Below are 144,179 nucleotides of genomic sequence, written 5' to 3'. Positions count from 1 at the left end.
GGTGCCACTACCAGAGCGGTGGAGTTCAGGTGAAGATCACAATCGATCACTCGATTTAAAAATAATAAATTAAATTTATTCATTTTTAGATTCCCACGAATTTGTGAGCCTATTTGCAAAGGCCCAGAGCAGTGCCGAACAGGTCCTGGCGGTTAAGGAGCTATTTTACAAGGACAAGGATCTGCATCTGGAGAAGATTCCCCTGGTGGAGCTCTTTCTGGCCGATCTTCTGTTTGCTAGTCCATTGAAGCACGCCGTGCGGAATCAATTGACAAGGTTTCTATTGAGATTTGACCAAACTGTTGCCTTATACAGCGATAATAATCCCTAATCCCTTCCAGACTCTTCTCGGACAAAGCCTTGGCCAAAAAGGTCCAAAACGTGGAACATGGCCACACAAAGGACTCCCTACTGAAGGCCCTTCTGCAGGCTCTCAAGGACCTGATTGGCACGGACCTAGAGCTGAGGAGCCACGACTCTATCAATGACATCTTCGTTTCCGCCAACGCCTGTCTCCAGAACTTTCCATATGGGCACGAAATTCTTGGCGAATCCTTGGAATTATTAATCCCACTTCTTCCCCTGGGCTTGGAGCGTTATTGGAAAGATATTAGGTAAGTTTGGAAACCCGGAATTGGCACTTTCCCCAAAACTCTTGCATTTAACATAATTTTACAGTGATACCTCGGTAGAACTGTCACCCACGCGTCGCAATGAGCTGTACCTCTACCTCCAGAATGTCCTGCGCTTCCTGGTTAGCCTGCTTTCCGAGTGGAGCTCGGATCTTGGCCAGGAATCCTGTCAAGCTTTGCTGAGAAGAGCGGATGCCATTGCCCAGAAGGTGGCCCGCCACGTGGACACACCCTGGGACGTCCGTTCCATAGCTGGACTGTTGATCGGCCACCTGGCGCGTCTCTCTGGCGGTTTTTCCGGCTACCTGCAACATTGTGCCCGTGCCGAGGCAGAGCCCCGGGATCTGCCCATCCAGACGGCTGCTCTGCTGGTGCTTCAGCCTTTAGATTACCCGGAACACGCTCCCGTTGTCCTGTCCATACTCCAGGCCGTCCTGGCAGTCGGTCAGCGGGAGGGGAACGTGAGCAACCTGCTCGTCTATCTCTCCAAGCACTTGTTCATCTACTCCAAGTCCTTGGGGGATGTTGAGGCCGGGTTCTACCAAAGCATCCTGCCGGAGTTGCAGGGATTCGCGCTACAGCACCTAGCCAGTCCCACGGACTCGGTGCGGCACATGTCCAGTGGCCTGTTCCGCCAGACTCTGCAGCACGCCCAGGCCGCTGGGCAGGTGGAGCTCTTCCAGGTCGTCTACAAGCAGTTCGAGGAGCGCAGTGCTTCCCTGGGAGCCAGCTGCCTCGCGCTGGAACATCTCGTGGGTGTGGTGGGCGTGGCAGAGGCCCTAAATCAGTGCCCGTCGCTGGTGAAAGAAATCTTTCCCAGATTCCTGGGCCTTGAGGATAGCGTGGACTCACTTTTCAGAGGTAATGTGTGGTACTTAATTTCAGAGACGGATTTTGATCCAATTCCCTCGTTAATCCCTTCTAGCCATGATGGTGGCAGCTCACAAAGCCCAAACCTTCGAGGACTGGCATCGTCTGTGGTTCACGCAGCTCTTGGAGGCTCTCCAGGTACCCGAAAAACGGCGCTCGGCCGTGGAGCACCTGATGACCCAGGCCGTGCAGCTGGAGCCAACGGCTCTGGTGAACCTGCTCCTGAAGGACGGTCATCTGCCCCTAAGTAGCAAGCTGGCAGCCATCCTGAGTGTGCGGCAACTCAGCAAGCGGCGCCAGGAGTTCCTTTCTAGTCTGAAGCCCGAGCTGGAGCAGGCTCTGCTGGGATTGGACGACCACACGCGACTGCTGGCCCTGCGCTTCGTGGTGGAGACGCCGCGACCGAGTGACCCCTTAAGCCGGGAAGAGGCGGAGGCCATCAAGCTGTACCTGAAGCACAATGCCAACAATCCCAGCGCCCACCTCCGGCAGCTAGGCTACGGCCTCCTGCAGAAGGCTCTGCAAAGGATTCGCTTGGGTCTGGCTGAGCACCAGAAGCGCCCCAGTCCTGCTGGGAAGCTGCTCCGGGACCTACTCTTAGGCCTGATGCAGTTGCTCGCCCGGAACCTCTTCCCTTCGGCGAACTACGGGAGACGATGGCTGTCGCTGCACTTGCTCCGCGACTGCGTGGATCTCTGCCGCCAGTTGGAGCTGAGGGAGTGGGAGGAAGAGCTGCCATCAGTTGCCTTAAGGAACCTGGAGCTCTGCCTGGGCGACAGCTACGAACAAAACAAAGTCCTGGTCGCTCGGCTCCTGGAGAAACTGCAAGCCAAGTCTGATCTGAATCCAGTGGAGATAATGGAACTCCTGCTATCTCTGAGGCCTCCAGACTCGGTGACAGGAGCCTTCCAGCTCCAAGTCTACTGCCGCGTTCAGGAAGTATCAGAGGAACTGCCTGCAGCTCAACTTCCGGAGGATATCAGCCAAGAAACCAGGATCTATGCAGCTCTCCAGTGGTGCTTGGAGCATTTAAGAGAAGGACTTAGTCTCGCACAAAAGGACCTGGCCCAGGCGGCCAAGCTAAACCCACTCTATGGGCTGCTCTTCGCCAGTCGGCACCTCCTCCAGCAGATGGACCTGAAGCAACTGGCCAAGGAACCGGCTTGGAGGCAGTACGTTCATGATCTGGTGGCGATCTGCCTCGAAGTGAGCCGAGTGGTCCTGCCAGTGGTGAGCAGCGCCTCGCCGGAGGGGCACCTACCGGAGACGCGCGACCAGGAGACGGACCAGCCACTCACCAATGTGCTTAGCCGGCGACTGGCTAGTGAGGCACTGCAGCAGGTGAAGACCACGCCGCAAATGGTGCTGCTGTGTGCCTGGCGGAGCATTAAGGAGGTGTCCCTGATCCTGGGCGAACTGGTGGAGCGGGCGCCGCTGGAGGAGGAGGAGAGGCAGAAGAAGCAGCAGAGTAATCCGGAAATCAGCTTTCTTTTGAGCAGTCAGCAGCTGGAGGAGATTGGAGAGCTATTCCTTCTTCTGCTGGCCGAAACCAAGCATAGGGGCGCTTTCGAGCAGGCCTACGTGGGCTTCCAGCTGCTGTGCCGACGGTTCTGGCACAGTGACGCCGTGCGTCTGAACCAGCTACCCAACCAGTGGGTCAGCGAGGCCATGTCGATGGTCAGTGGCGCCGGGGACAACGACCAGAAGGAACAAAAGACTCGCCTTTGCTCCACCCGGCGCAGTGCCGGAATGCCCTTCATGCTGCAAGCCCTGATCTGTACGGAATTGAAGCTTGGGACGCACGCCACACTCCACCGATGCATGCAGCGCCTCCTGGAAGTGTGTGAGGAGAGGAGCGCCACTCCCGCCGGCGTCACTGCCCGCAGCCACGCCCTCAACATCCTGCGCGCCCTCTTCCGGTGCAGCGAGCTGGCCGAGTTGGTCACCGAGTTCGTGGCCCGCGGCATTCGCTGCGCCCTGGAGAGCCTCCTGGCCGAGGAGTGGGCGGAGCGGAACTGTGCCACCCTCCTCCTTGCCGCCCTGGTGGTGCGGGTCTTCGGGGTGGAGCGCGCCCGCCTCGAGTCTGGAGAGCTTCATGTCCGCAACCGGATGACGGGCAGGATATTCTTCACCAGGTATCCGGAGCTCTTCGACTACTTCCACGCCGGATTGCAGCGCGAGGCGGATCAGATGGCAGGCAGGAAAGGCGGGCAGAGTGGAGGCAACGAGAAGCGCCGTCAGACCGTCCAGCTGGAGGCCATGCTGCTCATGCTGAGTCGTCTCTATCCTTCGTCCTTGGAGGGAGCCGAGTCCTCGTTGAATGTGAGTTTTCTCTTCAGTTTTTATATCTTTGCAGGATATTGTAGTTTCTTTGAAATTGTGCTACGCCGACCCTTCCAAGTATATATATTTTCAATCAGGATGCTCTCCTGTAGTCAGTCTGTCCATCAGACCAACTCTCTGTTTCAGCGCCAACGAGTCCCTCCGTTGGAAATACTCCAAACTTGGCACAAACCCTACTTTCCTTTCGAGAAGTTCACGATCGAGAAGGCCTTAACTTTCTTGATTTTTTATCCGATCTATCAGGTTTTGTGGTTTATATCCGATGCATTATACATGTATCTTCCAAAAGAATCCTCAATTTATTTACAAGGGTTTTACTTTTTTTGTTTAAAACCATTATATAACCCATTTTTTCAACAGGGTTTAACTAATGATACAATTAATATTGGAGGCTCACCGATAAAATGCATTCCATGTCAGATTCAAAGTCGAACAGTATTGACTAATACTGTTGTTATAGTTATAGTGTTGTAATAGTTTTAGTTTAGATCTCTTTCCATCCATAGATCTCTTTTTATCCGACCCTTTCATAGATCTCTTTCTATCCGCCTTCTACATTTTTACATTCTTCATTCCTTCCAGCTCAGCAAGTTTGTTCCTTTCCTGCTAAAAATCTGCCGTTCTCATGACCTGATGACCCGCGAGAGAGCCGCCCTGGTGGTGGCCAACTTCGTTAGCCAGGATCAGGCTCTGGCCGAGATCAGGCGCATTGTGGTGGGGTTGAAAGCGCTGCAGCTAAAGTTGAAGGTGAGTTTCTGATCCTCCCATCCTTAACCATGTAACTCACGACTGCCTACCGTTTCTCCCAAACAGCTTCAGAAACCCTTACATTTCAATGGAAACCACTGGCATGGCCAGCTGCTCCTGCTCCTTCAGATGCAGCGGTTGGTGCGGTGGACGAGTCCTTCCCTGGCCAGGATGCAACTGCACACACTAGCCTCCTTGGCAGCTCCCTTCCTTCAGCTCAACGCCTGTGTTTTTGGCGCGCTGCTGGATGTGATGGCCGTTGTCCTCGAGGAGGCCACCCAACTAGATGGGTGTCTCCTTAAAGCCCTTTCTGTCGTCTTGGAGTTGGATCAAGGAGACATATCAAGGCGGTGTGGCGAGCAGGGAATCTCCACTAGGTGCTATCAAGTGGTCTGCCTGCACTTGCGACGCTTAGGTGGCAACACAGAGGCTTTGGTACAACACTTGGAGGAACTGGGAGAGGATTACTCCCGCTCGGGCGCCTTGGCTGTGGAACTTTGGCTCTATGTACTCCTGCAGCGCTCCCAGGACGCTGACCAGGAAGTAGATCACTTCAACTTTGCCAGCGACACGAGGAAGTACTTCAACGCCCTTAGCCCTGGCCAGCGCCAGGAGGTCACGCTTCGGTTGTACGAGTCCCAGAGAGTACGCTCATGCGTCCTGAAAATGGTGGAGTCACCCAGGTGTTGGGGTCTCGAGCTGGATGCTCGTCTTACTGCCCTGCAGCCCCTGCTTCGGGATCCGGGGCTGGATCTGGAAAAGCTGCTCCAGCGCTGCAAGGACACTAGCTTCAGCTGGCAGCATCCGGGACTGGTGTTGTCCCTGAAACGGCTGATCGAAGAAAAGAGGAGGCTGGAGTGGTCCAGCTGGCTGCCCATCCTGGAGTACGCCTTGCGCCTGGTGGACCCCGTCCAGCCGAACTACCTTCGCTTTCAGGCCGCCGAGCTGTGTCACCTGCTGGGCCAAAGCGGAGTTAAGAGTGTGATCGGCAGCTCCAATGCGGACATCGTTGGCAGCTTTATCCGACTCGTGCTCCTCCTTCTGTTGGACGAGGCCGAGTGGGTGCGCCATCGAGCTGCCCTATTGGTGGTGGAACAGTCTGGGGATGACAAGGTTATCCTGCCCAGCGTCCTCATTCCCAGATTCCTCAAGTCCATGCTGCGGAATGTGCGGGAAACTGCTCCCGACTCCGAGTTTGTGACGCGCCTGTTTCAATTGATTTCAGAGCCTTTTGTGGCCTCCAAGGATAACGAGGAGCAGGCTCCGGATTTGGACGCGGAGGTGGAAGTGTTTGACAAGCAAGAAATCAATCTGTATTGCGAGTCCTTGCTGGTCCTCTGCCAGGTGGCCGTTGCTTTTAGAGAGAACTTCGCCGCATGCCAAACAGTCATGAATACCATCGATTCCTTGGGCTTGCCCGCCGACTTGGTGGATTAGTCGCCAGATTACCTCATCTTTAAGGAGATACTTAGCCGTTGTAGATACAATTTTGTTGTAACCTTAATAAATATTTAATATTTAAGAATAAAGAATAAATAAAAAGACAATAAAATTAATTTTTATAAAGCCGCAAGAGCCAATGTGACTAGATACCTCTGCGTTCGGAAGTTAAAAAATCAATGAAATGTTTATGAAAAATCAAATTGTTAAAAACTCAAAATTGTTAAAAGCTCAGTTTAGTTCAATTAGGAAGAAAATCCCTGTGGAAGGCAGCCCAAAAGGTGATGAAACCTATGCCTTAGCGTGTGCAAAGAGACACTATATATAGACGAAGACATACAAATTTTTTGATGGGTTCGATAGGAATGAGAATTATATCAATGAAAGGTATTGTTTTAATTAGATAATCTTCATTCAAACATTTGGCAAAAATCATTTAGTTTGGGAGGTATTCGAGTGAAAGTAGAGTACTTTGATTCGCTAAATTGGGGCTAGAGCATTGGAGGCTTCAGACATTTTTTTTCTTGAATAGGCGTAGATTAACAATCCCGACCCAAAGGTTTCGTTTAACAAGATACCCTATCAATCCACAGTAGTCCAGACGACCCCTGGCAATAATTATTAACTCAAGAACGAGACAATTATATATGTATATATTCATCTCTTCCACCCCATATTAACTAACCTGACGCAATCCACCACAGATCTAATCGTGAAGACCATTCCTGGTGGCATGGTCTACGTCGCCGAGACCCTCATCGACGACATTCTTCTGCCTTCCTACTCTACGCAGGACCGACTTTAATACTTGGATTAAGCCGAGGATGTCTCTTTCGCTTCCACGAAGGCCGTCTCTTTCGCTTCCAGGGACGTTCGCCTCTGTGGTCTGGAGCACATCCGCGTGCTGAAGTCGGTGATCAGTCGTCTCAACTGCAAGCCGATCATGGAGCGGCACTTGGGGGAGGACAGGGCGGTGAACCTGCCACTGGGGTCCCACGTTATTCGTTGCCACACCACCTTCATAACATAATACCCTCAAAGAAACCGATCGCTTGTTATAATAAGCCAAAACTCTAGAAGATAAGTTCGCCCCGCCCGGAAGCTCCTCCACTTAAACCTCAACTACTCAACAGTCTGGCCAACACCAGACCTAACCAAGTGCTACACCCCACTAGATGTTAGACACACAATAAACGGCACACTCGAAATCAATGACGAATGCATTTGGCTCTCACCTTTCGCACAGTTTTATTGCCGATCTATCTTTATATCTATATCTATATATGTATGTAAATTTCGCTTATTATTTTCTGGGTTTTGGGTGTTAATTGGTGATTGGGACTCCTTTTTTAAGACGATTTTAATTTAGATTAATGGGAAATCGGAGTTACATAGTTTAAAAAACATCAAGAATCTTTTTTTCGAAATATTTTGATAAATACTTAGACATCTTTACAATGATGTCCCAACACTTAAGTCGATCCGTGGAATTCTTTCTGAGATAGAGTTTAAGGGGTTACACAGTTGCGCGACCCAAAGGAACGCGTTTTTAGAATTTTCCTACAAGGACTATTTCTCTTGTGTTGTGTTACAATAATTATTTACCAAATTAAAAGTTAGCTAAAAACTTATTTTATGAAGACTATAATAAGGATGATCGGTTAGAAATATTTTATAATTTCCATTCTGTACACTTTGTAAGAGACATCCTCGAAAAATCCTCGAAAGATGCTTTGCAGTAATCTCGTTTTTGTTGGTTTGGAACTGAAAAACAAAATATTAATTTGCTAAAAATAAATTCCATCCAAGAAGATTGTGTAAACTTTTCTGACCGATTGAGTTATTAATTTTTAAGAAATCGAGGCCACCGAAGCATGGCTCTCTTGGTGGCACTCTGAAATCTTCTTACAACTTTAACTTACTTTAAAGTTTAATAGCTTTTTCTCAAAAACATTTTCAGAAAATGAAATTAACTATTGATACCTGTACTACTATAATATGCAGTTTCATGTCATATTCCATATCTTTCTATATTTATTATAGAAATAATAATAGTAACAAGAAAGGAAAGCTAACTTCGGGCGGAACCGAAGTTTATATACCCTTGCAGGTAAAACCGGATATATATCGCAAACATCGGATATAGTTGGCCGATCCTTATGGGAATAGGAATATATAATCCAATTTATTACAATACAAAATCTAAAAAAAAAGTCCCAAACTTCTATCTTCCAAAATACGAAAGTTGATATTTCTACCAAATACCATTTCCGATCGTTCAGTTATATGGCAGCTATAGGATATAGTCGGCCGATCCTAATGGAATTTGGTAGGTTGGATCAACTGACCAAAAATAGAATCTGTATTAAATTCCAGCTTTCTATCTTCAAAAACACGAAAGTTGGGTGATTTCCGATCGTTCAGTTATATGGCAGCTATAGGATATAGTCGGCCGATCCTTATGAAATTTGGCATGACGTAATGTTTTGCCAAAAATAGCTTTCATGTCAAATTTGAACTCTCTAACTCTAAAAACACCAAAGTTATACCATTTCCGATCAATCAGTTGTATGGCAGCTGTAGGATATAGTCGGCCGATCCGGGCCGTTCCAACTTATATACTGCGTGCAAAGAAAAGAAAGGTGTGTGCAAAGTTTCAAAACGATAGCTTTAAAACTGGGAGACTAGTTCGCGTAGAAACAGACAGACGGACAGACAGACGGACAGACGGACATGCTCATATCAACTCAGGAGGTGATCCTGATAAAGAATATATATACTTTATAGGGTCGGAGATGTCTCCTTCACTGCGTTGCACACTTTTGGACAAAATTATAATACCCTCTGCAAGGGTATAAAAAACGCTACAAACAGAAAACAAAAATTAATGGTCGCTAACGGAACGCTACAAATATTTTTATTGATTGTATTAAATATAATTCGATAAGATGCGATAAATCAGTTACATGGCAGAATATAGTCTGACGATCCCGGCCGTTTCGAATTCTATATGTATATACTAAGTGCATGGAAAAGAAGGATGTGTTATTAAGAATAATAGCAGTTAATATTATTTTTAATGATTTATTTCAATATGATTTAAATTTTTAATTTCGATTAGAGAGGCTATGTGTTTTGCGCAATGGTTTCGGTTATCCAACCCATATATTCAGCCACATCAGTATAGACCGCATACGGATTTTCGCCACATTTCTGAACTCCGTAACTCACGATTCCAGCCTGCACCCAGCGCTGTTTGCCATTGTATAAAGTGGGATAGTTCAGTGGTCCCCCGGAGTCACCACTGCAGCTATCTTTCCCCAAGCCACTGGCGCAGAGTTTTGTGCTCATTGGATTAAAGATGTTGCACTCGGTTAAGTTCAGCCGATTGATGAAAGCTTTTTTAGGGACGTCTGAGAGCTTTTCTTCTTCTGTTATGCCCCAGCCGACAACCTCCATCGGTATGTTGGTTTGACTCTCAAACTGAAGATCTTTTGTTATCGGCAGACATATGGGTCGTATCCAATCGGTAAACTGGACTGGGTATTTAAGGCGGATTAATGCAATATCTTTCACAGCTCTAAAACGTTCATATCCCTCGTGGACAAAACTCTTGTCGACTGGAACGTCCAGGGGTTTATCCAGACACACTGGCTCATCGTCAAAGCTTAAGCAGTCCTCGTCCTTACTAAGATCATGTTCTCCCAGACGGACGGATACCCTGGAAAAAAGGGTATTTTATAAGTAGGTGTGTTTTGTCTTGGGTTGAGCTCCTTTACTTACAGGGTATCTTCGATACAGTGCGCAGCCGTCAAGACAAATTCTGTCAAACAAAAAAATAAAATAAAGTGACATAGGATCAATGTTTTATAGAACTTACTCGAAGTGATCAGAGTGCCGCCACATTTAAACCGTGCCCTAATAGGCTGTGTCGTATTAAACTCGAGTATGGCCGCCCACGGCCGAGATCCCAGGCTAACATTGTTACCTCCTGAAACCTTAGGGTCTGAGAAAATACCGCATATTTCATCATTTTCTTTCAGCAAGTCTACTCCTTGAGCAAGATTTTCTCTAGGAGATGACTTGAGTTAGACTCTGTACTTTAAAGTCACGCGTTGCTTTAGTTACCTTTTCACATATTAAAACTGCTTTATTAAACCTTTGCTCCTCGTGGGTTAGGGGAATCCCTTTTTTCCGCTTTTGCACAATAGGCCTAAGAGCCGGGCAATCTTTAGGACGCCGGCATTTGCCTATTTTCTTGTCATGCGTCTCGCAGACTTTAGAATCCACAGGATCTATCCATTGCAGGCTCAGAGTTAGGCAAATCGCCAGAATTAAAAATTTCAAACTCAACATTCTTCCCGTAAGCTAGATTTGCGACTGAACGATCACTGAAGTCATTATATGCGACGAAGGCGTACCACTGATAATACATTATTAATCATAGAATTTCGTTTAACGAAATAAAATTAAAATAAATGTTTATAGTATGAGCATTGGGCATTGGTATGGGCATTTCCCCGGGTCGCGAACGTACTAAGTTCGTACGCAATTAGTGCCAAAAAATTAAAGTGCTAAAAAATTTTTTGATACTTTTTTTGGCTTTTGGTGAGTTTTTTTCTTATACTTGTTTTTAGATTTTTCATTTTCATAATATTGGCAAAAACGTAAAAACGTCGCGAACGTACGCGAAATGGACGTCGGTTTTGGCTTGCTCTAGCAAAATCAAAAAATCTGTAATATGTTTTGCCAAAAATAGCTCTCATGTCAAATTTGAACTCTCTAACTCTAAAAACACCAAAGTTATACCATTTCCGATCAATCAGTTATATGGCAGCTATAGGATATAGTCGGCCGATCCGGGCCGTTCCGACTTATATACTGCGTGCAAAGAAAAGAAGGGTGTGTGCAAAGTTTCAAGACGATAGCTTTAAAACTGGGAGACTAGTTCGCGTAGAAACAGACAGACGGACAGACAGACGGACAGACGGACATGCTCATATCAACTCAGGAGGTGATCCTCATCAAGAATATATATACTTTATAGGGTCGGAGATGTCTCCTTCACTGCGTTGCACACTTTTGACCAAAATTATAATACCCTCTGCAAGGGTATAAAAATAATAATATATATATTTATTATCTTTTGCCATTATTTTCTATAAAGCATCTGGATGGCGCGGTCAAAATATTATGTAGTAGTGGCAAAGAAAAGTTTTATTTAAATTAAATTTACTCTAATTTTCGTAATGTTCCTGAGGATGTTCTCCAAAAGTCTTTTCGTCTTTTAGATTATTCTTCCTTATCATTGGGTCCTGGCAATGTAGTAGGTGCCAAAAGCTGTCCTGCCGAGAGACGAAATGTTATTTAAAAGTTAATACAGGAAGGGGGAACTTAAGCGCAAGTGCAAAATATTATTCGTTGATCTCCTTCAGTAATTAAAAATAAAATACAAATATGAGCCAGCATATAAAAATACGAGCTCAACTTAAGACATGTCAAAAAGGACAGTGAACCATCTAGTGGAGCATGCGAAATGACAGTCAATTATGTCTTCTATCCCTTTAAAACCAACTTTAAAATTGATTCAAGTCTGGTGACAGATGGAAGACGACTTGACGACGAAAAAAATTTCATAGTCAAGCGCTTCACGTTCGGCAACGGGCATTCGAAATAGCCCATGAAAATATGGAAGAACATCCTGTGGTAGTATAAGTCCAAAATTGATTTTTTTGAGGCTGGGTGTCCTGGCAGTTTGTTACAAGACATACATAGTATAATTTTCCCCAAAACATATATTCAACCATTTTTTGGTCCAAATTGATTTGACCGAGTTTTTTATACTATTAGGTTCGACCATTTATTGGCTCAAAATCATCACTGATCGCTACCATTACTCAAAAATTTTAAGCGAAGTAATACTTTGGTGTTTTTAGAGGACATGACACTTTTTTGTCCGTTTGAAAAGGATGAAGAACTGAAGCCCACCAGTTTTTTGGGCAAAGAAAGGGTTTACCGACAACCGAAACAAGGTTATGGAATCGCCGCCACAGTCACCTAATCTCACCCCAATTGCGATATTTTGGTGTGAAGTGAAGAGACAAGTCCTAGAAACTTTGGACCAATTTTTAAAGGTCTGTAACGATTGCTACGGTAGTAATCATTTATGGGGAAGGGCTGGTGTTACGACTGGGAGCCAGCGCACGCTATGACATCCGGCTTCGGCTCGTCGGCAAGGGGGGTGTTATTTGCCAGTTCCCAGCAGTGGCCTCCACATTTAAGGATCTTTATTTTAAATTGCGTGCTCGCGACAAGACATGCTCCGGTAATGAGCCCCGAAATCCACCTATGGCTATGGAGCTTCTACCCTTCCTCGACTATCCCGCAGTCACCCAGGTGTTTTAGGGGCGACTCCTATTTGCCCACCCTACCTTAGGTCACTCAGCCCCGCTTCATGCGAGTGACCCCTTTTTCTTCCGGGTTCTCCTACATCCTTAAACTGCCGCTGCGGCTAAAATACTGAATTTAGAACATTATAAATTATTTATTGTACTAGACTAATAATGAACATCTTATAAAATAACCTCGAGCGCATAATTCAAATGACGGACAATATAAATTCGGAACTTACACCTATTTATCAGACTAATTTAGAAAATTAAATTAAAATTAAAAAGACATTTAGGGCGAAGTAACATTAAAGAATTAAAACAACAAATAAAAAGTATAAAAAAAAACAAAAGGAAACTAATTTTTGATATTCTGGTTGGACTAAATAGATATATATGTGCCATAAAATAAAATAATGCATAACATAGGTTTACTCACGATTGCCTCTTTAGCATCCCTCGTCGAAAGCGCTTTCGTCGGTGATGAAAGGGAAAGTTGGGGACATTACACAAAAATAATATTTTCTTCATAAACCTAAGTATCTTACATAAGATTTAATAAGGCATGGATCCATGGATTTTAGATGGATACGTAGGGTTTAAAAATTATCTATTAAAATCTTAGCATCAACCAGAAATTTTCCCTTTCTTTTTTTTTTTTTTCTCTGAATTCAAAAGTATTATAAATTGGTTTTTTTTCTTTCCTTGCTTTACATTAATTTAGCCTTTGCTATTTTAACATTTTTTTTCTCTGTGTTGTCGGGGACCAAAACATTCAGGGCACATTTCACTTATTTTTTTTTTTTTTCCTGGTGGGGCTGAGAATATACCTCACGCTATTTGACTGGGGAAAAACTTGGTGGTCAAACAATTATGATTTCTGACGCACCAGTATTAATATAATTTTCCACCAACCATCACTGAGCACCACACAAAAAAAAATTATGCCTTTTATGTTTTTTTTTTCCTTTTATCTGGCCTTGCCGCCGGTGCAACCGCCGGTTTACTCCCGCTCGGAGCCCCTCGTCGCGATGAACTAATGACCACTCTTCCCTCTTGTCCGATCGCTCGTTTGTCTCACAAACGAACTCGCGGGCGGTACCCGATCGAAAGTGCTGGTCGCTGCTCTATGCCCGGAGATGCTGATCTGCTGGTCCCACCGATGGCGCACCTTCCTGCCTAATGCGGCGCATAGGTGTCGCTTTCCGCTATGGCAAGTGCTACAGGTCCTGAGTCTTATTTACTGGCGAGAGATGCAAAAATTTGGTAGACTATTTGATAAAACGCTGTGAATTTGCTATATGGTAGCTAACAAAGGCGGTTCAAATAAATACTAAACAAATTTTTCAAAACTACTTTAAAATTATCATTTGTTTAACAAATTTTGGAAAATTTCTTTAGGCTAAAATATGTTTTGCAAACTTTCACTACTTTTATTTTGACCAATTAATTTTTTATCAAATTCAACATTTTTATTTTTTTCTTAAAAGTTTCTTGTGTGATCCCAAACGTTAAGGTATTATAAATATCTATGATTAGTTAGGTTTCGAATAAAATGTTAAATAATTTTCCGATAATTTTGCTCGATGCATCGATTTTTTTTTACATCACTAACGAATAGTCGGTCTCAGTAGATGGACGCCTGTGGTCAGTCCGAAACATACTGCGCTCTAATGCAGTGGTCGGCAGGGCCTTATTCCAGGGGCATAGTGTTTTTTGAGCATTTATTGGGGAAAATAAAAAACAAATGGCTTTAAACGTATCCGCATTAAACGTAACAATATGGCGAAAAAACACATAAAAAAACGTATTTTATTAACTAAGCCCACATAACTCTTTATAAGTTTCTTTTTAATATTCGGTAAGACCCTCGACGTGCTTCGATAACGGCCTGAAGACGCCTTGGTATGGATTTCACCTGATTTCGCAGCTCTCCATGCGTATTTCCTGCCGAGCTTCTTGAAGCTTCTCTTTAAGGACTGGAGCACTCATAATGTAATATTTTCGGACGGAGTTTGCAGCGCAATGTCTGACTTCCGGGTGCTATCAGAATATGCAAGTTTTTCAGCTTTACCTCTTGACTTCCGGCAAGATCGCCGCCATGAGGCCCATGGAAGTGTCATCCGATGCAAAAAATACCGACCATGGCCAGAGGAAACTTACTTCCCCTTCTCCGAAAAACTGACAAACGTGGCTTACTCGCATGGTAACATAATGGAATCGTACCTCATTTTCATAAAAACTTGAAACTTGAGTTCCTGAGATTGTTTAATTTGTTGTGCTTATCGAGGAGGGCTCTAAATTATCCATATTGCTCGCTCGTTTCGGTTTCGCGTCTTTAATAGCCCTTGCGATGCAAGTTCTAGTAGCTTCTGTAATTCGGCTAACTACATCGCCATCTCTCCCTACGCCATACATCCCTACGGTCAGACCATACTCAGCAGCAGAGTATGTCCTTCTCACTCGGCCGATGTGCGTTTATAGGACTGTGAGCGACAACGTGTCTCTTGTCGCTGTATAAACTTGTACAGTAGTCAATAACATACCGTAATCACATTTTGCGATTTTTTTGCCGAAAAACACTGGGTTTAAGGATCAAGGACCAATTCTCGTTGTTCGATAGTTGTGCGTTTTCCCATGATTAATACACGTGCTTTCTTGACGAAATCGAATCAAAAGAATCGAAAGAAAATTTTAGTTGCGAATCCATTGAGCAAAGAGTAACCAAACAAGAAAGGTAGGTTGGATCAACTGACCAAAAATAGAATCTGTACTAAGTTTCAGCTTTCTATCTTCAAAAACACGAAAGCTATAGGATATAGTCGGCCGATCCTTATGAAATTTGGCCCGTCGTGTAAAATTTCAACTCTCTAACTCGAAAAACACCAAAGTTAAAAGAATTGGATTTAGTTGTGGTGCTTGTCAGGTTATCATTACTATTGTTGTCGTTGCCCATCGCACTTTAGGCCGGATGACCACTTTTTCTGGCCAAAATTAATAACTTCTAAATGAACAAAATATTTGGGTTCTGTTTTCTGATTTGGGTTCTTAATAAGCTAAGGAACATATTTTGAGAAAATAGGCGTGGCACCGCCACCTCTGGGCGGAACTAGATTTTATGTCTTCCAAAGTATATAAAAGTAGATAACAAAAAAAAAAACTTAAAAACAAAAAATAATATTAAGGCCTGGTTTTTTTATTTTGGTTTTTCATAAGCTTAGGTACTAAAAAAATGGCGGTTGGCTACGTTAACCGATGATTTTATAGGGTCTGATGTATCCAATGATCTGTGGAATACGGCTTTTAAACTGTTGCTTTGACGGCTTTTTTTCGCATGCTTTTTCTCGGCTTCAAATACAGAACCAGCTATAGAAACTGTGTATCTAGCCAATATTGCGTTCTCTTTCGCACATTTGGTGGCAGCAGATCTCCAAACATCGAACAACTCCATGTTGGGAAGCCTGAGGTTGTGACCTTAAAAAGTGAATTACGCAGAAAGTGCGCAAAAGGGCCCTTTAATATTACATTCATACGAACAAGAATTGAATTACCTCCAACACAGTATATATATTAAGGTCAAACTAGCTCAAAGACCGTTTATATCTCTAACTAAACATTAGTTTTTGTTATTGATTAACACACGATTAACACGATACTCCGAACTGTTTTTGAAAGCCGATAACTTAACGGAGCGTGGCTCTGTCAAAATTTCTGTTACGTAATATTGAAGTTTGATATTATACTAATATAATGACATCATAAAATCTTAATTATAAGAACTTTCGAGAAATGGCTTTTTGGCCAGAAAAAGTGGTAATCCGGCCTATAGTGCATCGGTATCACCATAGACTTGATTTTTATAATAGTTAGAGCATGCCTGAGGGTCTTTAAAATGCAGTTTCTTAGATCTTGGATCAAGTATTGTAGCCATACACTAAATTGAGACTTAAAACACAATATTTGAAATAAAATATTTAAAGGTATAAATTAATAATGACAAGCTAGGGATGTAAGAAAATATCGATGCATCGATAAGCATCGATATGACAAAATATATCGGAAAACATCGCCCAAAAAAATCGATGCTCGATGCATCGATGTTTTTTTACATCACTAACGAATAGTCAGTCTCAGTAGATGGACGCCTGTGGTCAGTTCAAAACACACTGCGCTCTAATGCAGTGGTCGGCAGGGCCTTATTCCAGGGGCATAGTTTTTTTAAGCATTTATTGGGGAAAATAAAAAACAAATGGCTTTAAACGTATCCGTATTAAACGTAACAATATGGCGAAAAAAACATAAAAAAAATATATTAATATTTTATTAACTAAGCCCACATAACTATAAATTTTTTTTTAATATTCGGTAAGACCCTCGACGTGCTTCGATAACGGCCTGAAGACGCCTTGGCATGGATTCCACCTGATTTCGCAGCTCTCCATGCGTATTTCCTGCCGAGCTGCTTGAAGCTTCTCTTTAAGGACTGGAGCACTCATAATGTAATATTTTCAGACGGAGTTTGCAGGGCAATGTCTAACTTCCGGGTGCTATCAGAATATGCAAGTGTTTCAGCTTTACCTCTTGACATCCGACAAGATCGCCGCCATGAGGCCCATGGAAGTGCCATCCGATGCCAAAAATCCGTAGATCGGCCTAATGGGTCGCATTCGCACGCCCTAACCTGAATGACGAAGACGTATCACATACCGACCCATGGCCAGAAGAAACTTACTTCCCCTTCTCCGAAAAACCGACAAACGTGGCTTACTCGCACGGTAACTAAATGGAATCTTATCGCTCATTTTCATAAAAATTTTGAATTTTTAAGATTGTTTAATGTTATATTTAATTTGGTTTATTGGTCGACATCTGGTTGACCACTTCGAGGCTTATTTTTTACGTTTCCATTATTTTTCCAATTTTTTATTGTTTGAAAGGATAGTCTCTTTTTGCTTTCCGGTTCTGTTATGGTTGTTACTCCTAAATACGATCTGGCTTTTCTGTTGAAACAGTGGAGTCTGTCTTCCGGGTGCTTTCAGAATATACAAGTGGTTCAGATTTACTCCGTTGGTGACATCCGACAAGTAGAGCTGGCAAAACATCGATAGGGTCACTATCGATGTTTTCGAGGTTTTTTTGGGAACCATCGATACTATCGCGATAATACCGAATTAAAAAAATTTAGTAATATAGAGATTATTCTTTATTGTTCTTTATGATTATACTTTTATTATTCTTTAAACCCAAAACAGCAGGGGTATTCCTTATAAATTCTATTAAAATTTTAATAAATTTAGAATTTTAGTTTTTTGTGTGTTATTTATTTTTCCATTTAACTCACTTCATTTGTCAAAGTTAATAATTTTAAAAGTAAAATAAAAAATAAAATGAATATCCCAAAGCATAAAATCGTTGCTTCGTTAGTAGCGGTCCAGCCGCTAGACTTGGGATCTATCTTAGAATTACACATTAGATTCGGTAATCCACCAATTTTTGTTTATGAACAGGAGCTGGTAACTGAATGGAATTGTAAAGCTCGTTAAAATTTTGAATTTTTAATATTTTTTAATGTGTTAGATTTAATTTGGATTATTGGTCGACCACTCCGAGACTTATTTTGTAAGTTTCAATTATTTTTCCAATTTTGTGTTGTTTGAAAGGATAAGCTCTTTGACTTCCGGTTCCCTAAAGGTTGGTTGGTTAATGGGTCGCACTCGCATACCGACCCATGGCCAGAGGAAACTAACTTCCCCTTCTCCGGAAAACTGACAAACGTGGCTTAGTCGCATGGTAACTTAATAGAGGGGTACCGCTCATTTTCATAAAAATTTGAAAATTGAGTTTCTGATATTGTTGAATTTGTTGTGCTTTTCGAGGAGGGCTCTAAATTATCCAATTATTATATTGCTCGCTCGTTTCGGTTTCGCGTCTTTAATAGCCCTTGCGATGCAAGTTCTAGTAGCTTCTGTAATTCGGCTAACTACATCGCCATCTCTCCCTACGCCATACATCCCTACGGTCAGACCATACTCAGCAGCAGAGTATGTCCTTCTCACTCGGCCGATGTGCGTTTATAGGACTGTGAGCGACAACGTGTCTCTTGTCGCTGTATAAACTTGTACAGTAGTCAATAACATACCGTAATCACATTTTGCGATTTTTTTGCCGAAAAACACTGGGTTTAAGGATCAAGGACCAATTCTCGTTGTTCGATAGTTGTGCGTTTTCCCATGATTAATACACGTGCTTTCTTGACGAAATCGAATCAAAAGAATCGAAAGAAAATTTTAGTTGCGAATCCATTGAGCAAAGAGTAACCAAACAAGAAAGGTAGGTTGGATCAACTGACCAAAAATAGAATCTGTACTAAGTTTCAGCTTTCTATCTTCAAAAACACGAAAGCTATAGGATATAGTCGGCCGATCCTTATGAAATTTGGCCCGTCGTGTAAAATTTCAACTCTCTAACTCGAAAAACACCAAAGTTAAAAGAATTGGATTTAGTTGTGGTGCTTGTCAGGTTATCATTACTATTGTTGTCGTTGCCCATCGCACTATAGGCCGGATGACCACTTTTTCTGGCCAAAATTAATAACTTCTAAATGAAACAAAATATTTGGGTTCTGTTTTCTGATTTGGGTTCTTAATAAGCTAAGGAACATATTTTGAGAAAATAGGCGTGGCACCGCCACCTCTGGGCGGAACTAGATTTTATGTCTTCCAAAGTATATAAAAGTAGATAACAAAAAAAATAACTTAAAAACAAACAATAATATTAAGGTCTGGTTTTTTTATTTTGGTTTTTCATAAGCTTAGGTACTAAAAAAAACGCGTATCACCGACTCTTTCTGGCAGGAACTATGGACATGTTTTCTACAGTTGCTACGCCCGAACCGTTTAAAGTAATTATTATTAAAAAGGCCTGAAAGGTAAAATATAATCTAAACTGTTTCACATGCGCACCTAATCATCATCTTCTTCGGTTTCAAGTTCCATATCCCTGAACTCAAGTGGATCGTCTTCAATATTTTCAAACTGATTATCAGCGCTCCTTAAGGGACTGTCGAGCAATTCTAATAATTCTTTTGGAAGAAGCAATCTGTTTTGTTGTTTGATACGGTTGGCTACGTTAACCGATGATTTTATAGGGTCTGATGTATCCAATGATCTGTGGAATACGGCTTTTAAACTGTTGCTTTGACGGCTTTTTTTCGCATGCTTTTTCTCGGCTTCAAATACAGAACCAGCTATAGAAACTGTGTATCTAGCCAATATTGCGTTCTCTTTCGCACATTTGGTGGCGGCAGATCTCCAAACATCGAACAACTCCATGTTGGGAAGCCTGAGGTTGTGACCTTAAAAAGTGAATTACGCAGAAAGTGCGCAAAAGGGCCCTTTAATATTACATTCATACGAACAAGAATTGAATTACCTCCAACACAGTATATATATTAAGGTCAAACTAGCTCAAAGACCGTTTATATCTCTAACTAAACATTAGTTTTTGTTATTGATTAACACACACAAAAGCTCTGTTAAAAACACTCAATTACAGGGACATTCCCAAACAAACCAACATTTGAGAATCGAAAACATATAGTACAAATCACTCCCTTTCGATGCCATAACAACTTTTTTATAAATTACTAAGTTTAGTGCCTTTTTTATTAGCTTTAAATGGACTCTTTTTTCCGATAACAAGCACACGTGATCACGACACTCCGAACAGCTGTTTTTGAAATCCGATAACTATTGAAGTCTAATATTATACTAATATGACATAAAATCTTAATTATAAGAACTTTCGAAAAATGGGTTTTTGGCCAGAAAAAGTGGTCATCCGGCCTATAGTGCATCGGTTTCACCACAGACTTGATTTTTATAATAGTTAGAGCATGCCTGAGGGTCTTTAAAATGCAGTTTCTTAGATCTTGGATCAAGTATTGTAGCCATACACTAAATTGAGACTTAAAACACAATATTTGAAATAAAATATTTAAAGGTATAAATTAATAATGACAAGCTAGGGATGTAAGAAAATATCGATGCATCGATAAGCATCGATATGACAAAATATATCGGAAAACATCGCCCAAAAAAATCGATGCTCGACTATAACTATAAATTTTTTTTTAATATTCGGTAAGACCCTCGACGTGCTTCGATAACGGCCTGAAGACGCCTTGGCATGGATTCCACCTGATTTCGCAGCTCTCCATGCGTATTTCCTGCCGAGCTGCTTGAAGCTTCTCTTTAAGGACTGGAGCACTCATAATGTAATATTTTCAGACGGAGTTTGCAGGGCAATGTCTGACTTCCGGGTGCTATCAGAATATGCAAGTGTTTCAGCTTTACCTCTTGACATCCGACAAGATCGCCGCCATTAGGCCCATCGAAGTGTCATCCGATGCAAAAAATACCGACCATGGCCAGAAGAGACTTACTTCCCGTTCTCCGGAAAACTGACAAACGTGGCTTACTCGCACGGTAACTGAATGAAATCGTATCGCTCATTTTCATAAAAATTTTGAATTTTTAAGATTGTTTAATGTTATATTTAATTTGGTTAATTGGTCGACATCAGGTCGACCACTTCGAGGCTTATTTTTTACGTTTCCATTATTTTTCCAATTTTTTATTGTTTGAAAGGATAATCTCTTTTTGCGTTCCGGTTCTGTTATGGTTGTAACTCCCAAATACGATCTGGCTTTTCTGTTGAAACAGTGGAGTTTGCGCCGCAATGTCTGACTTCCGGGTGCTATCAGAATATGCAAGTGTTTCAGCTTTACCTCTTGACATCCGACAAGATCGCCGCCATGAGGCCCATGGAAGTGCCATCCGATGCCAAAAATCCGTAGATCGGCCTAATGGGTCGCATTCGCACGCCCTAACCTGAATGACGAAGACGTATCACATACCGACCCATGGCCAGAAGAAACTTACTTCCCCTTCTCCGAAAAACCGACAAACGTGGCTTACTCGCACGGTAACTAAATGGAATTTTATCGCTCATTTTCATAAAAATTTTGAATTTTTAAGATTGTTTAATGTTATATTTAATTTGGTTTATTGGTCGACATCTGGTTGACCACTTCGAGGCTTATTTTTTACGTTTCCATTATTTTTCCAATTTTTTATTGTTTGAAAGGATAGTCTCTTTTTGCTTTCCGGTTCTGTTATGGTTGTTACTCCTAAATACGATCTGGCTTTTCTGTTGAAACAGTGGAGTCTGTCTTCCGGGTGCTTTCAGAATATACAAGTGGTTCAGATTTACTCCGTTGGTGACATCCGACAAGTAGAGCTGGCAAAACATCGATAGGGTCACTATCGATGTTTTCGAGGTTTTTTTGGGAACCATCGATACTATCGCGATAATACCGAATTAAAAAAATTTAGTAATATAGAGATTATTCTTTATTGTTCTTTATGATTATACTTTTATTATTCTTTAAACCCAAAACAGCAGGGGTATTCCTTATAAATTCTATTAAAATTTTAATAAATTTAGAATTTTAGTTTTTTGTGTGTTATTTATTTTTCCATTTAACTCACTTCATTTGTCAAAGTTAATAATTTTAAAAGTAAAATAAAAAATAAAATGAATATCCCAAAGCATAAAATCGTTGCTTCGTTAGTAGCGGTCCAGCCGCTAGACTTGGGATCTATCTTAGAATTACACATTAGATTCGGTAATCCACCAATTTTTGTTTATGAACAGGAGCTGGTAACTGAATGGAATTGTAAAGCTCGTTAAAATTTTGAATTTTTAATATTTTTTTAATGTGTTAGATGGCCGTCAGCCAACGGGTACAACAGGGGGACCTACGCGCAAGCAATTGCGTGCCGTAACTGTGTACACCGCTGGTAGTGCGACTATACTCTCCACGTGAGGGCGGCTGGTAACAGGTCCCGGTAAGGTCATGTCTCTGCCGAGGATGCTGGCTAATGGTAGTCGGGCGGGGAGAAGAACACTCCCTTCCTTAAATTACCCCAATCCAAGGTGGAACAGCATATGCCGAAGGATGCGTGTCCGAGGGGGGGCTCGGACGCTAATATGCGAACTCTGGGGGACAGGCCGACCTCCCAGTTTTAACCAGGCTTATCGTGACAAGCGGGCTATGTCATGATGGACGAACCCCTTCCCGCCTACTCGTGGGACCAAATATGAACACTTTACCTAATAACAAAAACCAAAGCGGAGAGCGGAACTCCCTAAAAAAGACCGGAAATGGGGCCAACGGCCCGTCAAACTCCAAGGCCCTCAAAAGCCAAGGAGTTGCTGAGATGGAGAAGTCCCCCACAGAGGGACAACATCTGGAGGCGGGACGCGCCGGTGCGGTGGAGGTTGCCAAGGCAACTTCTTCCAAAGCGGGGCTAGCTATGGGACCACCGAACGGTGTGGAGAGGAAGACCCCAGGGTCAACCTCTAAACCAACCGGCGGTGCCCCAAAGGCGAACCCTGGTCCGGAAGCGTCTCACTCGACGCAGCGTAAAGGATCCTACAAGGACAGAAGAAGAGCAGCCTTCATTCTGATGAGGGCGGACCCATCGGCCGAAGCCAACCCGGACCAGGCCGAGATTATTAAGTGGGCAAGGGAGATCCTACCCGACTTCAATCCGGAAAAGGCGGGAGAAAGGCTGGATCCGAAGAGACGCACTGGGTCAGACCCTGCCAAGGAGGCCGCGCAAAGCGCGAAGAGGCAGAGGTCCACAGAGGGAGAAGCCCCCCAGGCCAAGAAGAGGAAGGCCCAGCCGCAGCCGCCCAACCGCTCGTTCGCTGAGGTGACGAAGGGAAGAACCCTAATTGGAGTCCTGGACAAGGGCTCCAAGGATGGGCTCATCCCCAAGGAACTCTGGCGACGAGTGGTAAACGAGTTGCATGGGCGCTTCGTGGAGGAGATGCTGCGAAGTGGAGGACCCCCACCTGAATGCGAAGACGCAGGATGGTACCAGGGTAGCGTCAAGGTGATTGCTTGCCAAGACGCGCGATCGGTGGAAACCTACAAGCGGATGATTGCATCGCTTGGAGAGGTCTACCCTGGAGCTAAGCTGGTGGCGGTTGACTGGGACGAGATCCCCAGCAAACCGAGGGCGCGAGTGTGGCTCACAGAAAAGCCAGCCGACCCTAAGACCATCCTGACCATGCTTAGGATGTGCAACCCGACGCTCCCCACGGCGGACTGGAGAGTCGCCAAGGTCGAGGAGGCGGTGGGATTGCGGAGGCAGGTCGTCCTCACACTAAACGAGGAGACCGTAAAAGCCCTGGAGAGGACGGAGCACCGGCTTAAATACGGATTCGAGCATGTCTCGGTCCGTATATATAAATCTGATGCGAAGGCCAAGCCAGGAGGTATTGGTCTGGAGGCAGACACGCAAGAGCCAGACTTGGAGGAGCCGACCGAAGAGGGGCACCCGGAGGAAATGTCGGATGAGGAGGAGGACATTCTAGAAGGGTACACCTCGGAGGAGAGCGACTTGGCAAGGGCGCTTGGTGGTGTCGGAATGGAGGACTCTCTGCTGGGCTCCGAGACGGAGGCAGAGATAACTGTGGTGGAGGTTTGTAAGGATGTCCCTGACGATCTTACAAATAAACCTCCACCACAGTAAAGCAGCGTCAGCTGCCCTCCTTCTCCACCTCGCCGAGAGTGGAGCAGATGTGGCCCTCATCCAGGAACCCTGGATCCTAGGAGACAGGATTCTTGGGCTGGGGGCGTCGGAGTTCAGGCTCTGCAAAGCCAACACTACAGGTAAAAGGCGAGCCTGCATCCTCGCAAAAAAGAACCTTAACCTCTTTTTGCTACCCAATTTCAGCAATGAAGACCACGTAGCCGCAGCCGTAGAGAGCCCAAATGGCCCTCTAAGGATATGTTCGGCGTATATGGGCCACGACCAGGAGGCCCTTCCCCCGCACCCGCTGATCAAACAGCTGGTGGAAGACAGCAGGAAGCACAGGATCGACCTGATCATAGGTTGTGATGCTAACGCCCATCATCATCAGTGGGGCAGCACTGACACAAACGAGAGGGGTGAGTCAATCTTCGATTTTATCCTAGGCTCTAATCTTTTGGTGGGTAACAGGGGTACAGAACCCACTTTCATAGTCAAGAACAGAAGAGAAGTACTTGACGTCACTCTTTACTCTGAATCCCTAGCAGACAGGATTGTTAGATGGGGAGTCCTAGAGAAACACTCATTCTCAGACCACCGATACATAGAATTAGTGGTCAATTTCGAGAACTTTAATCGACTAACGGTACGCAACCCGAGAAAAGCGAACTGGGAGTTATATAGAAAGAAGCTAGATAGTTCCTTGGGAAATCCTCCAACAGGGAATGTGGATAGTAGGGCAGCCCTGGATTCCATGGTGGATTCGCTCACGGCAGCGTGCGCCAGGGCATTCAATAAAGCTTGTCCCAAAATCAGATCGGGCAAAAGCAAGTCAAAGAAACCACCTTGGTGGTCGCAAACACTTGCGCCTTTTAAAACCAAGGCCCGCAAGGCCTTCAATTTTGCCAGAAAAACAAACTCGGAGGCAGCCTGGGAGTCGTACAAAGCGGACCTTAGGCGATATAATAAAGAGCTTCGCAAGGCAAAAAGAAATGCCTGGGCCGAGTTCTGCACGAACATTCAGGAAACATCAGAGGCCTCTCGACTCAGGAAGGTCCTTGCAACTACTGCACCAAATGTAGGATACATTAAAACCACAGAGGGTAACTGGACATCGTCCAGCAAAGAAACCCTTGAGGCTCTCATAGAGACACATTTCCCGGGATGCTCTCGAGAAGACGCAACCCTGGAAATACAGACACAGGGGAATAACCCACCCACCAACAATCCACTTGAATACCTATTGAATGATAGATATCTCAGCTGGGCAATAAATAGCTTCAAGCCCTTCAAATCCCCGGGTCCAGATGGCATTGTACCGGCTCAACTAATTAAAGCCGGTCCCAACCTGAAATCATGGGTCAAGACAGCTTTCTCAGCAATCTTCAGGATGGGCATTGTACCCCAAAGGTGGTTGCGGACGAAAGTCGTATTTATACCCAAGGCGGGAAAACCATCTCACTGCACCCCCAAGGACTTCAGACCAATAAGCCTGTCGTCCTTCCTTCTGAAGACAATGGAGAGACTAATCAGCCTCCATATCAATCTTACTATAAACCCAGATGATATCTCGGGATCACAACATGCGTATAGGAAGGGCCGATCCACGGAAACGGCACTCCACGAAATCACTACTTTTGTCGAGAAGGCACTTAGTGACAAGGAATACGCACTCATTGCTTTTCTAGACATAGAAGGTGCGTTCAACAACATCCTACCAAGCTCGATAACCAATGCGCTGACAGGACTAGGAATAGATAACCAATCCGTACGCCTTATTAAGCAGATCCTGGTAAACAGGACTGTTGAGGCGTCACTAGGAGGAGAATCTATTCATAGATACGTCAGAAGAGGCACCCCGCAAGGAGGCGTACTCTCACCCCTGCTCTGGAACGTGGCGGTTAATAGCCTACTGCGATCCCTTGCAGGGGGTGGTTGCAAAGTTATCGCTTACGCGGATGATGTCGCAATTGCCTTCTCAGGAAAATTTCCCCAGACTCTATGTGACCGCATGACGGATAAACTTAGGATCCTCTCAACATGGGCAGCTAGAAATGGACTAGGTGTGAACCCATCCAAAACAGAGCTCGTCCTCTTCACCAGGAAGTACAAAATACCAAACTTAAGGCTTCCAAAACTATTAGGAGAAACACTATCTCTTAGCGATAGCGCCAAGTACCTAGGGATTACGCTAGACAGGAAACTGGACTGGAAACTAAACACTATGGATAGAGCCAACAAAGCTGCAATCGCGCTCTATACTTGCAGAAAAGCCATTGGTCTTAAATGGGGAATGTCACCAAAAATAGTAAGATGGCTTTATACAGCGGTCATAAGACCCATCCTCTTCTACGGGGTGGTGGTATGGTGGCCCGCTCTCACCAACTCCACAATCAGGGAGAAGCTTAGGAAAACGCAAAGGATGGCGGAGGTCTGTATCACGGGCAGCCTACGTACCACTCCTACGGACGCACTAGACTTCATACTCGACCTTTTACCAGTAGAAATAATGGGAGTCAAGATGGCCACGCTATCGGCAATCAGGCTACGAGAGACGGGCGCATGGAAAAGGACTGACTACGGACATACCAAGTTAGATCTACACCACTGCACGCCAACGGGGTCTACGGACTACTGCGTACCTGTCGATAATCCCACCTTAAAATACAAGGTCTACATTCCAACAAGGGAGGAATGGGACACACAAATCCCGGGACCAGCCGGTTCCCTCCATATTTACACAGACGGCTCAAAATTAAATGGCCAGGTGGGAGGCGGTTTCCATTGCGAACAGCTGTGTTTAAATGAGTCCTTCAGACTCCCAGACCACTGTAGTGTTTTCCAGGCAGAAATAATAGCTATCGGAGAAGCACTCAAATCCCCAGCACTTATTGGTAATCAGGACACAATCTGTATCTTCTCAGACAGTCAAGCGGCACTCAAAGCCCTTGACGGTCTTTCATCCAACTCCAGGACAGTGAATGACTGTCGCAGATCTCTTAACGAGATGGCAGAGCAGCATGACATACACCTCATATGGGTGCCCGGGCATAGGGACCACGAGGGTAACTGCGCCGCCGACGAACTAGCAAGAGCAGGTACTACCAATCCTCTCCTACCGGAGAAGGAACCAGTAGGTATCCCCTTAGCTACGTGTAGGCTAAAATGCAGGGATCACTTTGACCGCGCAGCACTGCGGAAATGGAGAAACCTCCAAAACTGCAGGAACTCCCGCATGATATGGCCAATCCGATCTAAGAAGAGGTCAATGATGCTCATCGCCCTGAATAGGCAGGACTGTAGTCTGGCGATCAAGGCCATTACGGGACATTGGTTAATAGGAGCACACGCGGCTAGACTAGCGGTGCCTCATTATGACTACTGCAGAAGCTGTGGAGACGAAGAAGAGGAAGAGACAGTCGCACACCTCCTGTGTCAATGCCCTGCGCTGGGGCGCATTCGACTCAAATTCCTGGGCGCAGCAATACTTACAGACCCTACAGACCTCGCGGAGGTCGCTCCACACAGACTCGTAGCCTTCATCCGTAAAGCCGGATGGGACCGCGAGCCGCTTCAAGAAGGATAGAGCACCCTTGGGCACATAAGTAGTGGGAAGGGAGAGGTCCTTTTGTAGGATCCTTGCCTGTGCGGTATCACAAGGAGCCCTAGCGGCTCAAGTGGATGGGGATCAGAAACCGGCCCTCATCGCCGCCTCAACCTAACCTAACCTAATGTGTTAGATTTAATTTGGATTATTGGTCGACCACTCCGAGACTTATTTTGTAAGTTTCAATTATTTTTCCAATTTTGTGTTGTTTGAAAGGATAAGCTCTTTGACTTCCGGTTCCCTAAAGGTTGGTTGGTTAATGGGTCGCACTCGCATACCGACCCATGGCCAGAGGAAACTAACTTCCCCTTCTCCGGAAAACTGACAAACGTGGCTTAGTCGCATGGTAACTTAATAGAGGGGTACCGCTCATTTTCATAAAAATTTGAAAATTGAGTTTCTGATATTGTTGAATTTGTTGTGCTTTTCGAGGAGGGCTCTAAATTATCCAATTATTATATTGCTCGCTCGTTTCGGTTTCGCGTCTTTAATAGCCCTTGCGATGCAAGTTCTAGTAGCTTCTGTAATTCGGCTAACTACATCGCCATCTCTCCCTACGCCATACATCCCTACGGTCAGACCATACTCAGCAGCAGAGTATGTCCTTCTCACTCGGCCGATGTGCGTTTATAGGACTGTGAGCGACAACGTGTCTCTTGTCGCTGTATAAACTTGTACAGTAGTCAATAACATACCGTAATCACATTTTGCGATTTTTTTGCCGAAAAACACTGGGTTTAAGGATCAAGGACCAATTCTCGTTGTTCGATAGTTGTGCGTTTTCCCATGATTAATACACGTGCTTTCTTGACGAAATCGAATCAAAAGAATCGAAAGAAAATTTTAGTTGCGAATCCATTGAGCAAAGAGTAACCAAACAAGAAAGGTAGGTTGGATCAACTGACCAAAAATAGAATCTGTACTAAGTTTCAGCTTTCTATCTTCAAAAACACGAAAGCTATAGGATATAGTCGGCCGATCCTTATGAAATTTGGCCCGTCGTGTAAAATTTCAACTCTCTAACTCGAAAAACACCAAAGTTAAAAGAATTGGATTTAGTTGTGGTGCTTGTCAGGTTATCATTACTATTGTTGTCGTTGCCCATCGCACTATAGGCCGGATGACCACTTTTTCTGGCCAAAATTAATAACTTCTAAATGAAACAAAATATTTGGGTTCTGTTTTCTGATTTGGGTTCTTAATAAGCTAAGGAACATATTTTGAGAAAATAGGCGTGGCACCGCCACCTCTGGGCGGAACTAGATTTTATGTCTTCCAAAGTATATAAAAGTAGATAACAAAAAAAATAACTTAAAAACAAACAATAATATTAAGGTCTGGTTTTTTTATTTTGGTTTTTCATAAGCTTAGGTACTAAAAAAAACGCGTATCACCGACTCTTTCTGGCAGGAACTATGGACATGTTTTCTACAGTTGCTACGCCCGAACCGTTTAAAGTAATTATTATTAAAAAGGCCTGAAAGGTAAAATATAATCTAAACTGTTTCACATGCGCACCTAATCATCATCTTCTTCGGTTTCAAGTTCCATATCCCTGAACTCAAGTGGATCGTCTTCAATATTTTCAAACTGATTATCAGCGCTCCTTAAGGGACTGTCGAGCAATTCTAATAATTCTTTTGGAAGAAGCAATCTGTTTTGTTGTTTGATACGGTTGGCTACGTTAACCGATGATTTTATAGGGTCTGATGTATCCAATGATCTGTGGAATACGGCTTTTAAACTGTTGCTTTGACGGCTTTTTTTCGCATGCTTTTTCTCGGCTTCAAATACAGAACCAGCTATAGAAACTGTGTATCTAGCCAATATTGCGTTCTCTTTCGCACATTTGGTGGCGGCAGATCTCCAAACATCGAACAACTCCATGTTGGGAAGCCTGAGGTTGTGACCTTAAAAAGTGAATTACGCAGAAAGTGCGCAAAAGGGCCCTTTAATATTACATTCATACGAACAAGAATTGAATTACCTCCAACACAGTATATATATTAAGGTCAAACTAGCTCAAAGACCGTTTATATCTCTAACTAAACATTAGTTTTTGTTATTGATTAACACACACAAAAGCTCTGTTAAAAACACTCAATTACAGGGACATTCCCAAACAAACCAACATTTGAGAATCGAAAACATATAGTACAAATCACTCCCTTTCGATGCCATAACAACTTTTTTATAAATTACTAAGTTTAGTGCCTTTTTTATTAGCTTTAAATGGACTCTTTTTTCCGATAACAAGCACACGTGATCACGACACTCCGAACAGCTGTTTTTGAAATCCGATAACTATTGAAGTCTAATATTATACTAATATGACATAAAATCTTAATTATAAGAACTTTCGAAAAATGGGTTTTTGGCCAGAAAAAGTGGTCATCCGGCCTATAGTGCATCGGTTTCACCACAGACTTGATTTTTATAATAGTTAGAGCATGCCTGAGGGTCTTTAAAATGCAGTTTCTTAGATCTTGGATCAAGTATTGTAGCCATACACTAAATTGAGACTTAAAACACAATATTTGAAATAAAATATTTAAAGGTATAAATTAATAATGACAAGCTAGGGATGTAAGAAAATATCGATGCATCGATAAGCATCGATATGACAAAATATATCGGAAAACATCGCCCAAAAAAATCGATGCTCGATGCATCGATGTTTTTTTACATCACTAACGAATAGTCAGTCTCAGTAGATGGACGCCTGTGGTCAGTTCAAAACACACTGCGCTCTAATGCAGTGGTCGGCAGGGCCTTATTCCAGGGGCATAGTTTTTTTAAGCATTTATTGGGGAAAATAAAAAACAAATGGCTTTAAACGTATCCGTATTAAACGTAACAATATGGCGAAAAAAACATAAAAAAAATATATATTAATATTTTATTAACTAAGCCCACATAACTATAAATTTTTTTTTAATATTCGGTAAGACCCTCGACGTGCTTCGATAACGGCCTGAAGACGCCTTGGCATGGATTCCACCTGATTTCGCAGCTCTTCATGCGTATTTCCTGCCGAGCTGCTTGAAGCTTCTCTTTAAGGACTGGAGCACTCATAATGTAATATTTTCAGACGGAGTTTGCAGGGCAATGTCTGACTTCCGGGTGCTATCAGAATATGCAAGTGTTTCAGCTTTACCTCTTGACATCCGACAAGATCGCCGCCATTAGGCCCATCGAAGTGTCATCCGATGCAAAAAATACCGACCATGGCCAGAAGAGACTTACTTCCCGTTCTCCGGAAAACTGACAAACGTGGCTTACTCGCACGGTAACTGAATGAAATCGTATCGCTCATTTTCATAAAAATTTTGAATTTTTAAGATTGTTTAATGTTATATTTAATTTGGTTAATTGGTCGACATCAGGTCGACCACTTCGAGGCTTATTTTTTACGTTTCCATTATTTTTCCAATTTTTTATTGTTTGAAAGGATAATCTCTTTTTGCGTTCCGGTTCTGTTATGGTTGTAACTCCCAAATACGATCTGGCTTTTCTGTTGAAACAGTGGAGTTTGCGCCGCAATGTCTGACTTCCGGGTGCTATCAGAATATGCAAGTGTTTCAGCTTTACCTCTTGACATCCGACAAGATCGCCGCCATGAGGCCCATGGAAGTGCCATCCGATGCCAAAAATCCGTAGATCGGCCTAATGGGTCGCATTCGCACGCCCTAACCTGAATGACGAAGACGTATCACATACCGACCCATGGCCAGAAGAAACTTACTTCCCCTTCTCCGGAAAACTGACAAACGTGGCTTACTCGCACGGTAACTGAATGAAATCGTATCGCACATTTTCATAAAAATTTTGAATTTTTAAGATTGTTTAATGTTATATTTAATTTGGTTTATTGGTCGACATCTGGTTGACCACTTCGAGGCTTATTTTTTACGTTTCCATTATTTTTCCAATTTTTTATTGTTTGAAAGGATAGTCTCTTTTTGCTTTCCGGTTCTGTTATGGTTGTTACTCCTAAATACGATCTGGCTTTTCTGTTGAAACAGTGGAGTCTGTCTTCCGGGTGCTTTCAGAATATACAAGTGGTTCAGATTTACTCCGTTGGTGACATCCGACAAGTAGAGCTGGCAAAACATCGATAGGGTCACTATCGATGTTTTCGAGGTTTTTTTGGGAACCATCGATACTATCGCGATAATACCGAATTAAAAAAATTTAGTAATATAGAGATTATTCTTTATTGTTCTTTATGATTATACTTTTATTATTCTTTAAACCCAAAACAGCAGGGGTATTCCTTATAAATTCTATTAAAATTTTAATAAATTTAGAATTTTAGTTTTTTGTGTGTTATTTATTTTTCCATTTAACTCACTTCATTTGTCAAAGTTAATAATTTTAAAAGTAAAATAAAAAATAAAATGAATATCCCAAAGCATAAAATCGTTGCTTCGTTAGTAGCGGTCCAGCCGCTAGACTTGGGATCTATCTTAGAATTACACATTAGATTCGGTAATCCACCAATTTTTGTTTATGAACAGGAGCTGGTAACTGAATGGAATTGTAAAGCTCGTTAAAATTTTGAATTTTTAATATTTTTTAATGTGTTAGATTTAATTTGGATTATTGGTCGACCACTCCGAGACTTATTTTGTAAGTTTCAATTATTTTTCCAATTTTGTGTTGTTTGAAAGGATAAGCTCTTTGACTTCCGGTTCCCTAAAGGTTGGTTGGTTAATGGGTCGCACTCGCATACCGACCCATGGCCAGAGGAAACTAACTTCCCCTTCTCCGGAAAACTGACAAACGTGGCTTAGTCGCATGGTAACTTAATAGAGGGGTACCGCTCATTTTCATAAAAATTTGAAAATTGAGTTTCTGATATTGTTGAATTTGTTGTGCTTTTCGAGGAGGGCTCTAAATTATCCAATTATTATATTGCTCGCTCGTTTCGGTTTCGCGTCTTTAATAGCCCTTGCGATGCAAGTTCTAGTAGCTTCTGTAATTCGGCTAACTACATCGCCATCTCTCCCTACGCCATACATCCCTACGGTCAGACCATACTCAGCAGCAGAGTATGTCCTTCTCACTCGGCCGATGTGCGTTTATAGGACTGTGAGCGACAACGTGTCTCTTGTCGCTGTATAAACTTGTACAGTAGTCAATAACATACCGTAATCACATTTTGCGATTTTTTTGCCGAAAAACACTGGGTTTAAGGATCAAGGACCAATTCTCGTTGTTCGATAGTTGTGCGTTTTCCCATGATTAATACACGTGCTTTCTTGACGAAATCGAATCAAAAGAATCGAAAGAAAATTTTAGTTGCGAATCCATTGAGCAAAGAGTAACCAAACAAGAAAGGTAGGTTGGATCAACTGACCAAAAATAGAATCTGTACTAAGTTTCAGCTTTCTATCTTCAAAAACACGAAAGCTATAGGATATAGTCGGCCGATCCTTATGAAATTTGGCCCGTCGTGTAAAATTTCAACTCTCTAACTCGAAAAACACCAAAGTTAAAAGAATTGGATTTAGTTGTGGTGCTTGTCAGGTTATCATTACTATTGTTGTCGTTGCCCATCGCACTATAGGCCGGATGACCACTTTTTCTGGCCAAAATTAATAACTTCTAAATGAAACAAAATATTTGGGTTCTGTTTTCTGATTTGGGTTCTTAATAAGCTAAGGAACATATTTTGAGAAAATAGGCGTGGCACCGCCACCTCTGGGCGGAACTAGATTTTATGTCTTCCAAAGTATATAAAAGTAGATAACAAAAAAAATAACTTAAAAACAAACAATAATATTAAGGTCTGGTTTTTTTATTTTGGTTTTTCATAAGCTTAGGTACTAAAAAAAACGCGTATCACCGACTCTTTCTGGCAGGAACTATGGACATGTTTTCTACAGTTGCTACGCCCGAACCGTTTAAAGTAATTATTATTAAAAAGGCCTGAAAGGTAAAATATAATCTAAACTGTTTCACATGCGCACCTAATCATCATCTTCTTCGGTTTCAAGTTCCATATCCCTGAACTCAAGTGGATCGTCTTCAATATTTTCAAACTGATTATCAGCGCTCCTTAAGGGACTGTCGAGCAATTCTAATAATTCTTTTGGAAGAAGCAATCTGTTTTGTTGTTTGATACGGTTGGCTACGTTAACCGATGATTTTATAGGGTCTGATGTATCCAATGATCTGTGGAATACGGCTTTTAAACTGTTGCTTTGACGGCTTTTTTTCGCATGCTTTTTCTCGGCTTCAAATACAGAACCAGCTATAGAAACTGTGTATCTAGCCAATATTGCGTTCTCTTTCGCACATTTGGTGGCGGCAGATCTCCAAACATCGAACAACTCCATGTTGGGAAGCCTGAGGTTGTGACCTTAAAAAGTGAATTACGCAGAAAGTGCGCAAAAGGGCCCTTTAATATTACATTCATACGAACAAGAATTGAATTACCTCCAACACAGTATATATATTAAGGTCAAACTAGCTCAAAGACCGTTTATATCTCTAACTAAACATTAGTTTTTGTTATTGATTAACACACACAAAAGCTCTGTTAAAAACACTCAATTACAGGGACATTCCCAAACAAACCAACATTTGAGAATCGAAAACATATAGTACAAATCACTCCCTTTCGATGCCATAACAACTTTTTTATAAATTACTAAGTTTAGTGCCTTTTTTATTAGCTTTAAATGGACTCTTTTTTCCGATAACAAGCACACGTGATCACGACACTCCGAACAGCTGTTTTTGAAATCCGATAACTATTGAAGTCTAATATTATACTAATATGACATAAAATCTTAATTATAAGAACTTTCGAAAAATGGGTTTTTGGCCAGAAAAAGTGGTCATCCGGCCTATAGTGCATCGGTTTCACCACAGACTTGATTTTTATAATAGTTAGAGCATGCCTGAGGGTCTTTAAAATGCAGTTTCTTAGATCTTGGATCAAGTATTGTAGCCATACACTAAATTGAGACTTAAAACACAATATTTGAAATAAAATATTTAAAGGTATAAATTAATAATGACAAGCTAGGGATGTAAGAAAATATCGATGCATCGATAAGCATCGATATGACAAAATATATCGGAAAACATCGCCCAAAAAAATCGATGCTCGATGCATCGATGTTTTTTTACATCACTAACGAATAGTCAGTCTCAGTAGATGGACGCCTGTGGTCAGTCCGAAACACACTGAGCTCTAATGCAGTGGTCGGCAGGGCCTTATTCCAGGGGCATAGTTTTTTTAAGCATTTATTGGGGAAAATAAAAAACAAATGGCTTTAAACGTATCCGTATTAAACGTAACAATATGGCGAAAAAAACATAAAAAAAATATATTAATATTTTATTAACTAAGCCCACATAACTATAAATTTTTTTTTAATATTCGGTAAGACCCTCGACGTGCTTCGATAACGGCCTGAAGACGCCTTGGCATGGATTCCACCTGATTTCGCAGCTCTCCATGCGTATTTCCTGCCGAGCTGCTTGAAGCTTCTCTTTAAGGACTGGAGCACTCATCATGTAATATTTTCAGACGGAGTTTGCAGGGCAATGTCTGACTTCCGGGTGCTATCAGAATATGCAAGTGTTTCAGCTTTACCTCTTGACATCCGACAAGATCGCCGCCATGAGGCCCATCGAAGTGTCATCCGATGCAAAAAATACCGACCATGGCCAGAAGAGACTTACTTCCCCTTCTCCGGAAAACTGACAAACGTGGCTTACTCGCACGGTAACTGAATGACATCGTATCGCTCATTTTCATAAAAATTTTGAATTTTTAAGATTGTTTAATTTTATATTTGATTTGGTTAATTGGTCGACATCAGGTCGACGTCTTCGAGGCTTATTTTTTACGTTTCCATTATTTTTCCAATTTTTTATTGTTTGAAAGGATATTCTCTTTTTGCGTTCCGGTTCTGTTATGGTTGTAACTCCCAAATACGATCTGGCTTTTCTGTTGAAACAGTGGAGTTTGCGCCGCAATGTCTGACTTCCGGGTGCTATCAGAATATGCAAGTGTTTCAGCTTTACCTCTTGACATCCGACAAGATCGCCGCCATGAGGCCCATGGAAGTGCCATCCGATGCCAAAAATCCGTAGATCGGCCTAATGGGTCGCATTCGCACGCCCTAACCTGAATGACGAAGACGTATCACATACCGACCCATGGCCAGAAGAAACTTACTTCCCCTTCTCCGGAAAACTGACAAACGTGGCTTACTCGCACGGTAACTGAATGAAATCGTATCGCACATTTTCATAAAAATTTTGAATTTTTAAGATTGTTTAATGTTATATTTAATTTGGTTAATTGGTCGACATCAGGTCGACCACTTCGAGGCTTATTTTTTACGTTTCCATTATTTTTCCAATTTTTTATTGATTGAAAGGATAATCTCTTTTTGCGTTCCGGTTCTGTTATGGTTGTAACTCCCAAATACGATCTGGCTTTTCTGTTGAAACAGTGGAGTTTGCGCCGCAATGTCTGACTTCCGGGTGCTTTCAGAATATACAAGTAGTTCAGATTTACTCCGTTGGTGACATCCGACAAAACCGACATCCGCCATGACGCCCAGGAAGCTTTAAAATTTGGTACAAGTTTTCGCCCAAGGCGAACTTTAAAATTTAACACAAGTCTTCCGTATGGGGAGAAATCTTGATGCCATTTAGAAATTATTATTTTATTACAAAATTTTTTTATAAAACAAATTTTATTAAAATAAATTATTAATTATTATAATTTATAATTACAAATTATTTTACAAATTATAAACTTACAATTTATATTTTACAAAGTTACTAATTATTTATTTATTTTATTTTTTTTTTTAAAACACGTCAAAGCGTGCCTCAACACTTTCTCCGGCGAGTTCCCCGGATCCACGTTAGATATACTATCTGTAAATAAAATAAAAATAAATTAGATATTGAAATTAGATTTTAATTTGTAATTAAAATACATACCGATCAAAACTCCATAAAAATTTGGGAACGCCTTCAATTTCTTCTTCCCACTAACACCGTCAATGTTGTATTGGACGATCAGGTCCTCAACGATAACGTATTTCAATGATTTTCTTAATGGTCCGCGCTTTAATAAATTGGTCACTGCGGTGGTCTGCAAAAATTAATAGGTATTAAACAATTTTTTATATTTAATTTATAAATATTATACTTACACATTCTTCCTTCATGCCACGGCCTAAGCGAAATCTAAGGCTGCCAATGCCTCATCTGTGGGAATTCCATATTGACAGCATTGCTGGTGGCCTTTTCCTTAAGAGAAACCTCCAGCAATGCTGTCAACTTTGCCAGTTGGTTGGTACATGCGGCGATTTCCCTCGCCTGCTCACCAATTTTCCTCGTCTGCTCATCAATTTTCCTCTCCAGGCGATCAATTTTTTACTCCCCCAAATCGGCCACCGTGACTACCTCGACTTCGTCCATTTGCGTCTCCGCAGTTAGGTCATCGTCTGAGAAAAGAAATTAATAAAAAATTAGATTTTATTTAGTTTACTTACCATCGACATTAAACGCCATCTTTAAAATTTTCTTACTAGGCTCCATATTTGATCTAGAAAATAAAAAGAAAATAAATAACATAATATGTACAAGCGGCTAATGTCATTTAATAAATATATGTACATATTTACATATCTTGAACGGCCGCTCGGTATTTAATAAATAAGTTCATTATATGCACTACTCACCAGAATTAGTTATTTGGTCACTTAAATGTGTTTTAAAAAATTTCACTTCAAACGCAACAAACAAACGCGTGTAATTTATATGCAACTTGAACATTAAATGCAAAGAGAAAGGGAGAGGCAAGACGAAAACAAAAATTGACAACAGAAAATTCTGGCGCGTGCCAGGGTATAGTCGACCAAAGCAATGCCTTGTAATTAGAATCGCACAAGGCAAATAATCAAACATGAACATTTTGGCTTTGCCTAAAGCCAATTATTAATACATTTCAATATACCATATGATTAGGTAAGAAAAATTAATTAAATATAATCTTAAATATATATAAATATTTCAACATATTTTAAAAAGGGTATTCTGACGACGCTTCCATTCATTTGGCTTTCGACACCGATTTCTCTCCCTTCCCTCCATCTACATCTCTCTAATTGTCTCTCTGTCGCGTGCCGCTGCTCCGAAAATATGACGCAGAAGCTTCGAGAATCATCGTCGAAACCAGAAAGAAGGTAGAAGTTTCGTTTCCCCTTTCGTTTTGAACTTCAGTAAACGAAGCCCATGCAATTTGTTTTTGTTTTTCGAACATGTCGCCAGGAAAAGTCGGGGAAGGAATTTTGGTACTGAAGGGCTAATAACCCTGGGTAGCTCGGTGCCGCCGGAGCCGCTGGCATCGGCTATCAAATGTGTTGTGTGCGTCGCGAGGAGTGGTTTTTGACGGACACACACATAAAGCAAAGGGTATTCTTATAATCCCTAAATTCAAAACATTGGATTTAATTTTTTATATCATAAAATATAAGTTAAGTTTATACAATATATAAAAATATATTTAAATAATTATTTAGGAAACTTGCCTTTTTAGTTAGAGATTCAACAGTTTAGGGAATCCCCTAATTGTGCAGGAAAACAAGTAATTCATAAAATATAAAAAATATTAAATATATCGATATTTCCCAGTGATTTTTTGATAAAACAAAATATCGATACATTTTTTTTAATTATTTGACAACCCTAGAGTGTGCTCTGTACGCTACGAACAGCTGTTGAATGTGGTTTTTTTTTTTTGTTAGCTTGGAAGATGCTGGGACATCATTTGGGTAAAGACCTCTGCGGTGTTCGGTACATGCTTAGGAATTGCGGACAAGTAAAATAATAAAAATGGATGCAAAAAAAACAATAAACTGATCCATTAAAAAACAATAAATTTGATTTACAAAAATTGATAAAATAAGGAAATAATTTTTAGAATTATGCAATTAAAGAAGGAAGGCCGAATAATTTATTTTTAAAGATTAATAAAATAAATTGTTTTAAATTCAAAGACGACAAACTAAGATACTGCTCGACAATTAAAAGAAAAATAAATAAAATTAATTTAAATTAATGGAGGAAATAAGAGCCCGAAGTTTGTAGAACCCACTAATTCTTTCAACATAAAAATAAAAAATATAATAAAAAAAAACCGATAAGCCCTCAATTGTGGATTTAGTGCGTCTATTACCACCGCAAGAACAAAACGCCTATTGGGAAAGAGTAAAAAATAAAGATAATTAAGAGTGAGAGCTGTCTAGATCGAAGACAAAGGCAGCAATAAAGGGCAAAAATCCCTCTAGATTTCCCAACTAGGGGGATTCAACCGTGGATTTAGTGCGTCTATAACCACCGCAAGACAAAAACAACCGTTTTGAGGCAAGGGTAACATAAAAAAAAATGTTACGAGATAAAAAGCCGAGACCCCATTATACGGTTTGTGGTGGAGGCTAGTAGAGGCCAACTATTCGTGAAATTCGAATTTATAGATTAAAATATAAAAGCCAATAAATACAATATAGGCCAACCAATACAATTGTTTTAAATAGAACTGTTCATTTTTAAAAGAAATGAAAATTTAAAATTCTGTTTGTGGTGGAGATTAGTAGAGACCAACTGTTCGTCACTTTAAATAAATGATGTATCAACATTTGATAAACAAACTTGGTGAAGTAAAGGAAGAAAAATAAACCCGAAGAAGGTAGAACCCACTAATTATCATAACAAAGGGGTTTCAACAGTGGATATAGTGCGTCTATAACCACCGCAAGCCCAAAACCACCACACCAAACCACAAAACCAAAAAAGTAAGAGAGCTACATCGAAAACGAAGGTCTACTTAAGGGATCTTCCAACATAAAAAAAATATATATAATAAAACAAAAATAAGCCCTCAGTGGTGGATTTAGTGCGTCTATAACCACCGCAAGTCCCAACCATCTTTTGGAGGAAAAGTAAAAAAAAAAATAAAGGTTATTAAGAGTGGGAGCTGCCTAGATCGAAGACGAAGGCAGAAATAATAAGGGACTGTAGGCAATTTTTAAGAAACGTCCTTAAGGCCTATGGATAAAGCCATAAAAACTGATTAAAACATAAGTTTGTGGTGGAGGCTAGTAGAGACCAACTATTCGTCATTTTAAATAAATTATTAAAATTTTATAAAAAACTTGAAGAAGTAAAGGTTCCTCCTCAAAGAGATCGAAGAAGGTGAAAGTTAATCCCACTTGTTTTGCCAACTAGGGGGATTCAACCGTGGACTTAGTGCGTCTATAACCACCGCAAGTCGAAAACCACCGTTTGGTTTTTGAGACACAAAGCCGAGACCCCATTATAGGGTTTGTGGTGGAGGCTAGTAGAGGCCAACTATTCGTGAAATTCGTATTTATTTATTAAAATATAAAAGCAGAAATGTCCTCAATTAAGGATTTAGTGCGTTTGTAACCACCAAAACAATTTTGGTAAAAAAATGGTAGTTTTTAAAAGGAATGAAAATTTAAAATCCTGTTTGTGGTGGAGGCTAGTAGAGACCAACTGTTCGTCACTTTAAATAAAATATGTATTTGATAAAATTATGTGTTTGATAAACAAACTTGGTGAAGTAAAGGAAGATAAAGAGCCCGATGAAGGTAGAACCCACTAATTATCATAATAAAGGGGTTTCAACAGTGGATTTAGTGCGTCTATAACCACCGCAAGACCAAACCACCTTTTCGGGGAAAATAAAAAAAAATTAATTAATTAAGAGTGGGAGCTGCCTAGATCGAAGACGAAGGCAGTAATAAGGGGCTGTAGGTAATTTTTAAGAAACGTCCTTGAGGCCTATGGATAAAGCCAAAAAAACTGATTCAAAACATAAGTTAGTGGTGGAGGCTAGTAGAGACCAACTATTCGTCATTTTAAATAAATTATTAAAATTTTATTACAAACTTGAAGAAGTAAAGGTTCCTCCTTAGAGAAATCGAAGAATGTGAAAGTTAATCCCTCTAGTTGTCCCAACTGTGGGGGATTCAACCGTTAGATTTAGACCAAACCACCTTTTCGGGGAAAATAAAAAAAAATTAATTAATTAAGAGTGGGAGCTGCCTAGATCAAAGACGAAGGCAGTAATCAGGGGCTTTAGGCAATGTTTAAGTAACGTCTTTAAGGCCTATGAATAAAGGCAAAAAAAAATTTTAACAACGAAAGTTTGTTGTGGAGGCTAGTAGAGACCAACTATCCGTCTTGTTAAAATTTTTTAAAATTTTATAAAAAACTTGGCGAAGTAAAGAACTTCCTTCTAAAGATCTAATCCCTCTATTTTTGCCAACATGGGGGATTCAACCGTGGATTTAGTGCGTCTATAACCACCGCAAGACGTAAACCACCATTTGGGGGCAAGTTAAAATGAAAAAAAAAAAAATAAAGCAAATAATTGATAATAAAGAATGAGAGCTAGATCGAAGACGAAGATATATTTGAGGGATTCTTCCAAATATTTCTTCCAACGTAAAAATATAATACAAAAAACAGATAAGCCCTCAATGGTGGATTTAGTGCGTCTATAACCACCGCAATTCGAAAACCACCGTTTGGTTTTCGAGAAAAAAAGCCGAAACCCCATAATAGGGTTTGTGGTGGAGGCTAGTAGAGGCCAACTATTCGTGAAATTCGTATTTATTTATTAAAATATAAAAGCAGAAATGTCATCAATTAAAGATTTAGTGCGTTTATAACCACCAAAACAATTTTGGTAAAAAAATTCAAATTTTTTAAAAGAAATGAAAATTTAAAATCCTGTTTGTGGTGGAGGGTAGTAGAGACCAACTGTTCGTCACTTTAAATAAATTCTTAACAATTAATAAAGAAACTTGGTTAAGTAAAGAAAGTAAATGGGGCCGAAGAAGGATTCGACAGTGGATTTTGTGCGTCTATAACCACTAGGGATGTCGAATTTTTTAAAATTATCGTATCGATAATATTTTCTGTTTTAAAAAAATATCAAAATGATATAAATATATATCGCTACAAAAAATCGATATATCGATGTTTTTGATATTTTTTTTAGTTTCCTAAAAAGTTTTTTAGAATATAAAATAATAGAAATAAAACACAGAAATTATTATTGCTGTTTAGTTTTTCTCATCTTTAGTTTTTTAAATCCATAAACATAACATTTGAAAATCATAAAGAAAAATATAACATAAAGAAAAATATAACATAAAGAAAAATAATATTCTATTTCATTATAGTCTTTGCCTGAGATTCGAGTTCTATTCATAAAAATAACATAAAATTTATCTTAAATTAAATTCAAAGTTCTTATATAATAAAAAAATAAGGAGATTGTATTCCATTATACAGTCTTGGTCTTGTATAAAGTTAGTGCCAATATTTGGCATTAATAGACTTTAAAAATACCCGTTGCGTTATGTGATTATCAGTCATTCGACTCCTTGAATCACAAACGACGCATTTTATAGCCGAAGCCAGTCTCTCCGAAGGCACTGAACTCCCAGGTGTAATTAGGTATTTCCGGGCGAGTTGATATAATCCTGGCATAGCCACCTTGTGTGCATTCCAAAATGTTAGGGGATTACTTTCCCATGATGTTTGGGGCAAACTGAGATATAATTTTAGCTCGCTGTGATCAGAGTTTTGCAAGGAAAGGCCCTTTAAAATTGACCTATTGTGGGCCTCCATAAAATCGACACACTGTTCCTCTGCATTGTCATCAGAAATCTGTAATAATTTAAAGGAAATTAATATATACTTTATTTTTGCTTCGGAATAATAAATAATTAATTAATGAATTAATTACGTTGAGTTATTATTATTATTAATGTAAATGTAAGTATTACTATTAAATTATATACATGATTACGAACTCTAAAATTTGACATACCGGGGTTTCCTTTGAAAAGGTAGAAATTTCGTTCAACAAATCATTTGTTGCCTCCTGTACCCCGATGGGTGATATGTACATTTTTTTAAATCTTGGATCAAGAAAAGATGATTTCACCAATATTTTATTTGATTCAAGTGGTTTTAACCGTTTTTCCATCAATTTGCGAAGCGACTCTTTTGTGATAATGCCCTCGTCCGAATCAACTTTTATAATTTGTATGTTTTTTAATAATAATGCAATTAACGGAATCACCATACTAACAGTAACATAGTTTTCACCGCTTATTTTCTCGGTTGCATCTTTAAATGGGCTCAAAAGCTTACAAAAATCGCGACAAATATCTAATTCTTTAGCAGTCAGCAGTTCTGGTATCGCCTTAGAGTATTCTGCTTTCCTTATAAGAATAATAGATACTTTGTTTACAAGCCCTAAAAAGGACATCAACATGTCCAAGCACGAGTTCCATCGCGTGTCAATGTTTTGGACCAAGGTCTTAATACAACCTTCTGGAACTCCCTCATCGGACTGAGCTCTTCGCAGTTGGTCCATTAATGCAGGGCTATGCTTAAAATGCATAACAATTTTTTTAACTTTGTCCAAAATATTAGAAAATGACGAAATCTCCTTTACGGTATCATCTACTAGCAAGTGGATGGTATGGGCCAAGCATGGAACGTGCTTGCCAATCCCAAGGAAACATTTTGATGCGGCTTTCATATTATTGGCATTGTCTGTGGTTAGTGTTGAACACTTAGACCGACTTATATTAAATTCATCGCAAGCGCTCTCCAACAATGAACATATATACTCGCTGGTATGAGACTAAATATAATGCGAGAATTTTTAATTTTGGTCTGCAGCAATAACAAATAAGTCACAAATAACTAAAACGGACAATACATAAGACAAACACGATTTACAATTACTATAACACACTTTCAAACACATATTTATTAAATAATATTTATATTTGAATATTAACTAACCTGATCCATTCTAACGGAGTTTAGGCAAATCGCCTCGAGACATCCCTCGTTTATAAAATGCGCCGTTATGGTAAGAAATGACCGAGTTGAGTTAGTAATGGTCACAGCATCGCAGGTGAATGCGAAGTGATCCACTTGGTCAAAAACGGTTTTGATTCGTGTCACCAATTGGGTGTATTTGTTTTCCAACAATGTTGTTACCTGGAAAACAATATATATATTTAAAACAATATATATATCAACACGTACTGACGTGTTGAAAAAAAAATTCTAAAAAATAATTCTTACCTTGGACCGGCCAGGAATTTTAAAATGCGGAACACACTTTTTAAGAAGGTATGTTAGGCCTTCCTTTTCGACGCATCTGACAGGCATGTTGTCCTTGCAAATCATAAAAACAAGGGCCTCTGAAATCTCATTAGCCCTATGTCCATCGCCTAAAATGAAGAAAAGGTTAATAAAAACGGATTACACATTTTTTCATACATGAAAATATCATTTAATTTTTTTTTTCATTTTTTTTACCTTTTAAAGTCTCCAAGCTTCGGAATGACTCCGATATTTTTGGGTATTCTCCAATTTTGTTTGTATACACCTGCATAAATATTTCAGAATTAAAATTTGATATGATGGTAAAATAATCAAAATGGAATTTAAATTTTTGTGTTTGCAGCGTATTGTACATTGCTCGCTCTTCTACAGTGTAAACAACTGTAAACGGCCGTGCTTACGGCAGATCTTCGTATTCACATATGTAAATGTATTTGTGTGGGCACCGCTAATATATATATTTATGTGTACAACATGACGCCGAAATTTGGCGCCATTTTACCGCGAAGGTGTAGATTTTATTTCGTGTGTGTGAAATTTTGCGACATTTTACTGCGAAATCTACATTTTTTTTCACACACACGAAATAAAATCTACACCTTCGCGGTAAAATGGCGCCAAATTTCGGCGTCATGTTGTACACATAAATATATATATTAGCGGTGCCCACACAAATACATTTACATATGTGCACAATTATACTGCGAATTTCTTTTCACACACACAAAAACACTGAAAAGAAAACGCTATTTTATATATAAATTTATTAATATGTACAAACCTTTTTTTGCTGACACTTTAAAAAAAATTCGTTATGTTTATTTTTAACATGTGACGTCAAATTTGTGGTGTTTCCACTTGTTTTTACCATTTTATTGCACAAATTACACTTTGCTGTTCCGTTTTTTATTTCACTATAATTCTTTTTTATTAGCTTTATGTCCATTTTTCTCACACCGCCGATCTTCACTTTTTTCAATTTGATCAAAGAGTGACCAACGCAGAAATATCAGATAATATCAAAAAAAACTATCGCACACTCGATATTTGGGGGAAAAAAATATTACGATATAAATATATTATTTTTCCCAAAAAATATCGATATATTGATATTTCGATATATTATCAACAACCCTAATAACCACCGCAAGACGATTTTTGGATAAAATCAACTATACCCAGTTACTAAAATATAAAAAAAAATTTAAATATGAAATGAGGACACAGCCAGAAATATTATAAATCTTTAAAACTAAAGCCAAGCAAGTCAGCCTCATCCCGATGTATACTTTACATTTGACATGTACCGATTTATTTACAGAACCTTATTTACAGTGCGACGATTTCCTCCTATCGAATGTCTAAATACATCGATAGCTTCAAATGCCAAAACCGATAAGATGAATACTGCCATCGCTAGTGGCTGCGTCTCCACCACTAACTCATAGTGTGCGTTGGTTTATTTATTTTTTTTCCTGTGATTTGTTTATTGAGTGTGTATCAACCGATTTTGCTGCCCTGTGAAAGATTACAATGTATAGTTGGCGCCTTGGCGGCTCCTCCACCGAATAATAAACAATTCGCTGGCGCGTCCAATAGGAAAACTCTGTCCCTTTTCTTCGTGCGCCGAGAGCGCTTGGGATTGTAATTGGAATTGTATGGACTGGACGCAGAGTCTGTCCGAGTGTGTGTGTGTGCGTGTTCAGGGGGCTGGGAGGTGTCAAGTGGGCCAGTATTTCCCCTCCAACCCGCCCTCTCACCGTTCAATTTCACGTTCGAGTGTCGCCCATCCGCCCGCCGGAGTAAATCCAGTGTAAAAATTGCAAAATCGTAAATGAAAATTCGGGAAAAGCGGAGTGTGAGAGCGAGAGGCGCAGCCAGGCAGCCAGGCAGGCAGGCAGACGGACAGAGAGAGCGAGCGAGAGGGAGCGAGTGGGTTTTCTTTTGTTGATGTTCCCGCTGTCACGTCTGTGTGTGTGTATAAGCGATTCGGGTTTTGTGACGAAATGAATGTAAAATGTTTATGTTTATGTTTATGCAGGCGCCGCAGCCGTCAGAGCCACACAAATCACATTCCCATTCCCACTGAAGCCACTGATCGACAATAACAACAAATCAGCCACAAAGTAGCGTGGAAAAACAAAAGTAATAAGTAATAGGCAGTGAGAGGACAGTGAGGACCAGAAACAAGAAATCAAAACAGAGACTCCGACTGCGACTGCGGAGAAGATCCGGATTCGTGTCCGGATCGTCGGCCAGCCGCCAGATGGCCTTCCGGCGGTGCAACGCGCCCGCCGCAGGCCCTGCCACCACCAGCGCACTCCCCATCTGCCGCGGTTGCAGTTGTCAAGGTTGCAGCAGCGGCAGCAGCAGCAGCAGCAGCGGAAGCAGCCCAGCAGTGAGTGCGAGCGAGTGCCACTGAGCGTGCAAGCGAGAGGTAAGTTCGTTGGCGGTGTAACGGTTCACAATCTGTGACATAGAAAGAGAGAGCGCGAGAAGGAGAGAGCGCGAGGGATTCCCCAAAATCAAGAAAATGAGAAGAATCTAGAAAGTTCCATCTTCCTGGAACTCTACGTTGGAATTTCAAGAAGAAACCTGATTGGAAGACTTTTGTGAAGAATTTCTCATTAAAGATATTTAAGAATTATACTAAAAAGTGTATTATTTGAATGGTTAATTTTGTGAGAGCTGACTGCTCTTGGATTCCGGTATCCTTTATCTTTAAAGGACACCATTCCTGCGTCCTGCATCCTGTATCCTGCAGTTGGCGCTGCCATTGTTTGTCACGTGCCTCCACTTGAACTAAATTAGAAAAAACGAAAAGGAAATGCCCAGATGTTGGGGGCCATACCCTAGGTATGGCTATATAGAGCATTTTAGGAAAAAACTAGAGAATAGGGTTATATTACTATTGATATTTACTATATTACTATTAGTAATATGTATGGTACAATTTATAGTAAAAATATGTCATAGTAATGAAAATAGAATAGTATAAAATGTGAATTAAAATATAAATGAAGATAAATATAAATATGCTTTGGGAAATCAATAAAAAATATCAATTTACTTATTCCACCGTTTACTTTTTTAAAATTATTTTTAATTATTATTAAACTCGGGAATGAACCCAAAATGGGTCAAGAAAACAAAAAAGGTCAAAATTAGGACAGAAACTTCATTTTATTTATTTTTTTTTAAACAATTTTTGATGCGATTACATTTTTTTTCTGCCATTCTGCACTCCATCTTTAATTCTTTATTTCGCTTCGATGACTTTTAATTAGTTTGGGTACTATATAGCAGCTTTTCCTCCAAGAACTGCAAAAAGTTTCCATTTATTGGCTTTTACATTTTTTACTTCAAGAATTACGTTTTTTTTGGCGATTTTTTCCAATTAAACAAAAAATATTAGATCCAAAAGTTGATGTTTAAAATATCTAATAGGAACAAGTAGGAATATATGGAAAGGGGTAGGAAAAGCGACACATTTCCCCTAAAGAATCCTACATAGGTACTTGGGAAAATGATTTAAATTTTCATCGAAACCTAATGATAATAATTAATAATAATGTAAAAACTAAAAATAAATGTTTACAACTAAAAGCTACAAGATATTATAAAGTAATTTTTAAAGAAATTTGTATCTATAATAAGTATGTATTATAAATTAATAATATTATTGTATTTATTTTAATAGCTTTTGTTAATTTTAGTGTTTCTGAGGCGTTTTTTTTAAAGAGTTTATCAAATATTATAACCAGTCAAATATTTGAACCAAAAACTATAGGGTTTCGGAAGATCCATTACTTCCATTACTTTTCTAAAGGAACTCAAAAATAGATTTTACTTTAAATTTCAATTTTTTACATACGTTATTTACATACATTACATATGTACATAAATTAAAATTAAAATTACTCACATTACATACGATCAGGATAGGAATAGGATGGGAATAGGAATAGGAATAGGAATAGGAATAGGATATTGGATATTGGATATTGGATATTGGATATTGGATATTGGATATAGGATATTGGATATAGGATATAGGATGTAGGAAGGAATAGGAATAGGAAAGAAGGACTAAAGGAGTCTCTCTTAAAAAAATATTCACCGATAGACCCGAATACCCTCTTCCAGGGTGTCAGAAAAAGAAGAGCAGCAGATAAAGGAAAATCGAAAAAATCGAAAGTGAAGTGCTCTGCCAGGGACTCCTTCTCTCTCTTATCTCGTTCGCACTCTCCCCCAGTTGTCTCTCTTTTGTTTCATTCTGCTCCCCACTAATCTCTGTTTCGTGTGCGTACGTGCCTCCGTCCGCGCAGCCCTTTTTCAAAAAAAAAACACAGAAACAAAATGGTCTCGAAGAAACGCTCCAACGCCGGGGAGCGGGTGCAGCGCTCCACGGCGACTGCGGCAGCGGCGGCGGCAGCAGCGGCCGCAGCAGCAGCAGCATCGTCGGGAAAGAAGCGGATTGGGAAGCTGGCGGGGAAAGCCACCGCCACTTCGTCTGCAACCTCATCCCCCGCCGCTTCCGCCCCACTTGCCTCCAACAGCCCTCCGGACGAGGCGGAGGACAAGAAGTCCTCCGGCAGGACAGAGGCGTCCAAGAAGCCCAACAAGGATCCTGCACCAGGATCGGGGTCGGGATCTGGACCAGGATCCGGATCGCACACTGCCACAGAAAGCAATAGCACCAGTGCCGGTAAGCCCGCCAGCAGCTCCTCCGCAGCAGCCTCCTCCAGCAGCCATCCGAAGCTCTCCGCCGAGGAGCGCCTCGAGGACGGCAAGGCGCGGGCCATCAACAAGATGCTCAAGAATCTGGACATCAAGATCCATGGCTTTGACAACCTGCTGACCCACGGCGAGGAGCGGCTCAACGAGGGCGTCCTCAAGTCGTCCATCTCGGAGAACGTGAAGACCAAGTCGCGGGCGGCCGCCGTCAAGGTGATCGCCAGCCTGAATCCCGTCAAGATGCCGGCTGTGAAGCGCGTGCGTCCCTCCCCGGAGCCCTCTAAAGAGAAGGCACCGGCGCCGGCGCCTCTGCCGGAAAAGGAGAAGGAAAGGCCTACTAAGGTGGAGCAGGATCAGGCGGCAGCAGGTGGGGCTCCCGAGGAAACAAAATCGAAAAAGGTCAGCCAGATGGCCAAGAAATCGACGCCCACTCCCGTTTCCCAAGCCACGCTCACGCCCTCGGCTCCTCCTGCCGCGAAGCTCCAAGTGAGCGGCAAGAATCCCGGCAAGAAACACCAGCCAGGGGCAGAGCCGGCCAAGAAGGATTCCTCGAAAGCAGTGCCCAAGGTGGGCAAGCCCAAGAAGCTGCCGGCTGGACATGATTCGGGCGGAAAAGCTCGACTGCCGGACTCGAATACGGAGCCCGTGCTAATGGAGCTGGAGGAGATTGTGATCACCCCCACACCGACGCCGACACCGACACCGACACCCACGGCCACTCCCACTCCAACACCCACGCCGACGCCGACGGCCACGCCCACGCCGCGAGCCACTCCCACGCCCACAGGTGGCGAGTCAGGGGCGCCGCCTGCCCAGCCCCAGCCACCACCGCCACCTGGCGGGGCCACCAAGCAGCGGCCCAAGGTGAAGTATACCAAGACCTCGGCAGGATCGAAGGGCCGGATGGCCGCCGGCGGGATGGCGGGACACCATCCGAAGTTCTCGCCCTCGGCCGCCTGCAAGGACATCTACGACTTCAAGTCCGGCTCCGAGGACGAGGAGCCCATCAAGATGGTGCTGCCGGCGCTGAAGGAGCTGCGCGAGTTCTCCGACGAGGACAACAAGCCCCTGAAGCAGCTGGAGCGCCAGGAGAAGGCCAAGTCCCAGGCCTCGGCGCAGGACAAGAAGGAGGAGCCCGAGAGCCCCAAGGTCAAGGAGGAGAAGAAGCCGGAGGACAAGGAGGAGAAGCCCAAGATCAGGGACAAGGACAAGGACAGGGAAAAGGACAAGGAGAAGGAAAAGGAGAAGGAGCTGGAAACTCCGAAAAGCGAAGCCAACAACGAACCAGCAGCCAAGGCCAGCACCTCCAATCCCTCCTCCGCGAGTGGAGCCACTCCTGCCAGCAAGAAGCAGGGAAAGCGCAAGATGGCCACGCCCACGCCCAGTCCCGTGACGCCGGGACGCAAGAAGAAGCAGGGGGCAGGGTCAGGAGGCGCCAAAGGCAAGGCGGCCGCAGCAGCCGCGGCAGCCGCCAAGGAGGAGGAGTCCTCGCAGGACACCAGCTCCTCGGAGGACGAGCGCAAGCTGAGCGCCTACAGCGGGCCCAAGCGCCACAGGATGGCCTCGCTGAACGCCCTGGCGAAGGTGCAGTGCCTCTACGAGAACGAGTCCCGGACCGCCCACGAGCTGGGCCTGTCCAAGGCCACCCAGCAGCCGCCCAGGATCCGCACTGTGGACGGCAGTGATGACGACAACCACAAGGACTCGCCGCACCACGACCGGGACAAGGGCTCTATTAGTCCGCCGCCCGTGTCCGGCTCCAAGGACGCCGCCGGCAAGGAAGCGCTCCCAGCGCCGCCACCCTCGCCGCCGCCGGCAGAGCCACGACGGGAGCTGCGCTACGTTCCCGGAGGCCGGGGAGTGGGCAAGCACTGGGAGTTCGACAGTGACAGCGAGGTGGAGGAGATGCAGCTGGTCCAGCCCCTGCCGCCGGCCAAGAAGAAGAAGTGGGCCAAGAAGGCGCCGGCCAAGGCCGAGCCCTCCACCAAGGGCAGGAAGAAGAAGGTCCTGCCGGCCGAGGAGAGCGACGACGAGGAGCCGCCGGAGAAAGAAAAGGCCAAGGACAAGGAGAAGGAGAAGGAGGACAAGAAGGACAAGCCCAAGCCGCCTAAGCAGCTGCCCAAGAAGCGCAAGAACGCCTTCACCGAGGAGCTGATCGGCGACTACAAGGGGATCCTGGCCAGGAAGCGCATGGCCAGCCTGAACGCCAGCGCCATTGTGGCGGCCACCTACGAGGTGGAGCGCCACCTGGACAAGAACCTGGCCAGCGACTGCTCCAGCTTCGAGAGCTACGACGAACTGGACACCATGCCGCCCGCCTCCTCCAGCAAGGCCTACAACTCGACGGCGTCCTCCGCGAAGGGCCAGGACGTCATCCAGATCAAGAAGGAACCAAAGGAGCCGAAGGAGTCGAAAGAATCTCAGCGGGAGCGCGAGAGAGAGCGCGAGCGGGAACGGGAGCGGGAGCGGGAGAGAGAACGCGAGCGAGACAACGACGCAAGGGACTCCAAGGACCTGGTCGCCGGGAAGATGTCCAGCCAGACGCACACCATCGTCGAGGAGAGCAACGACTCGAAGTACTCCAAGGAGACGAAGGAGACCAACACGGACACCACCATCACCACCACGGGGTACAGGGACTCGGCAGCCAGCACCAAGGACGCCAAGGACTGCAGTCGCCCCACGTCCTCGTCGGTGGTCATCGTCCAGGACACGGACGTCACCATCACGGGCGTCTACGTGAACGCCAGCAACGGCGCCGCCCAGGAGGCCTACTGCAAGATGCAGTACCGCGTCCAGTCGAGCGTCACCGAGGAGCGGGTCCTGCGCCCGGGCTCCGTGGAGCCGCCCAAGTCCTACACGCCCCTGAGCGCCCTCTCCAGCATGCTGCCGCCCGGCGCCAGTTCCGGGCTCAGTGAAGGTGAGTACGGACCATTCTGCCGCCCTGTCCCTCAACCCCCTCTCTCTTCCACAGCCCACAGCTCGCCGCCGCTGCCCATCCACGCACCGCCGACGGGACCACATGTCCTGCTGCCCGGGGAGCACCTCAGCGCCGGCATGTACCACGCCCCCGACCTGGGCCTGCACACGGAGCACGCCCTGCCGGAGCACCACGGCCCGCCCCCGCCCTCGTATGCCGCAGCCGCGGCTGCAGCCGCCGCTGCCGCCGCCTACCACGCCCACCAGCTGGCGCCCGGCGGCGGAGGGGTGCTTCACATGCACCACCAGCACCAGTACGCCGCCCACGCGGCCCACGCCCATCACTACCAGCAGGCGGCCGACTACCACGGTCCGCCCCCGCCACACCATTACGGCGGCCCGCCTCCGCCGCCCCCTCCGCAGGGCCACTACGGACCGCCGCCGCCGGGTGCTCCGGTCCCCGTCCCGGTGCCCGTACCCGTGCCGGTGGTCGCGGAGCGGTGTGACGTCGGCTCCCCGCCGCCCTCGTACCGCGCCAGCGCCTATCCGCCGCCCCCCAGTGTGGGGGTGCCCCCGCCCACCTTGGGCGGTGGGTCGAGCGCCTTCTGCGCCCCGAGTCCTCATCATCATCATCAACACCAGCACCATGGCCAGCAGCCAGGACCTCCGCACCATGATCCAAGTGGTAAGTTTCTTAAATTTTATTCCTTTTTTTATTTTTAATAAAAACATTAACTTATTTTGTAAAAAAAATCAAAGCCATCGATTTTAAAACAATTATGAATTTATTTTTATTTTTTGTTTAAAATTTTTAAAATTAATGCATCTGAATCCTGAGTATTTTTAACTTACTAAATGGGAATCCTATCGGTAATTGGTTTCCCATTTTTTGAAGGTCAAACCTGGATACTGGATGGAAGGAGTTCCTCCATTGAATAAGCCCTAGGTTCCTACTATTCCTAATGTTTAGTTAATAGAAGGTTCTAGATATGTAAGAGCAGAGCCTGCAAATAACAGTTAATCCTTTGACCCTTTGGGAGGGTCAAGTTACGGACCCTTTGAACAAATTGTCGGATCCTCGCCTTTTCTTTCTGTTCTTTACTAAAACGATATCCCTTACAGATAAACCAATATTTTCACTCAAGCTTAGGTTACTTGCCAACCGTTACTGAGATTTTAAAAATAAAAGTCCTCCTTTTAAAAAGACTTGATTTTTCTCTGTGATTTGACGTCTTCATAATCTTTGGGATTTTTGTAAAGAAGCTGCGGTCCCCTTCCTGAATGCGATGGCACAGGTTGTGCTAGCTGTACCAGCGACCCAGGCTTCCATCTAGATCATCCACTCTAGAATCTAGAGTCTAGAATCTGGAGTCTAAACGAAATTCTGCACTTAATATAAAATCCTTATCAGTAATTCAGTAATGAATATCATATTTTAAATACGATTTTTGTTTTATATCTTTAAAACAAACCCAATGTTTGGTCGTAGAGATTCTTCAATGACCTTAATCCTCAAAGATGAATTAATTTATTGAAACTTTATAAGAATGTCTATTCTGCATGCAGAGGAAACTGGATGATCAACATCGATAGACCAGTTTGTGGAGCATCCAGGTACTTAATCTTATGTACAGAGAGTGCGGCCCAAATAGACATTGCCAAGCTTAATTTCTCTAAAGAAACCCCCATTGGAGACGAGCGGTCTAGAGAGAGTCGGCTTGCGATTCAAACCTTCTCAAGCCTAATAAATAACCTTACACTGAAACACCGGCTCCTGCCTGACCCGACACCCAACTAACAGGAAAATTTGTAAAAACAAAAAGGTATTTAGTTGTTTTCGAACTTAAATCACTTAACTTGCTGGACGGAAACATTACCTCTCGGCTATCCTCAAGTTTGTTGTTTTTGAGTCAAAACACAAAAGACCTTTTTTTTTACCCAAAACATCGATGTTTTAAAATTCGAAATAAAATTTTTTTTAATTCTTAAAACGCATTCTTTAAGTTGTATTAAAAAAAAAGAAAATACTTACCTTTATAAATACCTTAATAAACTAAACTCAGAAAACTGATAGGTGAGATCATTTATTTATTCACAAAGGTTTTAAAAATTATAGGAAAAATTTTTATTTTTATTCATAAACATTAGTTTATCGAATATGCCCGGGTTAAGGTGCATCGTGCTGCTAAATATAGCCGCAAGATATAGCCTCCTAAATAAAAAAATTCCCTTTTTTATGTATCTTTCCTTTACTTTTTCTGACAAAAAATATCGATGCATCTATGTTTTCATAGATGTTTTATTTGTGCTTTTTTTGGCAGAAATCGAACTCATCTGAGTTTTAATTAGTTACTAGTTACTAATTACTACAAGTATCCATGTAATGAGTTGTCAAGAATCCCAATCCTACAGTAAAAATTGGGGTTTTCGAAAAAAAGGGCTCAAACTTAAGGTTCAAAAGCGTCCAAACTTTTAAACCAATCCAAGAACCATTTTATAACTATTCAAAATATTTAAAAGTTTCACCAAAATAAACAAAGTCACACAAATCGTACCAAGAAAAAGAGTCAAGTCTTGGAATCAAGTGGAAATCAGAGAGGAAACCAAGAAAGAACTCAGAACTCAAGCAATTCGATGAATTGTCAATTTTTAAGAGAAATCCCTGAGATTTGGCGTTGTAGTGGGCCGCAACGGGAGAAGTTAGATTCCGATGAGGAATTCTGGTTGCCGGAATCGTTATGAAATCATTTCAAAGGCCGTTACAGAGTGTTAACTGCCGGATTCCACTGGGTGCCATGTTCCTCCTGTACTATCAGCACGCTGAGGGTTCTATGCTGTGAGAAGATGGTTCTTTGATGCTTTTAGAGACCGTCTTCCTTCATCTGGTTCTTCTACAATTTTCCGAGAGAGATATAAAGAGACTAGCGGTTAGTAGGGTAATAGGGTTAGTAGGGTCTATTTCAATCCTGGGCTGAAACTTCTATGCATTTTGGCATTACATTCCAATAGACCAAATAGCCAAACAACTAATCCAAGTACTAAGATCTAGTGGTATGAGACCTACAGGGTCAGATACCTCTAAGGAAGTGCTTCCGGCGATGCATCTGCAGGTCCCATCACCTCAGAAACTAATTGCAAAATCGATCGGCAGTGCATATTGTACTTCCCAGATTCCCAAAACTTTTAACTGAGTAAGCCAACTTTTGTGTATTTTTTTTTTTGTTTTTTGGCCCATTGGCGAAGGGCCAAGAAGTAATCTCGCCGCTTTGCCAGGCCCTCTTCGCAGTGCCATTGATTTCGGTTTATCGGCGAACAATAGGCGGCAAATTTAGTTTCAGGACTTGCAGAAGTTAGTGGCCCAAAATTGCATCCCGCCCAGCGGCAGGGCTGTCTTTGGGCCGCAAGATTGTGGCTGGGATTAGTTATTAAAGAGGCGCGGAGATGGCGATGTCTTGCCGGCTTCCCCGGCCTCGTCCACTCTCACCTTCTGCGGTTGGCAACAAGAACAAAAAAAAATAAAAAATCATTGCATACACTTAGGCGCGCGCACAATAAGCCTCTCAGCCTCCGCGTGTATGTGTGTGGGGTGTGCGGTTAGTGTTAGTGTTAGTGTTTGGTGTTTTTGGTTCAGTGGTGTTGGTGTGCTGGCCACAGCCGGAAACTGTAAGCAGGCAAGCAGCAAACGGAAACGAAGACCGAAATGCAAGCAAAAAGTAAACACGCCCGCCTGCCAGGCTGCCAGGCTGAGCCCTCCGCCGACGTTGGCAGAGGCAGCAGCAGAGGCTGAGAGGAGCCAGCCAACCTCCATTGATGTCATTTACCTTTCCATACCCACACACACACATAGACACACTGACTCACACAGAGGCACATACTAGGGCAGACAGGAAAAATGCATATTACAAAAGTTGCGTTTAAGCGCCTAAAAGCGGGCAGCACTTTTTTTTTTACTTATTTTTTTGTATTTTGTATTTGCTGCTTATGTTCTCACATGAGACGATACGAGATGACAGAAGGATAGAATGGGGTTGCACATGCATATATATATATACAATATATGTATATATATACCTTATAGAACATCTATACATTATATATTGCCGGCCTCGGGCTGCCTTTTCGGGCGCAATTCATCGCATATCGATTCAAATTAATTTTATAGAAGCTGCAATAGCTTCTTTACGGCCAGGCACTTTTCGAAATTCAGGCTAAGACTTTAAACTAGTTATATTCGGATATTTTTATTAATACCTAGTAGTAAGTGCTTACTATTTCATTAAACAAAATTGATTTTTAATCTCAGTTGTTGATAAAATAGTGAAGAAATCTTTATTAATTTTATACTCTTGATAAAAGTCCATAAAAGTCCTTTTAATATTTAGTGAAAATATTCGTTGAATATTATTAAGGGCTATCACCTTTTCTTGGGTAGTGTTTATGGGAAAATTAGGATTATTTTAATGATTTAATTTGAATATTATTATTACTAAAATATTTATAAATATACATATTATATAATAATACTGAGAGTTATAGTTAAAATATCTCTATTAGCCTTCTGCAGTTACCTAAAAAAAATTTCTGGTCGATATTCCGGACAAAGTAAGCAAGATAACAAAAAAATTTAAATGCAGAATTTTAATAGGGAATATTAACATGTTTATTAAATGAAAGCGATTTTCTTAATCATAAAAAGAAAATAATTATTTAATAAAAACAAAATATACAGGCTTTTTCCATGCCGCAGCTTATTTCGTGAAGTAGATTCTACTTAATTTATTGTATTTTAATTTTATTGTACCATATTTTAACCGCTAATATTTTGTATTTCCTCCTTTCTGGTTCAGGACAGCTTTGAGACGACTACCCATGGGGGAAACTAACTTTTTAGTGGTTACCACTGGAATTTTTTGCCATTCTTCCATAAGAGCAGTTTTCAGCTCGTTATTATTTGAGAATATTGAAATTAATCGTTCAAATAGTTCTATCTATTACAAATCCCTATAAGTCCTGTATGAAATCTCAAGGGTCCTTTGAATACTAAAAATAAAATGTATTCCTAATAGAGGTCCTCATACAGCCATCCTTTCAATGACTTATTCCACCAAAAGAAAGTGATTCGTTCAGTGATTCAATTCTCGTCGCCTGGATCGCTCAGTGACGACTCATTTATTCCATCTCATTGATTCATATCCAGAGCGGACGACTCCTTCAGCCAGGACTCATTCATTACCCGGCGTAGCTGCGATGTCCTCGCCTTTGTCGGGCGCATCCTTTAAGTAGGCTATCGGCCTAGCCTCGCCCTGCCGCCATTCACGTTCGCATCCTCGCTCTCATTCACATCCCCTTGCCGCCCCCCGCCATCGACGCCCGGCCCGCTAGCGTGAGTGTTTGCACTTTGCGCTGTGCTGACAGTTGATAATTCATTAGCACATGTTCTATTTGACGTTCGTTCATCCGTGCCAACACACACACTGCACTTTAGGGTGGACCTTATCTGTACTTTCTTCTATGACTTTGTTAGTTAGATCAGTAAACCAAAGAACGATTATCCAAACATTTTTAAAATTTTTTAAATATTTAGAAATATTTTATAAGATGTTATCCTTTGAGCGCTGCAAGTCCACCCTAATAGAACTCAAACATTCACACACGAAAGCCAAATTGTCTTTGTATGTATGCCAGGAGAGAACAGAGATGGAGAAAGAGAGCGCGAGCTCAAGCCGCCTGCCTGCCCGCCGCCTGTCTTGGCTGCTGCGTCTCTGTTACCAACGCTGTGATAACAAGCCAACGGCGAGAGAGCCACACAAAAAAAGGATTTGGCGTTTGCCTTTTTGGCCGCGTTTCGTCCGCTTTGTGCCGGCTCTTCTCGAACGATGCTGCAGCGGCTGGCGCTGCTACTGCTGCTGCTATTGCCTTCCGTGTTCTCCGCTTTTTAGTGCGCATTTAGACGTCGACTGAGACGGAGACGGAGACTGAGACCGAGACTGCGACGGCGGTGCCTCAGAGTCGCTCGTGTTCGTGGGTAAAAAATGCTGAAAAAAAAACAAAGTGGCCAAGATGCTGGCTGGTTTTGTGACGAAAGACTACGTTGCGTATACGTAACGTGGGCTGCGCGTGTTCGTGATAATGGACTCCCTCTCTCTTCGCTGCCGCCACCAGCAAATATAACGGCGATGATGATGCGATAATGACGTGACTAATCATGATGCACAGCGGCGTGCTGCCGGGGCGAACCACGTTGCGTATACGTAACGTGGGTAGCGGCAATAAAGTGTACGGCGTTTTCGCAAAAACAACAACAACAACATGAACGATAATGTTCTGGCGGCAACAACTGCCAATAATTGTCATTCCCGTTGATTGTTTTTAAACAAATGCCGCTCGCGCGCGTCTTCCTTCGTGTGCGTATGCGTGTGCGTGTTTGCGAAAAATAAACAAAAATAAATGCATTTTGTTTCTTACATTTTTGTTATTGTTTTTTGCGAGTGTGTGGCAATCATGTGCAAGAATGCAATAAAAATATAAACTAGCGCCCCACGCCGATGCAGCGTGCCGCGCCCGAAAAAAAAAAATAAAACTCGCGTGCCGGCTACCAGCCACTGCGACGCTGCTCCCAGCAGCGACTGCGACTACAACTGCAGCTGCAAAGTGCGATGGGCCACTGCTGCTGGCCACAAATCTAATTAGCCTTGCATTCTTTTCCCAGTTAATTTTAATTGCAACTGATTTATGAACAACGCAATAATTTTTTAGCTCTCCTTGCTGTCGCCGTTTTCGTCCATCGTTATTCCTCCTCCGTCCTTCGCGTCTGCAATATTTTGTTTTGTCAGTCGCCGCTTACTTCAGTTCTTCGCCTTCGCAGGGGGCAGGGTTTTTCGTAATATTCTTTTTTATCGCCGAGACGCGAGAAAAGCTAGAGCACATCCGTCTGACGGAGAGCCTGAAAGTGCTCTTCGTGCAATTGCACAGGCGACGAATCTGTCACAGGCAGAGCCCACAACTAACTGTCAACACATTTTCATTGAACGCTGTCTATACCCAGTGGCCCACAGTTTATTTAAGCCAGCCCATTTTTGTGCAAAAAATTATTAGTTTCTACAGAACAAATACATATTTACAAAATAAACAAACATTTAAATGCAGTTCGTGCAAACATATCCTTTTTGAACATATAGAGTATATAAAAACTTAAAATTACGGTTTATCAAAGTAGCAACAGACGAAGTACCTCATTAACTCATAACTACTTGTTAAGATTTGTTAACTCAGATTTGTTAACTATTAACTATATTAACTATTAACAAATCTCATTAACTCATAACTTCAACACTGAATTTGCAAAGTTGTTAAAAATGGTAACATGTAAAATATAAAAAGTAAAAACACCAAATAACTAACTTTATTGATGGATTTCCTTATTAATTCCTTATTAATATTATAAGTTAGTCTATCATGAAATACATATGAATCAAACACCTACCTACATATATTTTAGGCTCAAAAAGACGTTTCTCTAATTTAAAATTAGGTTAAAAGTTGGATGTGTGCTGCGTGTTTTGTTGTTTGTTTTGTGTTATAAAGCTTTTTTTAAATGGTTGTGTTTTGGATATAACGCTCTATTAAAATTATGGAATTCTACCATTGGACAAAAAATGGTCATTTGTTAAAAAATAGCCTAATTTTGACTACAAAATTAATGAAGTAGTCAATGAGACTAAATCGAATAGGTTTGAAAAAGTGCTTGGCTCTTAGGGGAATATTTTTTCTGGAAATACTTCAAAATTTGTTCTTTAGATCCAATTTTGGTAGTGTGGCTGGGCACAGGGAACTGTAACATCGACAAAATGCAACCAGAAGCCAAATACCTCGAAGTTGAAGAATATTGTCGGTATACCAGGCGTATACGTAATATATATAAATATTTTCAGTTATCTCCTTTTTATAAGGACTGCAAGTGTATAAAAAACCTAACAACAAAATTTATCTACAAGTATTCTCAGAAAGCAACTCATGAAGTTTCATGAATGATCGTATCGTTACTTTCGTCGCCTGTCAACTCTGCTTCTGTTGCAATTGTCTTTTCGCCTTTGGCTGTTCTTCCGTGCTGGTTGTTGCTGCGCTGCAAGTCGCGCCTTGGCTGAAGTGCGCTCTCCCTGTGGCTTGGCTCTCTCGCCACACTCGCCACGCTCTCCGTGTCTCGGGGTCCCTTTCGCTCTGCCAGTTCTTAAGCTTTGCATTACACGAGCGCAAAAACTCGAAGCTACAAGCAGAAAAAAATAAAAAAAAAAAGAAGGGGGAAAAGCTAACGGCAAAATCGCATCGCTGGTGTGCATGTGTGTGTGTGTGTAGTTTCTGCTGCTGCTGTTGTCGTCATCGTTTTTGCTAATTTCTTATAAGAATTTTCTTGAACAATTTTCTCGCTGCTGCTGCTGCTGCTCTGTCTCGGTTTTTATTAGAAGTCGTTGGCAGTCAGTTGAGTTGTTGTTTTTTTCCTGCTGCTGCAGTTGCCTGTGTGTTGTTGTTTTTGCTGCTTCTATTGCTGCTGTCGTCTGCCTGCAACTTTGGCTGTTCTTGTTGCTGCTGCCGTGTCCGTCGTCATCGTTTAACGGTGCTTCCAACTTGCTTTGGGCAATTGCAAGAGACTGCACTTAAAAAAAAGAGTGGTATTTATTTTTGAATTAAACTATTAGAAATTAGAATTATAACTTCAGAAGAGATAATCAAATTTTAAGCTCGAATCGTAGGCCTAAAAATGCAATAAAAGCATTAAATGTTTAAATTTGGGTTTCCTAGTGTTGCCAGATTGCAAAAAGTTCCGCCCCCCTTCCGCTTTGTTGTTCCACTTTATTTTGGTCACTTTTTGTGGCTCTCCTTCTTCTGTGGCTCTTATCAGCTATCAAACGGTAATGAGAAGAGTTTGTGGGCAAAGGGGGGAGTGAAGAGCAGGACAAGAGTGTGGCATGATGCCATAGGGGGCGAGCGTGAGCGAGGGAGCGAGGACAGTGAGGGAGACATCAAAGTGGAAAATGTAAACAGATTCATTCAGAGGCAACTGCCGCTGACACATTGCAGTCAGCAGAGCCCTCCCAGCCCCCCTTTTACCTTTCGTCCGCCATCTGCCTCTGCCCCCCGCCCCCAGCTGTTGCCATGAATTTAGGCCACAAAAATGCCATCGTTGGCAATGTCCAAAAAGCAAAGCACAAAATGAACGAGCGCAAAAAATAAGACCCCAGCACATAGCACATGGTGGGGGAACAGCAGGGCGGGACAGAGAAGAGAGGCGGGCAGAGAGTGCAAGAGAAAAGCAGCAGCAGCAGCGCCGAGGAATGCGAGTGGGAATGCATATTGGGGATCCCCCAGAGCCCCCTGCGGAGCCCTCGCACGCCGACCAGACGCGGCCAATGTTCGACAAATAAATTCGAAAATTCGCGTTGAAAATAACTCAACGTGACACACGAGTATACATTTCTACATGTGTATGCGTGTTAAGCAGCAGAGCTCGAGGGGGGCGAGGGCGAGGACGAGGGCGGGGGATAGAGGTTAACCTTATGGCTGAAAGACAGAGCTGGCATATCCAAGTTGAAAGTTCATTTGGAGATACAATCATAAGAAAGCCCGTCTTTCTTCATTTGAGCCACGCTGTGTGGGCCAGCTCCCGCCCTTTGGGCCATCAAGTCGAACGTGACCCGAACTCATGTGCTTGGAAACGGCCCATCCACAAAAAGGACGAAAACCCAGTGCCAACTCTGCGGCCCGAGAATATGAATGACAAATGAATGGCCCCTGAATTATTCAGATTACGAGTCTGTGGAAAGTGTGCGGAAAATGAATATGGCCAAGTTAAGAGCCGCATGCCCGATGAGCATTAAAGGCCAAAACCCAAAGTCGGGCTTGGACTAAAAGTTAAGCGATCTTTAAACTGGAAAATAAACAGGATAGTGTTTATAGCTCTTAGGGCTGGAATCCCTTGGGAATTATAAGGGAAATGGCTTAAAAAGAGGCTAGAAGACCTAATACAGTCAGCGTCACAAAAAAAGCCGCACTTAAAAAAATTTAAAAAATTGTGCAATCACTATGCTGGGGTTTCCCTAAGTTTTATTCTTTGGGCATTATTTTTTTAGGGGGGTTGCCCTTGACTATTTTCGACATAATTTCGTCCTTTGAAGAGCGCTGTTGCTTAAGTTGCTTTTGGTAGAATTTTTTTTTTAAAGACACCTGAAAAATCATGCCAAAGCAAAAGCAGTTTACTGATCGCAATAAAGAAAAAATTATTTTATTGGCCGAACAAAATGTGTCAAATCGGCAAATATCGGCTGAAACACATTTCAATGAAAGCCCAGTGCGTCGCTTTTTAAAAAAAATATCGTGAGACAGGTGAACTAAAAAGAAAAGAAGGAACAGGTAAAAAAATGCACCACGTCTCGAGAATATCGCTTTATTATGAGGACGAGCCTGCAGGATCGTTTCAAAACTGCAGTGCAGATAAGATCAGAGGTCCAGGAACAGTATTCAAAAGATATGTATTTCGGAGCGAACTGTTCAACGTCGGCTTAACTCTATGGGAATGCTCGCAAGATCCCCTGCAAAAAAGCTACTTTTGGATCCGCGAATAAAAAAAAATCTTCTAAACTGGGCCAAGGACAAGGAAAATTGGACTGCTTCTGATTGGTCAAGAGTGCTATTTTCAGATGAGTCCAAATTTAATCTCATTGCTATTCTGAAAATTTCTGCATAGCCACAGTAAAGCATTCACCGTATGTTTAGTATGGGGATGCATATCCAAATCAGGAATCAAATTTAATGGTTCAGGGTATGGTAAATGCAGAAAAATACAAAGAAATAATTTTAAGTGGAGTTCTGCCTAGCATTGAGTCCATAAGTGAAGAAGAACAGGAACTCATTTGTCAGGATGATTCTGCACCTTGCCATCGAAAGCGATCTGTGAGTTACTCAGTGTCCGATTGTTATGAAAACAACTTATTCAGTTAAATTTATCATTTTTCTATCTAAAGATAACAAATTTGAAGGAAGAATTGGGCATTAAGTCCTTAGATTGGCCAGGAAACAGCCTAGACCTTAATCCAATCGAGAATGTTTGGGCCTATATGGGTGCCAAAATAAGACAGCGAAAGCCCAAAACTATGGAGGATTTAAAACAAATTATAGAAAAAGTATGGATACACGATATAACGAAGGAATATTTGTGTTCCATTTACGATTCTATGCTCAATAGGGTAAAATCTGTAATTAGGGCCAAAGGCGGAATTACTAAGAATTAAGCTAAATTTAAAAAATATGTCTATTGTTAAATTGCCTAGATTTAAATTTTTTTTATAGTTAGTATGGTATTCAATTGGAAATAAATAGTTTTTGTTGAATTTGTTCATTATTATAACTTTTATGAATTTTTTCATTAAGAGTGCCATAATAGTGAAAAGTCGTTAAAACTAGGGTGAAACCAAAAAACATTTTTTTAATATTAATAACAAACTTAAACTAAAAATTGGTATGCACTTTTATTAACATACCATCAGTTAACTTATTTAAAAAAAAGTCGAATTCGCAATCATATAAAGAAATCACAGGCCCTAAAAATTAAAAATTCGTAAATCTTCAAAGTGCGCCTTTTTTTGTGGCGCTGACTGTAGGTCTATAGGGGTTATAGGCAGAAGACTTTTACTATTCAATCATAACTCTAATTTATTCAAATTTAAACAAGAATTTAAGTAGAAAGTTATAAGAAAGGTCCTTCAGTGAGAGTTCCTTGGTGGGGATCGCGATCCGGTGGTTATGGGTTATCCAAAATCTGCAGATTCTTTTGGGGAAAAGATTAGAGCAGGATAAGTTGCAGTGCAAAGAAACGAAAGATTTTAAACTTTAAAAAAACATACATATATAATTAAAATAGTTGTAGTTTTAGTCAGTTTTAAGAGTAGTTACTTACTACGTAGACTTACTAAACTTACTAAATAAGAGTAAGTAGAAATGCGTATAGTGAGTCATAGTATTTATAGTAATGGTAGTAATTTTTGCACTAAATTGTTAAAAAAAAGGCTAATCAATTTTTTAAAATGAAGTCCTTCATTAGTTAATTGAGAATTATCTTTGGACCAATCTTTGGATAAGTTTTCGAGAAAAAGATATCCCTATCTTGGGAATCAAGGTTCGAACCGCTGCCTATGTGTCTGGAATAGATATTATTATTGTTATTATTATTTACAGATAAACGGAAATTCTAAATTAGCGCTTATCTTATAGATTTAAGCTATAGCAACCTAGGGCCTTAAGCTTATTCGGGGTTAGATTTAATATCTTTATATATGCACTTGGTATAGTTTTTTGCTATTGGTATGGATGTTTATGTACAGGGGTTTGTTTTTTAGATAATAATACATCTGGAATAGGTATGTTTGTTTGTATATCTGACAAAATATCTATCGCATTAGGTTTTAATCATTAAAAAATATACAAAAATTTCAAAAATGTGAAAATCCTTTTTCCGAATGATTTTTTAATTTTCGAAAAGTCTAACCACGTCTAACCACTCAAGCACTGCGGTCTCCGTTTACCTTCGTTTACCAGGTGGTTATTAGGCAGGTGCAAAACACACACACACTCTCTCTTACACACACACGTGTAAGTAATCATGGTGCACTCTTCCACTTAAGTGATGAATGGAGGCACCGCAAATGCAGATGCAGATGCAGATACATACATATTCAGGTTCAGATTCAGATTCAGATTCGGCTGCAGATGCATGAACACGCAGTCGGCGATGCAAATCGAATTGAATTCGCAATTCGCCTGAATTCGCAACAAACCGCAGCCATCCCGCCGGCGTTCAATATCCTGCACAAGGCCAAGCAGCGAAATCGAATTTGCATCCCACAATCGTCCTCCCATCCTGCCAGCCTGCCATCCTGCCAGCCACCACAGGATGCTGTCATCAAAGTGTCAGGTCCTGTGGAACATTGATGATGCTATTGGCCTCGCTTGACTGGCTGCCTACTCGGCCGTGCCACCACCGTAGCTGACCTTTGCCCACCCACCACCATCCCAGCCCTCAATTAGGCCACTGCTCTGCGGTGGCCGGAAGGACGGGGCTGGTGGTTTTGGGCGCTTTGCGGTGGCCTTCCAAACGCAATCGCAATCGTACTGCACACGCACATTTCAATTTTCGGAGCCAACACCTGGCCCCTGCCCTCCGCTCTTCGCCCTCTGAGCCGCCCTCCCACACTCCATCCTACCACCTACCCGCCCCAAAAGTACTCCACCTGTTTGATTCTGTCGGTGATTTACGTTTGTTTGCCTATTGTCCTGCTTTGTTTGGGTTAGCCCGGCTCTGAAGGCAGTGTGGTTTGCATAAAGTATCCGAAAGGCTTTGCGGAGCTGGCTTTTGAACGGCAGCCTGTCTGTTTTCCTTTGGTTATAAATAAAATGTGTTTCGGGGAAAGAAACACGGGGCTATGCCAGCTTTTGTCCTTCAGATTACTTGGCTTAAACCAACAAGTATGAGGAGCAAATGAATAGAAATTTTTCAGAGAATGTGGCTTATTTTCGCACTACAAAAGTATTTTAAGGGAACTCGTTTTAAAGATGTTGGTAAGTAAATTAGCTTTGCATGCCAGGTACTTTTGTCGGACTCTTAGTCTGGCTCAGAGGTGTTCAAGTCCCTCAAAGAAACAAACTATGTCCCTCTGCCTTTCTCCCTATCTTGTTAATGTTAAAATAATACCGATCAAAATCTGTAAAATTAAATCTTAAATCTATTAGATCCTCAAGATCTATCACATTTTGTATCTGTCAACCTATCTATCACATCTATCAAGATCCCCACATCCTCAAGATGTGTATGGATATTATTAGCAAACATGAGAAAAAAAAATAAAAAATAATTACTTTATGGTCCTAATTCTACTAATAGATTTTCAAGGCCCTCGAAGAAACCTATCCAGAAACATGCCTCCTTATGATATTTGTATTTAATAAATTAAAATTTTATATTTAATATAAAAAAATTTAAGAAAATTGAAGCTTCTATAAATCATAGAAACAAATTTTTTTATGGAAGATTTTTTAGTTCTTATTGAAAATAGTAGAGCAAACCATATATTAACTTTGGATTTAAATAAAAGGCCAAAAGTATTTTATTGAATTTGTTACAGTTGTTTAAATTTTAATTTTTAATTAATTAGGAACTTTGAATATCATTTTTTAAAAAAGTAAAAATTTTAAGTATTTTCTGAACCGAGCTTTCAAAGAGACTTGTTTTTATTGGAAATTGTCCAAATGTGTAATCCTCAAAGCAAATCTTCATATTACGTTTTTTCGAAATTCGAATGGTACGGAAGGCTGTTAATGAAAAAATCATGGTACTTTGTGGTACCTGTATAGGTTGTCTAATGAGATATATAGTCAAATATCAAGAAAATCTAATATGTTACACAGCGCGAAATCATGAATAATGAATAAATAATGATTATTTGTGATTTTTATTTTTCGATCATAGAATAATAATTATTGTGTGATTTTTAAAATAAAACTCATAATGATTACGGTCCCTGGTATTTATATAAAACAATAGATTACAGAACTTGAAGATAATTCGAGCTTTTTTCTTGGGAATTTCAATTTGAAATCAAACTATTACCAGTACTAGTAGTTACACCCAGTACTATAGAGACTTGGGTTGAAGTATTTGTTGATGAAAGGTGTTGGTAACTAGCAGTTGGTGGTAATGAAGGGTATCACTAACTGTCAGCCCCTGAAGCAACCTAAGAAGACACTTGTCCCTTCGTTAATATTAAACTCCTTTCCAAATAAAGGTCGGGAATAGCTTTATAGCTTTCTACATACAAGTAGCGCATATCTATTTCGAGGAGCCTCTTCTCGTAGTTAGTATAAACGTCCCGTTTCTAAATTAATGAATCTCTTTATATGTACTTATATGGAATATTTAATTATAGATCTTCCTTATAGAACTAGTAGTTAGTTAAAGGAGTTGATAACTAGCAGAGGACACTCGCAGAAGCCTCTGGAGGACTTCCCTACTGAAGACTACCCCTAACATAAGAGTTCTTCCTCCTAGTTAGTATTAATGGCTCGTTTCTTAGTTAAAGTCTGGAGTGATTGGAGTCTGGAGTATGCAATAATAGAAACTATACAGCTTGAAAATATTACAAGTCTTTTTTTTTAATATTATGAAGATTACAAACATATGAACTAGAGACTTGAGAACTAGAGACTAGTCCCTTAGTAAGCCCTTTCCCAGCTGCGTAAGTCTCTCTCGAGGAGTTCTTCCTCCTAGTTAGTATTTATGGCCCTTTTCCAAATTAGAGGCGAGGGCGCTGCAACCATCGGCGAGGCGCAACTCGGCGTTCGGTTAATAAACGTGTTTACGCCGTGCAGTAATGCCTTTTATGGCTGCACCAGCTATCAGCCATCATTCGGCCATTCAGCCACTCGGATGGCTGGGAGCTCTGGTGTTAATGAAACAAACTTTGTGGTCGGTGGTCGGTCCTGCCTCAAAAGTTTTTTAGGACTCTCGGGGCAGGGAGGGGGAGGGGGAGGAGCCGGGACCAATTAGCAGGCCATTTGTGCGAGTGGCGCCCCCAACATAATTGTCACTCACTTGCCACTGGCACCGCCCCTCGTCGCTCCCTGGATGCCTTGATTAGCCTTGCACGTTGCCGCCTCGTAAACAAAACGCTTTCCGTACGCACACGCGGCAAGGCCACCACCACCCCTTAAAGGGGGGGGAGCAAAAAATGGCTAAAATGGAAATGCGAAAAAGGGTGGAGGGAGAGAGAGAGGGGAGAGGGACTATGTGGCCCAAAGCACCAGCGGCAACATCAGCAGCAGCAACAGGAATTACAAAATCTGATTTGACACGCAAAGCCACAAAGTGAACAAAAACAAAAATAAAAGCAACAACGAGAACAAGAACAGAATCGGCAGCAATAAGAGAGTAACAACAATAACAACAACAACAACAAATTGTTGCAGGACAAAACGGTGGGCGTGGCAGTGAAAAGGGGCAAGTTGGCCACAAAAATGATTGGCGTGCAAAAGCGTTTAGCGGCAGCCAGATTATGTTTGCGTTTATGCTGATGGGATGATGGCTGGTGCCTGATGACTGGTGCTCTGGCTCTGCTCCGCTGACGAGTCAAGGTCATTGGGGGGCAGGGGAAGGGGTGCACTATGGGGAATTTGACCAATTTTTGTGACAAAAATTAATAACTCAAGATCGGAGCAAGATATTTGACTTCTGCTTTTTGCATGGGGTTATATTGACCAATATCTTTTACCAATAAGAAAATAGAGGGCGTGGCACCACCTCTTTTTTTTTGTTAGCTAATGTAAATTTCTGCAGATTTTTAGAGTACTTATCAACTAGTTCTGTGACAGTATTTTGTTGTATTTCATAGAAAATGGTGGGCGTGGCACGCCTTTAACAATGTCTTACAGTTTTAAGAATAAAATCCATCTAAAGCATCGTGTGCCCCTGCAATGAAAGACAATTAATAATGTATAGAAGACAAAGGTCCAGCTCTTCGTTCTCCAACTCAATATTATATTGATGTTCAAAATTCACATTATCAAAAGAGCTTTCATCCTCACCCGCCGTGGTGTCGTCGGGATTTGATTAGCCCTCTAATAGGCCCAAAACCTCAAATGGAAGACACATTTTCTGTTGCTATATTCTTCTATCTAAATTCACTAGCGAAAATTATCGGATCAGAAGGACCTGTAGCTCGCAGAAATACGTCTGGACTACAAGTCTGGAGGCACTACTGCGAGATATATTTCCCTTCGAATGAAAAGGCAGTGTTGGCCTACAGGCTTCTTGGTTTTCGGAAAATGTAATAGTTTTTGAATTCAGCCAAACTGCATGATTCCGGCGCTACTGACTTAAGATAGAAGAGCACCTCTTCCACATTTGCGTCAAGCGGTAGCAAAATTTTTTACTCTCTTGGTCTACGATATCGCTATACTCTTCAAAATTCACTCCTGAGATGGAATCTTTAATAAAATGAAAGACAGCGTTCTCCTCTGCAACTTTTTCCTTTGCTTCGAAACATTTCGCAAAAAAAATTTGTGTTTGCCAAATTAAGGTTATGTTCTAAAAATGAAAAATTCTCGCATAATCGGAAAAAGTGGTATTTAAAGTTACATTTATTCGAACAAGAATTTAATACTCTACAACATACAATAGGTTTCGTCGATGGACTCTTCTAGACTCATTTTAAATCCCTTATGGAACATGAGACTTCATCCAAAATATGGAGTGGCAAGGCTACTTACATTTTTGCTCGATTACGGGGACAACACGATTTTATTCTACAAATGACGATCACAAACATATAATACAAGCCACACAGAATGATATTCATTTAAAAAAAAGTTATTATATTGTTTAGATTTTTAATTCTAGCCTCTCAAACTTTGTTAACAAAACTTAATGTTTTAGTCGCCTGTGCTTTGCAATTGCAACAGCTGTGTTTGTCAGCTGATTCCTTTGTTTTGGCGCCCTCTATCAAAATTTTTGTTATGCACCACTGAAGATTGGTGAATTTGGAATACGTTACACTGAAACTTATTTTAATTTTCCGACTTTCAGAAAATGGGTTTTTGTCACAAAAACTGGTCAAATTCCCCATAGTGGGGTGGCTGGCGTTTGGGTGGGGGATTTGGTTAGCAGTTGGTCGACACCGACTTCGCGGTGCATGTTGGCTAAAGAATTGAATGGGATTGGGGAAAGCATGCAGAGTACAGGGTATCATAGAGACTTCTCTCTAGGAAGAGTCCTTTGTCTTTGTTTCTATAATCCTTTTTGAAAAACACATACGAATCTCAGGATTTTTTATCTAATTTCAATATAGGATCTACAGACCATTTTGTTGGGAAGACTTGGAAAAGTGGAGAAAGAAGAGGGCCGGAGTTAGTGGGAATATCATCATAAAGACAATCCATCTTTTTCTAAAATCCATTAAAAACTAGCTTATTTGAAGCAGAAATTATTAAGCAATTTTATTCAAATACCTTAAAATAGGAACAAGTATGGGAGTAAGAGTACCGGGTATCGTGTAGTGACTATAGAGACTCTCTAAAGTCTTTCGATTTTGAGTAAAAATTTTTTTTTTAGTTTATATGAGTTTATTGGGGTATAAATAATATATATTCCGACTTTTTTTTTGGGCCCATAGTTTGGGGGGAAAAAATGAAGCCATGTATGGATTTGTATGCATTTAGTATACATTTAGCATGTCACGTAAACATGCTTTGTATGCGGTAGAGGGTTAATATAGTCTATTGAAAAATTTATAAAATAAAACTTTATAGAGTGTTGGACTTAAGGTGTTAAGTACTAGGTATCATATTCTTCAAAGCTATTATTGCATTCGACTTCTAGGGAAGTACATGGTTTCGGTCTCATAATATGAGAAAGTCTTGAGATTTTGTATTATAATTAAAAAAAAAAAAAAACAAGAATATTTAGAGCTAAAATTATGAAGTAATTCTGGTCATTAAAAATTTAGCCCATAAAGAGGAAGAGTTGTAGGAAGAATGAAGTTATCCAAGAGTACCAGATAGCTGTGTTAAGGCTCTCTACAACTTCTTCAGATCTCCAAGACGTATAGACAGATATTTAAATTATTATAGACTTCTCATATTATAGACTCAGCATAATATGAGACTGTCTTATCTAAAATAACTACTTAAAAAAATTTAATTTGAAAAAGTTGGAAATAAACAAGTAAACGTATTTGTTTGTTATTTTTACGAATTAGAGAGTGACATGTTTAAGGAATCTTTTATAGATCTAAAGTATCTACTCCTAATTGTATAAAGCAGGCCAACTATCGGGTATTATACAGTGCGAAAACTTTCTTAAAATCCATTAAAAACTATTATAGCAAGTAAGTTTACGTATCATAGAACTGAACAACTATCAGAAACCTCAATTTTTTGTATTATTTGTAGAAGAAGAAAGAGAATTAAGATTTTTGAAAGGATACGGAGCTTTGAGTACCATATAGTAGTACCATTTAGTTAGTTAGATAGCTATATCTTAGCATTGAAAAGCTATCTGAAGTTGTTATTTTGTTTCAATTGAAAGAAAGCTGCTTGAGTACCGGCTATCATATAGTTGGCAAGTCCCTAGCTCCTGGAGTACCGGCTATCATATAGTTGCCAAGTCCCTAGCCTCCTCTTTCGGTTGCAAAATGTTTCCCGAATTCTAAAAAAAGAGCATTTCTAAGAGAGAATTCAGCTTGGCAGTGGAATCATAATTTATGAGCAGATGAAATGGTGTGCGAAAGCAAACTAATTTGAATTTTAAGCTGGCACTGAGTATCCTTGATCCTTGCACATTGTCAACCGCTGTTCGGGCCATTGTTTTGTTAACCGAATTGCCCTTGGATGGCTGACTGGCTGACTGGCTCTCTGGCTGACTGGCTCTCTGGCTGACTGGCTTATGGATTTGCTGGCTTGTTGGCTGGTTGGCCAAAAAGGGTTGCCAGAAACAGGGTTTTAAGCCGCCACCTCCCCAACGGAGCCTTGACATTTTTGAAAACACATCGCTGGCAGGATGGCCTTTTCCTGTGTTTTTTGTTGTTTTTTTTTATGCTTTTATAATGCCACCCCGCACCACCCACCTCCCACCGCGCCTGCCTTTGTGCGCGTCCTTGTCGCTTATTTGCGTTTCCTTTGGCAGCGAAATCCGTTAAATGCGCTTTTGCACTTTGTCTGCCGCCGCCCGGCCCGGCTCGGCCCGGCCCTGCAACGCCCTGGTCCGCCCCTGCCCTATTCATTACGGCCCTCATTGTCTTGTTCTGCGCCAAACTTGATTTGCGAGCGGATGGCGAAGGTCAAGGAGCGCGCCAGCTCGCATGTGGATGCCACATGGAAGACTTGGCCGAAAGTGGGAGTGCTGCCCTCTTTGTTCGAGCGGGGTGGTGTGGGTGGCATGCAGATTGGGGACCTGGGGCATGTCTTTATACGTATTCGGATTTTATTTATTAGTTATGCATGGGCTTCAGGGGTTTCAGGGGGTTCTTTATTACGTCAGTCAGTGCGAAGTGGAAATTTCACTGGATTACCTGACTTTCTCCACTTTCTCCATGTCCGTTTATAGACAGAATGGTTTATTTTCTTCGATTTATACTTGTTCTGTAATACTAAAGTACATTTTATGAGATAAATGCATGGAAACCCACACTTTCAGACTCATGATTATCAGACTTATAGCTTGTAGCTAGTCTTTTATCTCTTAATTCTTTCTTAAAAAGACTTAACCTAAAAAAGATAATGACTTTATAATTTTATAAACTTTATTTAGTTAACTTGAAGAAAAATCAACACCTTCTCAGGATCCAGATACTCTGACTTATAGTTTCTTAAAAACTAGTCTTTAATGCCTTGTCCGTGTGTCCGCATGTCCGCATAAACCCAAAGGATTTTGTGATTCGAACCATAAAGATTGAAAAAGCGTCATTATAGAACACATTTGAAGAAAAATATAGCCTTGTAGACCATATTTAGTTGCAAGCAAAGCTAGATACTGCAGTTTACCCGCCATAACTTAATAACTTAAACAGGAATACCCCCAAATCCCCCCCCAGGACACTCAGTGGAACTCTTCCGCCTAATCACAAATCGCACCAGCCAGCCAGACACTTGTGGGCACTGTTATGGCCGTCATCGGAACAATTATGGCAGCTATCAGGGTCACAATCATCCTAATAGGTGTACAACAACCAATTAGTGTCTCATCCGTCTCGCTGCGATGTCCTGGAACCTGGAACCGGGAGGGAGGGAGCCGTTGTAGGCGTCGATAATTGTTCTATTAGGCAAATGAGTTTCGGGGCAGGTAGCAGAGGTAGAGGTAGCATGGGCCTTGCACCTTGTTGCTGCTACTCCTGTTTCTGCCACCACGCCCCTCGTGGCTGCCCTTGGCGCTGCCTGGCTGGTATGTGTGTCAAGGTTATCCACTGGCCAGCTGGTCAGGATGAGGATGGGAAGGCCAACGCCGAAGCCGAAACAGAAACAGAAACAGACGCGTACACCCTTCGGATTCAGTGACGAGCCTGATGATGAGCACGAGTGTGCATGGTAGTGCCCGTAATGATAATGACGATGATAATGCTAATGATAATGACGGCCATGATGATGCAAACGATGTCGGGCTCGAGTGCAGTGCGAAACTTAAATATGCAAATTATGGTTATGCTCCCAGAGAGCGGCCGAGTGGGAAGCGGCCAGTCCTCGTTCTAGGAAATTGCTGCTGAAATTGCCGATCGGGGGGCGGGCCGTGAACATCTCTATTCACTTAGTCCGGCACGACAATGGGGCTCTTACACACATTGCTCCCCAGTAGCCACTTCAGGAAAGAGCCTACACGCTGGGGTATCGATTTTGTAATTTTCAAAAGCTGCAAAATCGACCAGTATTCGAAAAATTATCCATATGAGCTTCTGCTTTTTGTATTTTATTTGGATTTTATTAATAATGTTATGTATTATTACAAATTAAATAAATATATAAATATTTTTAAATCAAAATGGTAGAGTTCGTCCTTCTGGGTCAGTCCTAGGACCTCTCCTAGATACCCATTACAACATTTAAATAGTTTCTCAAAATATATAAAATTATCTTTAACTTGAAACTCGTTCATGTTGGTTTGGAATATCCAATATAGAAAAATATGATTCTTTAAAGGTTACTTTAATCTTTAATTTAAATCCTATCTTGTTTTTTATGAAATTTCTTATCAAATTGTTGAAACAAAAATAGTAATATATTACCTTGTAATATATTGCCTATATTGCCTCGTTGCCTTGTGGAATATATCCAAGAGTATTGTGTTAAAATTTTAGACCGATTAGTTAAGCCATTTGCGAGAAATATAGACTTCAGAAACATGGTTTTACCCGGCTTTCTCTGTGGCACTTTTCAAAGGCATACTATATGTATGTATACTATATATATGTATAGCACATAGGAATATAATGTATAATGTGTTTATCGGATTTAATTCAAAGAAAATGCTCAATTAAATAAAGATTTAATTTAGATTCTTACTGCTTACAACCACTTAAAAGACATTGTCTGAAAAGGGGAGCTTTTTAGCTTAAAGAATATAAAGATATAATTTTGTATGCCCATTTTTGGCTTAAGGGATGAAAAAGGATGTAATTTCAAAGAAAATCCGATCGATAGAACTTGAGATATATCATTGGCAAGAGTTGAAAACAAATGTCTTTGAGAAGAACTCGTTGAAAGCTTTTAGGAACTACCAGACGCTCTAACCTGAGAAGAGTGAGTTGTATTGAAATATCCTTTGGCACAATTTTAAATTAAATAAGAACCCTTTTTGAACAAATAATACTCCCAAAAAGGAGTAGGTCCCCTTCTGTGATTAATAGAATGATTATTATTACACTTGCTTGGATCTTTGTATCTTGTATTTGTATCTTTGTTTATTCCTTAACATCCATTGAACATTATAATAATTTTTTATATATCCTCAATAACGTGGAATATAGTTGGACCTACAATATCCTCTCCTCTCCAAAGGTCTATTTTTTTTAAAGCCCACTACATTATTGATATATGGATCTTATATTCATAGATCTGAGATGTATCTTTCAGATGAAAATGGTCCAAAAACTTGAAAATAATTTTCTATATATCCCCAATAACGTGGAATATAGTAAGTACTAGATACAGGACCTATAGATCTACCATTATACTCCCCATTGGCTCGAAGCACCTAGTCTTTCTTAGACCTTAGAACTACCATCTAAGATCCCTTCCAAAAGATTATTCTTTTTAAAGCCCATTACATTATTGATATATGGATCTGCAATTCTTTATATGCCAAGATCTGAGATGTATTTTTCATCTAAAAATGGTCCAAAAACTTGAAAATGCTTTCAGGAATAGGAAGCTACTTCTGGCTCGAGAGACGATCGTCGCCATTGGAAGTGCAGCTGAAAACTGAGTCACCTTTTTTTTTTTGTTGATAGATTAGATGGGTCTTGCAGTCGTGGGTCTGGAAGCCCTAGACCCTGGGGTGTGTGGGTCTCTTTCCGTTTCGGGGTCTAGGTAGTTCCCGACTGGCACATTAGCCCGACAAATGGTCGGGAGCTGTCGACGGGTTGCACTATCGCTTCCCTCCATCGATGCGTTCCATTCGCAACCTACACACCGGGAAGAGCGGTGGGTATATGGTGCTATATATACTGTGCCAGTATGTGTGTTTATATCTTCGGTGGGCTCGCCGCCCTCACCCCCCAATCGCCCGCCGATATCGCCGCCTTTGGTCTCATTTGCATGCTTGGACGAATCGAAGTTTCTTTGCTTCCTTTTCCACGGGGCTTCTGGCTCGTTCTCCGGTCTCCGGTCTCTAGTCCGTTCTCACGTCCGTCGTGGTTGCTTCATCATCTTGCTCTCTGGTCATTATAATTTTCCATCCATGTGCGGGTAAGCGTGACCGTTTTGACTTCATTATTCCCCCGCCTCGGCGGTAGACGTAGACTCTCGACACTCGAAGAAAATCTTGAAGCTCTGTCTTTGAAAGATACTTCCTTTCCTTTCCCTTTGAGAACTCTTTCCCCCATTTTCTCCAAGTGTATAATTGTAAAATTGATCCTCCACTCCACACGCCCCCTGCTCTATTTTCTCACTCTTCTGCTCTTCTTCTCACTCAGCTGTTTATCGTCGTGTGTGTCCGTTTCCATTTCCGTTCCGTTTGTGTCGCTTTTGGTTTTTGCCAAAAAAAAAAATCTCACGCTCTGCCAAAGTCGGAAAGCCATCCCCCCCGACTCTCTGCACTGCAGGGAAAAGCTGAGAATCCGCAGAGACGGTACATAGAGCGAGGGGAGGGGGCTGCCAAACAAGTTTGCCAACAATGGATGGTCAAGAGCTTCATATATTTGGCCTGGCAACTGAAAATGCATGGGGGAAATGGAAAACAAATTAGACAGTGGCCATCCCTTTCACTCCATTTGTGGAGATTTTCCTTCTCCACTCTCCACTCTCCACTCTCTTCTCTCCACTCTCCACTCTCGAAATTTGACTCAATCGCACAAATATCTTCTCTCGAACTAAAAATTGGGGAAAAAATATAAGACTGGCCATCCCTTTCACTCCATTTGTGGCTCAAACTCTCCACTCTCTTCTCTCCATTCTCGAAGCCCGACTCAATCGCTCATTTTCTTCCCAAATAAACTTTCTCCGCTGCGTCCGGTTCAGCCTGGCAGTGCCCTTAATGGTTCGAGATACAAATGCATCTCAATCTGTAACTGCCACAAGGCCTAATGATCGCAGATGCGAAGCTACGACTGCAGCGTCTTCTAATGCGCAAAAAGCAGATACAACTGTAATGAATCTGAATCTGCAGCTGCATCTACAGATACTAATTATCTGGTAATCAGAATCTGCACCTTGAGATGCAAATGCAACGACAATCGTAGTCCTTTCCCACTCGTCGGAGTGATTCATTCGAAAATCGTCATGACTCACTGGGATTATTCCCGAAACCCAAGAAACAAAAACACGACATAATTATCAACGGGGAATTTGAAAATGAATTGGGCTGGGGTCCCGGGTCCCCTCGGGTTCTCTCTCTCTCTGTTTTTTGTCATTTCTACGGCCTCTCGACTATCTTATCAGCCAGGTCCGCGTGTGTGGTGCCACAACAAATGCCAAACAGATTTCGCCTCCGAACAGAAAACGCAATTTATCTTTATCAAAATGGAAAAACGCAAAAAAAGAAAGCCCCGGCGCAGTAATCAGCCCAAACAAAACGTAATAAAGCCATTTTCGCCTTACAAACTGCTCACATTGTACCCTGAGATCAGTGGCGGCTCAATTCATAATAGCTCTTATCAGTACATGTACTTCTTTAATTGCTTTTTTTTTCTAATTTGCAATGGAAAGTAAACAAAGCAAGTGCTAGGAGATCTGTGGGCTCCCATTACCAACTGGTAGCTTTTAAACACTACTGATTAGGTGTTAGTCAGCGGAACTCGCGGTCATCGGTATTATTATTGTTCCTCCCTTAGAGTTTCGAAGGGGGTTTCGATTCTTGGATGTATTACATTACATAACATTACATATATTGTCCTATAATTACTATTATTTACCCTTTTACTTGAAAATTAAAGATGAGGTGACATCTCACTCGCGGACAAACGGACACACGGACAGGGTTCTTAATAAAAAGCTTCCCTTAGAGGTTCGAAATGGCTTTTAATTTTAGGTAATAGGATGAACTATAAAGTACATTTTCAATAAAAAAATAAATATTAAATAAAATAGATACTTTAATAAATTAAATAATAGTTTTTAAGTTAAATTAGAGCTGTCATTAGGGCATATAATTATTAAGGGAGGCTTTAGGGTGCAGTACATACTACTACTGTAGTATAAAGTTAAATAGTTAATATATGTAGTTAACCCTTGCCCTTTAAGATATTGATCTGAAATATATTTAAAAGAAAAGCGATGAGTACAGATAACTATAAGAAATAGTAATATTCCTACTAATACAATAATATTCCACCAGAAATAATGAATATAGTTAAACCTTGCCCTTTAAGATATTGATTTGAAATATATTGAAAAAAGGACGTTGAGGACAAGAGGGATTTTAGAGGTTACTACTACTACTACTATTAGAAGCCTACTAATAGGCACCTGGAGTAATTAATATAGTTGACCTTTTCTCTTTAAAATATTGATTGGAAAAGCGTTGAGTAGTTTTCCAATTGAATTAAGGCTGTCATCGCCTTCCCGATAACTCAATTCAAATTTATTCGAAAGCAGAGGGGCCCTTAACTTTGACGATGATACGCTGATGGCTCCCCCAACTGACCCCTTGACCCTCGTAAGCCACCTGGTAGCACCTGTATTGGTCCCAAAGGTGCGTTTCCAACTTCCCAGCTACAAGGGTATTCCAATAGGACAGTGTTTGAAACGCATTATTTTAAACTTTCTAATTATGATTTATTAGAAATATTATTTTTTATTTTAGTTTTTTTTTTTTAGGATTCATTTTTTTCTTTAATTTTTTTTTGAAGTCCAAGTACCAGGTATGTGGCAGTTGACTTTTCTTGCCATTTTCCTTTCTGCCAACCGTCGGCTCTCCCGCCACTCGAGCCGAACTGGGCCGAGAGAGAGCCAGCAGACTTCGGCGCGCCTCGGGCCAGATCCTTCGACCAATCAGAGAGCAGCTTGGCCGCTTCGTGGCGCGCTCGTTGTTGTTGCATAATTGCGTCCGACAAGGCGACAGACGGCGACAAGTGTTGGCCCGTCCACCGGGCCAGAAGGCGAGACGAGCCCCGAAAGTTCCGCGGCAGCGACAAACACAGCGACAGCGGCAGCAGCGGCGACAGCAGAGCAGCGTAAGAAAAGAGCTTACGCGACACAGCAAGAGAGCCAGAGGGTGAGAGCGGGCGCTCTCTTTATCTCTCGGCTCTCAGTCGCCGCCGCTTCGCGCTACTCCGATGGCGCCAGAGCAGGGCAGCGGCAGTGCTACCATACCTGTCGAACCGCTAACATCGCGTCAGCGCATCGCGGACGCGCCACTGGGAACGAAGACGCAACACGCACTGCAACGCCGCAGCAGCCGCTTCAGTGTTTACCATTTTTTTTTGTTGTTTCGGTTTGGTGTGAGTGTTGTTATTGTTGTTTTATTTGTTACGATTGCGTTGTGCGTTGGCCGCTTTCGTCGCAGACGTCGCAACAAAAGTGGCAAAGTTTTCGCCGCGCCATTGCTCATACGCCCGCTCCTACGTCTCTTGCGAATCCGCGCAAACACACATACGCGCGCGTTTTGCCTTTTTTTGCGTTTGTTTTTTTTTTTTTTACTGGTGACGTGCAAAAAAGCAACAAAACACAAAGCCGTTGCCGATTGTTGTTGTTCTCGGCTGCTTGTGCAAAGTGGGCAGCTGGGCAGCTAGGCAGCTAGGCAGCGGCAGCGGGGAGCGCAAATAAAAAGCAAAGTAAACAGCCGAGGAATACAAGAAAGTGCAACAGTGTAATGCAGATCAAAATCAAAACAAAAACAAAAAACAAGAAACAAAAACAGAAACTGAAACACAAACCAAAAATAAATAAATCATTTATTATTAAAACATCAGAAAGTAAGCCTCTCCGCTCACACACACACACACACACATGGCTAGTGGGCCAACACTCACACACACACACAGAGAGAGAGAGACTGGCACGTAGCCACACCGTGAGCAACAAGTTTGCGTGCCACAAAATTTCCATTCGGCAGTTCTACTCGAATTTTCCTTTAATTCCGCTGTTTGTTTTTATTTCGAACCGTGTTTTCTTAAATATTATGGCATTTGCCGCCCTGTCCTCCTGTTCTTGTTGTTGTTGGCTTGTATTTTGTAGATTACCGTGCCGGGGAGCGGGGATTACTGATTTGCGGAAAAATTTGTTAAAATCGCAATTTTGCGTAGAATGTGCCAAGCTGTTGCTTTCCTCGTTTTAGTGCTTGGTGGGACCTTTTCTTCCGAATTCTACAAGCTCGGCACTTCGGATTACATTCTTCCGAAGTCGGTTCTTTGGTTGGGGTCTGCAATTAGTGGTATTATAGGGCTTGCAATTGCCTAAAAATGGGTTTTAGAGAAAAAAGCCTTGTCTGGAAATTGTTGCCTTTCAGATGAGTCTTTTGAAGACTCTACTTATTTTTATAGAATTTCTCAAAAGACCCTAATTATAGAAAACTGACAGAGTATCCGATAAGATTATGATCGGTTTTATTAAAAATAAAATAAATTTCCCCTTTATATATAGGTTTCTAAGAGCCTATATTTATAAAACCTATGATCCTAGGAATTACTATAATCCATATAAATGTAGCACTTTGTGGTAAGTTCTGTTACAATCTGTTTGGTTTTCTTTAGTTAGGAACTAGAGGTTCTTGAGACAGTGGTCTAGAAATTGCTTGGAATTGGAAAAAACAACCGAGTTTTTCGGGGAAATTATATCTAAAAATGTTTGTCTTTATCTAAGACTTATAGACCTTATTTCTTATAGACTCTCTTGTAGACTCCCTTATAGAATTTCGTATAGCCTTCCTTTTAGACTATATAATATACATAAATAAATAAATAATAATATGTATCAAAGTATGTATCATTTTGAAACTAAAGATTCTCACAGATTCTCTATGAAGCTTAACCCATAAACCCCTTTCCTAAAAATAAATTAATAAAAAATACTACATAAGATACTATTCTAAAGAATCCTCTTCTATAGAGGTTATAGAGGTTAATATAGATTACATTATTGACAATATTCTTCGAAGTTCTTAGAGTTCCATAGATAGAAACTAGAGGTTCTTGGTATTGGAGGTATTATACGATTTGGAATTGGGATTTCCAGCCTAGAAATAGCTTGAAAGTTTGTCCTTTAATACTACATATAGTATTTAGAATACTACCATCTACCACCTAATAAGTAATACCACCTAATACCATATATAGTACTTCTCTACATAATAAAGTTGCTTTAAATGCACTCGTAAGAGGGTTCCTTATAGGCTGCATGTATGTATTTATGGAACCCCCTGCCCTGCCCCTGAGTATCCCCGAGTCCTTGGGCATTATTGCATTCTGTTGTTCACACACCGTCGTCTACTGTCTTGGGTTTAAAGCCGCACCATTTGGAGTGATGTAGCAGTTGGCATATCTGGCGAGATCCTGCCTCACATCACATCCTTCGCGGTGCCCCTGCCCCTGCCCCTACCCCTGCCCCTGCTTTGTCCTTGCGCCAAGTACCGGAGGCGAGTATTGTTGTTGCTGCAGCCACACACCTTTGCACTTTAATTCCACGCCGTCTTATTTAGCATCTGCGCCGGGTGTTGCTGCTTAAAGCGAGAGGGCGATAGGGGAAGAGAGGGAGATGCAAGAAAGGGACATGAAGGCAGCCGAGGCAGAAGCAGAAGCAGCAAAGCGGCAGCGACAGCGGTTTCAATGTCAATAAGAAGCGGCGCGGCGGCTGCTCTGGCTCTGGCTATTGCTCTGTCTCGCTCGCACATCACCATGTGCTGCCGCTCGTGCACGCGCTCAGGACGTGCACTCACACGCACACACACACACTGGCGTCACATGGTGGGAAGCAACAGTGCCTGCCCATCCTTCGGCTTGTTTATCCTTTCTGGCGTTGTTTTCGTTTTTGTTGTTGCTTCCTCTCGATTTCACGCTCGTTTCCCACTTCCCCTCCAGTCCGCAGGACGAGGCCTACCTGCAGGACCTCGCGGCGAATACGTAATGATACTTTCTTGGCGATTTCCCGACTCATTCAGGAGCTGTTCTGTGATTGTTTTTTCCTCCAGAATAGGTCTATTAATTCCTAGTCCTTTCATGTCCTTACAGTGGCATGTAGGGTCCCTAAAAGGTATCTGCAGTTCGGTCAGAGGATTGAGTTTCGCTGGAAACTTTTGCAATCGTGGCCTGGGCTTTAGGGGTTGTCCGAGGCACCCCTTCTGGGTCACACAGATACACACACACATGCCAATGGAAAGGGTTATATTCCCACACAGACACCGATACAAGCACAAACATGTTTGGCCTGCGACGCACTTTGGAATGTCCTTGAACGGCATTTGATAGTTGCCTTAGCCCCCCTCCCCTCCCCCCTGCGACTCTGTGTGTCTCTGGGAACCGATTTTGGCCACAAAATTTGCATTTTGCAAGAACAAATTTTGGAAAAATAAAAAATAAAAATAAAAAACACAAATCGAGAGCCAAACGAAATCGAAAACGAAAACAAGTCAAGTCGGGGCGAGTGGAATCGATTCGATTGGCAACTCAACTCGAATCGACTCATAAATAAACATGAGTCTGCCGGGCTGGTCGTTAAGCGAACTGCACATGCTCTCCACTGCCAGCCTGCCCCTTGTGGCACCTGCCCCTCCGCCAGCCGACCCAACTGTGGCAATATTGTAAATGCAATTAACTGTTGTTCTCTGCCCGCTGCTGCGCAATTGAATGCCGGACACTGACTCGACCCCAAACGCGGTGGAGCTGTCATCTCTGAGGGCTCCTCGCTCTCGAAAGAGTTCTTCCAGAAAGGCCGGGCCATTTCTTCTAATGCGGATTGACCTTCAGACCATCAACGGCGCAGTTGGAGCGACACCCCCCCCCAAATGAGTAATTCTTCGCACTTTCCAGTGCCTGGCTGGGGGCTTGGTTTCCCCTCGGCTTTGGTTTAGTGGCTCTGGGCGGATTAATCACGGATCTGTGACTGAGATTCGGTGACTAACTTGGGATGAGGAGCTATCTTTGGCTTTGGGTCAATGGAATTCCTCCTTTTTGCTGGAAGTTGGAGTATTCGGAAGTTCTGGACATCAAATAGAGTCTCTTAATTGTTTATTTATTGTTTTTTATAGAACACCAAGGGTCAACTCTTTAGTTACGAATGAATAACTGATAATATATGACTCATTTATTCGTTTTGATTGGAAATAGGTCTAGAACTTAGTTGTTCTACTCAGTACCGGGTATTGGGGCTTTTATTTCTAAACATGCGATTTATTTTCTTATAATTTAACCTCATTACTTGGGTACTCAGAAGTACCGGGTATCAAATATTCAAGAAAATCTTTCTATCCTTCTATGTGGAACATACAATCGGATGTATAATCCCTCCAGTTTTGAATAAAATACACATAGTATGGACCTTAATTGTTGTACTTAGTGCGGGAGTACCGGGTATCATTAAGTCCTTTCTTTCTAAGGAAACTTTTTCCAGAGCATGAATTCTTATTGAACTCCAAGACTCACAATTGGGGTTAGCAAAGTCCGGCATTAGTTCTCACATAAATAAAGTATAGAATAAAGTATTTAAGAATATAGTATTATTTTAGGTTAAGCAATAGATACTTGGCTTTGGGTCAATGGCCTTCTGCTTAAAATCTATGTTTCAATATGTGACATTTAACTTAAATATAAATGCATAATAATAATAATAATAATAATAGATGCATACATATACTACACTTAATCTAGGTATGTATAGTCCGATTAAACCTAAATGTTATTATAAAGGTTTAGGGATTTAAGAAATTGTATTGCTGTAGATTTATTCATCGGATCAACAGTTTCTTCTAAAGTTTCTTGGAAGAATTTATGTCTTTGCTGTAGGGTCTTCTAGGAATATGTGTGATAGGGTTAGATTATGACTACATTGTTGGTATATGGGTGGAGGTGTTTTGTCAAAAATTCGGCTGTGAGTCAGTTTAGTGTGTCCTATTCGGAGTCTCATAAGTTTAATTGTGTCTATAATATATAGTACAGAATATATTATGGTATAGAATAGTACAATATTTTAAAGAGTTTGTTGTTGTGACTTTGTGGGTCAAGTACCGGGTATCATATGGTCTAGATATTAATTCTTTCTTATTGGATAAAGCCTTAGGTCCAAGATCTGTAAATAATGTATTTTCCTTGTTTTTCCGAACATAAATTGAGCTAGTTTTGAGTTAAATATAGTCCAGAAGTCTAGAATTCGTATTTATGTAAAGGCGCAAGTATCGAAAATGGAAAATCATGTAGTAGAGAATTAAATTAAATAACTAATTATAATTAAATAAGAATTAATTAAATTAGTTTCGTCAAAGCCTAGTTTTCGGTAAAAAACAGTCTAAAATTCTAAAAGGAAGGAGTACCGGGTATCATATAGTCTAAAAATTTGTTTATTTTTTCATTTTTTTAATGGAAGTCTTAACTTAACTAACTTAAGGAATCTTTAAAGTATTTCATTGTTTTAATGTAATATAGCTTAAAGCCATAATATCAGCTATAGAATCTAGTCCATCAATATTAGTCTAGAAAACTATAGATAGATTAATTAAAACTCCCACAATGAGCTAATGATTTGGATTTCGAAAGACCTTTTTACTTGAAAGCTTCTTGATTTATTTGAGGAATTTCTTTGGAAATACCCCCCGATTTGTAAATCAAGTCCCTTCGATCCAGCCTCTCTGCTGGAAGAAACCTCTCCTTTGTTGCTTTCTTCGGATTCTTGGGATTCTTCTTTTGTTTTCTTTTAGTTGCTTCTCTTGGCAGCGCCTACTCGCTTTCCGCCCACACTAACTACTTACTCGGACCACCCGCCCGCCCGCCTGCCTGCCTGCCGGCCCCCTTACTTGGTTTGGCTTTCGTTATCGGCCCGCGGGGGCAGTGGGGTGTGTGTGGAGATGTGGCGGGGGCTTTTCTTGTTTCTCCTCTTGCTTTTGTCGTTGTTGTTGTTGTTGTTGTTTTCGCCGGCTGTGTGACCTTCGCATAGCAAAGCGTCGCCGTAGCCGTTGCCGTCGTCAACAGCTCCGCTTATTATAAAAGTATTACGAGCATTCATTTCGCTTATTCCGCTGGCTATCCAAGTCCACGCTTTATCGCATAGTTTCGTGTATGCTAATTCGCCCGCCCGACCCCCCGGCCCCCGGCCTACTCCCCCCGCCCGCCCTGTCACCAGTCGTCCAACTATGAATGGCCCGCACCACAAAATAATCAACTCGACTCCCAAAACCGGAAGTCATCGGAGCATGTTTCTTCTTCGCCTCCAGCCTCAGCTGCGCGCAGTGTGCCCATTTGTCGTTTTAGTGTGGTTGTGATTGTGGCCTCTAATTGGAAAGTTGAGAACAAATGGAAATTATTGAGAAATATATACACAAGTATTTGAATTTCTTGAAATTGGCCATTAAATTAGTCTGGCGGTGATAGGACTTGCCTCTGGGCACAATCTAACCCAAAGTTACACAGAAAAATGGCACATTCCATCTCTCTGTCGATTTGAATGCGAACTCTGGGCCTTATCGCGTTTTTTTCTAGAAACTTTACAATCTCTGGTCGTTTCCTGGAAGTGGCTTCTACCCGAAATTGCCGAGAAAACGAAGCGGAAGCTTCAGATTCTTCAGGACTGACAGCCCTTGGTGGCAAATAGACACTCGCCAACTGTCAAAACAAACAAGTATGGGCCTCTGATGGTTTAGCTGCTAAAATGTGGCACTAATCGGAGCTTCAACAACATTGCTCAACAAAAAATCACAAAAATAAAAAATAAAAAAAACAAGATCCCAAGACGGGAGAAGATCCATCTCATTATGTCCGGATTGTGTGGCCGAAACATTTCCAATTGGGTTTCGTTTCACAAAAAATTTGCATATCAGATTTCATCCGACTGGTCAGTGTGTGTGTGTGTGTGTGTGTCGGGTTGGGAATTATGCAAAAATGCTAATTGAAATGTGTTAATTTGATTGGCAGAGGGCCGACAGCTGACGAGGCCGATCCGACGCCGATTTTCGCCTCTTTCCTGGCTTCTTTTTCTTTTTATTTCACTTGGTTTTTATTCGAAAAGTTAATCGTTAAAACTAGGCAACTGAGAGCTAATGAATAAATATAAAGTCATAAAACAATCCAACAACAACAACTACAACAATATAAAACGAGATAATAAAACACACAAACACAAGTGGCGATAAAAACGCGCGGGCTTTATTTCTAGTTTATGGTATATTTTGATTTTTTTTTTTGCTTTTTGGTCTTCGCACAGACACTGGCACTCACACACTGGCGGCACTCGCACTTAATTGCCAAACTAGTGAAGAAAAACAAACTCCGACTAAACGAAAACCCAAAGCAAACAAATAAAAACAAAGCCAAATTGTTGAAAAAAAAGAAACAGAAACGCGGTCGCGCTTCCAAAAACGCGCAATTTACGCCTAACCTGAGTGACAGTGGAGCCAAATCATCAAAAGTTACCCCAACCCCAACCGAAGAGAGGAGAAAACTGCAAAGAGAGCAGAGCAGAAAAGAGAAGAGAAGGATCGAAGATCAGAGCTGAGTGGGCGTAGCGCGTTGTGGGTGGGACATTGAGAAAAGAGAGTATTGTTAGGCAGAGAGAGAGCAGGAGAGAGAGTCAGAGAGAAAGAGAGGGAGACAAGTGTGGGCAAGTGTGAGTATTTTCATCTCAATTTTCTTCGACTTCTCCATCTCTCTGTGCTTATTGCTATTGCTATTGCTGTTGTTGTTGTCGTTGTTGTTGTTCTTATTGTGTTTCTTGTCTCGTTTTCTCATTGTAATTAAATAACTGTGATTATTGCTCATCACTGTTGTATGTACATATCTAATCCGCATCTATACCACATTTACGTGCATATTCATGTCCTTGTTTAGGATCTTCCTCATCCACCTCATACGTCACAGTATCTTGATGTCGCATTTGTGTTTGTTCTAACGGATATCCTAACATTTGCTTCTCACTTCCGCCTCTTGATGTCTCTAGTTCATGATCCTTCATCCATGCTATATGTTCATGAGTCCGCATACCTCCTCTTCCGTACTTTCCACAACGCCTTTATTTATAGTCTTCTTATCTATTTTATGAGTTTATTTATACCAGAATACCCCCTTAAATGATATTCAAGAATTACAAATTAGTTTCATTTGGATTTTATTTATCTGCTAAAAGTAGTTAGGGACTAAATCTATTTTAAAATGTAATTCCATCAGAAAAATTAACAAAAATAACGAAATATTTATGCAGATTGGTAGGAAATCCAACTAAAAATCCATTCAAGTATTTATTTCAAGGGTTCAGATAAGAAATTGGAAAGATACATAGATAGAGTTTTGGGGAGTTTTAGAGAGTATATATTTTGGTTTTAAAGTTAGCATGATAAATGTATAATATAGGAATATCTTGGGATTATTGGAATAGAATATAATAGAAATATTATAGAATTTATAGAATAACACATATTATTTTTATAGAATTATTATAGAATAAATATAATAAAAAAATATCTTTTTTTAGGATGAAGACCACTTTTTAATGCAGATTTATAGGGAAACCCTTTTCAAAAATGATCATAACAGACATTTTTTCACAAATTGAGTTTTTAATGGAAAACCTTTCTAGAATTACTAACACATGGCCTCTATTTTTCCATTTTTTTTATTTTTTAATTAAGAAAAAATAAAACATTGAATAAAGCCATTTCTTGAAAACACAACACGATATGGTCGCCTGGTGAATCCTCTACACTTGTAAGGAATGTCCTCATAAGAATCCGGTGATATAGCAGACAAGGCAGACCGATTTTGTAAATTTCCTGCAAGACTCAGATTTTAGTATACCAAAATATATTAAAATAAAACCAAATAGGTCCTATTTAATAGCCCACCAAAAGCTTAGTACCGAAATTCAATGAAATTCTGACAATATTTTGTTTATTCCACTAGAAGTTATTCTCAAACGAGTCTTCTGACCAGTTTCGATATAGGGGGGCGATATATACTTGTAGATTGTCGGGATATCGAACCAAAGATCTAAAAGGGCCCTGCAGATGAAATGCAAATCTAGAAGATATAGACTTCGTGATGTATGGACTGGTCCTTCTGCCCCGATTATCAAGCGATCTAATTTGAAATAATTACGCACTTTTTTGGAACCTGGCACTGTCTGGTTGGGTCACGAAACTGCAACCCCGATCGGAGGAAGACCCTTGATGGCAGGGGCCCCGAAACTCGAGAAGAGGAAGTGCCCAATGTCCGGGACCCTCGGATCAGGTCCTCGCGCGAGTGAATAATGAATGGCGACACGCCCACTGGCAGTTAGGGATGTCAATTGCCGGCTGTTTCCTTGGGAGCCCAAAAGGATCTGGATGTGGATCTGGAGGGTGTGCGTCCGTCCACATGTCGGCGGTGCTGCTGCGAACAGCTGACTCCGGTCGGGTCGGGGTTGTGGCTTGTGGCAGGTGCCAAAACAAAACCGCAAAATATTGTGCTTCCTACCTGCTTGTAGGTCTGGGTCTTGGTCTTGGTCCTGTGTTACCTGTTGGCCCGTTGCTCTGTCCTGGCTTGGCCTGGCCGGCTGGGGCGCAATTTAATTGAATTTTATTTCAGTTTCTCGAGCGGCATTAGGGCAACGCCCCTCGCCGCCTGCTGTCTTTCTCATTTCTTGTCTTCCCTTTTGGTTTCTTATCTTTTGCCGGCAATTTCAATATCACTCTGCATCTCTGCCAGCCCCTCACCTGCTCCCGCTCCCGCTCCTGCTCCTGCTCCCCTGCCAGCTGTTAATTCAAAGTAAATTATGTATTTTGCATAATTACAATATTTGACTTTTCCTCTCGACTGCCCGCCAGGCCTGTCCTCAGCTGCTCTGTGGCGGTGGCTCCCTCTCGGGCTCCCTTCCTTCCGTTCATTTATCTTTTTTATGAATTGGTCCTGGTCCTGGGCCAGGTCCTGGGCCTGGGACAAAGGAATTCCACCTTCCATTCCACGCATTCCACGGCCTCCTCCTGGCCGAGATCTCAATCTTTAAGAGATCGGGGTAACTATTTCCAGAAAGTGCTCTGCCGCCTGCCTTAATGACATCACTATCTCTGGAAAAATAATCAATTACTTGCCCAGTGCGCTGCTTTATGTGTTTTCGTTTCGAATTCAAAAATAGCCCTCCTCCCGGTGATTCAAAAGATGATGAAATAGAGCTCGGGACTCATCGAGAGACTGCCGCCTACAGGGACGATACATTGTGTCTCCTATCGGAACTGGGCTGCCTGACTGACTCATGCCTCATTACGCCACATTTGATAATTCCGTACTGTTTCGCAAATCGCTCTATATAGATGCACTTATACACTTATAATCAGAAGCATGTCGCCTTTCACCAGAAGGAGAAGGGAAACTAATTTCTTTGCTTATCGATTGTGAAAGGAGAAAGTCGCCTTCGGCTATGGATCTGGCTCTGGCTCTGGCTATGGATCTGGCCTGCTTCGCCAAGGATCGGATCGTGTGGCTTCAATGAGTTATGAGTCCATCCGATCGACGGGCACGGGCAGGTGTTGGCCTCCAGAGGGGGCGGCTTCTCTTCTTTTTTTTTTTTTGCCACAAGAGGCGTGGCACATGTTGCGTGCATTTAATTATGCGTAATTATTCACTTAGTCGGTTATGCCAACAGCCACAGAGCCAGTGCCAGCTCTGGAGCTGATGATGATGATGATGACGTTCGTGGCCCTTAATTGCAAGTATTTTCCGCTAATTGCCCGAACCACGATCTCGATGATGGTGGAAAATTGTTGTGTCGGGCCCGAAAGAGGTGTCTTACATGTGTTGCTGGCCCCTTCCGCCCCCTCCGGCGAGTGTTTTGCTTTTATCACATATCTTTATGTAATTCTCACGTGATTCGTAAGCGGGCGATTAGCGCTAAACGGACAGCTCCCCGGCTCCAGAAAGAGTGCATGTTTCCCTTCAGGAAATGGAGGAATGGAAAGATTTTCGGCAGCGGAAGTGGGCTTCAGTCTGGAGAGCCCCCAAGCCGATGGAAAATCGAGCTCTCGGAAATCTAGTTCACTGCAATCCAATCCGGAGCAATCTTCTTCTGGGTGCCTTTTCATGTGCCACACAATAAAACATTCTCTTTTCACCTCAATTATTGTTTTTGTGGCATTCACCGAGCTCCAATCATCCACGAAGAGCCCCAGAATGGCTTTCTGCTGTGATCGGCCTAGCGTGGTTTTAGTTCAGAGTGATGGTCACACTAAATAATCTATAATGGTCAAACGAGACTGACTTTCATTGGAAGTTTTTACAGGATATTGAGGTATTCTCAAAGACTGACCAGTTTTAATCGATTTTGTTTATAGTTTTGGTTTTGGTCACACTTGCTAATATAAAGATTAATTATTTCATTATTCAGTTAAAGTTTCCAAGGATTATGATTTATTCCTAAAGCTTGACTTTCCTTCTCTCATAAAATATAAAATAAATTATTCTATAATTTTGAAATTGGTTAAAGGTTCTTAACCATTTCCTTATTTGTCCCTATTTCTTTTTTATTCACTATCCTTGACTTATGAACTTTGCTTACAGTTTTGGTCACAATCGTTATTACAAAATAGGTAATAACTTGGTCACACTAAAAGGAACTAATTTTATAATTTTTGAATAGGATTAGGCGGATTATTCCTAGAGCCTGGACGGGTTTATTCGTTTATTCAAAATAAATATAGACATGGTCACATTAAAAAAAACTTGATTTGTAATTTTCTAAGGTTAATCACAAGGCCTGACCAAGATGAATAAAATATTGCTGTCCTTCTCTTATCAAATTCGTGTACTTCAGCGTTGGCCACACTTGTTTATGTAAAATGAATACAAAGATGGTCACACTTGACTAGTACATGAAATTTGTAATTTCTACAACTATTACAAGCTACTCCTAAGTCCAGTCTACTTAATTCCTTTCATAGAGAGATTTGGTCACACTATCTACAAGAAAATAATTAAAAACTTGGTCACACTAGAATTCATTTAATATTTGAAAGGACTTAAGTTTTTCCTCGCAATTTATTCCCATTCGCTTGGATTCTCTTATCAATTTCGTTTTTATGCAATTAGTCCTCGGGAACCTTGAGTAAAAGTCATCTTTTTATTAGCAAGCTTGGTCACACTCAATTTAATTAAACCTGTCGACTTCAAAGGGCTATGGAAATACGTATACAAGTTACCTGCCTGCCTCTGCCAGGCTTTCAGGCGAGCTTCCATTAAGGCGGAGGGCAGAAATACACAACCCAGGGGGCGGACCACCCACTCCCCTGGGCTGGGGGAAGGTATTTTTGGGTGTAGGTCAAGTGCAGGCGTTGACAAATTGCCGCCACTGCTTGCGTGCTGTATTTTGAATAATCCTCGTTGCATTTGACAGGCGATGGCATGGAATAACAATAATAATGACAGCACCTGGCCTGCACTCGAGCGCCCTCTATATGTTACACACACACCCAGGTATATATGTATCTCTCCCGACGCCAGTCCATCCTTTTCCGACTTTCGCTGAAGAAGGCAGCGTCACCTGCCGCTTATCATCGTCATCGCCTTCGTCTGCAGGCGATTATAGCGGGTGACGTCAGCGGCAATCGACAGTGGGGGGCGCGATGGTAGGGACACTGGAGGAGAGGTTCCACCATTAAATTACATAATGTGGTGGAACTGAAACGGAATTACTTGAGTTTGAAGATATTAATGAATAAGAGAGTAGGGATGAGCTAAAATTAAATTTTTAATTTATATTTATTGATGAACTATAGTTATCATTCCATAAAGATAGGAATCAGATAGGAATAAAGATAGGAATCGGTGAATAAAGAGCTAATATTATTGATCCATATTCATAAGCAATCTTATGCTTCTTATAAGAAACATGATTAGTCTTTGAATAAATTATTATAGTGGTCTAGGCATGATTTTAAATGGAAATGAACTCCTGAAAAGGAAAGAAAAGGTTCATTCTATAAATTAATTCCGTAAAATGAATATAAATGAATGAATATACCGAATAAATGAATTCCTGAGTATACCTATTCATATTAACATCGATAACTCCTAATTGAACCAAGATTCAGTAATAATTCATATCTGACTGAGCCTATTCCATGAATGAATCAAAAGTGGTTGAATGACTTCAGGAATGAACCAATATGGATATGAACTCATGAATTCAGCTATTCTGTGAATGAATTGTTAAATGAATCAATGAATGATCTTTGAATGAGTTCTAAATGAGTGAATTTATGAATAAATCAATAAATTAATGAACTATTTAATTACTTTAATGAAATATGTATTAATTATTCAGTAAGGAAATCCTTTTAAATATATTTCGTTGGTGTCTTAATAGTTTAATTATTTAAAACTCATCCAAATTATTTTACTTTATTATCAAAGTGTTTAAAATATTTGATTTTATTTATATATTAATTCATATTATTAAAATATATTAATAAATTATATTAATAAATTATATTAATAAATTAGGGAAACCCCATTTCGTTGCCATTATTTTGACCTCAGGTGTGAGTGTCAGCGTGCTACGTGCCAAAGTCCCTGTCTCAGTCGCTGCCGCTGCCTCTGCCTCTGCTTCGGCCGGCGTCGATTTTCACACGCTGCAAGCCAAGGGAGGGGGGTGGGGTGGGGTCATTGTGTTGTTTCTGTTGTTGGGGCTTCGGTTTTTGGTTTCGTTTGCCGCTTGTCGCTTGGCCTTTTGGCTTCTCGATGCTTCCGCGCACTCATTCACGCACATTCTCTAGAGAACAGAGACAGAGAGAGAGAGAGAGAGAGCGCCAAAGTGGGAGGTAGTGGGTGGTGGTGGGAGTAAGAGTGGTAGTGGGGGTCTGCCCTTAACAGCTGTTTGTTGTTGGTTTCTGGCACTTGTTGTGTGAAAAATGGACTAAAAATCACGTTCCGGCAACTGACAACTCAATTGAAGATTCTCAGTTTGAGTTAAAAGTTACAAAAAAATAAATAAAAAATACTAAGAATTAAATGAATAATATTAATAAATAATATTAATAAATAATATTAATAAATAATATTATTCTTTCGAATCGCCACAAAAACGCTCGCAAAAGACACTACTTAATAAAATTAATAAAATCAGATGATAAATAAAATTAAAAACTAAAAATTAAAAAAAAAGTGAAAAAAAAACAAACGCATAAAAAACCGCTCGCAAATCGCGCCGCAAACGCATCAAAACCGCTCGGAAAACGCACCAAAAACGCTCGGAAAACGCACCAAAAACGCTGATCAACCGCGCGGGGCTAAAACCCGATCGATACCTTGTGCTCGTGAATGGTTTTCTAAACACGTTTCCATGTCTTGTGATTGCAGAGGACTTTTTGAAGAAATACCGAAAGCAAGAAAAGCCAAAACACCAAGGAAAGCGGAAAAACTGTTGAAAATAATGAAAAACTGAAAGAAACGAGAAAAGAGTTGCCTTAACAATGAAACTTCCTTGTTGACTTACATATACATATATACAAGTACATATACAGTATACATATATACAACCAATATTATATACACACCATATACAAAAAAAAAAAAAAAAAAAAAAAAAAAAAGAAATTAAAATTAACGAACGGAGGATCAAGCAGAAGTATATATATTTGTATATATTTTGGATACGAGAGAGGAACACGACCAACACATACGCACGCCTATCACGAAGATGCGCCTAAAAGAGACCACAAAAAAGAGCAACGCCGTCAAAACCGCAACGCTGCCGCCCCTGTCCGGCGATCTGCTCCGCTCGCTTCACATCTCAACGCCGCAGCACCACCACCAGCACCAGCAGCAGCAGCAGCCGCACCATCAGCAGTTGCCACATCAGCAGCACCACCAGCAGCGCTGCTCCAGCGTCGGCAGCACCAGCAGCAGCGGTACCTGCGAGACGGACCGCTCCACCCACTCGACCGCCTCCGCCTGCTCCGCACTGTCGCCCGCCGGCATGATGCCTGGCTTGGGTGCGGGCGGGGAGGGCCTGCTGCCCGGCGGCCCCGGTGGCGCCCCCCCCGGACCGGGGCCCAGCGACGAGGCCGCCGCCGCCGCCGTTCTGGCCGCCAACATCGCCGAGTCGTTCACGTTCCTGCAGCAGCATGCGGCGCATCATTTTCGCGACATTTTGTACGCGGCCCACATGTTGGGAAGAGGTAAAGAGTCAAAGGAGTTGCACCTCCAGGAGGAGGTGGTGGGGTTGGGGTGGCACGGCGGGCATGGGGAGGGATGGGCGGGTGGTAGGATTGTTGCACGACCAGCTGCTGTTTTGGCCAACAGATTGCGGAGCCGTTCGACTGGTTTTCAGTACTTTTCGGCCAGGCCAACTTTCACTTTATGCATTGTTGCCGCACTTCATGTCGCATTGAGCACTGCCTTGCACTTGCCCCCTACAGTAGAAGCTCTCTAAGACGGAGCTGGGCAGTTCTATCTGAGCCAATTCATTCGAGAGTGTTCATTTCAGCATTCATTTTAATATTCATTTCGAGGGTGTTCACTTTTGCATTTATTTTAAAGCACTTCTTTTTAAGACTTAATATTTTTTCATTTATTTTAAAAGTGCTTACTTTAAAATACATTTTCGAAATGGTTTATTTCTGCATATATTTTACAAATATTCATTTTCCAACTGTAAATCGCAAATGAATTCATTACGCAGGTGTTCATTTTTAGATTCATTTGTAGGTTCATTTTTAGGTTAATTTTTAGGTTCATTTTCAAAAAGTGCTTGTTGAATATTCACTTTAAAAATTCTTTAATTTTACTTTTATTTTACAAATTCACAAACAATGATGAATGAATGAATGAATATTCATAATTCATTCATTTAATATTCTTATTCACCATTGTTTGCTCACCGCAAATATGTTCATTTTCAAAGCATTCATTTCACATTCATTTTTAAAATGTTTAATATTAATTTTAAAAATGGTTTCATGCTTTTTCAAACTTGTCTCTTTTTACATTCATTTTCAAAGTGTTTATTTTAATATTCATTTTCCAAATGTTCATCGCCAATGAGTTCATTTGACATTCATTTCAAGAGTGTTCACGTCAAAATTCATTTTCAAAAGTGTTTCTTTTTAATTTAATTTCAAAAGACCCAGCTCAAATTGGTTTGTTTTCAAGGATTAATTTTACAATAATTTTAAAAATGTTTATACTAATTTTTAAAATTGTTTATCTCTACATTCATTTTAAAAAGGTTCACCGCAAATGAGTTCATTTTCCAAGTGTTCATTTAAACATTCTGAATATTTAGTTACATTTTTGCATTCATTTTTGAAGTGTTCATTTTTGAATTCATTTTCGGAGATGTTTCATTTTTGAAATTCATTTTAAAAGGATATATGTCATCATTAGGAATCAAAGAATATATCATCTTTGAAGAGCAATTGTTGGCCAAAATACACTACCACCTTTTCCAACAAAATATTGTACTTTAGGGCCTCAACCATGCATATTTTAGAACTCAACCTGAAGAGATTCTTCTGTGCGTCGACTCTTCTATGTGTTTCTTTAACATTTTCAATATTTTCTCAATCATTTCATAAATAATTTCCATAAAAATAAATAAAAATCGATGGCTTTTTAACTAAAATATAGAAAATTAATGCAACTTCTGTTAAAAATATTTTTTAAATAAAATATATAATTTGCTTTGCAGGCTACTATCAGCCGGCTGGACCGCTGATATCGCCGCACGTGATCGCCGCGCCCCCGCCACCCGCGCAGGTGAAGAAGCTCCAGGAGGAGGAGGCCGGCAGTGTAGCCTCCTCGGCCGCGGGATCGCCCACGCAGCTGCAACAGCAGGCAGCAGCCGAAGCAGCAGCAGCAGCCGCTGCAGCTGCCGACCCAGCCACCCACTCCCACGCCCACTCCCAGTCGCAGAATCCACAGAGCCAGGCGCCACACCCGCCCCAGCCACAACCGTACTCGGCCAGCGCCGTGGCGGCCGCTGCTGCGGCAGCCGCCGCCCACCCGGGCGTACCCTACTCGCGGTCGATGCACGCGGCCCAGATGCACTACACGACGGCCTATCCGCCAAACTACTACGCGCCGTATCCGGGCGATGTCATGTGCTACTCGCCGCCCACCTACCAGCCGTACTTCTCCAGCAAGGTCTACCAGCCGGGCCCGCCGCCAGGTCCGCCCGCCCACCCCTCGCACGCCGGCCACCCGGGCGCCCATCCGCCGGGTCCGCCCCCGCCCCCGGGCGCCTATCGTCGCTATCCGTACTACCAGCACGCCGGGCCTCCGCCGCCGCCAGAGCTCTACGAGCAGCAGCAGCAGTCCCAGCCGCCCCAGCCACCGCCGTCGGTCGCCGGAGCGGTATCCGCCTCGGCCCAAGCGCCACCCGCCGGCAGCAGCAGCAGCAGTTCCGGAGCAGCGGCAGCAGCCGCCGCAGCAGCAGCCGCAGCCGCCGCCGCCGCAGCAGCCGCAGTAGCTGGTGTCCCGGCCGGCAGTCAGCTAGTGCCGGCCCATCCGCATCCGCAGCAGCCGCAGCAGCACCAGCAGCAGCACCTCGAGCACTACCCGGGTCCGCCCAGCTACTACGCCGGATACAGTCCGGGCGGAGGAGCCGCCGCCGCACAGTGCTACCCGCGCGGCCTGCAGGCACCGTACATGGGTAAGGAAAAGTATGGTTCCCGGGCAGGGCAGCAGTGCCCTCCAGTCCAGGATGACAGAGCTTGGTCCCTGAATCGTTTGAATCTAACTGTCCTCTTTCCTTGCAGAGTACCCGCCGCAGTGTCCTTGCCCAATGCCTCAATCGTGTCCAAAAAACGTCCATACTGGGCCTCATATTGGTAGCAACATCAGCAGCAGCACCAGCACCAGCAGCAGCAGCAACAACACAAGCCAGACGAGCCACAACAGCAACATGTTGCTGAGTGCCACCAGCAGCAGCAACTGCAGCCGCAGCGACACCTTGGCTGCCGGCAGCAGTGCTGCGACTACGACGGCGACAGCGTTGACTACCAGTAGAGGCCCAGTTAAAAATGCCCCCCACACCACCCCCCACACATCCAGCAGCGAGACAGGTTGCCACACACGCAACACTAGCAACATAAGCGAGACCACGACCACGACGATGAAGACGACGACGACGACGACCAGGACTAGGGCCACGGCGGCGACGAACACCAACAGCTCGGCCACCACCGCCACCACCGGCACCCAGTGCCAGATGCTGGTCAAGACGGAGCTCAAGGAGCAGGTGACGAAGATGCAGTACGAGGCGCACGTGATGCCGCCGCCCACCCCGCCGGAGAGCTACTGCGGCGCCAGCGACGAGAAGCTGTTGCTGGAGGAGCAGGAGCAGGAGGGGGAGCTGGAGCTGCTCCTGGAGAAGGGCTGTCGCCCGGGCGGCCAGCCGATCATCGAGGCCTACGACTTGACGTGCAGCACGACGCCGCCTCCGGCGGGAGTGCAGGCTACGGTCGGAACTACAGCAGCAGCAGCAGGAGCTGTGCCGCGCAAGGCCAGGATCGGGAAGAACATGGCCCGGGAAATGGTATACGCCGGACAGCAGCAGCCGGCGCTGCACAAGCTATCGGCCGCGGTGACGGAGACCGGAACCGGAACCCGTACCGGCACCGAGACCGGCACCGGAACGGACGCGCCGGAACCAGAGGTGCCTTTTGTACTTAAAGCGGAAATCAAAGCAGAGACCAAAATCAAAATCGAGCACGACGGCGAGGCGGCCGCCCAGGCCAGCAGCACACATATCAGTCAATTGCCGGACCTGAAGCCCACCATCAAGACGGAGCCGGAGCCGGAGCAGGAGCCGGACCTGGAGCAGGCGCCGGCGCCGGCGGCCAAGCAGCAGAACGAGAGCAGCGGAGCTGTGGCCAAGGTAGAGCAGGAACCAAATCAAAAGAAGAAGGAGCAGTCGGAGGAGCCGCAGGAGAAGGATCGGGAGGCGGAGCCGATGGACCAGGTGGAGGAGCTGATGCCCCCCGAGGCCAGTGGATCTGGCAGTGGCGGCGCCAAGCAGCGCCTCAACCTAATGGCCTCCACGTCCGGCTCGGCCTCCGCCGCCAGGAAGGCCGCCAAGCACCAAAGCTACAAGAGCCTCATCAAGCAGGCCGAGCCCAAGAACTACCTGTGCCCCGGGCGGAAGTTTGTACGCCGCCACGGGCGCGCTCCGGCCAAGTACGCCAAGCGGCGCCAGCAGCTGCTCGTCCAGCGGCAGCAGCGACTGCGCCTGCAGCAGCAGCAGCGACGCCGGCAGGAGCGCGAGGCGCTGGCGCACGCCACTGAGGTGGCCGCACCCTCGGAGGAGGTCGCGTTGCCCCCCAAGCAGCTGGACTCGGCCGCGGAGGAGCCGCAGACCACGCCCAGTGCCTCGCCCAAGAGGGCGCGCCCTCGCAAGCAGGAGATCGCCGCGCTGCACCTGCTGGACACGGCCCACAGTCGGGGCTACTTCAGCGACCCGGAGCTGAACCACAGCAGTCGCACCCAGGCGGCTTCGGCGGCAGCCAACGCGGCAGCAGCTGCAGCGGCGGCCTACGTCACGCCCACTTCTCTGGTGGCCGCCCACCAGCCGGCGCCCGGCGAGAAGCGTTCCAAGTCTGAGACCAAGAAGCCAGTGGCGGAGGCGGCAGCCCCGGCGGCGAAGAAGCCGCGCAAGCAGCCGGCCACCAAACCGACCAAGGGCAAGGGCAAGTCGAAGAGCAAGAAGCCAAATGCCGAGGAGGCCGAGGGCCCAGAAACGGTGGGAGTAGTGCCAGACTCAGGAACGGGGTGGGGGCTGCCGGCGGAGCTGTCGCCCGCCCAGGAGACGAACAACAATGAGTACCAAACGGCGGACTTGCAGGCCCAGAAGCTGGCCGAAGCCACAGCGCCCGCGGTGGTGGCGGAGGAGAGCGCTGCCGCTGGCGGGGAGCAACATTCCGAGGAGCAGCCCCAGTTCCGGATGCCCAGCCAGCCGGTGGTGCTGCCGCTGCCGCTACCGCCATCCACGCGGCACAACCCGGCGGCGACGAAGCGCTCGCGGTCGCGCAGCAAGTTCGGGAACCGCAAGCGGCAGAAGCAGCGGGCCGGCGGCGTTAGCTACGAGCTGGACGAGACCCAGCCGCCGGCCACGAAGGCCAACGTGGTGCCCAAGTGGAACAACGGCTGGATGTGGGCGGGCAAGCCCTTCCAGGGAGCAGTCTTTCTCAACGTGAGTGGCCAGTTGGGTTTCCTGGCTTTCTTGATTCTCTAATCCCTTTCCCTCCAGAGCGATGACCCCTTGGTGCTGCGCACCTGCTATCCGGCCATGCGGCACCGCGAGGGCGACATCATACGCACCCGGGACTGTGTCCTGCTGAAGGCCAACGAGGACAACGAGCTTCCGTACGTGGCCAAGGTGGCCCACTTGTGGCAGAATCCCGAGGATGGTGGGTGTTTCCTGGTCCTCTCCATAGACTTGTCTTTTCTACTGATCTCTTGACCTTTCAGGCGAAATGATGATGTCGCTGCTGTGGTACTACCGCCCGGAGCACACTGACCAGGGAAGGCAGCGCAACGACTGTCCGGACGAGGTCTACGCCTCCCGGCATCGGGATCACAACTCGGTGGCCTGCATCGAGGACAAGTGCTATGTGCTGACCTTCAGCGAGTACTGCAGGTGGGTTGTTCAATTCCTAGTCGCGAAGGAGAGTTTCCTAATCCCTTGAGCCACTCCAGGTACCGTCGCCGCCTGCGTGCCGCCGAGGAGGACGTCGAGGATGTGAGCATAGTGCCCCGGCGGCCCAGCAGCACCACCGCCCCCTGCTTCCCGGTGCGCACAGTGCCGGACCACACCAACCCGGAGCTGGTGATGTTCTGTCGCCGGGCCTACGAGTTCCGGACGCGACGCCTCCTGAAGCTGCCCCAGAAGAACGGACTCGTGAGCAACTACAGCTAGCGCAAGGCCCTGGGCGCGGTCGCAAAGGCCCTGGAGCAGGACGCGAGTGTCCTGGAGGCGTAGATGCGTAGGGACACTAGAATAAATTCACGTTGCAGGTGCGGTGGCACGGGGAGGAGCCGGGGATAGAGTCCTGGCGGAGAAAAGAGAGCAGGTTGCATGTTTTTTTGTTTTTTATCATCAGTCTACAGTCTCCAGTCTACAGTCTACAGTCTACAGTATTGTTAAAGATATGAAAGTACTTTTTTTGCGCAAGTCCTTGGAAGGATGCATCGAACTCTGTGCTGGCAGTCGTTGTTCCTAACCAACTCTCGTTCGTAATCGGCGGAGTTCGGTGCCCTTCGCACGTTGGCAGGACAAACACACAGGACAACAGGAGAACACAACACGAAACATGAGACACGACCAAGATGTAGGCAGAAGCTTTTGACGATGGGAAGGAGGAGGGAGGCGGGAAGGATACGCACGCAACTGCTGGGAGAAAGCATTGAATACATTATACTTTTTAAATAATTTATTTATTCCGATCACCCCCGATCCCGACCCAGACCCAGACCCCGATCCAGACCCAGACCCAGACACACACCCACACAGCACACACACCTTTGTTATTAAGTTGTATGTATTTATTATCATTATTATCGAGTTAGTCAACATTCTGTGTAGAGATTTCCGTTGGCCCGCTCATGCCTGGCCGGGAGAGATGCATTTGGTCCCTGGAGGGAGGGAGGGCCCGAATAGACCCCACAACCATTTCCAATTCTTCAGTATTGCCCGATACTTTGCACAGCCTCTTGAAAGACTTGATATCCCGATTCCTGCACGACTATTCGGGCCCAGACCGACCAGAGGGGGCGCATCTCCCCCCACGGCAGAAAAGCATACTCAAAATTCGAAATTCCCCCCTTTACTCGATTAGATTTATTCGTTGAAAGCCCCCAGACCTTAACGATACCTTAAAGAAAACCTTAAACCTACTGATGCTCAGGCAAAACCATACTTTTGCGCACAGACAGCCGGAATATTCTACGAAAATGAGATTTCTGACTCCCCAGGCCCAGGCCCAGGCCCAGGCCCAGGCCCAGGCCCAGGCCGAGGCAGAACTGGAACCCCTGGACACGGGACTTCCTACTGGGCGCTGCTGCTATATTATAATCACTTTTTTTTCGTTGTTGTTAGTTTTTGTAAGCGAGTGAGAGAAAGCACACACACACTTTTCTAACAATTTTGTACTTTTTTTTATTTTTATGTTTTGTGAAATTTGAAATTTCAGCTTTCTTTTTATTTTTATTCTTTTTCTGACAAAAAAAAACAATTCTTTAGAAGAGAAACAAAGAAAAACAACAAACAACAAGTCACATTATAAATATAAACGTATATTTAGATCTAAAAACTAAACATCCTTATGCTTAAAATAAAAAGAACTTTTTTTTTGTAAAACCTTAATTTAATTTAGTTTTAAAGCCTAGCGTTTTTAGTTGCTAAGTTGGAGTACAGTTTGTTTTATACCAAATACACGCAGAGAAATAAAAACCTTAAACCAATTTAAGAAAAAACCTATTTATGCACACCCCCCCACCAACCACCAACCACCCCCAACCCCACACACACACCTATGCACTTGTGTATAATTTTATAAAGATATTTAAATATAAATTACATGTATTATTTTTTAAACCAAAACCGCACGCTATTTTGTTTTTTGGGGAGCGTAGAGAATGGGCGTATAGGCCAAGTGTAGGCCAGTGTAGGCCAGTGTAGACCAGTGTAGGCGTGGCAAGCTTAGAGAGCTACGAGTAAAAATAGATGGAAGCTTTGGAATAGAATGTGCAAAAGGATAGAAATCGTATATAAGAAACATTTATAGGGAGCATAGCCATACATATGATACAGATACACACACACACACTAACAAACTAACAAGGATCCATTAATACGTATGTATACCTAGGAAGCTGAGAAGGACGAATAATTCAATTAGTGAAAAACCAACAAGCAACAACCAATTGTAGCCTAAATTACTAAAACAAACATTATATTTGTACGACTTATATATATATATATACACAATACATATACATAACATATACATAGAAGTCTATATGTACTGGAGGACATGCACACAGGCAAACACACACATACACGAACACAAAAGTATATATTTCTAGAGGCAACTCGAAGGAACCACAGGAAGCAGAGAACCCCCTTTCAGAACCGATTTGTATTATAGAAGGCACCACAGTCGGGCCCCACTAGGCGGAACACGCACCCACGCCCCTTCTAGCCGAAGAACGTTTTTCTCCGGTTCCTGTTTCGAATTAGGAAAACCGCAATGTTGATCCATTCTATTGTAGCTCTTAGGGAAGTCCGATTCGGTTCGAACTCCAAGCCCTATCACTTTGGTCCCTCAGCAGTGTCGTCACTATGGACAGATGTCCGCGCAGGTGACGAACGGCATGCCAGTTGATAGCTGTCTGCTCTTATCATTTCCATTCCAAGTACTATTTCCTTTCGAGTCTAAACAGAAGTACATTTCACGAAATAAGCAACAAAATAAATTAAAGAACACACCCATAAAAGTAAGAACCAGGAGCAGAATAATGAAAACGATTCACAGGATGAACAAACAAACAACAAAAACAAAACCAAGATCAATAAAACAAATCCAATATAAATTTTGTTTATTACTAGACAAATAAATGTATTTTTTGGCAGATTACAAATCAAAGTGTTTTTCTCTTTAATTTGGCGAACTATATGGTGCCAAAATATGGTGGGAACTAAGTTTTAAGGGGTTACATACAGTTGTACCGCACAAAAAAATGGAATTTTATCGATTTTTCTTTGACACCATAGAAAATATTTATGAAAAATGTTTTATCGACGTTGTTTAGTCCATGTTTCTGGGTACTTATTTAAATTTTTTCATAAAAAAGTATTACATAATAAAAATGTTATACCCGAATTCCCGGATCGTCTTTTTTCGATGGTGTCTGGCGGTGGACATGATATCCCGAAAACGGTTCATCCGAAATCCAAAATTCAAAAAAATTTAGTTAGTATGTATATTTTATTGTCTAGTCCGTGAACGAGAGATTTTTTTAAATTTTAATTAACAACAAAATGGCGACGTTTTTAAAAAAAAATGTACTTTTTTAAGGTATAAGATTTTTGATTTTTATGCTTTAAAAAAGGAGTTTTCAAGTGGTCAAAATTTGGTGTTGATCGGATAAGTAGTTTTTTAGTAATCGTGTCCACCGCAAAGGTAATTTCCCAAATAAAAGATTCTGAGATAATCGCGTTTAAAGTTTCAAGTTTGTTTAAGGGGGGACATCTGAGTAGAATTTTGAAAAAATCGAATTTTTTTTTTTCGCTTAACAAATTCTTTAGGGTCTTAAAATGACATATCAAAAGATAGATTCCGGCAAAAGTGTCTAAGTGTCTAAATTTTTCATTCTGCGGCGATGCCTCACAGGTATATCTCACAGTACTTAAAACTTTAAACGCGTTTTTCTCGAAACCGCTTTTTTTGAGTTGGCCGAACACATAACTCAAACAACTCTTAACCTATCGATCTAAAATTGTGCTAGTATACTCAGAATACCTATGTCTATCGACACAAAATTTTTTTATATTGTTAACTTTTTTTTTTATCAACAATTTTGTGACGTTTTTTGTTCGTGAAAATTGAAAATTTTGTTCAATCACTCACTATTTTGCAAAAAATCAATATATCGAAAAAATCCTATGTGTGTCGATAGCCGTTGAGATACAGAAACTAACCAAACTTGATTTTTTGTTCTAGATCAAAAATTAAGGACCATTAAGGACCAGGTGTTCGGCCATGGACCCCCTTTAAAAAATAGGGCCTACGAATAAGGGATGCAGGGCCGCCATTTTGTTTTCGATTTATTAAAAAAAAATTTTATTGTGTACTTTAAATATAATATAATAAAGCCTCATTTAAAAATTTTCGATTAGCTGTTTTGATTTGGCCAAAAAAAATTCCAGAAAATCCGTTTTTTTGGCCTGTTACTCAGATGTCCCCCCTTAAGTTTTATATGCAGGTATTGCGCTATAAATAGCTACAACTTCCGTTCTAATGCTCCGATCCTTCTTAAGGTTTGAAGCTGCTTAAGGATACCCGGTTGGAGCCTTCAGGAGAATGAAGGTCAGCACTTAAACACATGTATCAAAGAAGGAAAATAGATAATCCCCTTGGGCTTCCATATCCAAATCACCGGTTGTCGGGCCGCCATTGCTGCTTCGAGGAAATACCACCAGATTCCATGACAAGTCACAGCCGAGGGTGGACTTGGATCGGGTAGTAATGTCTTTGGTCGAGCCAGAAGTAGCCGAGACAAACGGCGGTAAAGTGCTTGGTGTTAGCGAGATGACAAAAAATTGTACATATATAATAGTTTATTGTTTTATGATTTAGAAGTTTTAAATTAGAACAAATCATTTTTCTACATTCTCCTTAATATAAGGCTGAGATGGGTAGATTGCCGCCTTCCTCTAGGTCTTTTGAAATTATTATGCTGAATTTATATATATCTATATAATTATACAGATATGTATGTATATATAGACTTTTGAAAGGCCTGTTTGAACAAAATCGTATTTTTGCAGCCTTGCATTCAACATTATTGGATTATTCCCTTCAAATGAGGACTTAAAAAAAATAGAAAGTAACAGACAGAATAAAATGTTATCGAGGATATTATCGGGATATGATTATATCAGTGGTCGGCACCACTGATATATAAATGTGTGAAACGTCATGCTCACAGCCTACTTTCTGCTATTCGTTACTAATACTAATGCGTTAAAATCATATCAATGTATTGGGGTGCCGACCACTGGTATAAAAGCAGGTGCTGTACCCCGAGAATCAGTTGCTGTCCGTCTTCAAAGCAGTTGGGACCTCATTTATTCTTCTTTTATGATTTATTTTAATTTTTGTTTTCATTATTTTGCATTTGTTATGAGTAATGAAAACAATCTTTTGAATAATCTGACTTTCTGTGTTAATTTGTTCATTAAATATTATTTTTACTTACAAATTTTACATTTAACAATTTTGAGAATTCTAATTAAGAGCAATATCTGTAAGTTCGTACGCGTGACTTTCTTCAAACATGAACTTACAGAGATGAGCAATTTTGATAATACTAGCGAGACGTGAGTTTCTTTGCCTTAATGAAAATCAGGTGTGCTAGCATCCATCTCTTTGGCAGTAAACTCAGAAATGGAGGTGAGTTAATAAGGAGGAAAAGGAAGTAAAAGTTTATTATATATGTTTAGTTTATTAATATATGGGCATTTCCTGGGGTCGCGAACGTACGTTCGTACGCAATTAGTGCCCAAAAATTAAAGAAAAAAACATTTTCTGATACTTTTTTTTTTGTTTCCGATAGCATTTGGTGAGTTTTTTTCTTAGTGTAAATTATGGTTCTTATGGATTTTTCATTTTCACAATATTGGCAAAAAACATGAGGTCGCGAACGTACGCGAAATGGAAGTCAATTTGGCTTGCTCTAGCAAAATCAAAAAATCTGCGAATTGGAATGAAATATTTTAATGCAATAACTTTACTTTTAAAATAGAGGGATGTAGCTTTCTATCGAGTATATTTCCAATTAAATATCTCCATTAGTTTTTTTTAAATTAAATTAAGTACGGGTCGTGAACGTACGAGTCGCAAACGTACAATTTTTTTCACATATACAATTTTTTTTTTTTTTTTTACCTCTTTGTTTTTATAAATAAATTTATATTTTCTTAAAAAATCATGTTTCACCATTTTTTTTTTATATTAAAAATTAAATTTTAATTTTATTTTTAATTTTAAATTACCTTCAATTGCCACTTCTTTTATCCATCTACAAATATTTATAAGCTTGTTAAACAAAAAAAGAAACATTTTTTTTTCTAAATAAATCAAGATTTTGAGGGTGTTAGAAAAATTTCAAACACGGTTTTATACTATACTCGACCTAATGAACAATTCCTACTAGGTCTCTTCAAAAGTTCAAAATCACTGTCGCACTGTGTTATTATTAAAAGATTTAGTACAAAAAGAGCAAACACATATGTTTTCCTTGAGAAATAAATAAACATAAAAATGTCTTTAAAAGTAAAAAAGGGTGAAAATTACATTTTTTGACTTTTCGGGTTTTTTTTATTTTTTTTAAAAGCTATGAATCCAATAGATTATGAAAATTTTGATATTTTCATTATGAAAATACAAAAAAAGAATCGAGGTATATGGACAGTTGTTTTTTCGGTCCTGGTTGACCATCCGCCGGAATTGCCGATATGTATATACATATATTATTTTATATCCTTGATGAGGGCGCTATAATTCTGGTCAAAAGTCCGGAATTCCGTCTGTCCGTCCCTCCGTCTGTCTGTCCATGTGTCTTTAACTCATTGATCGGAAATGCCATAACTTAAGTTAGAGAGATTATCTTTTCTATGGGTTGTACTTTTAGTCAACTGATCAAGCCTAACAAATTATCGGGATAGGGATCGGCCTGTAGCATGCGTACATATATACAATGTATATATACATACAATATATATACAATGTATAATATACATACATATATATAAATAAGGCTGCAACACTTTGTTGTTAAGCCAACAGAAAATATACATAACCAGCGACTTTGTCGCAGCTCTAAGTACCTTCTGCACATACTCAAGTTCAGACGAAATATGATTCGCACTTGATATCAGCGATCCAATAGCTAACACAGCGTTCCCACGCACTATGGGGAATTTGACCAGTTTTTGTGACAAAAACCCATTTTCTGAAAGTCGATTTTTTTTTGACACCATAGAAAATATTTATGAAAAATGTTTTACCGACGTTGTTTAGTACATGTTTCTGGGTACTTAAGTAAATTTTTTCATACAAAAATATTACATAACAAAAATGTTATAGCCGAATTCCCGGATCGTCTTTTTTCGATGGTGTCTTGCGGTGCACATGATATTCCGAAAACGGTTCATCCGAAATCCAAAATTCAAAAAAATGTAATTAGTATATTGTATTGTCTAGTCCGTGAACGAGGGATTTTAAAAACATTTTGACTAAAAAAAAAATGGCGACGTTTTTAACAAAAAATTTACTTTTTCAAGGTATAAGATTTTCGTTTTTTGTGCTTTAAAAAAGGAGTTTTCAAAAAAATACCTCGTTCACGGACTAGCTAATGTCATAATAAATAAGTGGTCAAAATTTGGTGTTGATCGGATTAGTAGTTTTATAGTAATCGTGTCCACCGCAAAGGTAATTTCCCAAAAAAAAGATTCTGAGATAATCGCGTTTAAAGTTTCAAGTTTGTTCAAGTTTTATATGCAGATAGTGTGCTATAAATAGCTACAGCTTCGGTTCTAATGCTCCGATCGTTATGAATTTTTGTGAGAATATTCCCAATAGAATATACTTAAATATGCAATAAAAAAATCGATTTTTTCATGTATCACAACTGTATATAACCCCTTAAAACAAGTTTCAGTGTAACGCATTTCAAATTCACCAATCTCCAGTGGTGCATAACAGAAATTTTGATAGAGGGCGCCACAACAAAGGAATCAGCTGACAAACACAGCTGTTGCAATTGCAAAGCACAGGCGACTGAAATATTAAATTTCGTTAACAAAGTTTGAGAGGGTAAAATTAAAAATCTAAACTTTTTATTGAAATGAATACCAATCTGTGTGGTTTGTATTATATGTTTGTGATCGTCATTTGTAGAATAAAGTCGTGTTGTCCCCGTAATCGAGCAAAAATAGCCTGCATATTTTGGATGAAGTCTCATGTTCCATAAGGGATTTAAAGTGAGTCTAGAAGAGTCCATCCACGAAACGTATTGTATGTTGTAGAGTATTAAATTCTTGTTCGAATGACAGTAATTTTAAATACCACTTTTTCCGATTTTGCGAGAATTTTTTATGTTTAGGACATAACCTTAATTTGGCAAACAGATTTTTTTGCAAAGTGTTTTGGAGCAAAGGGAAAAGTCGCAAGGGGGAATGCTGTCTTTCATTTTATTAAAGATTTCATCTCAGGAGTGAATTTTGAAGAGTACAGCGATATCGTAGACCAAGCGAGTAAAAAATTTTGCTACCGCTTGACGCAAATGTGGAAAAGGTCCTCTTCTATCTTAAGTCAGAAGCGCCGAAATCATGCAGTTTGGCTGAATTCAAAAACCCTTATAAATTTCCGAAAACCAAGAAGCCATCAAGATTTTGAGGGTGTTAGAAAAATTTCAAACCCGGTTTTATACTATACTCGACCTAATGAACAATGCCTACTAGGTTTCTTCAAAAGTTCCAAATCACTGTCGCACTGTGTAATTCATTCAATAAAGATCGATCGGAGCTGGCTGACGTCTGCTCCTTAATCAACAAACTGGACTAAATCTTCTAAATAATACTACATAGCGATCCTGCCAGGAGACACTTCATGGCGACCGTGACAGGACCAAGGACCAAAAGGACACCACAGGACAACAGCTATTAGCAGCAGCAAATCACCTTAATTTTTTTTCCCTCAATCGTAAGGTAATTAAAGAATTATAAGCAGCAAGCAAATATTTAACATCCTAATGCAGCCACCAACACCACTCAGTAATACCAGCATCAGCAAGAGCAGCCTAATAACAACAATATCAACAACAACAACATTATAAACAACATTTGGAGAGAACAAAGGCGGACTGGAACGAAAAATAAAAAAAAAACCGAGTGAGTAGGGGGTGTAGTGAGTGTTATGGGTCGCGGTGACGGGTTAAAAAATTGAATAAAGAAATTGGTCACTTTGCAGTGGCAATTAAATTCACCCGAGGCCAAAATACTGTGGGAGGCAACAGCAAGGCTACAGGCCATGCTTGACAGCAACAGCTGAAACAGATTAAAAAAAACCCTAAACCACACACTGACTCAGCGAGAATACCAACTATAAATCAAACTAATAAACCGCCATCACCAAAGCCGTTGCCGAAATGTACTAAAGTGTGCCCGAACGACTGCCCTGGATGCAAATTTACTTTCATAACATCAGCAGATCAGCAGGCCCAGAACATCAGCAGGACCGAGGACCTGAGGAAGATATTGTGACCTTGTGAAATTTTAATATAAAAAAAAAATATATATATGTATAAGTTTCAGTTCAGTCAACATTAAAAAATAAAATTTTTTTTTTTCATCACCCAGTAGCTAAACAAATTCAATCCAATTTCGAATTCAATCCCATTTTTCTTTTTATTGTTTTGTATTATTTTGTAATGTAATGTTTTGTTTATAATGTTTTAATGTATCCCTATGTACTTTTTGTTTTTTCTTTTTAGTACCCCTAATTATTATATTATCGTTTTCTTTTAACTTTTCTACTGTATAGGGTCCTAAATAACTTGCATTTAACTTATGTCCTGTTTCATTCATAAGTAGAAATTTGTTTCCTACCGATATATCTACGGTTCTTACTTTTTCATCATATAATTCTTTATTATTTCTCTTATTTTCTTCTAACATAATTAAAGCTCTTTCATATGATATTTCTTATCAATATTTACTTTCTTTAGCATAATCATCTATATAATGTAAAGGTTCTATGTTGTCTGTGCTGAGGTTTCCTCAGGATCCCCTTCCTCAGCATCAGCACCAGCAATCATGTTTGTCGATAAGGAGCGCTCTAGAAAAACGGCGCCTTGTTCAGCATTAAACGATGATCGAAATCCTTCTTTTTTAAGGCGTAGATCCATTATGGTGGCCAGTCTAGCTGTGGACCTTTCTTCAAAAGGAAAATGCCTTATCCGTGCTTTATTCTACAAGAACCGACAAGCTTGCTGTCCATCCACCGTCTTTAGCCTGCGAAACTGATAATTTAGGTCCTCAATCAAGCCATTCGTCAGAGAAACAATTAAGGAGCTAGTAACCATTGCGCTGGACGAGCACTGTGTAGTGACGTAGTCGAATGGTGCCATTATGGTTTGAGTGTCTTTCAACAGTTCAATGTCGTCTGCGGTCAGTGGATCAGGTGCTCTTGACAGGCTGAGGAGGACGGGCGATAGGAACTCTTTTGTGGCTAAAATTCTTTCAACCATTTTAAAAGCACTATTCCATCTGGTGCTTACTTCTTGGATGCATTGTCACCCTGAGCTTGCTTGAATTTTTCGTAGGCTATAGTGCTACATTTAATGCTTCTATATTTTCAGCATTGTGGTTAAATGGGTCCATCGATTTGTCTGTTGACAAAACAGCGGCGTTCAGCTCAAATGAGTCATTAATGAAGTGTACTGTAACTGTGAGGTAGCCATCGTTGGCCCTCGACGTCCAACGATCCATGGTAGTGGCACATTGGTTTGCTCAGTATGAGTTGGAGCTTTGATGTCAAATCGGCATAGATATTCTTCATGTGGACATTTTTTAATGTATTCCGACATTAGCAGATTAACAAAATGGCGAAACCCCGAGTCCCCTACAATTGAGAATAGTTTGTATGTCGACAATGTTGCATTGGCGACAGTCAGCTTGCTTGCCGTCGTTCGTCTTTATAAAATGGTCCCATACCATGCTCCATTTCCATGTGCGCTTTCTTGTTTTGGTAGGTCCAGGTAAATCCGGGCACCACTTTAGAACCACCAGTCACTGTCTACTGTCTAAAGAAAAGAAAGGCTTATTATAAATCTAATATTAAAATTATAACATTTTTTCTTACCGCTTAGCTGCGAAAAGACAAGAAAAGTAGTTGTGGAATACGACGGCGATACTATCGTGATAGTTTCCAAACCATCGATAGTGCAAGCTGGCTCCGTACCATCGACACTATGGATGGTACCATCGATGGTTTGCCAGCTCTATCGAGTTATACCAATCCAATAAAAAAGTCTTTTGACCTTGGACAAGGTTTTTGAGATGCCTGTGTGACCTCCTGGTATTGGGTCATCATGGAATGTAGATATAGAGCTTATTTTTCTTTTATTGTTATTATTTGGGTCACCGGGTTGAGTAGCGCTACTCTCAATGAAATTAATATTTTATTGCCCATATTTTTAAAATTATCAATTGAAACGTGTTCAAAGATACTCAAAGATATAAACATTGCATATTTTTAACATGCAAGGTGACTCCTTTACGTACTTCGTCATACGTTGGGCTTTGAAGCTTTTTCTATAAATTGCCTTGGCAATTCTATTTTTCTTTTCCTGTGCAGGAATTTTGTCTACTTTGATATCTTGTAATGTCTTTCTTTACAGATCCATTTGTTGTAGCCGTTGAATGGTTATTCTTGATAACGCATCCGCTACGAAATTTTCTTTGCCCTTCAGATATTCGGCTGTAAAATTATACTCCTCTAATTCAAGTCTCATACGCGTTAGATTTGAGCTTGGATTTACCATTGAGAACAAGTATGTTAATGGCCTGTGATCTGTTTTGACAGTGAAGTGTTTACCATAAATATATATTCTGAAATAATTTGTTGCCCAATGAATTGCTGCCAATTCTTTTTCTGTTGTACGTTTATTACTTTCACCCTTAGTAAACGATCTTGATGCATAAGCAACTGAAAGTTGGAGTCCATTTTTGTTTTGAGTTAAAACTGCTTCACAAGCTTGTTTACTTGCAACTGTTATTATGCAAAATATGTTATTCTTTGGTGAAATCTGGGATTGTCGAAAGTGGTTCATATGACAAATTTTTAATAAATACTACTTCATCGTATTGGTCATATTCAGTAATCGGACAAATGCATTTTTTGTTGTTGCCATTGTGTTTTCAACATAAATGCCTTCTTTAATTTACTGGTCTCGAAATAATACACTATCCTTATCTGATGATAGATGAATTTTTCCGACTACTTGGAATCTTGCTGGTAGAAAAATTGAATTATTACCAGAACTGTACACTAGTCGGCATAATTATTTTGACGAAAAACAAATGGTTTAAGTATGTATGTAACTTTGCAATGGTTTAATATAACTTAATGATTTTTTTTTCTGTATTACTTAGTGCTAATATAAACTTAAAAATAATGAATTCAACATTTTGTCATATGAACTTGCAAAAATATAAGCTAAAGTAATTTTTATGTCGTGCTACCATTGAGGATCTGGTAACCAAACTTAGTTCAGCAGTTTTACCCATGTTATTTAATAATTCGTAATAACTTTTTATTTAAATAACAACGTTTCATATTGCTCAAAGTTAAACACAGAAGTTCTTTAATTGTCGCGTGCTTAAATGTGAGAAAATATTTTCATAACGATGCTGTCAAAATACTTATGACACGCAAAAAGCCATTGTCTGCATGCATTCTTATCAGTAGAAAGAGAATGCAAAAGGTAAACAAAATAAAATTTGGCATGCACATAGATAATAATAGATTCTTTGCTTTGCGCCTCATTTTGGCACCTCTATTTAAAGGTGCAAAAGGTCTGAGCAAAGTCTGATATTTAACACCTCTAGCAAAGTCTGATATTCAAAAGTAGGGTTCGTCAAAATATTTATGCCGACTAGTGTATGTTATTGGAACATAAACTGGAAATTTTAGGTTATTTGGTCTCATTATGAGCCAATCTTCATTTGGTTTGAAATCTAACTGGCAATTGAATTTCTTAAGGGGAGGTTCTTTTGGATTTTGCGAAAATTAAGCAAACTTTGAGAATGGATTGCGGGAAAATGAAAAGACATACAAACTTATGCTTTTGACCTTTTGATTCGTTGTTTATTACCGATTAAAAAAAATATTCAATATTCAGGAAATTCAAAATGGCGGCTTCAAAATGGCGGATCTCGTAGACCTCTATGTTTTTGCTTTGTCGAGTGTAGGGCCGCTGGTAGTGAACTTAAATTAAAAATGTATATAATTTATTAAAATTGATGGAATTTCCTATGCCTTATACCTAACAACAATTAATTTTGCCAAAATTAAACCAAAAAAACATAAAAAAAAAAAATTGACATTTTTTCTCTTTTTTTTTACTTTGATCACGTTTAAAAGTTATAAATAAACAATTTTGTATGCCAATTTTAGGTATAAGGCATAGAAAAAAGTATGTACTTTTAAAAATTTTTTGAATGAAGTAAATCGGATCAATAGAACGAGCCCTAGGCGCGACAAGAGGTTTGAAAACAGAAAAACGGTTCCGAGAAAAACGCGTTTAAAGTCTTTAGAAAATTTGTCTTGAGATAACTATCTTGTTCGATAAGTTATCACAACCATCATCCGCTATAATAGGATTTTGGGGTAGCTGATTACGAATTTGAGGTCAAATTTACAAAATTCAAAATGGCGGATCCAATATGGCGGATAAAACAAATTTTGCATCAGCCAATTTCCAGTGGAATGTCAATGATAAGGTTTTTGTAGTCGCAGAATGTGAATTTATTGTTACTTTTTTTCATATAAAGACATATAAAAACTAAAACTTAAAACAAAATAACTTTTTTTTGCAATTTTGAAAGAAAAATTCAAATTACAGGCTTTCGCAATTGCGGAACGTTAATTTTATTTCAATTTGTATATTGAAAATAATATATATTTAAGGAAACATGAATATGAAATATTTAAGGCCATCAGTCGCTTATTCCGGGGCCATATAAAATCTCTTCTTCGATCTCGAAGTTCTGCAGCTTGACCTTCTCCTGCAGACGACGCTCAAGGCGGGCGTTCCGAGCTTTCAGTGGGATTTTTCGTTCGGCGCTCGCGACCCTCTCGGCGTCGGCTACGGCGGAGTATCGACAGGCCTCGGTGCCAACGCCTATTTCCATCGCGTCCATAATCCGGTGTAAAGTTCCTCTCCCCTCGTTGAACAGGCACGCAGCGATGTATGCAGAAATTTCGATAACTTGCATTCCGCAGTGCAAGTGTTTTGGCGCCAATTTCCACACTGTTCCGTTGAATGATTCATTGGAGTTTTGCGTATTTCCTCCAAGGCAACGTGTCAGCAGCTCTGTGGTAGAAAGGGCCTCGTAGATGGGCTTGATGGCTTGAGCAACATTATCGGCGAGAGGAGTGGGGTGTTTGAAGGTCGGTAGTGTTCCTTCTCTCTTCGCAACTTGCCACTTGCACCACTTGCAAGTGTCACTTTTATCGGGGCATAAATGGTGTTGCGGATTTTCAGAGGTCGAGCATTTGTGATAATAAGTTGCCCAGATAGCATTGTACATATCTTCAATGGAATCTTTGTTACTTCTAATCGCCTTGCCGCAATACACAGTCAATTCCGCGATAACTTTGTCTATCAATTTACCGGACCCCCTTCCACCAAGTCCCTTTGTGGTCTTCTTTAACTGCCGAAGTCGATTTCCCATACGCTTCTGGACGTGGCCCACGCATTCCTTCTTTGATACCGGGCAGTCTGCATAAGGATTCAAGTCAATGATAGCCTTGAAGGTTTTCGTGTCCCCGTCTCCGATGTAATTTGCGTACTTGACCCCGAGAAGATTTTCCTCCATTTTACCCGCACTTCCGGTGTGATTCGCGGTGCACTCATCGACATGGCTCTCGCTCCATTCTTCGAATTCTGGTGTTCCTTGCTTCGACGCCCAGTTGCGGCAGGCTTGGCAGTAAGAAGATTTCACGATAACATCCAGAATTTTCGCGGTTTGCTTGCCAATAAGTGAGACGAGTCCAAACTGCGATGAAAAACCTCGCTTTTTCCACGACCCATCGAAGGAAACAGTCAAGTGCGTCGGCTCCTTACCCTCTGCAGTGTTGGCTTCAATTTCCTCGCGCAGAAACTACAAATAACGTAACGCGAGTTCCCATCGAGGGGCACATCACCGTAATCGGCATTTTTCAGCTTTTTCGCTGATGAACTGACGTAGTCCGCCTTTGCTTCTGCTGTAAACTGATTCCCCCAGAATTTCTTCTTCCGAGCATGAGAAAGTCTGACTCTGTTTTTCGGCGTTTTGGCGAAAAAACTCCGAAAACAATTCGAGAAATTCGAGAAATACACGAGAAATAACGTTACAAAATGTTAAAGTAAATTGCATTACCAACCGTTATTCGTTTCGGGAGATAAGGCATCATCTAGAGCCGCGCGGTGCATCGGCACGCTGACCGTACCACTGCGCCCGTGACATGGGTATGTTTGACACGCTTTAGCTCAAGAAATACGCGTCGTATCAAAAAATCTTTTGGCACGTATATTCTACACATATGTAACTTTAATTAAAAAAAAAAAATCGATTTTTTCAAAAAAATCCAAAAGAACCTCCCCTTAATAAAGTCAAAGCCCATTATTCCATCACAAGGTATTGCGAAGTGCGAATCTACTAAGAGAAAATCGTGTGGAATAATGCATTTTATCTGTCTGTATCTCTGTTGAATTTAGTCTTTTTTGTATTATGTCTTGGCCTATGCCTTGAATATTGATTTTCTTATTTATTTGGATATCATGAAAGATATCGGAATTCTTCTTTAACAGAGATATCATATACAGCTCTCATAGCCAGTAACACAAAAAGATATCTGACGGATAATCCTATTGTTAATCTTAGCATAGCGATATGAATACGAGTGGATCGACTCGGCAGTTGATGTTGATCAAGAATGTATACACTTTACGGGGTTGGAGATGATTCTTGCTTCTCTATGTTAAATACATTCACACGATTACAATATACCCTTGCGAAAAGCGGTTATAAAGAAAAATTTAAAACCATTCTGATTAGTCCCTGAAGTTCCTGAAGTGATGCGCAGCGAGACCAAAATTACAGTTTTGGAACAGCTACTGAAGTAGTAAAACAGCAGTGGCTATATCGAGTCGGTGGATGATAAAGGTATATACATATATTTATTTAATACGGTAGGATAAGACATTTTTTTAATGGAGCAGAATAACGTCTTAATTTGACCATGGGCTACCGAAGTATTTTGAAATCCGACGAACAAAACTTGTTTGATAAGGCTCCGCTCTAATTTAGTTTAGCATTTCAAATTCCGAAACTAATGAAATCTTGATTGATTGGAAAATGGAAAACACTCCATAAATTTACCAATTTCTTGAGAAATTATTGTCAAAAATTCGAGTTTAACAGGATGCTAGAGGTGAGTCGGATCTCAAGAAGTTAAACAGCCACATACGTGAATAAATTTAAACGCGGACCTCCGAAAGAAATATGAATGGTAACAGCTGTAAAATTAGGTCTTGCGGGGCCCCTCATCATCGGAATAGTCCTCGGGCTCCGTGCTGGGAAGGACATTGATGCCCTTTAGCTTTCGGACAAGTAGCTTGTAGACGTGTCTGGATATGGAGCGCCTTAGCGAGCGGACCACCTTTATGGGATGGGCGCACAAAATGATGCCGTTGGTGAAGTGGGTCAGCCCCTCTTCCACTTGGTTCTGCCTAATCAGCGCCACGCCCGCATTCATCTGGGCGAAGAAGTACTCCTCGAGCGCTTCCTTGTTGTTGGCGCACGGCACTACCGTGGCGTTCTTCATGCGATTCCGGCGGCGGCGTTCGTGTACTCGCTTCTTGTAGTCGGGAGCCGACAGTCGCTTTCGATCAAAGTAGATGCAGTAGCCTATGAATAAGGCTACACCCATGCCGAGGGTAAGGTTGACGAAACGTGATAGTGCCATCTCAGGATTCAAATTTGGATGCAAACGGAAATATTTGTAAAACGTTTCCTTTCTGCGTGCAGTTTATTGAAAGTGTAAAAGTTAAATGAAAAAGTCACTTTTACCCCTAGCCTTTTTCAATGAAGTGTCATACCCGGCAGACCTGATGAGTCCTAAATTATAATTCAAAACGAGCACTTCCCAAACGAAGCAAAGAAACCTAACTTTGGCCACACGAAAGTAATATGCGTATCTTTACAGCTTCATGGTAGATTGTATTACTAAGATATACCACAGACTTCGCCATTTCTCCGCTGAACAAAGGTCAGGATTTTAGCTATTTTCAATAGAGTTGGAACATCTGGAAGCTGTAAAGATACACATATCAGCTTCGTGAGGGCCCAAAGTTAGGTTTCTCAACTTGCATTTGATTTATTTTAGGAGAGACAATTAAGAGTAATTTTCAAAAAAATATCCAAAAAAAAAACGTCCTAAACTTCTATCTTCAAAAAATCCATAGTTTGTATTTTTACTTAATACCAAGTACCATTTACGATCGTTTTGTTAAATGGTAACTATAGGATATAGTCAGCCGATGCTTACGAAATTTGATAGGTCGTATTATTTTTGCGTCAAGGAAGATGAAGATTATGAGGATTCTTGGAAATTATCTCACATTCGCGAATTTTTTCGGGAAAAAAGATGAATAGATCTGAAGTCAGTATCTCCTGCTTCTTTCCTACATAAAATTTCTGGCTCTTTCCTCTATTAAAAATGTTGCCTACATTCGCAACGCATCTTTGACCCTATAAAGTATATACATACATATACTCTTTTTCAGGATCATCTACTGAGTTATGTACCTCCTGATACATATATGCATGTCCGTCGGGCTCTTTTTACGCGAACTGGACTCTCAGTTTTAAAGCTATCGACTTTCTTACTTTGCACGCAGTGTATAAGTCGGAATGGCCAGGATCGGCCGACTATATCCTATTTTTTTTCGCGGTCTTTCCAAAATTTGGAAATGGCTTGTGCATCAATTAGAGCATCAGCTAGCATTCCTGTATTCATCATAAAGCTTAGAGAACCAGACGACCGAGGGGCTCGAGAAACGATTTATTAGAATACATTATTTGTTATTATTTGTTATTTGTTATCTGTTATTGTTACCTATTTGTTATTTATTAAGCTACGGTAGTACGGAAATTCAAAATTGTGTGTTTTAAATTTGAAGGAGAAAGAGAAAGAGATGTTATAAAGTAGAGTCCATTGTAGTCCATTGTACATAAGACACTAAAAGGGTCGTGCTGTGCATATGTCGAACTACAATGGCTAAGGAGTAGAGGACTAAAGTTTCTTACCTAGGAATTCTATTGGGAATGTTGGCTATCTACATCCCCATTGATTAGGTTATGTAGGAAAACTACACCCAGCATTGTCCTACGATTGGTTATGCTTGGTAAGTTTATTAGTAAAAGTCTACTATTATAAGATGGAAGATTAAGATTTGCATCCCAGTTAAGACCTCTCACTGAAAAAGTTAAGAAATTCTTTTGTGTGGATTCTATGCGATCCTGATGTACTCCATTGGGGACTCCAGGCACATAAACCGACCAACCAAATGAATAAGGTTTTAAAATTTAGGGGTCGTTAAATTCTGTTGACCACCTTTTAATGAAACCAAGGACTCCTTTAGCCCTATTAACCATTGTGGAAATGTGGTCGGCGAATTTCAGTTTAGTGTCAAATAGGACGCCGAGATCATTAACCTGAGTTTATTTCTCTAAGGCAATCCTATAAAGAGTATGAAGTATTAAATCATTTGCTCAACACCATTTTTGAAAGTTTTCAAGATCAGACTGAAGACTGCATTAGGGAGAGATGAATTTGTATTGAAGAAAAAGCTTCACATCATCTGCATATTTATGCACATAAGAACTAGAGAGTTCGTTAAAGGCAAGTCATTTATAATAAATAATAACGGGCCAAGATGACTTACTTGAGGGACGCCGGATGTAGCACAAACCAAGCGGGAATGTATATTTTTTAAATGAGACTCTTCCATCTTCCATCTAAGTAGCTGGAGATCCCATTAAGAGGTGAGTAGAAATCCCAGCATATTCAGTTTACTCAACAAGAGTAATCACTCACTCTTGTTGAGTAAACTGAATATGCTAGGATTCTCTACAGACCTCTTAATGAATAAAATTAAATCAAATGCTTTGCTAAACTCTGTGTAAATAACATCGGTTTGAAATTTCTTTCGAAAGCCATCTATGACAAAGGATGTCATTTCCAGTAAATTCGTGGGGGTCAAGCGACGCTTAATAAAGGCATGCTGACATGGAAAGATGATCGAAGAGCAAAGGTGTTGTAAATGAGGAGTAATTCATTTTTCAAAGAGCTTTGGAATTGCCGACAACTTAGAGATGCCTCTGTAGTTGGCAGCATCGTATTTTTTCCCTTTTTTATGTAAGGGAATTATGAAAGATTCCTTCCACTTAAGGGAAAAAATCGAGGTTTCCAAAGATAAGTTGAAAAGTCTTAGAAGGGGCTTGCACAGAGCCCTGGCACAGTATTTTAGCACAAAGCCTGGTACTCCATCGGGGCCTGGCGAATATACGGGTTTGACCCTTGGAAGATCAGGTAAGAAGCTATTCTCGGAGAAAACCGGACAGAAAATAAGATTTGCTGATTGAATGCTTTATGCGTAAGGCTGATCTGTCAATTAGACGGAAAATAAGTTGTTTGAAAAAATTCTGCGAATAGATCGGCAATGGCCTGATCAGAGGTCGCAGATGAATTTTCAAACGTAAGCAGAGGTGGAAAAGATACATGTTAACGCATAGTGTTTGCAAAGTTACAAAACTGCTTTGGATCGCGAGTAAATTGTATCCGGCAGCGGCGAATATATTCCTGTAACATTCAGCATAAGGCACGGTAAAATTTGACAGAGCTAATAGATATCTTGAAAAATCTACACTACTGCAGGATTTTTTATATTTAATGAGCCTATTTTTAGTATTTTTTAGGTTCGTGAGGCACCTTGTAAATCAAGGAGGATTGGTTGAAGCGGACGGATATTTCCATGGCACACAGGAATCAAAAAATGTATTTAAAGTACAGTAAAATTTGTCTAAGGTGACATTAAGATCGGTGCATGGCAGAATATCGGACCAATCATATGTATCGATAAGGCTATTAAGTTTGTGAAAATATGATCGATATCAGGAATGGTTAAGATTGAGACCTCCAGCGTGGTGTGATATGGATCCTCTGGGGTTGAAAGGGGGAAAGTGGTACCATCAGGATCAGATACAAAACATAAGTCTAAAAGCCGACCTAACGATTTTCTAACATAGTTAATTTGCCATAGGGACACGTCCAACATGGCCGCGGGGATCTCATGGTGCGTGATAAGTGATAAAGATGGTAAGTTATCGACATTAAGCCACTTTAGTTCTGGGATATTAAAGTCACCCAGAGCTACAACCTGGTAACGATGGGTCCTAAGACGGATTGAATAAATGATTAGGTTAAAACGGACAATTGATGTCAATACGTGCTCGTTTCGGACGATGGCGGTATAAATGAACATGTAATGTATAAAGATTTCGCCGACAAAATGATTTTAATGCAAATAAATTCTGTCACCAAACTCTTGTGATTTCACCTCTCCAGAAATAAGTTGGGAGTCTACCGAAATGAGGATTCCGACCCCTTTCGCTGAAGTCGATTGCGTCTAAAAGCGGTGTACCTACTTGGAAAAACTTCGGAGCTAAAGATCTCCGGCTTTTGCTCGGGAGTTTGCTACGTAGCTCGTAGGATCGAAATGCCAAACGTTTGGTGTGTCTTCTGATTTTGGCCAATTGATCCAACATGCCATTTTCCTAAGGATCTGCAGTCTATATCCAATATTTTCCATATAGCTAAAGGATCTTAAATGACCCATCTTTAATATTTTTAAAGATAAAAGCTTGGGGCTTTTTTTTATTAAAAAATACGTGTATTTAAGACTTAAGACTTTCCTTAGTTTGAGGACTAATTAGAGTGACTGTTTGGATGCAAATGTTAGATCAATGGATACTTTACAATTTATCATTATAAGGTTGGGTCGTTATCCTTATTATGTATGTGGTGAGCGTTGGAGTTGCATCCTATTAGAAGGACCATGTTGAGCTTCTCGCTGTCATAACCCAGCTTTGCCCCACTAGTGCGTCTGGTGACTCCATTTAATTTTAAACATTTTCTACTTAATTTACCCTTTACCCCGCAAAATAAATAAAATATAATATATGTATATAGAGTATATGTATGTATAAATTTGTTCATATATATTTTCCAAAATATTGTAAACTTAATTGAAACGAGTTTCTGAGAAACAAAGTAGAGCAACCTTAGAATAAAAACCATTCAAGGCAACCACGCCCCAACTGTGGAGTAGAGCTGCCAACGTTTCTACTTCCGGGGATTCGATTCTTTTCAATTCAAAAAAAAATCAATTTAATTGATTTGAAAATCGGTAAAAATTCATAAATAAAAAAACAAAATTAAATAAAAAAAAATTGTTGGATAAGTAGTTGGGATGATTTATTTATTTTAGAGCTCTATGTAAAGTGGTTTGTTACTTATAGCTCCTCATCCGTATCGTCTGGCAGCGGCACAAATTTTTCCCAGGTTATTTTCGACTCCTGGATCGCAGAGGATGCATCCTTCTGACCGGTCTCGGCGATGCGTCCACGGAAGCTCATCTTGCAATCGCCACATTGGAAGATCACTGACGAATGATTGCAGTTGCACGGCAACCTGACCTTGTTAATGGCCTGGCCTTCGTTAATACCCGGTGCCTTTGGTACTTCTTTATTCTGTGTACGACGGGCTCTTCTGTCCTGGAACCATTTGTCTAACTGGCGATTGCGCTCCTGCTCTGCCTCCCTCTCTAGCTGGGTTATCGGGGAACCAGTGAACTTCCGCGCACGCCAACGAATTTTCACTTCCCCCGGAGTCTGGGCCGTCAAGTTCCCGTACATGGAATTCAAACGCGCGTTGATATCCTCTGGCTCAGTGCCCATAATATTGGGCATTTTTTTCTTAGCCTTGTTGGAATTATTGAACATTTTCGTCGGATGAATTTTATAAAATTAGAACCTTATAGCTTGGATTCTGGGTGGCGAATGAATAAATTACTAAGAGTTTTCACGCCCTTATTTGACACTATTTGACAGCTCCAAATTTGATTTTTGTTGACACATTTATGGCTTACTTCGTTTTTTTTTTGTATAGGCTTAAAAGGGGGACATCCTCCTTTTTTGAAATGGCTGTATGATACATGATACCAGTCCCGTACAATTACTTTATTTTTGGATAGCAGTTTTACCCATAATTGTGGTTTAAAGTAAAGATCCTATCACAAGATGTGCTTGACAAGATGAACCTTGAAAGTTCATCATTACGACATAAGACGCACAAAACATAAGTCTAAAAACCGACTTAACGAATTTCTAAGATGGTTAATTTGACCTAGGGACATGTCAGACATGCTCGCGGTGAAGTCATGGAGTGTGATAAGTGATAAAGATGGTGAGTTATCGACATTGGACCACGTTAATTCGGGGATGTTAAAGTCACCCACAGACAAGCTGGTCACGATCGGCCATAAGTTGAATAACGGATTGAATAGCGGACAAATATGTGGGCGGTTCGGACGAAGGCGGTATAAATGAACATTTAATGTATAAAGATTTAGCGGACAAAAAGATTGTAATGCAAATGTCACCAAAATCTTGTGATTTCACCTCTTCAGAAACAAGTTGGGAGTCTACCGAAATGAGGACTCCACCCCCCTTGGAAAAACTGGATCGTTGGGCCCAAGAGGATGTGGCGATTTTCGCTGAAATAGATTTGGAAAATAACTGACTGATCTCTCTTTCGAGGCTGCTTTGGTTTGCTTATAAAACTAAGCTTGAGATACGGTCCTATACTAAATACTTCATACTCCTTAGAGTTTACATTTACGCGATATTAAGAAAATGAAGAATTTATAATATTAAAATAAAGGAAAACTATACATAATTTCAACCAAGGTGGGAGTCGATACGAGTTTGGCGCAGCTATCGAGGATCGCCATGGAAGTGGTTGCGCAATTCAGTGTTGCCGAAAGTGTTCACACACACATTATAACAATAATGATTGAGTGCTGAAAGTCGTATATGATACGAAATTCAAGTTCTAGGTGAGGTGCCAAATTTGGGAGGGGTGCCGCACGCAATATATCAAATCTTCCGGCTCTGGATCGCCAGCTAATGGGGTGGTGTTTTTGCTACGCTCATTATCAACATAAAAAAAATGGGTGCTTGGGGCAAGCTTATCTTGGTAAGAGGTCAGCTACTCATCTCGGCCATCTGGAGAATTGATTCAGGGAAGATAGATAAGAGGGTTCCTTCGCATCGGGCTCTACCGTCGAGCGCCCAAGACCTCAGATGTTGCGAGGCTTGGTTTGCCCATCCAACCTGTGGCTATCAAAATTCTGGGGACAGAGCCCATTATGTCAATAATAGCCCCTATCTCGACGGACTCAAGGGGAACTGTTATGTCGGGTCAAAGAATAGAGTTACTTAGCACATTATAAACATTTATTTAACCACTAAAAGAAATACAATAAAAATTTGATTTAGCCCTAAACCGTACATGCCAACTATATCTAATTGTATACATACATAATAATAATAGAAATATTTATATGTGGTACCTGCGTTGGCAAAATACCTTAAAGCTAAGATGATTAAAAGAATTGGCTTTTCAAAACAACAAAAACAAATTTGGCATGAGCAAGACCTTCATATTGAAACATAATTACATGGAAATTACATCAAACTTACAAACGAACATGCGCTCGAACTTGAGTAAAAAAATTTCCAACAAAATGGTTCGATCGACTTGGACTAGCGGATTTAAAATTACTTTAAAATTTCATTTTTATACCCTTGCAGAGGGTATTATAATTTTGTATATCCGACCCTATAAAGTATATATATTCTTGATCAGGATCACCTCCTGAGTTGATATGAGCATGTCCGTCTGCCCGTCTGTCTGTTTCTACGCAAACTAGTCTCTCAGTTTTAAAGCTATCAACTTGAAATTTTGCTCACACCCTTCTTTCCTTTGCACGCAGTATATAAGTCGGAACGGCCGACTATATCCTATAGCTGCCATATAACTGATTGATCGGAAATGGTATAACTTTGGTGTTTTTAGAGTTATAGAGTTTAAATTTTACACGAGAGCTATTTTTGGCAAACCATTACGACATGCCAAATTTCATAAGGATCGGCCGACTATATCCTATACCTGCCATATAACTGAGCGATCGGAAAAGGTACTTGGTAGAAATATCATCTTTCGTATTTTTGAAGATAGAAGCTTGGGACTTTTTTTTAGATTTTTTATTTTAGGTAATTGGTTGTATTATGATGCAATCATTAGGATCGGCCAACTATATCCGATGTTTGCGATATATATCCGGTTTTAACTGCAAGGGTATATAAACTTCGGTTCCGCCCGAAGTTAACTTTCCTTTCTTGTTTTTTTAAAGGTTTTTTAGGTATAACCCTTCTATCACTTCGAACCGAGTTTGGCCAATTTTTCTTTTCTCATTCCATAGGTCTTTCTAATTGCTCGAAATCTGTTTTGGCTATCATCAATCACAAAAACATAAAATGTACTCACTATTAGAACTTACACTATTTAAGGGGGCACATCTGAGTAGAGTTTTGAAAAAATCGAAAATTTTTTTTTCGCTTAAAAAATTCTTTTGGGTCTTAAAAATACCATATCAAAAGATATGTCCGGCCAAAGTGTATAGGTGTAAAAATTTTCCATTCTGCGGCGATGCCTCACAGGTATATCCCACAGTACTTAAAACTTTAAACGCGTTTTTCTCGAAACCGCTTTTTTTGAGTTGGCCGAACACATAACTCGAACAACTCTTAACCTATCGATCTTAAATTGTGACAGTATACTCAGAATACCTATGTCTATCGACACACGTAGGATCTTTTTTTTATATTGCTTACTTTTTTTTATCAACAATTTTGTGACGTTTTTAAAAAATTTTGTTCAATCACTCACCATTTTGCAAAAAATCAATATATCGGAAAAATCCTACGTGTGTCGATAGCCGTTGATGTACAGAAACTAACCAAACTTGATTTTTTGTTCTAGATCAAAAATTAAGGACGTTAGATGTTCGGCCATGGACCCCTTTTAAAAAAATAGGGCCTACGAATAAAGGCTGCAGAGCTGCCATTTTGTTTTCGATTTATTAAAAAAAAATTTTATTTATTTTGTACTTTAAATATAATATAATAAAACCTCATTTGCAAATTTTCGATTGGCTTTTTCATTTTGGCAAAAAAAATCCAGAAAATCCGCATTTTTTTCGCCTGTTACTCAGATGTCCCCCCTTAAGAACAAAAAACAGTTTATCACAAGTTTCTTCTTTTACAATAATATAGTGTTTACCACAAAAGCAGATATCTTAGCAGAAGTTTTTGAATTAACATCACATTACTGACAGTTTCTTAGACTATAATTCCTCAACTGAAGTCCAAAACACTTTAAGCGAATTTAACAATTTGAATGACCTAAAATTCACACCTGAAATCACTCCTAAGGATATTGACGTCATAATAAAGTCACTAAAAAATAACAAATCACCTGGCATTGATAAAATTCTAAACATTTGTCTAAAAAATTTACCAAAAAATGCGATAGACTTTCTTGCTCTAATTATGAATAAATGTCTTCAAATTGGTTATTTCCCCAAAAATTGGAAAATTGCAAGAATTATTCCAATTCCTAAGCCAGGGAAGCGCCCGGATTCTTCAAACAATTACCGTCCGATAAGTTTGCTATGTGGTTTTTCAAAAATTTTTGAAAGATTAATTAAATCTAGGCTCAATATGCATGTGGAAGATAATAACATTTTACCCTCAGTCCAATATGGCTTTCGTGCTTTTCTGAACTGTATTCACCCACTTGATCAAATCACTAACTATATTAAGGAAAGTTTTGCACGAAAAGAGTCAGTTGGTAACGCTTGACATAGAAGCTGCTTTAGATACTGTTTGGCACCATGGTCTAATCCATAAGCTTATCACTTGTAACAACCCAATATATTTAACAAAGATCATCCAAAGTTTTCTCTCAGATAGGTACTTTTACGTCAGTCTTGAACCATCAAGACTGGTACCAACCAATTCGAACAAAAAACTAATCAAAGCAGGTGTCCCACAGGGCTCTGTGCTCGGACCAGTTCTTTATAACATTTACACCTATCACATCCCCCTATTTCAAAGATGTCATACACTTATATTTGCCGACGACGCAGCCCTGTTTAGCTGTGGCACTACTTATAATTCGATAGAAAATGAGCTCCAAATGTCCTTAGATGCAATATCTTCATATTTTTGTAAGTGGAAAATTAAAATAAACGTCTCAAAAACGAAATCAATTTTCTTCACCAAAAAACGGAAACTGTGTTTTCTGCCAAATAGTGAACTTAAACCAAAGATACTTTATAATCTTTGCTTAAACTAAATAACACTGACATTAAATGGGAAAACTCCATAAAGTATCTTGGCATTAATTTTGACAAAAAACTTATTTTCAATGGTCGCATAAGTCACAATATTGACAAAATAAATTGGACCATCCGAATATTGTACCCTTTTATAAATCACAGATCAAATCTGTCAAATCACAATAAGCTGACAATATATAAACAAATATTTTTACCCATAATGCTTTATGGATCGAAATCTGGGGCTGTAGTGCCAAGACCCATAAAATAAATTACAACTTGCTCAAAATAAAATCTTAAAAATGATTTATAATGTACCATTTTTCTATGCGACCAACCGTCTGCATTTAAAAGCAGATATTAAAATGATCGATGCACTCATCTTTCATTCAACAAACCAATTCAATATTCGCAAATCCTATATCGCACATCCGCGTGCTGACAGGTTCTTCCCTTCCTAGTATTACGCTAGTAACCACGAAGCACCAGTCTTAGTTTTATCTTTGTTCTTTAAGCCCTTTGAGCCAAGTTTTACCATTTTCTTGGGTTATTTAATGTAAATAAAAACAAGAAAGGAAAGCTAACTTCGGGCGAAGCCGAAGTTTATATACCCTTGCAGTTAAAACCGGATATATATCGCAAACATCGGATATCCTGGCCGATCCTTATGAGAATATGATAATATAACCCAATTTATTATAATACAAAATTTAAAACAAGTCCCAAACTTCTATCTTTAACAATACCAAAGTTGGTATTTCTACCAAAAACCAATTCCGATCGTTCAGTTATATGGCAGCTATAGGATATAGTCGGCCGATCCTAATGAAATTTGGTAGGTTGGATCAACTGATCAAAAATAGTACTAAGTTTCAGCTTTCTATCTTCAAAAAACACGAAAGTTGGGTCATTTTTGATCGTTCAGTTATATGGCAGCTAAACCTGGGATTCACCCTAGACGGGAGGCTCACCTGGAAGCCCCATCTGATTAAGAAGAGGAAACAGACTAATCAAAAGCATTCTACTGGCTTATGGGTAGGCGATCGAAGCAGAGAACTTCCACGAAACTTCTCATTTACAAGGCCATAATACGCCCAATCTGGACGTACGGCATACAGCTCTAGGGCACCGCGAGCAAGACGAATGTCCGAACTATACAAACGTTCGAAAATATAGCCCTTCGAATCGCCACTGGGGCCCACGTCTATCATGACAATCGCACCATCCACGAGGTTCTCAATTTTCCTTGGGTCAAGGACGAGATCCAAAGAAGCAGTGCACGTTACATGCAGAGGCTTCATAATCACCCGAACCGGTTGGCCAGCTCCCTGCTGGACAACAGCGAGCAGCCCAGAAGACTAAAAAGGACACACCCGCTGGACCTCCCCTTACTACTCAAATTTATTTCTACCATATTAATATGTAAAATTATCCATAAGTGAAGTTTATGTGTTAATATTTAATGGTTGTCTCTAAAGGACAGTTTTATATATACGTTATCCTGCTATTAAAAAAAAAAATATAAATCCTCGTGTCTAGCTTGGGGCATGCTCAGAAGCATCTCAAAGTATGTTAAATTAGTTTATATTTGGTATCTATTTTTGAAAAGATTAGTTAAATTAAATATAACTTTTCAAAAGTGTGCAAAAGGTTAAAAAAGACTTCTTCGACGCTATAAAGTATATATTCCTGATCTGGATCATGTACAAAGTCGATAACAGTTTCTTAATATGTCTGCTTATTAATATATACTACTACACTATACTACGATACCTTATAAGAAATAGTTTATAAGAAACAATTTAAAAAGTCAAAAGAATGTAAAATTTTGGATCTTTCCAGAAAGTCATGTTTTTGTCCATATTTTTTATCCATAAAACATAAATTTTACCTTTTTATAGCCAATCTTTCTTGAATAAAAAAGAAATCTGGAATGTTGCAGCTTTCCAGTTTTTGCATTTTATAGAGAATTGAAGGCCGCTTACTTACTCATTTAGAGTTTTACTCTGAGCTCCGACCAGTAAAGACGTGCGACTGTTAAAAACCCCAAGCCACTGCTTATCTATTTTTATACGGGCGTTCTCGGGGACCATAATGCGTCCAGGTAAAATCTGTTCAGGGGGGCTTTGTTAGGCCTTCGTGAGGTACTTGAGGTGGTCCACGCATTTTATCATCCATATAACTTATGATTTTTGAGGCAACCATCAGAGAGAGTGAGAGGGGCCTTACAAGACCCACCCATTAGCCGACGAGACCTAGCCGGCAACCGCGTGCAAGCCATTTTCTCACCCGATGGTGAAGAGATGCCACCTCCTAAGGTGGCCTCCTTCACCTAAAGCGACGCAGCTAAGCTGAGCACACCCTTGAAAGTGAGCTCATGCATGATCGCATTTCTGGTTTCAGCACTCTCCCGCCTGGGGCACTATCTAGAAATCAAAATATCACAAAATGTCAAATTGCACTGGGTCATTTAAGGCTTAGAGACCTACCTAATGATATGCCCCAACAAAGGCTGCATGGGAGAACATTCCGTCTTAGCCACGGGTGAGCCTGCTCGCAGTGAGGTTGTGCACGAACTCTCGTGGCAATATCCCCGACCTGGTGAAATAATGGGCAATAGTATTCAATAATAATTTGCTCATAATGCTCACTTCGTGGGTACGGGGTATTATCCTGTGCGGTATTATCCTAATTGGAAACGAAATCGAAATTCGACGTCTAAGGAAAATGTACCGGCGGCTCTGAAAAATTGCAACCGCATTAACACATGCATTTGCGCCCACGCTTAACAACACTCTTTCTCGGCTGTTAATACTATCGATAGTAAAAAAAATAGTAACTATTAGTGAATAGTAACTAAAAAAGTACATAGTAAAATTAAGTCGGATACATCATTCAGCTTTTGTTGGGTTGCTTGAATTTTGGGATAATGTAAGCAAAACCGTCTTCGGTCCCCGCTACAGAATTAATGATATTTATGGCTGCTTAGCGAAGATAAAATTTAAGATAAAATAATATTAAGAAATTAGATTCTTTTATACATACCTTTATATACGGGAGTGTTTAAAACCTAAATTTACTAATTTTTATACCCTAGCAGAGAGTATTATAATTTTGTGCAAAGTGCAACGCAGTGATGGAGACCTCTCCGACCCTATAAAGTATATATGTATATTCTAGATCAGGATCTCTTCCTGAGTTGATATGAGCATTTCCGTTCGTCCGTCTGTCTGTCTGTTTCTATGCGAACTAGTCTCTCAGTTTTAAAGCTACCGACTTAGCCACCATAGAAAATGTTTCTTTGTATGTGATGTACTTTATAATCTTTGGTAAAGGCCACAGCATTCCTTGACTCATTTTCAGCAAATAGCCAATCAAATCGCGTCAAATGTTTTGTAGTCACAGAATTATTTATTGGAATTAGATTTAATCTATTCAAAGCTTCCTCAAGTTGGTCAGTGGTTGTAGATCTGCATATATTGAAATCTCCTAATATAACCAATTTGCTATTATTTTTGAAACTGCGTATCCTTTCTACATCCGCCATAACTTCATTTTGAAATTGTGTTATAGGAAAGCAGCAGGGGTTCTTATAAACTACATTAAATAATGTTTCGATATATTTGAAGGCAGTTGATTGTACATATGCAGTTCTAGAGCTCAAAGATTTGTTTTTCCCAAACAAGAAAACTTTATTTTCGGAAATTTTTTGCTTGGCATAAATTATAATTCCGTTGTTCCCGATTGCAATGAATTCTTCTTATAATGTCGAAACTTTGTAAAGAAAAGTCTTCGCTGGGAAGAGTCCAAGTTTCAACAAAAAAAGGAAAATTTGCGCAACAAATAATAGGGTCGTTTGAAATATCTTCGCGATGGCTTCGAAGAGACTCATAATTATGGTAATAAAGGGAGAAGTCTTCGTTTCTGTTAACCACAAACTCATAATGCGTAGTCAAAAACTTTTGTTCTCTTAATTTTCGAATTTCGTCTTGGACATTTGGGGCTCCAAATCATGTTAGACGAACAAAATCGCCTAGAAGGAAAAGTCCTGATGCGCTAGTGGCTCTGCTGCATCCAACATATAGCGAAGCTCGCTGGATGCCTCTTTTAAGATGCACGGCGACTTTGCTATATGTTGCACCTTGGCTTTTGTGTATGGTAATGGCCTCAGCGGGAACAATTTGGAATTGTTTTCGGTCAACAGACGCATGCTCAAATCTTCCACATTGAAAAAATCGAGAGGTTTTTACTATTGGAGTACATTCGGGATCAGAAATGGTACGAACTTTTAATCTGGCGATAGCGCCAACCGTGGGTTCAAAAAATTGAATCCAAAGTCGCGCCACTAAATTTGACCCATTCAATAATAAATGGTCGATTTGCCTCAGATGACCAGCTTCATTTACAAGTCCGTCACTTGTGTCTATATTGAAGGTTACCATATATTAAGGATGTTATTCGCAAGTCTATAGAATCTTGTTCAGAGGTAATGAATGAATTCCACCCCTAACGTACATAACTCCCAAAAAAGTCTTTAAGATTTAAAAATTTTTACCTGAGGAGGCTTGCCGTGCTGTAGCCTAATTTAGGGGCCTCCTATGCTTATTTTTCCAAACTATAATTCTCAATTGGTTTTGGCAGATGCATAACGTAGAGCCACTGGTCTGGGCTGAGAAAGGTACTCTGGTTTCTCTTCAGTTGTCGAATAAATCTTTCGCCTTTTACTAAAGATTTCCGTGGAGAGGAGCACTCTAATGAGTCTAAAATAATTTTTCATAGAGCCCTAAGGAATATTCCTAGGGGCCATTATAAATAAATCTAAAAACTAGAACCATTTTTTTGTTTGGTAGATAAGTACAAATAAAAAATACACTGGTTTTTATTGTTATACTCTTGCAGAGGGTATTATAATTTTGTTCAAAAGTGGGCAAAGCACTGAGGAGTCATCTTCGACCCTATAAAGTATATATATTCTTGATCAGGATTACCTCCTGAGTTGATATGAGCATGTCCGTCTGTCTGTCTGTTTCTACGCGAACTAGTCTCTCATTTTTAAAGCTATCGACTTGAAACTTTGCACAGTCCCTTCTCTTCTTTGCACTCAGTATATAAGTCGGAACGGACGGGATCGGCCGACTATATCATATAGCTGCCATATAACTGATTGATCGGAAATGGTATAACTTTGGTGTTTCAAATTCAAATTTTACAGAAGTGCTACTTTTGGCAAAATAATCCAACCTACCAAATTTCATTAGAATCGGCCGACTATATCCTATAGCTGCGATATAACTGAACGATCGGAAATGGTTTTTGGTAGAAATATCAACTTTCGTATTTTTGAAGATAGGAGCTTGGGACTTTTTTTTAGGTTTTAACTGCAAGGGTATATCAACTTCGGCTCCGCCCCAAGTTAGCTTTCCTTCCTTGTCTTTAGATGTTTTATTGTAATTAATGGCTTTTATTATGATATAATCATAAGGATCGGCCAATTATATCCGATGCTTGCGATATATATCCGGTTTAAACTGCAAGGGTATATCAACGTCAGCTCCGCCCGAAGTTAGCTTTCCTTTCTATAAAATTAGCAAAGGTAATAAAGTTAGCAAGGGTATACAAATAGAAACGAAGTGACTACTCTTTATCTAAATTGACTAGTTTATCATAATTTACTATGAAATATTTTCAGTTTTAATATTCAGTTGCGTTACAATGGTTTTTCAAAACTGCAGCAGACCTACGAGCTCCACTCTTCCTGGACTTTCTCCCACAAATGCTCCATATTTTTTGGTTGAAACTCACTTAAACGTTTTTTTAGGATGACCCACAAATGCTCAATAGGGTTTAAATCGGGTGGCTGAGCTGACTTTCGACGTCGACTTTCTTGTCCTGGAAACGTTTTTTCGCAAGCTTGGATGTGTGTTTGGGATCGTTATACTGCATAAATTCCCACTTCATAGTCATTTCCTCTTCTGCATGTGAAAACATTTATATAGGTTTTAGCACACATATTGCCTATTAATAAAGTGGACCAACACCTGAAGCAGAGAAACATCCCCATAGCAATATATTGCCACCTCCGTTTTTGATCGTCTTTTTGGTGTATTTGGGATCGAATGCTGTGTTTCCTGGCGTCTACCATCAGATGAAAACAAATCAAACTTGGTCTTATTGCACCAAAAGACATTTTTCCAGCTCTGGCGGGTCTCTTGGTTTTTGGCAAAGCAGAGTTGCCTTTCGATATGCCTCTTGATCATAAAAGGAACTCTCCTTTTTGCGTTCCTTTTTTTGACTTCCTCATAAGGGTCGTGTCAAATTTTGTAGAAGTTGCTCGCTTCTACCACGTCTCTCTTGGTCATCTGTATAGTGGATAGTAGAAAACACTTTTCTTTTAAGCATTCCAATAGTATGGCAATTTGTCCCATGTATTGGCCCTCTGCTTTTAATTTGAGAATTAAATTCCTTTCTACTGCGGTGCAATGTGCTCCTCGACCCATTTTTATGATTTTGCTGTAAATTAATGCAATAGCACTCCTTGTGCTATTAACAATACATTTTATTTTAATTTAAACGAAGAATAACCACAGTTTTTGACAAAATACGACCGCGTTTCTATTTTTTTTCTAAGCCAAACATGAGGTCTTCTAACGAATTTTGAATTTTCAAACAACCAAAATTGCGGACGAAAAGTATTTAAAAAGAAGGTCGTGACTAGATCGGGTTTCATAAATATTTCTAAAGCTAAAACTTAAAATAAGCTTTTAAGTGAAATAAAAGCAACCGTTTCAATTATTTTTTCAATCACTGTATAATCCACTTACCTGCGAACGGAACCACGTTCCTTCACAGCATGTGGTCCTTTGTATATCCGATCGTTCAGTTATATGGCAGCTATAAGATATAGTCGGCCGATCCTTATGAAATTCGGCATGTCGTAATATTTTGCCAAAAATAGCTCTCATGTCAAATTTGAACTCTCTAACTCTAAAAACACAAAAGTTATACCATTTCCGATCAATCAGTTATATGGCAGCTATAGGATATAGTCGGCCGATCCAGGCCGTTCCGACTTATATACCGCGTGCAAAGGAAAGAAGGGTGTGTGCAAAGTTTCAATAGACGATAGCTTTACAACTGAGAGACTAGTTCGTGTAGAAACAGACAGACGGACAGACAGACGGACAGACAGTCGGACAGACGGACATGCTCATATCAACTCAGGAGGTGATCCTGATCAAGAATATATATACTTTATAGGGTCGGAGATGTCTCCTTCACTGCGTTGCACACTTTTGACCAAAATTATAATACCCTCTGCAAAGGTATAAAAAGAAAAATGTTGAATCAAACAGCAAAAAAAAAAATTGGTTGTTATTCTAAGCAAATTTCAAGAAAGATCTCTGACTTACGAAAGCACGAAAATTACGATTTTTAGGTGCAATAGTAAACATTCAAAATTGTAAGTAACATCTGGTGACGCGCAGCGTATACGTTAAATAATTAATTTTTTTCAACTTGCCTATCGCGAGATGAATCTGCTGAGTAAATCGAACTGAAACTAAAGACTTAAACTTTTCACATTGGGGAATTCCCTAAAAAAGCCAATGCAATCGCGAGCGCAAATATTTTTTGGAGAAAGTTCAGTCGCCTTCAGAAGGTTCACAGAGACGGATGTCCCCATTTTATAGTAATCCGCAATTCTAATCAAATACCAACCATTTTTTTTCACTTACTATAACAAAAGTTAAATGAAACCATTTTTATAGAAAATCATAATAAAACCGTTGACAGCTTGAAGTGTTCTTTAAAAAGAAAAACCAACAGAAGTGAAATATTACAAGATCTGCATACATATGTAAGCTCAGTGAAATATGACATAGTTTTTTTGACGATAATACCCTCTGCAAGGGTATAAACATGCCCTTCTTTCATGTAATTGCGTTTATCTATGCTGGGAGCAATGCACGTACATAAATAAAATACATACATATATAACTTTGCTTAACCAATCCAACAAAAAAGGAGGAACGACAGACATTTGTTTCTCCTTCCTCACATTTAAGAACTCTGAAAAATAGTTTGATCCCTTCCCAAAAAGTTTTCTATTAAGTTTTTATTGTGCTTAAACTATTTAAATTATGTTTCATTGTGACTTTTATGGACATATAACAGAGCAAAGACAAATGTTTTTCAAGTTCGCAAGTGTTATATCAGAACGTTTTGATAGTCCAGAGCAACGGAAGTCGAAAAAAGCTATATTATAAAAAAAAAATTTTCTGCAATAGGGGATCAAGCGTAGGAATGAGATCAGACTGGACACCACCCGGGCTGGGATCAGAGGGCAGCAACTATGACGTGTTCCGGTGATGAAACGCTTGCGATCTTGACGTTTATTAACACGTCTCATACACCTGTAACGAGTATAATTAAATGTGACTAATTCACTCGTTATCTGTGTAAGTTTAAAATAGAACGATCCTAAGAAAACTTTTTCTTACTCTTAAGAGTAAGAGTACGTTTAAATAAGAATGATCTTTCTATAGACAATTCTAATAGTACAATCGGGATATTTCATAAAATAATAAAGATAATTAGAATGTTAGGCTACTAGTGTTGAAGTTTTTAATAAATGCTTGAGAAGCATGGAAGCTTAATACGCATATACATACATACATATCTTTGTATTTTTATCAGCTTTGAAAAATGTAAACAAACGTAATCGAGTGTGGGGCAATAATTACGTAATTTGCTACACTTAACAAAATTTTTTCATTTCCGCACATTCAAGCTCTTAAAGAAGCATCTTTAAAATGAAGTACATAAATCCCAATGTACTAAAAAAAATATTTTTATTATATACTTTTATTTTATGTTAAGTTACTTTTTTAAACCAAAAAGTATATTAAAAACTATCACAAGTGACTTTTTTCATACAATTTTTTGTATTGTTTAAAATATTAAGAACTGAGACTGAAATATTGAGAACTAAAATACACTGCGCGTCACCAGGACTATAGGCTATAGGACTATATCGTATAGCTGCCATATAACTGAACGATCGGAAATGACCCAACTTTCGTGTTTTTGAAGATAGAAAGCTAAAACTTAGTGCAGATTCTATTTTTGGTCAGTTAAAAGAACCTACCAAATTTCATAACGATCGGCCGACTATATCTTATAACTGCCATATAACTGAACGATTGGAAATGGTTTTTGGTACAAATACCAACTTTGGTATTTTTGAAGATAGAAGCGTGGACTTTTCTTTTTTTTTTAGATTTTTTATTGTAATTAATTGGTTTTATTATTATATTCTCATAAGGATCGGACAACTATATCCGATGTTTGCAATATATATCCGGTTTTAACTGCAGAGGTAGTATATCAACTTCGGCTCTGCCCGAAGTTAGCTTTCCTTTCTTTTTAATTTTCTTCTCGACTTTTTTTCAGACCCAACGTCGAAATAGTTAGAAAAATAAATTCACAAAAATATAATATTTTTAGCTTTACTATTTCAATTATTCATATAATTGAAAATTATTTTCAATTAAATTAATTAAATTAAATTATTAAATACCAAAATACTTTAAATTATTCATATACCATTCATCTGGGATAATTCGCTTTCTCAAGATATAGTCCGATAAGTGGGGCTACTAGTTCGGTGGTGCCACCTGTGAAGCTTAGCGTAATGTACATACATGCATAAGCATATACATACGTTACTTACACATATATGGTTGAAAATTTACTTTTTCTATTGAGTTAAAAATAAATTGTATATATTTTATTTAATTGAGAAGAAGTTGTTTGATAAGAAGATGTATTATGTCCGAGTGCACTAAGGTCGTTGAACACTCGATCCAAGGATAAGGGCCAGGGTATGTGAACTTTGGCTGCACCCAAAGTTAGCATTCCTTTCTTGATTTATTTGACATTCTTTCAATATGTAATTTTCAGAGAATTTAAATTAAAGTCTTCACTAAACTGCAAAATCTTGGCCAGAATTTCATTTATTTGTATTTTTAATGCTTATGTATTTGTTTATAAAATTTGTATTACATGCACAAATTTATTGTATATTTATTGAAAATACTGTATTTATTAGGCTTATCAATACATGCAGTTAACGTAAAGAATTCCGCGGCAAACTTCCAAATCAGTTCAGTGACAAAAAGAGACTTTGTTAGTTCAAAACGCTTTTTGGGAAAAACAGATTTATTTTCGTTTTTAATTTTTATTTTTTGTAGATGGCCGAGAAATTAAAAGTGCAAAAGGCATTTTGTAATTTGGCTCACGTTCCGTGTAATTGGCAAAAGTTGGCCAACTAGAATGGGACTCCTCAAATAGCTAAAATTTCGGGATGGGGATATATGTATATTTTTATACTTGGTACTTGTAGATTATTAGGGAAGACTAGACTGGGAAAACGAGTGATACAAGGAGAGATAGGGATTTGGAAGCTAAGGCTCCGACTCAACATAGCAATAAAGCCAAGCTAATAACCACGCAATAAACCTGGCTAACACCTTTTATGTAAAAAGGCAAAGGTAGTAGAAAAATTAAATATAATTTGTATTATCTTTTTATACCCTGGCAGAGGGTATTATAATTTTGACCAGAAGTGAAGGAGACATCTCTGACCCTACATAAATATATGCGTTACATATATTCATGATCAGAATCACCTCCCCCTGCTAGAAGCATTTCCGTCTCTTACTTTTAAGGATGTAGTCTCATGTGTGAGGATGAAAAAATCGATTTTTTTTTTTGTCACATATTTGGAAAGTACTGTTTATTAAGAATGTACTGTTAATGTTTCAAATAAAAAAATATCAAATAATGACAGCGATACAGCCCATAATCGAGAGCGCACCTACACCGAAAAGTATGAGTTTCTCGATAGCGTCTAAACTTTAAACGCGTTTTTCTCCGAACGACATTTTTGTGTGCGGCGCAGGTGATTCACACAATTCTATGGTACCGATCTAGCTTAAATTTGGATATGTTTTTCTAAAAAGTAACACCTCTGTCCCGTACTAGAATCATTCCGCTAGAATACTAGATACTAGAATCTCATGCCGGAACATGAGACTACATCCTTAAAGCTGTTGACTTTAAACTGTGCACACACTCTTATTTTTATTTTTGGAAGCCAGAAACAAGAAATAATGGAGCTCAGCAACATTCGTTTGCGAAACCTTTTCCATTACGACCCGGAAAGCAAAAAGTTGTCACCGATTTCAACCATTAAATACTTTCGAATGCCAGAGGACAGGGAGTATCCCTTGGATCTGGACAAAAACTACGAAACCTATGTCCATCGAAAGCACGAATATCCCGGTCTGCTCGACATGATGCAGTACTACTCTGGGCACGTCGATAAATCGGCGTTTACTAGACACGACTTTGACGTCTTTTGCTGCCGCGGTGTACTAAGAAACCTAACTGAGGCCAAGCCTTTAAGCTCGTTTAGCATCGATTTATCGTTGGAGGCCTTCAGGCATAATGGGTGTATCTTTCTAAAGTTGCATAGGAAAGAAGAGGAAGCTAACGCTCGTAATTCCTACGTATTTAAGGCACGCCAGTACCTATTTAGTGGTAAGACCCCGTCGCAGTTTTTTTTTGGATATACACAAATGGTACGATATTTATCTAGCTGAGCCAGGAAAACTCCCCGATGCGGATGCCTCACTAGATGAGAGGGACCAGATGTATGGAATGTTCTCCGCTCAATTGGGGCAATTCCGATTACTCTACTCGTCCGAGGTTGTGGGGGTTACAAACACCGAAAAGCTCGGGGATCTGTAAGTTGAAATCAAATATCTGTAAACGAATACAGTTTAGACCATTTATAGTAAACTAATTCTAATTACCGACAGCACTGAACCCGAGGAGCTAGAGAAGTGCTCTTTGACCATCGTAAGGGTCGTTAAAAGTTATGTGAAATGGCGAACCTCTTTTCGCTGTGCTTCTTGGGTCCTTCAGGCCTACCTTTGTGGCGCCAGTCAGTTGGCTGTAGCCAAATTCGATGAAAATGGATGTGTGTCCGAAAGGATTGAGGTCGAGGCCGTTGGGGACTTTCTCGAGGTAACCATTTAACTATAACCTTAAACTTTGTAGTCTATTATTTTCACCTCGCTTCCAGTCTAAGCTGAGCCATTACCAGACCGGCTTCAAACAACTGAAAGGCTTTTTAGAGCAGATCAGACAGAAATTGGACGAGATCGACAATCCAAATGTGGGACTAAAGTTTACTCTCGTCGGAAATGTATTAATTTTCGATGAGGCTTTTAAAAGTGATTTCCTTGAAAAAGCCAACATTAACTTTTAAAGTATTTTCATATTATTTTATCGAGTTAAGAAATAAACGCCAATATATTTTTTCGTATATTTTTGGAAAAATAATATTTTTTTAAGGAAAAAATTATATGTATTTTTTTTGTTACAATTTCTTTAAGAAATGTGTGGGTTCTATAAGAAATAATTTTGTTTACCTTTACTTATTTCGAAAAAGTAGTGACTAATGGGTAACATTTATAACACTGTCTTAATATTGTACATTCTAGATATGTGACTACTCTTTATCTAAATTGACTAGTTTATCATAATTTACTATGAAAGGATTGTAAATTCTTCTTTGGCCACTAACCCAAAAAACTAATTTCCTCACTAACTCTTACCTATCAGAATACTAGGGGGCTACGTAGCAAACTCCCCAAGCTATATTCTGATAGTTCTTTCTTTGCATCCCATATAATAGCATTTACAGAAACTTGGTTAAATCCGGAGATCTTTAGCTCCGAAGTTTTTCCAAGTAAGTACACCACTTTTAGACGGGATCGATCTCAGCGAAGAGGAGGTGGAGTCCTCATTTCGGTAGACTCTACTTTTGCTTCTGAAGAGGTGAAATCCCAAGAGTTTGGTGACATAGAATTTATTTGCGTTAAAATCACTATGTCCGTGAAAGCTTTATACATTACATGTTCATATATACCTCCTATGTCTGAACCGCCCACATATTGGCAGCATTTGTCCGCTATTCGATACGTCTCTAATCTTATGACGGATCGTGACCAACTCGTAGCGGTGGGCGACTTTAATATCCCAGAATTAAAGTGGTCCAACGTCGATAACTCACCATCTTTGTCACTTATAACTTACCATGACTTCACCGCGGGCATGTTTGACATGTCCCTAGGTCAGATCAATCATGTTAGAAATTCGCTAGGTCGGCTCTTAGACTTATGTTTTGTATCTGATCCGGATGGTACCGCTCTCTCCAGAGCTTTTCCCCTTTCAGCCCCAGAGGATCCATATCACCCCACGCTGGAGGTCTCAATCGAAACCACTCCTGGTATCGATCAGATGTCTCCGAGCGTGGTAAATAAGATTCGCTGTTTCCGTAAAGCTGATTTTCAGAAACTTAATAGCCTTATCGATACATTTGACTGGTCTGATATTCTGGCGTGCACTGATCTTAATGGCACTTTAGAAAAATTTTATTTTACTTTAAATACATTTTTTGACTCATGTGTGCCTTGGAAACATCCGTCCGCTTCAACAAATCCTCCTTGGTTTGCAAGGTGCCTCGCTAACTTAAAAAATAAAAAAAATAAGCTTTTACTTAAATATAAAAAAACCTGCAGTAGTGTTGATTTCTCAAGATACCTACTAGCTCGGTCGAATTTTACCGTGCATAACGCTGAATGTTATAGGAATTATATTGACCGCTGCCGGATTCAATTTACTCAGGATCCAAAGCAGTTTTATAATTTTGTAAACACTAAGCGTAAACACGTATCTTTTTCACCTCTGCTTACGTTTGAAAATTCCTCTGCGACTTCGGATCAGGCCATTGCCGATCTATTCGCAGAATTTTTTCAAACAACTTATTCTCCTCCTAAATTGACTGATCAGCCTTACGCATATAACATTCAAGCAGCAAATCTTATTTTCTGTCCGTTTTTTTCTGAGAACAACTTATTATCTGGTCTTTTAAGGGTAAAACCCATTTATTCGCCAGGCCCCGACGGAGTACCAGGGTGTGTGCTAAAATACTGCGCCAGGGCTCTGTGCAAACCTCTTCTAAGACTTTTCAACTTATCTTTGGAAACCTCGATTTTTCCCCTTAAGTGGAAGGAATCATTTATAATTCCCCTACATAAAAAAGGGAAAAAGTCCGAGGCTGCTAACTACAGAGGCATCTCTAAGTTATCGGCAATTCCAAAGTTATTTGAAAAATTAATTACCCCTCATTTGCAACACCTTTGCTCTTCGATTATCACTCCTTGTCAGCATGGCTTTATTAAGCGTCGCTCCACCACCACAAACTTATTGGAGTTGACATCCTTTGTCATAGACGGCTTTTGTAAGGGATATCAAACCGATGTAATTTACACAGACTTCAGCAAAGCATTTGATTCAGTTAATCACTCACTTTTGTTGAGTAAACTGAATATGCTGGGTTTTCCTAAAGACCTCTTAACGTGGATCTCCAGCTACCTAGATGGAAGGACACAAAGAGTCTTATTTAAAAACATACAGTCCCGTCTGGTCCGTGCTACATCCGGCGTCCCTCAAGGAAGTCATCTTGGCCCGTTATTATTTACGCTTTTTATAAACGACTTGCCCCCTGCTTTAACGAACTCTCTAGTTCTTATGTATGCAGATGATGTAAAGCTTTGTCTTCAGTATAAATCCATCTCTGCCCAATGCAGTCTTCAGTCTGACCTTGATAACTTTCAAAAATGGTGTTTGGCTAATGATCTAATACTTAATGGATCAAAATGCAAGCATATGTCTTTTTATCGTTCTTGCCCTCTGCAAGCTACGTATTCCATTAATGGGATTGCCTTAGAAAAATTAACCCAGGTTAATGATCTCGGCATCCTATTAGACATAAAACTTAAATTTGCCGACCATATTTCCTTAATGGTTAATAAGGCTAAAGGAGTCCTTGGTTTTATTAAAAGGTGGTCAAAAGAATTTAATGACCCCTATATAACCAAAACTTTATTCATTTCTTTGGTCCGTCCGATACTAGAGTACGGTTCATGTGTCTGGAGTCCCCAATATGGAGTACATAAGGACCGCATAGAATCCGTACAAAAGAACTTTTTAATATTTGCACTTAGAGGTCTATACTGGGATGCAAATCTTCAGCTTCCATCCTACAGTAGCAGACTTTTACTTATTAACTTACCTAGCTTAACAAATCGTAGGACAATGCTCGGTGTAGTTTTTCTGCATAACCTTATTAACGGGGATGTAGATAGCCAGCATTTACTAACACGCTTAAATTTCAACATTCCTAATAGAAGGACTCGAAACTTTAGTCCTCTGTTCCTTAGCCGTTGTAGTTCGACATATGCACTGCATGACCCTTTTAGGGTATTATGTTCGAACTACAATGGTCTCTACTCTATTACATCTCTTTCCTGTCCCTCTAATTTAAAATATAGAATTTTAAATTTCCTTACTAACTCCTCTTAGCTTAATAATTAACCAATAACTTAATATACTCTAACAAATCGTTTCTTGAGCGCCCCTCGGTCGTCTGGGCCTCTAAGCTTTATGATGAATACAGGAATGCTAGCTGATGCTCTTATTGATGCACAAGCCATTTCCAAATTCTGAAAGACCGCGAAAAAAAAAAAAAAAAAAAAAAATATATATTTTCAGTTTTAATATTCAGTTGCGTTACAATGGTTTTTCAAAACTGCAGCAGACCTACGAGCTCCACTCTTCCTGGACTTCCTCCCACAAATGCTCCATATTTTTTGGTTGAAACTCACTTAAACGTTTTTTTAGGATGACCCACAAATGCTCAATAGGGTTTAAATCGGGTGGCTGAGCTGACTTTCGACGTCGACTTTCTTGTCCTGGAAACGTTTTTTCGCAAGCTTGGATGTGTGTTTGGGATCGTTATACTGAATAAATTCCCACTTCATAGTCATTTCCTCTTCTGCATGTGAAAACATTTATATAGGTTTTAGCACACATATTGCCTATTAATAAAGTGGACCAACACCTGAAGCAGAGAAACATCCCCATAGCAATATATTGCCACCTCCGTTTTTGATCGTCTTTTTGGTGTATTTGGGATCGAATGCTGTGTTTCCTGGCGTCTACCATCAGATGAAAACAAATCAAACTTGGTCTTATTGGACCAAAAGACATTTTTCCAGCTCTGGCGGGTCTCTTGGTTTTTGGCAAAGCAGAGTTGCCTTTCGATATGCCTCTTGATCATAAAAGGAACTCTCCTTTTTGCGTTCCTTTTTTTGACTTCCTCATAAGGGTCGTGTCAAATTTTGTAGAAGTTGCTCGCTTCTACCACGTCTCTCTTGGTTATCTGTATAGTGGATAGTAGAAAACACTTTTCTTTTAAGCATTCCAATAGTATGGCAATTTGTCCCATGTATTGGCCCTCTGCTTTTAATTTGAGAATTAAATTCCTTTCTACTGCGGTGCAATGTGCTCCTCGACCCATTTTTATGATTTTGCTGTAAATTAATGCAATAGCACTCCTTGTGCTATTAACAATACATTTTATTTTAATTTAATCGAAGAATAACCACAGTTTTCGACAAAATACGACCGCGTTTCTATTTTTTTTCTAAGCCAAACATGAGGTCTTCTAACGAATTTTGAATTTTCAAACAACCAAAATTGCGGACGAAAAGTATTTAAAAAGAAGGTCGTGACTAGATCGGGTTTCATAAATATTTCTAAAGCTAAAACTTAAAATAAGCTTTTAAGTGAAATAAAAGCAACCGTTTCAATTATTTTTTCAATCACTGTATAATCCACTTACCTGCGAACGGAACCACGTTCCTTCACAGCATGTGGTCCTTTGTATATCCGATCGTTCAGTTATATGGCAGCTATAAGATATAGTCGGCCGATCCGGGCCGTTCCGACTTATATACTGCGTGCAAAAGAAAGAAGGATGTGTGCAAAGTTTCAAGATGATAGCTTTAAAACTGAGAGACTAGTTTGCGTAGAAACAGACAGACGGACATGCTCATATCATAGTTGGATATAGTTGGCCGATCCTTATGGGAATAGGAATATATAATCCAATTTATTACAATACAAAATCTAAAAAAAGTCTCAAACTTCTATCTTCAAAAATACGAAAGTTGATATTTCTACCAAATACCATTTCCGATCGTTCAGTTATATGGCAGCTATGAGATATAGTCGGCCGATCCTAATGAAATTTTGTAGGTTGGATTAACTGACCAAAAATAGAATCTGTATTAAATTCCAGCTTTCTATCTTCAAAAAAACGAAAGTTGGGTCATTTCCGATCGTTCAGTTATATGGCAGCTATAGGATATAGTCGGCCGATCCTTATGAAATTCGGCATGTCGTAATATTTTGCCAAAAATAGCTCTCATGTCAAATTTGAACTCTCTAACTCTAAAAACACAAAAGTTATACCATTTCCGATCAATCAGTTATATGGCAGCTATAGGATATAGTCGGCCGATCCAGGCCGTTCCGACTTATATACTGCGTGCAAAGGAAAGAAGGGTGTGTGCAAAGTTTCAATAGACGATAGCTTTACAACTGAGAGACTAGTTTGCGTAGAAACAGACAGACGGACAGACGGACAGACGGGCATGCTCATATCAACTCAGGAGGTGATCCTGATCAAGAATATATATACTTTATAGGGTCGGAGATGTCTCCTTCACTGCGTTGCACACTTTTGACCAAAATTATAATACCCTCTGCAAAGGTATAAAAAGAAAAATGTTGAATCAAACAGCAAAAAAAAAAATTGGTTGTTATTCTAAGCAAATTTCAAGAAAGATCTCTGACTTACGAAAGCACGAAAATTACGATTTTTAGGTGCAATAGTAAACATTCAAAATTGTAAGTAACATCTGGTGACGCGCAGCGTATACGTTAAATAATTAATTTTTTTCAACTTGCCTATCGCGAGATGAATCTGCTGAGTAAATCGAACTGGAACTAAAGACTTAAACTTTTCACATTGGGGAATTCCCTAAAAAAGCCAATGCAATCGGGAGCGCAAATATTTTTTGGAGAAAGTTCAGTCGCCTTCAGAAGGTTCACAGAGACGGATGTCCCCATTTTATAGTAATCCGCAATTCTAATCAAATACCAACCATTTTTTTTCACTTACTATAACAAAAGTTAAATGAAACCATTTTTATAGAAAATCATAATAAAACCGTTGACAGCTTGAAGTGTTCTTTAAAAAGAAAAACCAACAGAAGTGAAATATTACAAGATCTGCATACATATGTAAGCTCAGTGAAATATGACATAGTTTTTTTGACGATAATACCCTCTGCAAGGGTATAAACATGCCCTTCTTTCATGTAATTGCGTTTATCTATGCTGGGAGCAATGCACGTACATAAATAAAATACATACATATATAACTTTGCTTAACCAATCCAACAAAAAAGGAGGAACGACAGACATTTGTTTCTCCTTCCTCACATTTAAGAACTCTGAAAAATAGTTTGATCCATTCCCAAAAAGTTTTCTATTAAGTTTTTATTGTGCTTAAACTATTTAAATTATGTTTCATTGTGACTTTTATGGACATATAACAGAGCAAAGACAAATGTTTTTCAAGTTCGCAAGTGTTATATCAGAACGTTTTGATAGTCCAGAGCAACGGAAGTCGAAAAAAGCTATATTATAAAAAAAAAATTTTCTGCAATAGGGGATCAAGCGTAGGAATGAGATCAGACTGGACACCACCCGGGCTGGGATCAGAGGGCAGCAACTATGACGTGTTCCGGTGATGAAACGCTTGCGATCTTGACGTTTATTAACACGTCTCATACACCTGTAACGAGTATAATTAAATGTGACTAATTCACTCGTTATCTGTGTAAGTTTAAAATAGAACGATCCTAAGAAAACTTTTTCTTACTCTTAAGAGTAAGAGTACGTTTAAATAAGAATGATCTTTCTATAGACAATTCTAATAGTACAATCGGGATATTTCATAAAATAATAAAGATAATTAGAATGTTAGGCTACTAGTGTTGAAGTTTTTAATAAATGCTTGAGAAGCATGGAAGCTTAATACGCATATACATACATACATATCTTTGAACTACATATACATATCAAGAACCTACTAAATTTCATAACGATCGGCCGACTATATCTTATAACTGCCATATAACTGAACGATTGGAAATGGTTTTTGGTACAAATACCAACTTTGGTATTTTTGAAGATAG

The 144,179-nt window shown here is 40.7% G+C and overlaps 8 protein-coding genes, 1 long non-coding RNA gene and 1 other non-coding gene across 21 annotated transcripts in view; 6 read left to right on the top strand and 4 right to left on the bottom strand.

Moving 5' to 3' along the window:
* THADA (Thyroid adenoma-associated protein homolog) overlaps window positions 1-6,156 on the top strand; it is a 6,373-nt gene extending 217 nt beyond the window's left edge. The window contains exons 1-7 of the mRNA XM_017241874.3: window positions 1-29; window positions 90-276; window positions 342-614; window positions 679-1,493; window positions 1,558-3,824; window positions 4,428-4,592; window positions 4,659-6,156. The exon at window positions 1-29 is cut by the window's left edge and continues 217 nt beyond it. Coding sequence (XP_017097363.3) covers window positions 1-29; window positions 90-276; window positions 342-614; window positions 679-1,493; window positions 1,558-3,824; window positions 4,428-4,592; window positions 4,659-6,029 — 5,107 coding nt within the window. The 3' untranslated portion in view covers window positions 6,030-6,156. The remainder of the gene's footprint in view (window positions 30-89; window positions 277-341; window positions 615-678; window positions 1,494-1,557; window positions 3,825-4,427; window positions 4,593-4,658) is intronic.
* A 3,002-nt stretch (window positions 6,157-9,158) lies between these two features.
* LOC108118697 (serine protease grass-like) lies at window positions 9,159-10,388 on the bottom strand. The gene is made up of 4 exons (XM_070280866.1): window positions 10,192-10,388; window positions 9,913-10,103; window positions 9,816-9,855; window positions 9,159-9,753 (listed from the first exon to the last, which is right to left on the bottom strand). The coding sequence occupies exons 1-4, from the start codon at window positions 10,386-10,388 to the stop codon at window positions 9,159-9,161; spliced, it is 1,023 nt and encodes a 340-aa protein (XP_070136967.1).
* An 11,838-nt stretch (window positions 10,389-22,226) lies between these two features.
* On the top strand, window positions 22,227-24,770 carry LOC138926724 (uncharacterized). Its single transcript, XM_070281838.1, has 2 exons — window positions 22,227-24,167; window positions 24,232-24,770. Exon 1 carries the CDS (start codon window positions 22,585-22,587, stop codon window positions 24,025-24,027), a length of 1,443 nt encoding a protein of 480 aa, XP_070137939.1. The 5' UTR covers window positions 22,227-22,584; the 3' UTR covers window positions 24,028-24,167; window positions 24,232-24,770.
* Window positions 24,771-36,616: 11,846 nt separating this feature from the next.
* On the bottom strand, window positions 36,617-37,440 carry LOC108127926 (uncharacterized). Its single transcript, XR_001773448.3, has 4 exons — window positions 37,360-37,440; window positions 37,171-37,223; window positions 36,829-37,122; window positions 36,617-36,767 (listed from the first exon to the last, which is right to left on the bottom strand). It is a non-coding gene; the product is annotated as an uncharacterized lncRNA (long non-coding RNA).
* Window positions 37,441-41,690: 4,250 nt separating this feature from the next.
* LOC122321331 (E3 SUMO-protein ligase ZBED1-like) lies at window positions 41,691-44,912 on the bottom strand. 2 transcript variants are annotated; one of them, XM_070278341.1, is made up of 5 exons: window positions 44,646-44,912; window positions 44,060-44,129; window positions 43,823-43,971; window positions 43,535-43,735; window positions 41,743-42,382 (listed from the first exon to the last, which is right to left on the bottom strand). In XM_070278341.1, the coding sequence occupies exons 1-5, from the start codon at window positions 44,808-44,810 to the stop codon at window positions 42,023-42,025; spliced, it is 945 nt and encodes a 314-aa protein (XP_070134442.1). In that variant the 5' UTR covers window positions 44,811-44,912; the 3' UTR covers window positions 41,743-42,022. The 2 variants fall into 2 exon arrangements, 1 of the variants encoding a protein (XP_070134442.1); XR_006246098.2 differs by lacking the exons at window positions 43,535-43,735; window positions 43,823-43,971; window positions 44,060-44,129; window positions 44,646-44,912 and adding an exon at window positions 42,546-43,445 and having other exon boundaries at window positions 41,691-42,382.
* A 344-nt stretch (window positions 44,913-45,256) lies between these two features.
* Hers (Histone gene-specific Epigenetic Repressor in late S phase) lies at window positions 45,257-100,459 on the top strand. 8 transcript variants are annotated; one of them, XM_017245259.3, is made up of 9 exons: window positions 45,257-45,313; window positions 45,906-46,301; window positions 48,193-51,521; window positions 51,576-52,205; window positions 94,550-95,512; window positions 95,619-98,050; window positions 98,108-98,267; window positions 98,329-98,497; window positions 98,557-100,459. In XM_017245259.3, exons 3-9 carry the CDS (start codon window positions 48,224-48,226, stop codon window positions 98,774-98,776), a joined length of 7,872 nt encoding a protein of 2,623 aa, XP_017100748.3. In that variant the 5' UTR covers window positions 45,257-45,313; window positions 45,906-46,301; window positions 48,193-48,223; the 3' UTR covers window positions 98,777-100,459. The 8 variants fall into 8 exon arrangements, with proteins under 8 accessions (XP_017100748.3, XP_070138304.1, XP_070138302.1 ...); XM_070282195.1 differs by having other exon boundaries at window positions 45,268-45,834; XM_017245258.3 differs by having other exon boundaries at window positions 45,268-45,838.
* A 14,476-nt stretch (window positions 100,460-114,935) lies between these two features.
* On the bottom strand, window positions 114,936-115,376 carry LOC138926497 (mitochondrial import receptor subunit TOM20 homolog B-like). The gene has a single exon (XM_070280856.1). It carries the CDS (start codon window positions 115,374-115,376, stop codon window positions 114,936-114,938), a length of 441 nt encoding a protein of 146 aa, XP_070136957.1.
* A 14,240-nt stretch (window positions 115,377-129,616) lies between these two features.
* Window positions 129,617-129,740, top strand: LOC122321347 (U5 spliceosomal RNA). The gene has a single exon (XR_006246102.1). It is a non-coding gene; the product is annotated as a U5 spliceosomal RNA (small nuclear RNA).
* A 2,861-nt stretch (window positions 129,741-132,601) lies between these two features.
* On the top strand, window positions 132,602-137,329 carry LOC122321332 (decapping and exoribonuclease protein Rai1-like). Of its 3 annotated transcripts, none has more exons than XM_070278040.1 (5): window positions 132,602-132,793; window positions 136,098-136,539; window positions 136,598-136,745; window positions 136,821-137,028; window positions 137,087-137,329. In XM_070278040.1, exons 2-5 carry the CDS (start codon window positions 136,110-136,112, stop codon window positions 137,270-137,272), a joined length of 972 nt encoding a protein of 323 aa, XP_070134141.1. In that variant the 5' UTR covers window positions 132,602-132,793; window positions 136,098-136,109; the 3' UTR covers window positions 137,273-137,329. The 3 variants fall into 3 exon arrangements, with proteins under 3 accessions (XP_070134141.1, XP_070134145.1, XP_043067098.1); XM_070278044.1 differs by having other exon boundaries at window positions 136,094-136,539; XM_043211163.2 differs by lacking the exon at window positions 132,602-132,793 and having other exon boundaries at window positions 136,035-136,539.
* Window positions 137,330-143,027: 5,698 nt separating this feature from the next.
* The window catches only part of LOC138926648 (uncharacterized), a 3,834-nt gene continuing 2,682 nt past the window's right edge, over window positions 143,028-144,179 (top strand). Inside the window, exon 1 of one of the 2 annotated variants that reach the window (XM_070281489.1) lies at window positions 143,028-143,220. The gene's annotated coding sequence lies outside the window, so the exon portion shown is untranslated. The remainder of the gene's footprint in view (window positions 143,221-144,179) is intronic. The other variant, XM_070281491.1, reaches the window with a different exon arrangement.

This window comes from Drosophila bipectinata, chromosome XL (assembly GCF_030179905.1).
Source record: "Drosophila bipectinata strain 14024-0381.07 chromosome XL, DbipHiC1v2, whole genome shotgun sequence".
Taxonomy (NCBI): Eukaryota; Metazoa; Arthropoda; class Insecta; order Diptera; family Drosophilidae; genus Drosophila; species Drosophila bipectinata.
This window is presented reverse-complemented; position numbering and strand designations above follow the sequence as displayed.

Coding starts and splice junctions, on each gene's coding strand:
- LOC138926724 (XM_070281838.1), top strand. CDS start 22,585: ATGAACACTTTACCTAATAACAAAAACCAAAGCGGAGAGCGGAACTCC.
- LOC108118697 (XM_070280866.1), bottom strand. CDS start 10,388: ATGTTGAGTTTGAAATTTTTAATTCTGGCGATTTGCCTAACTCTGAGC. Junction 10,104..10,191: donor CTAACCCACGAGGAGCAAAG/GTTTAATAAAGC, acceptor GTCATCTCCTAG/AGAAAATCTTGCTCAAGGAG. Junction 9,754..9,815: donor CACTGTATCGAAGATACCCT/GTAAGTAAAGGA, acceptor CCTTTTTTCCAG/GGTATCCGTCCGTCTGGGAG.
- Hers (XM_017245259.3), top strand. CDS start 48,224: ATGGTCTCGAAGAAACGCTCCAACGCCGGGGAGCGGGTGCAGCGCTCC. Junction 95,513..95,618: donor CCTGCAGGCACCGTACATGG/GTAAGGAAAAGT, acceptor CTTTCCTTGCAG/AGTACCCGCCGCAGTGTCCT. Junction 98,498..98,556: donor ACCTTCAGCGAGTACTGCAG/GTGGGTTGTTCA, acceptor GAGCCACTCCAG/GTACCGTCGCCGCCTGCGTG.
- LOC122321332 (XM_070278040.1), top strand. CDS start 136,110: ATGGAGCTCAGCAACATTCGTTTGCGAAACCTTTTCCATTACGACCCG. Junction 136,746..136,820: donor ACCGAAAAGCTCGGGGATCT/GTAAGTTGAAAT, acceptor AATTACCGACAG/CACTGAACCCGAGGAGCTAG. Junction 137,029..137,086: donor CCGTTGGGGACTTTCTCGAG/GTAACCATTTAA, acceptor CCTCGCTTCCAG/TCTAAGCTGAGCCATTACCA.
- LOC122321331 (XM_070278341.1), bottom strand. CDS start 44,810: ATGGACATAAAGCTAATAAAAAAGAATTATAGTGAAATAAAAAACGGA. Junction 44,130..44,645: donor TAAAGTGTCAGCAAAAAAAG/GTTTGTACATAT, acceptor ATATTTATGCAG/GTGTATACAAACAAAATTGG. Junction 42,383..43,534: donor ACTCCGTTAGAATGGATCAG/GTTAGTTAATAT, acceptor AAATTATTACAG/ATTTCTGATGACAATGCAGA.
- LOC138926497 (XM_070280856.1), bottom strand. CDS start 115,376: ATGGCACTATCACGTTTCGTCAACCTTACCCTCGGCATGGGTGTAGCC.